Here is a 118,729-nt window from a genome sequence, read left to right as displayed (position 1 = left end):
TTTCCATAATTGTCCACTAATAATAGTGAAATCACTGGTGCAAAGTCAAAAAAAAAGAGAAATATTTGGTCACCATTGATGAACTACTCCAAAAAATCCACTAATCTAAGGAGAAATTTGGTTTAAAACCCGGGTTTTCTTTCCGTCGAAAGAAAATCTATTTCTAGCCTCTTAGTAAATAATGATCAAGTGAGCCAAAATATTATTTCATATAAAAATACATAAATATATAATAAAAACCCTGGTTTTTTACTTAAAATCTCAAAATATTTTTATACGTTCCGAGAAAAAATGGTTTTGCTGTTTCCAAAAAAAAATGTCCCTATTTCAAACGAAGATCAGATTTTTAGGTCACTACATATCACAAGGTATGATAACCCCTATTGAAAGATCTTTAGAATTTGTAAATAAATTTCAAAACAAAATTATTGATAAAACTCAATTATAAAGGTTCTTTGGAAGTCTCAATTATGTTTTAGATTTCTTTTCTAATATAAATAGAAAAGCTAAACCTTTGCACAATCGTCTAAAGAAAAAATCTAGTTTTTGGAAAAAAAGAACATACTGAAATAGTTCAAAGGATTAAAAAACAGGTATTAGAAATTTCATGTTTGCCCGTATTTAGAAAAAAAATGATAGAAACAAACGCTTCTGATGTAGGATATGTAGGTATTCTTAAACAAAAGAATTTAGATGGTCGCAAAAGTATTGTGCAATTTATGTCATCACACTGGAACGATACCCAAAAGAACTATTCTACTATCAAAAAGGAAATCTTGAGTATAGTTTTATGTATTCAAAAACTTCAAAGCGATCATTTAAATAAAAAAAAATTCTTTTAAGACTTGATTGCAAAAGTGCTAAGGATGTTTTACAAAAAGATGTGAAAAACCTTGCATAAAAACAAATTTTTGCGCAATGACAAGAGATTTTGAGTATTTTAAATTTTGAAACTGAATTTATAAAAGGAGATTTAAACTTTGTCCCAGGTTTCTTCGACACGAGAATTTCTCCAAAACAGGTACAATGCCTCCGAAGAAGATGATTGATAAAGGCAAGAGAATTTCTCTGGATCCAATCTCATAAAAATCCGAACCTACAAACACTCATCCGAAAACAGAACCCTGGATCTCAATAACAAAAAAAAGAGTGCTAAAAAGGAAAAAATACCAAACATCCTGATCTCACTCAAATTACCCTAATGAGTGAATTACTCTCTCAAATAAAAGGTTCAGTTGTAGTACTTAGGGATCGAAATCTCAGGGAGCTAGGAAACCTAATAAATCTAATTAAGTTGATTAATCTAGGTTGGATTATGATTAAATGTAAAAGACAGGTTTGTGAGCAAGGTGGTTGCTCGATTGATTTGTTGGGGTTTTGGTACTTAGATGAAAGTAGCTAGACTTAGGGTTTTTATTCAGGAAATCAGGATTATAATCCTACAGATGCCTAAAAAGTTGTATGCATGATATTATAGAGCTCAATACTTAATAACAAACTATTAGGCTCTCGCTTTCTAAGTTTGTCTATTGACTAGTGTCGATCGATGATTCTATAGGAATATCGATACACTTGTTGAAACATCGACTGATTATTTGATTGGAATATCGATCGACGCTTTTGTTCAAGTGTTAATGTGCATGTTGAATGTGCTCACTAAGCTTCCTAGATCAGCTCTTGCCTTACTCTAGCAATCTTAGCTCAGTTAGGATGGATTCAGGGTGAGATGCAAGCTATCGCTTATGTCTACAACTCATAGGGCAAATTCTAGGTAGATATTCTAGAAACATGCATTAATGACAATCCTCAAGATGAATATGACAACTTAGCAATCTATATTTGGGGCTAATCTACTTAAACCTTAAATCTAAGAAAGAGAACTACTCAGACATGGCTAAACAATTCATAACATCAATAAGGTATAAAAACTGCATAGATAAATAGATAGATATCAATGGAGTTCCAATCACAAATCTCTTCTCTCCAATCTAATAAAAATCCTAGAAAACCTTTTCTGTGAAAATAGTAAAACAGGAAAGCACTCTTTGCCTCTAACATGTTGGCAAAGCTTATATAATTAAGTTAAAACTAGTCAGGGGTAATCTTGTAAATTGGTGAAGACTTGGACTCTAAGTCGTCTAAGACCAAACAGACTTTCGGCGCACTTCGTTGTCGATCGATGTCATGATGTGAACATCGATTGGTTATTCCTCTTTGATGTCAACCGATGGTCGTGCTCGATGGTCATCTCGGATGCTTACTCCAAATATCTCCAAAATGTTCTAAAATTATTACTCATTCGCTCATTTTTCTACTCTTTCATTCATATATGTTCTAACATACTCTCTCGTCCTTGTAATCGAGAACATTGTCTTACCAGCCTTATTGCAAACTGCGATTTTGTCTTTCCTATTTCTAGACATTGTTTTGATCAAGCGTTTTGTGGCTGAGAGTTACATTGATCTGTACCCCCCCCCCCCTCCTTCTAGCGCCAAACTGTGAGAACCGAAATTCGCACTGTCGATTTCCGTTTAAACAAGGAAACTAGAAAAACCTAATTTCCCAGAGGTCCCGGAGATCTGTTAATACCACACGCTAAGCAATCATAACACGATATATCAACGACAAAGTATAAAAATCGTAAGAAGAGAGCAAAGTAGATCTTATTCCGAATCTGTGTTTGAGCGTTACAACAAGGTATAAGCCTGGGCTTGAGAACTGTCGGCGAGATTCCTAGTTCTAGCAACCCTAAGACGACTAAACCTAATTGAATCGCAGCTCGAAATAACAAAAACGGAAATATGCCTAAATTGCTCTAAATGCTAAGTATGCTCTGAAAAAGTTCTCCCTCCATGTCTCTCGCCTAAGACTCCTTATATACTCGCTCCAATGTCGGTTTACGCTTTTACTCTTCTGCCCTTAAGCCATCATAGCATAAAATTGAGATATTCCATTTTTTCCGATCTTCGTAATTATATTCAAAATTTCGTGTTTATCCGCAGAAACTTGACATTTATCTTTCCTTGCGCGCCAAGCGTAAACCGTCTTATGTTTTACGGGCTTTTGGTTAAGAAATCGTAAGATGGGCCTCGAGTCGTGTCTTAGGTCCCTTTGGGCCGTCTTCCGACTCGAAACGTTTATTACGACTTCTTTCGATAAAGAACGAACTTTCCGCGGTTTTTACCGCAAAGTTTGATCGATGACTTAGAATGGCGGAAAACATGAACTGAGTTCACTACGGTCTTCGGGCGATAGCATCGAAGGATAGACGAGAATGCATGGACTGGTGTCGTATCGACATTTCGGAAAAGCTCGGTCGCTAAGCCAAGCTCGGTCACTACGTAGCAACGGAGCTCTTCCAAAATGTAGTGACCGAGCGGGACGGACGCTCGGTCGCTACAAAGCGACCAAACTTGGCCGAGCTCGGTCGCTACGTAGCGACCGAGCGGTGTGCATGCTTGGTCGCTGCGTAGCGATCGTGCTTGGCGTGTCTGTGGTCCGATTGCCTACTCGAGCTCGTCCGTGGCTGGTTTTAGATACGTGTCTGTTGCCTTGGGTCAGCCGGTATTTGATTCAATCGAGATTTGAACACGATTTTACCGCGAGATTCTTCGTAAACATTTCTTTACGAAGATTACTTTTCGTAAAAACGTTCATACCGATTTTTACGGACTTTTAGACATTGATTCCGTCGTGGCCGATTTTGACCCCAACAGTTAGCCCTCCAGCTCGTTAGAACCATGAGCTTCTAGCGTGAGGTTCTAGCGAGTGGCTTGGCAAGTTAGGCAAGTTAGGTGAGTTAGGCGAAATTAATGTTTGAAAAGGTCCGTGGTAAATGATCTTCTTGCTCTTCTAAAAGTAGAATGTGATAAGATTGGGGTTGCGCCTTATGACGGCTGCGCTTTATGACGGCTGCCTACGTACCCTTGTTGAAAGGATCAAGCCTTTCGTAGTTCGTCTTGGAGTTAAGGTTCTTATGACTAGTTTTCCAGTGAGACCTTTATGATCTAGTTTTTATGTAGCGGTTATAAGGTGTGTTGCTGCCGATGGCATTTTGTATGGGAGTAGAAGGAAAACTACGAGTTGTCATCTCGTAATCTAACTCTGTGTGAACTGCTATATCTGTAATCTGTTTCAAGAGTTTTCCGTAGTGTGTAAACTTGCGGGATTTCTGAAGATTCTCGAATATTGGCAAAGAGACAAATTTTGGGATCTCGTATCAGGGTGTTTGATACTATGCCTAGAGATGTTAAAGACCAGTGCGCTGGGTTTTGGACAATACCTAGGTTTACTCCTGGGTTTAGAGGGTGCGATGACTAATTCGACTTACGTATCCCGTTTCAGTTTCATCCTGACTCAATACCGATTTAAAGTCCGCGATAGGTTCTCGGCTTATACGACTTGTATGGTTGGAACCGAGCATTTATCCAAGGACAATTTTTAAGCCTCTCGGAAGTACTGACCAAAAAATTTGGGTTTCTTTTATAGCGCTATTATCCTTGTGTCAGATGTACGAGAGTCATCTCTACGAGTTGGCTAAGTCTGTTTAGGACGTTAAGAGTTTGTTGTGAACAGCAACAAACTTAACAGTAAAAATTACCATTTTGAGTCTTCGCGAAGAATATTTTTTGGAGAAGATGTTAGTGCGTATGACTGTCTGGTCTTCCATGAAGGTGTTTTTATCGAAGAAGGAAATTTCGTCCAAGAACTAATCTTCAGGCGTCTGCGACGTCCCGCCATGCTGAAGATTTGTTAGTCTTTCGTATGCCACGTTTCGTGCTTGAAATGTTCGCGGGTTTGAAGATACTTTGCGATGTTGCAAGGGTTTAGTCTTAGCCCTGCGTTTGAGACACATTCTGGTTTGACTACGAATGTTCGCAGCCAAAATTGTTGTTCATGTTTGGATGCTAATAGTTTTATTTGCGATCGAGGAATTATGACTGAGGTGTCGTGTAAATTTGTCCATGGGAACAAGCGTTTTCCTTCATAGTGCTTTGTGAAGTGTTGGCCTTCCGAGATCTATTTCGTGCATTTTTAGGATGTTTCGTATAGCGCTAGGAGCTTTGTTACGAATTTTTCCTTACATGCCGCGTATTATGGTTAAAACGTTGCAGGCTTAAAGTGAATTGGGGAGCGTATTGAACTTGGTCAATTTTCAAAAAGTTTAGATTTTCCGTTAACCATTTGGTTGTTAGGACTTAGTTTGGTTACGAAGAATTTATCTTATGATGTCCGACTGTGGGTTATACGATAATTTATCAGATCATATAACCGGTTTTACGAAGGTTGTAAATCCGTGATATGTATAAATATGTAAAAGTAGCGTTGTTTCTGCGGGTTTTACGAGGAACGTTTCTGCTGTGATTTTGATCTTAGGTGAAAGTTTCTTGGTGTTACTCATGGAGTGTTACCGAAGTTTATTTCAATACGATCTAGTCGCATAATGTTTTTCATAGGTTTTTTGAGAGGATTCTCATGACATATTCGTTTCTTGAACGAATTGGTTAACCAGAGGTGGCTCTAGCTAACCATCGGGAGGAAAGTGGTCCTTTTAATGTGTACGATGCTACATCTATTCTCGAGTTTTCTTCGTCGTAAATGTTTTTTATGCTTTTCCGTGACTTACTTGGTTCAACGAAAACGGAAAGAATTGCTTTCGTGATTTTCTCGTTTTCTCGTAGAAATTTTTTAAACAAAACTGGCTTTCTAAAGCCGGAAAGGGCTTCAATACTTTGGCTAATCGTCGAGTTTCAGTTTGATATTGGTACAGGTTTTCTGTACGCATGATTGCGACAAGAAATGATGTATAGTCTTTGAGATTTATGTTCATGATCGTCTGGATACGTTGCTAGCGTTTAGACGAATATTAGATTGTCGTTTGCCTATTCTTGACGATTTGCAGAAGTTTTTCAAGTTTGGGAGTATACGAGTATAATATACGTACCTACTCCCTCCCTTTTTTTTTGTACAAAAGAAAACGGTTGAACCGATACTTTGAAGGGTTGTGTACGTTCCTTCTTTTGAAGTTTGGAATGATCGATAATTCGGGACGATTTATAGACGACGCTTGGACTGTGATTTGGTTGTTTCAACGTTGACGACTTGGAATATGTCGGTTCCGAGAAAATTGCCATAAACGAATCGGTTTTAAGACGACGTTCATGTCTCTAGTTTTTTTTCTCTTTAGGAAGCGAGCTTGATATGCGTGGCGATCGTTTCTCGATTTTCGGAGAGTTTAGATCGGTTTACAAGATCTAGATGAACAATTATGGAACAATATATCGAGACAAGAAAAATCGCTTAAGACTTAGGTCGCTAGATTTTCCGCCTAGGTTTTACGTTCCCTAAGGTTCTATGGCAACCTCAAAGTAATTTCCTACGAAAATTCCAAGTCTGATTTCAAAAATTTCAAGTCGAAAATACCTTAGTTCTCTCGAAGATGCAGTTTTGTCTCTTCTTAGTTTTGCTTGCTCATTTCCCTTTTCTCTTCTGGTGTATGTTCGCCATTTCCGATATTGGTGTTTATCCTTTGAAACTTGACATTTATCTTCCGAACTTGACTGTTATCTTCTCCTTAGATACAACGTCAATTTTTGTAAAAAGGTTCAACGTAATCGTATAGTTGAGGCGGCTAAGGTGTTAAGTTAATCGTTGCTGTTTTATACGATTAATCTGAATCCATGCGAGAAAACAAGTCTTTGCGGGTTTTTTTTTTTGTCGTAAAGTTTCAATGGTAAATCCGACCGAAACAAGAGATGTTTCGATCAAGATTTGAAAGAGAACACAAAGTTGGAGGTAAGGGCGAGTAGGAGAAAGCGAAGGAGTTTAGACGAGTCTTACTTGTTTTTGTCGTAAAATCTCGACGGAAACTCCGATTGAGACGAAACGAAAAGCGTTTCGATCGGGATTCAAAAGAGAACACAAAGGAGGAGATTTTTGAGGACTGACAGGTTGCAATGTACCGATCTGGCGGTCTGCCAGGTCGCTACGTAGCGAGTGGAAGCAAGCCAAGAAGAGTACTACTTGTTTTTGTCGTAAAATCTCAACGGAAATTACGATTGAGACGAAACGAAAAGCGTTTCGATGATGATTCAAAAGAAAACCCAAAGGAGGACATTTCTGAGGCCTTACAGGTCACTACGTAGTGAGTGAAGGTTTGACATGTCGCTACGTAGCGAGTGGAAGCAAGCCAAGAAGAGTCCTACTTGTTTTCGTCGTCGTACAATATAAATTATCCTTCTATAGTTTTTATTAAAAATGAATATAGTAAAAAATAATCCTTTTAACAATTCTTCCTCAAATATGTCGAGAAGTTCTCGTAATCATTGTAAAATTAAGATTCCAAAATTTTGTATTTTTCCCTCAGTTCTAGTTTTATCATTGCTGTAAATTATACAATTCAGTTAGTTATATGTGCAATTTTTCTTTGACCCATGTGAATGAGATCTTACTGAAGATAGTAGAAAAATTTAATATTACTGAAGATACCAATCAAAGGTAATAATACAAAATACATTAACAGAAAAGTATATATTAAGGGGGAAAGAGAAACAGTTTTTTTTTGTGTTGCAAAAAAGATAAAAATTTGTATTTATGTTGTTTAATGCGTAAGCCGGTAACATTCTGTAGCGAGAGTACAACCTCGCCGGTATGGATTATCCGGTCGGTCTTGTTGACCATGTTGTTTAGCTGGTACGTTGTGCTTCAATGCATCGTAGTTTATATATCGTGTCGCTTGCAAGACCCTACGGCTCACATCCAGACCAGAACTCATCTTCATGGTCTCTTCTTCTCCACCTTTGATGCAATTCCCACCCAACCAGTCACATTTTGTCTTTCGAGATTGGACAAATGTTGGACATAAAGCCACCGAGATGGTCACAACGATGGCGATGATCAAGAACTTCACAATATTCATCACTGATGTCAAGAGTGTTTAAAAAGGAGAGTGATTGATTTTGTTACTGATTAGAGTCCAGGGGTTTGTACTTAAATACTTGTTTTCGTCAACATTTATATAAATGTTGTTTTTTTGTAGGTTCATCTTTTATGGCAACATATTCATTTGTATCAACATGGTTCCTGGAATATTTGACTTAGTAATTTTGATTTTTTTTCATTTTGAGTAAAAAATCTGGTCTTCATACCCAAATTATAGCAATCTAATCTTTGATTCATTGTACTTGTTTTCATCCAAAGAAGACTTATTGAAATTAAGCGAGTCAATTCGCATATGTAAACCGGTCAAAATTTAATATTGATTGCCATATTCGTATTAACATTTAATGCTCAACAAAAGCTAAGGGGAATGTATTGAAAATAACTGATGAGATGCATTAGATTTTATTTCGAACATGATTTCATAGCGAAAATAACTGATATTTCAATAAATAAAAAACATCATTTCATAGTTGAACACTGCTAATGTAGTTCCATACATATTTCTTTTCCTATACTTATTATAATTAGGTTAAGACCCGCGCCTTGCGCAAAATAAATATTAAATATAAATTATTTTTAAATATTATATATTTTTTACATATTATGAAATAATAAATATATATTGATTAATTAAAAATTTAGTAACTATTACCTATATAATTAAATTGGTACAAATACTTAAATAAATTTTATTAATCGAGACAAACACTTTTTTTATTTTATATATGTTATAAAATTAAGTTTACATGATATTAACATAGATATATAGTACATTTTTAATATTAACATCGGTTAAAAAATATTTTATACTCATATTATTTTTGATCGTTTGTATTTCTTTATAACAAAATTTTTTTAATCAATGATAACAATAAAAAAATTATGGGATGTTTAATAGTTTTAGTAATTTATAATTTTAAAAACATTCAATGAAAAGTTTAAAATCTAAATATTAAGTTGTCAGTAATTGCTTAAAATGTTTATCAAAAACATTTAAAGCAAATTCGAAATTAAAATACTTATGTATTTTATATGGTATATAATTTATTTTAAAATATATTAATATATATATAATATTTATTAAATGAGACTTCCTACTTATGTAATTTCATAATCATTTGTATCTTGTTATAACATAAATTTTAAATTATGGATCATAAAAATTTCAATGTGAGATTTTTAACAACTTTAGTCATTTAGATTCGTTTTTAAAAATCCAAAATATAGCATATACGAAAAAATTTAAATTTTTATTATATTGTTAATGTGGTTGTTTAATTTATTTTAATAAGTTAAATTTTTTTTAAAAATGATAGAGAATAGAGTAATTTTTATCAAATCTTTATTATTCAAAATCATTAATTGTCATATATACTTTAGGCACATTAGGTAATTTTGTGATTTTTATTTAAGGAAACAATGTAGAAAATTTATGATTAATTTATGGTTAGTTTAATAAAAAGCTTATTATATATTTATATGGACCAACATATTTTTCTAAGGATTCTAAGAATAATTATGGTAATGACATGTGGCTACAAAAATATGTTGTAATGCTTCTCTTTTAATATATAGGAGATTTAATTAACCGTATAATTAAATAATATCAATTAACATTTAGTATTTTCTTTTTATCAAATAAAGTCACAACATTTCTTGTTATATCATAGAATCTTATATGAAAAACTATTTATGAAAATTTTAAAAGACATTAGTTCAATTATATATTTTATAAGATTAAAATATAAGGTCTCTATATTGCAATGACTGCGAGAAGACGTTACATGTATTAGAGACATGTATATGCAGGCTGTGTATATGAGATAGTCTCCAACACATTCACAATTTATATGTTTTACCATAGAAAAGATCTCATTCGAGTATGATATATATTGGAGATAGTTTCTGATTGCACAGCAAAATCACTATATAAGTTTTGATAAGAGGACAGTTAAATAAGTGCAAGACGATCCCATAGTAGCGTATATATTCTCACAATTTCACTGTAGTAAAACAGTAGTTAGTTCATATTAATATTTTGTTCAAAAAAAAAAGTTCATATTAATATAAGAGAGATTGACCTAGAAATACGTTTAACAGAATATATTTTAAATATTTTATTAAAAATATATTTTTAAACTATAATTAATTATCTTTGATTTAATTTACTTTCTAATATTTTTATAAATGAAAGAATATTGTGAAATATAGGAATTGTTTTTTATTTGTGTGAATATGTACTTTAATATAATTTTATAATTTACTAATTGAAAAATAGATTAAATTATTTAAACATATTTGTTATTTAATTTAAATATAATAATGATATAAATTTATATTGTGTATATAAGTTAAATTAGATTATTAATGTATATAATTATTTTCTAATACTTAAAAATGTTTAATTATTTAAAATTCATAAAGTTTAAATATTTTATAAATATGTATATTTATATTATTTTTTTAATGTATGATAAAATTTATAAGATTGAAATCTTTACAAAATCTGTATGAATATCTTTATTTATTTATTTTAATTTAAATATATATATATATATATATATACTTAGCTGAATTATTTAGTTATTGCATTAATTTGTTAGGCGACATGTTGGGGTGTATATAGTTTGTATAAACGTCAAAATTTGGTAACATCATACGGTAGAATAAGATTGAGTCCAACTTAATTTCTAAAAGTTATGACTTCAGCATTCTTATGGTGCGACACACATTTTACTTATGCCTTATTTTGTTTCAGTAGTGACACTTAATTTTTTGAAAATATTTTTTTTTTACACCAAGAAAATGGTAACTATGTCTCATTAAACTAATCTTATATACTTTATGTTTCATTAGACTAATATTTTCAAAATAACCATAATTTTCTTAATTTCAATTATAAATTTGAAATTACAATTAACAAAACAATCGTTAAATATTAAAATATAATAAATAATTAAAGTGATTAAAATAAAAGAAAACATGGGAGCATTGTTTGCATATTGTATGGCGTTATAGATGAACCTCCAGCAGAGCTTTCGGTAAATATGGGAACATTGTTTGCTCAGATGTTGTATTCGTCCTCTTAACAGGAAGCATTTGAAGAAGTCTATTGGCAGTCTACTTAATCGGATCTTCAAACACCATGATATAGATCCTTCGGAGACTCCGTGTGTGGATACGATTAATGACAGATTTGATGTCCAGTTCCTCCAGAACACCAGGACTCTCTATCCTAGTAAAATTTATCGTTTTACCATTTCTAACAGGACCATCCTTCATTGCCAACTTCCACAGTCCACCATTACGTCTCTGACCTTTGTGGAGAATATGCAGTTCATGCCTCCTGCTAAGGTTCTTTACACGCCCTCCTACACCAGCTCCAAAATGTCGTTGTGGTTCTTCTTCTTCGGGTCCTGCTCAGAGGCAACGTGAGGAGGACACCATTTATGGTATCTCAGTGGATCATACTCCAGACTCTTCTATGGAGTATTTGTTACCAGCATATACTGGTCAGTATGATTCTCGAGCACCACTGTTAGATGGTACACAGTAGCATCAGTTCACCTGGACTGCGGATACACTGGTCAAGCTTACGACGATAATGCAGATTGTGTGGAGTGCACTTGCAAAGACTAGATGTCCACCTCCTCCTTACTGCTGCCGTGCTCCATAGACTTCATAGCCTGCTGATATGACTGGAGACATTCCTGATGTTGCTGGACGCATGGACACTGATACTACACTGCTGGCCGGGCGAATTGAAGTTCTCTTCCAGTCAACTGATGACACAGTAGATGAACCATCAGATGAAGACCACCACTGATCAGTTTGAATTATATCTTTTCATTACATTCTACGTTTTTTTTATTTTCTGCGTATGTCTTATTCTCATTCCGAGTTATTTCCATGTTCTTATTGACTCAGTTTGTATTCTAACTTTTAATGATTATGTAACCAAGTTTTCCTTAATACTTGATTTTTTTTCCTGTATATGTCGTATTCTTACTTTCAATGATCATGTAACCAAGTATTCTTTACTACTTGAATAAGATTATGAAGGAAATCGTTTTTCTGGTTCAAGGATGATGTATAGACAATTGTAGGGGATGTACTATGTCACTATCATCCTGAAACTTAAGCAAAGTTGCGTAAAACATGAAACAAAGTAACTAGAAATCATTCTTGTAATCTGAAAAACTCAAACAAAGAAAATGAAACAAAGTTGCGCCAAAATGAAACAAAATTACTAGAAATCAGGCAACTGTAGACTTAAAAACTGAAATAAAGTTGTGAAAACCATAGCAAACAAATCGACTATATTGGCATCTTGCAAGTTGCTCTGTTGTGACCACCAACACCACATCTACTGCAATCGCGACGCTGACCCCCTTGTGATTCTTATGATGATCAAGTTTTGTCTTCAACAGTTTCATATCTGCATTTTATTTTATTTTTCCAAAAGATCTTCTTGTCTCACGCGGTAGCACTTAAGAATTTCCACAATTTGTAGGACGGATCAACCATCTTCAGGAACAGCAATGGGATTTATGCTTTCTTGATAAGCTTCTCTCCAAGCTCCCATGGTATACAGAAAATCAGTCAATCTATGTGGTTCTCTGCCAACAAAGAAACCAACTTTTACTGCGTGTCAACAAGGGATCTTCAAGAGGTCATACTTCCCACAAGAACAAGTCCATTTATCCAAACCAACAAAGCATTCAATTGTATCGTCTTTAACAAGCAGCTGGCAATTGTTTACAGGATAAACTACAAAAGTTTTCCCCTTTTCGATTCTCCTATCTATCTTTTCCTCCACATCTACGGTCAAAGGATGGGTATACTTCAAAATCAACTTCTTACGCTTAAAAAACAAGCTTGTCTGCATTTCTATAATACTGTCCAACAAAGAAATTACGGAAAACTCTCTCAGCGAACACAACGCATAATTTATCGACTCAGCAGGATTTTTTGTCCTAATGTCATACTTGTATCCAAGAAATTGATCTAGCCCACTTTTTGACATCCGCGTCAATAAGATAATTTCCAATTTCTGGACTGATATTGCAAACATGAGCAACCGTCTTCTTGAAATCAGCCACTCTATAAGCCTTCAAAGCCTTAGAAATCAACCCAGATAATCACTTCCCCTTGAATTGTGATACCACAGTATTCAGCAAATGATGAATACAAATACCATATCCTGCTAGTGGATACACGTTCTCCAGTGCCTTCGCTATAGACCCTTGTCTATCCGAAATAAAAGCCAAGCCATTATCATCAACAACAACTTTTAGTTTTCTCATAAACCATTCTCAAGACTTATCATTCTCAGAGTCTACTATCACGAATGAAATAGGATATAAATTTGAATTTCCATATAAAGCAGTTGCAACCAGTAGCACCCCTTTGAATTTAGTCTTCAAGAATGTTTCATCGACAACAATGACAAACCTCATGAGTTTGCTAAAGCTTCTAATCGATTGACCAAATGCTATAAAAATATACCGAAATCTACCACTGACTTCAGTCTAATAAGAGGAATGTGTATCCGGATTGGCCTCGTGCAGCATGTGCAAGTATTTTGGTATTATCCCATAACTTTCCTCTGGAATACCTCTAACAGCATTGATTGCATACTCACGGGAATCCCTTGCTAAAGAATCAGAGATCTCACATCCATAATCATTACGCATAATCTATACAATATATTTTGCCTTAGGCCCTTCTTTGATACCTTCATATTTATGCATGATCAGACCGCATATCATTTTTGCTGAAGCTGTCTTACCGGCACTGGTTTTGCTTGAAGGTGCGCATGAATGTTCACCGACATACTTCTTAGTAATAATATATGTGGAGCCATTCAAACACTCTGCTCGAGCACCCCCAAAAGAACACCTTATCAGCGCATCTAATACACCAAACTGATTTATTGGATTCGGTAACTGTGTAGTGAAAGTTATGCTTCATTGCACATAACTCAAACCTTGCTTTCAAAACTGTTTTGTTGACGAAAAGATCTCATATCTTAACCAATTCGACCAACGGACTCTTTGCCAATTTTTCTTTGTTTTCTTTTTCAGAGTTGATGTTATTAGTATCATAATCATCTCCATCAACCTCGTCTTGCTTCATCTTTCCTTTCTTCTTCTCGTTATGCTTGGCAGCATTATAATCATCTCCATCAACCTCGCCTTGCTTCATCTTCCATTTGCTTCTTCTCATTATGCTTACCTTAAAATTACTTGAAGTGCCCCCAATGTCACAAGGATTTCGCTCGTCCTCTTCACCAGTACTGCATCAGTTGGCATCTTAAGATCAATGTCGACCTTATTTGGATTCCCTTGCTTTGCTTTAGAGCTAACACACACAATCGAGTTGACTGATGCTTCTCACAAAACCCTAGAAAATTTTGAACTTGCTGTGAGTTTCCAATGATCACCGGTGGACATTCTGATGAACTGATCAACCCAATAGGGAGATAACTCAACTTCAAATCAGCATTCGTTTCTTCAAAACCAAAATTCTCTATAACGATTTTATGTAACCTTCCCCCTTTCTTTTCATCAACATTAAAACTCCAGTCTGAAGCTACAACCAATTCCCAAAACAATGTGAATTTTTTTGTGAAAATTTTGTGAACAATCAATAGAATATAAGAGATGGCGTGAAAAGAAGGCTTGCCAAGATTTATTTTTTTTCTTCTGGAAAATTGATTTTTTTTCATATATGTAAACTGAATATTTCCAAATATTTTTTTCTCATATTTTTCGGAACTCATTATTCTTATCCGCAGAATACAGTAAATCTGTAGAATTCAGTTTCTACAAGTTTTTATATTTATAGTAATGTGTAGATTTTTATTTTTACAGGTTTTAGATTCATAGTATAGATGTACAACTCGGTTTCTACAGGTTTTTAGATTTATAGTAATGTGTAGATTTTGATTTCTGCAAGTTTTAGATTTATAGTGATATGTAGATTTCAATTTCTACAGATTTTAAAGCGATAGGTTAAATGCAGAATGTGTATTCTAAATATTTTTAGAATACTATTATTCACGTAGGTCACGTATTCTAAATTCAATGAAAAAGTTGATTTCATTTTCTACTTCGTAGAATGTCACTTCTACTTTATGTAAAACAGAATTTAAAATTATGATCTAAACATTTTTAGAACTGGAAATAAATAACACTAAATTCATATAGGTATTTCATCAGTAGTTACTATTTTCTAATTTTTTTGTTGTAAAATTATTTATTTAATTTATTTTCAAAGATACTAAACGGTATTAAAGGCAAAAATGTTACAAAATAGAAATTAGCCTAATGAGACATAGTTACCATTTTCTGGTCTAAAAAACAATTTTTCCAATAAATTATTTATATCCGATCAAAATTGAATAGAAAAAGAAAAACATTAGAGATTTCATCTATTAACCAATAAGATTTGCTTGCGGGAAATCATGTTTATATTTCAAAACATTGTTTATATATCAATTTTATATGTGTGGAATGATTTGTTTCCATTTGATCTCTATTTGGTTGTAAACTTTTTTATAAATATATTTTGATTTGCCAGAAAAAAAAAAAAATCTCTGAATATGCGATTGATGTCTATCGAATTTGGACCAACGACCCAGGATTAGACCCAATAGTGTTAACTTCAGTTACCATAAAGCTGGTCCGTTACATAGTAGCCAGCAGCCTTCATGCGAAATGGCTATTTCCAACGTGGCGTTTCTGGATTTGTTGGTCGCCTTTGATAATATAACAGACAGTAACCATTAATATCTTTTGCTTACAAACACGCACACACAAAAAATAGCGGGGATTTTTCTTAAAAACTCTGAGACACACACACAGCAAAGAAAAACAAAGAGAAGAAGATAAAGCAAAAAAAAAAAACAATGGCAACCATTAATTCAACTGTCATGATTCTCTCTCCCAAATCGATCCCAAAGATCATCAATTCGAAACTCAGAGTTGGTGTTTCTGATCAGACCACCGGTTTCTCTCCCAACGTCGTGAAATGTGTCAGTTCCCCCTCTTGCCGGAGATTAAAGTTAGCCAAGCTGGTCTCCGCTGCTGGGTTGTCGCAGATCGAACCAGATATCAACGAAGATCCCATTGGTCAGTTCGAGCTTAACAGTATTGAAATGGTAAAGATTTGAATCAAGAGTTCGTGGGCGATTGGTGAAAGTGTTTGTGTTCTAAAGGGTGGTTTCTGTTTTGGTTGCAGGAGGATTTCAAGTATGGGTATTACGATGGAGCTCATACTTTCTACGAAGGAGAAGTTGAGAAGGGTTGCTTTTTTAGTTCGACCCTTCAATTATTCCTTCTTCTTGTTTCGGTTTCTTGAATGTTTTTGTTCTTCTTTAGGAACGTTTTGGGGAGCAATTGCTGATGATATTGCTGCTGTGGATCCTCCATCTGGGTTTCAAGGTTTAATCTCTTGGTTGTTTCTTCCTGCCATTGCTGCTGGGATGTATTTTGATGCTCCGGTAACTTCAACACCTTTTGCTTTCTTCCAAAAAATTTTCATTACTTAGCATCATGTCTTAGCTGCTTCGACAAAACCCATATAAGCTAAGACACAGTGGGTCAACTTGTACTGGCCTCGGGTCTCTGAAACTAGACTATAGATTTTAAAAGTTCGTTAAAGATAAAGACGTCTCAAACAGACTGTTGAAAATGTGGGTTTTCTAGATTTTGGTCGAGCGCTTGGTTTGTTAGTTAAGATCTGAGAGCTTCTCATTATCAAGTATCTATTACAGTTTCTGTTTGAGAAGAAGAGGAATCACAAGTGTTTGTGTGTTGCAGGGTGAGTACTTGTTCATAGGTGCGGGTTTGTTTACCATAGTGTTCTGTATAATAGAGATGGATAAACCAGACATGCCCCACAACTTCGAACCTCAGATTTACAAAATGGAGAGAGGAGCTCGTGACAAGCTCATTAATGACTACAACACTATGAGCATTTGGGACTTTAATGACAAGTATGGTGATATCTGGGATTTCACCGTCGAGAAGGATGATATCGCCACAAGATAAGATGTTGATTCTCACAAAAATGATGATGACATTTGATGAAAACTGTTTATAAATGATGAATGAAACGTGTTACCATGTGTATAATGTATTCTTTATGTGCTTCATTAGTCTCTACAAACCTTCCTAGAATGTTATCTCTTGTAGTGTTAGGTTTATGTTTCTTTGTTTAAAAAGTTCACTACAGTCTACAAGATTCGCTTAAGTTGTCGAGGGGCTTGCAATCAATGTCGCTTATAAATGGCGATGATAAGTTTAACAATATGCAAAACACAACCAAAAAGTTGTTAAACAAACACAATCTATGGTTAACTTGTTTTCGGATCTTATCTATTTGATTTGTTAAACAAAGTACTTCTAAGTTTTACGAAGTTTAATAGTAAAACTTTGTAAAAATCGTACCCTGTTGTAAAACACAACCAAAAAGTCGCATACATGGAGAGTATACTGAAAAGTCGCATACATTGGACTTTGATTGCATTATCACCGAAGATTCACATACATTGGGACTTTGATTCCACTATTATAAATACCCTAACCTTCATTTGAGAAAAAAATATCCGAAAAAGAAGAAGAGGAAACCCCCTCCTCTCCTCACTCATTTCTTGATCAATACCCGAATTCAAGGAAGAAACATCATCTACTTCTCATCATCTTATAGGCCAAAGTATGTTTTGATTTTATTTACACTGACAGGTTAAAATGTCGGGATCTATTGACTTCAAGACGAAGCATCCTATAGAGGATGACTACGGGCGAACGCCTGAAGAAGGTTACAAGAAAGCGAAGGCAGAAACAAAGGAAAACTACAAAGCGATCCTCCACATGGTGAATGATCATATGCAGGAGAAGGAGAAAAGGCATTCAGCACAAACTGAAGTATACTATATTTCTGATCAACTAAAGTTACTTGAGGAGATGGAGAAGGAGGCAGAGAAGGAGAGACTTCAAGCCAAGCTCCTCCTTGGAAATGAGAATTTAGCAACTGTCAAAGTCCCATATATTGACTGGGATAAGATTGGAAAGTCATTTATGTGTAAGCTTTGAGTGTCCCTTCACATGCCTTCTAAATCAAAACTTTTAAATTTTTATCTTTTATTTTTAGTTTTCTTAATCCTAAAACATTGGATGAAGTTTCCGGTTACCAAATTTTATTAAGTTTGCTTACGGACATTATCTGAGTCCATATTATATATGCTTTTATTCTTGATTTCTAAGTTTTGCTAAGTTTGACAAATGCAAAGGTAAAACTTTGTCAAACTTCGGCAAAGTACTCCACATCTTTTTCACATTGACAACTCATAGGATGACGCTGGATAAGAAGTAGAGAGAAACCATCTCTAGACGATCCCAAGAACCAGTCTCTCCTCATTTCACGATTACTACGGATTCAATCCACTAGAGTTGATTTGATGGTGATGAAGATGAGTTCATTTGCTTCTATTTTCTTTTATATTTGTCACTCTTCGGCAAAGTTTAAATCCACAGCTTTTGTCACATTTCTAGTCATTAACAACTCGTATGATGACAATGGAGAAGAAGTAGAAAGAAGCCATCTTCAAACTATCCCTAGAGCTAGTTTCTCTTTTTTTTTTTGGATCACTTCGGATCAACTCCATCAAAAGGGACCGGCGGATTCTTTGTACGATTTCTACTCAGTTGATGAATGATTACGGATTCATTCGATCGACTAGAGCTAGTTTCGTTTGATGGTGATGAAGATGAGTTCTTTTATGGACTTCTATTTTCCTCTTGTATTCACAGTGGTTAAGGGTTGATTTGTACCTTTTAGTACTTCCTTTTATTCATACACAACATCTTTGTTGAAGTTGTACTAAGTTTTATTGAGTTATACCATTCTAGGTTCGTTATTTCGATTTTTCGGTGTGTAATTCGTGGTTCCTAATTTTGTAGTTTTTTCTAAAGAAAGATTCGAACACAATTTCTGTTGGAAAATTATACTTTCTCTGTTGTTAAAGTATGAAAAAAAAATCGATAGGATTAAAAAGATGGATTTGTTTAGTGAAGAAAAAGAAATGAGAAGTAAGTAAAACCTAAATTACTAAGTCAATTTTGGAGATTTTGGAGTGTGACTAAATGGGTTGACCCGATGAATATCCAGTTGGATTGGATAATCCATATGGGTGAATTGTAATTATTTTAGTTTTACTTTGGTTTTATGGTCATTTACTCTATTTTGTGTTTAAATAAATATTAATTAAAAATAAAAAAAATTGAAAAGATTAAATGAGATGTTGTTTTGGTAATAAGAGCATACTAGGATAAGACATGCGCCTTGCGCATGCTGATTTTGTTTAAAAAAACTCTTTTGTTAATTACATAATTTGTTTACTGATGAGCTGATCTAATTTTTAAAAATATTTTAGGTCAAAAAATAACTTATCGCATAAGAACCTAACGTTTAGGCCAAAGAATCTCATGCCTACTATTTGGTTACAATAAAACTATGACAGCTCGGTTTTATATCATGATTTAGGAATTAAAAGTTTAATTATGTTTATGAGAAGTTTACGTTCATGTGTCAATCCTATCTATCTTCAATATTTTTCTCATTTTCGTGTCATTTTTATTCATTTTTTTTTCATTTTGGTTATTGCTCGATATAAATATTAATTTTTTAGCTTATTCTCATTTCATTATTCTGTTTTGGCCAGAGATTTCTAGAAAATGTTTAAGATTTAAAATTATTAAAGAGATACATATTTAGGTTAAGATCCGCGTCTCGAGCAGAATAAATATTTTATATTTATTACTTACTTTATATTTTTTGCATATTATGAAATAATAAAATAATAATTATATATTAAATAGCTAAGAAATATGTTACTATTATGTAATAAATTGGTGTGCGCATATAAATCAAACGACTGCTCTTGTTTACTCGCAATCATTTTAGGATAAATAAATCAAAACAATTAATATATATAGTATAAATTTAATATGGATATTTATTAAATGAGATTTCTACTCATATGATTTTATGATTATTTGCATATTTTTGTAACAAAATTTTACACCAAAGATTTTGTTTTAATGTGGAATTTTTATTGGATTCAATAATTTATAATCATTTAAAAACAATGAAAATTTTAAAATTAAAATATTAACTTTTCAATATACTTTCAACGCATATATCAAAATATAAGTATGTATTTTCATATGATGTATAGTTTAATTATATATATATATATATAAACATAAACACCTACTAAAATAAAATTATTTATTCATATGATTTTATAATCATTGTATCTTTTTATAGAAAAAAATTTAAACCTTAATCATAAAAGTGTATGTGAGACTTTTAACAGTTTTATTAATTTATACTCGTTTTGAAAAATTCAAAATACAACATGTACAAAAAAATCTAAATTTTTCGTAGACACTATAATAGACACGTGACAGCCTCACAATAATTTGATAATAAGTATGCTAACGCGTTAAAACTATATTCATAAATGTGTTTACATTATGTACTTTGCGTTTTTTTGAATATAAAACTCACATACATGGTTCCAATCAAACTCTGGATTTTTCGGTTCGAATAAAAATAGATAACGAATTAAAAGCCAAACTCTATATATATATATTATTTTTATAGTTTACAGATAAAGTTTAGCAAAATATTCATAAATTTTGATTTGATTCGTTATCCGTTTTGATTTGAACAAAAAAAACTGGATATCCGTAACTCTAAGAAACAAATCAAATACTAAAATACAATATCAAAAAAAGAAACAAATCACAAATACCAATATTTTTAGGAACAAATATCTAATTCGATCTGTTATATGCATATATATGTATATATATATGTAAATAATTATATATATACGTTATATATATTATACTTTATATCAGTTTTACAATATTTTTAGGAATTAAATTTATTATATTAGGTATAAAAAATTTAAAAATTTAAATAATGTTTTATTTTTGTAATAAAATGTTTTATTAAAATTTTCAATTATTTTTAAAATTTTATTTTATTTACGGATCAAATCGGATATTCTTTTAAATTCTAAAACATTTCAGATATCCGAGTCACCGAATATCTAGGGGGCTAAAGATCGAATGCTTCCAAATACTTCCAAATACTCAGATATCCGATCTGTGCCCACCTCTATTTACGGATACAATTTTATTTTCTTTATATGAAAAAATGACTAATGTCAAAGCCTTTTTTATTTTAAATTAATTTTAATTTTATCTTTCATGTATTATTTTGAACAAAAATGTCATTTAATATTAATTACCAATATCTTTATATATTTTTCAACTATTTTTATATACTTTTTACATACACATACATGTACACCTTGATGTGAGCACCTTGTAACTAAGTATTAACCACAATTGAAGCATCTAATTTATTTGAAAATTGAAATATTTTTTCTTAATGCTTCTTTAACTGTCGACCAAATTGTAGTGAAATAATTTGTCTTAATAATTTTATTTTATTTTTCTTAAACTATTATTTTTTTAAAAACTATAATATGAAACTATTTGTTCGACATGACGACTATATAAAACTCATAATATGAAAATAAAAAAATAATATTAATTTTTGATTTTTACCAAAAAAAACAAAAAAATCAAACATTTTAACAGAATAAGCTAAATGAATATTCATTTAAAATAATAGTTATATTTTAGACGATTAAAAACCAAAAAAAAAAACTTAAAACAAAACCAATATCTAGATTAAACAGATTTAATATCTTTTTATTAAAAATATTGAAATTAATAATCACATCTTGCGCGGGTTATTACCTAGTACATATTGTTAGCAAATCTTTATTATTGAAAATTATTAGTTGCCATATATATCTTAATCACATAAGGTAATTCCGTAAGTTTTATTTAAAGAAAAAATGTATAATAATTTCAATTTGATAAATGAATAGTCCATAATAGACATACTATATAATATAACATTTCCTATCAATTTAATTTTGAACTAACAAAATTTTCAATTGATTCTCAAGCCGCCACATAAGCAAAATTAACATTCTAATTACGTTACAACTCAGTAAGACACTTTTTTAATTAATACAAACTACATGTTATAACTTTTTAAATGTTTCTCTATTAATATATAGGGCATCAGACTTTGGTCCCAATTTTTTGGTTTTGTTCCATCCCAGCTTCGTCCATTTTCCGTAAATATGATAAATCGTTAAAATCATTACACTCAGAGTAGTGGAACCTTTTAGCAAAAGAAAAGTTATTTCTTATTTTCTGTTTAGAGGCATAGGAGATAATTTTGTCAAGACTTTTCGTACAAGGTTTTGCGGGCATTTGAAATCTTTCCCGTAATCTTGCTAAATGTTTTTCTTTGGCTAAAAATCTTGCTCAATGTTCTGGATCCAGACGGGTGATGTACTAAAAACTATTTTTGTCTTTCATCGTAGAATGATGATATGTTGGGAGCCAATAACGTTCGAGATTCATATTGCGGATGGGATAGAAACAAAAAAGAAATAAGTTTTTTGTTAGTACATGGTCGTTATAAGCATACCGGTACATTACGCGTATTTAAAGACGAGAAAAGTGAATGGAAGTAAAATACAAAAAAGTAAGTACGATAGTGATGAAACGAAATTGTAAGCGTGGTAGAATTGGCAATGATAACTTAACAAATGAGGTTTCCATTGAGATTCACATTCGGTGCAAGTGCAACATTGTGCGCCTTCTCCACTAATTCCTCTACGATACCATCTAGATACCTAATTTAAACAAGACCAACTCTATATGTTATGTTTTATTGGTTGTTCTATTCCGGTTTGGTTACCCAGGCCACCTCAAGTTTGAGTAATAGAACAGCTTTTCGACGTCAAAAAAAAAAAAAAAAACAAGACCAACTCTATATTTTACATCCCCTATATATTAATTCTGAAGCATTAAAACATGTTTTCGTAGCCATATGTCATTACGAAAATAATTCTTAGAATTGTTAGAAAAATAAGTTAGTTCATATAAACATATACTATGTTTTTATTAAATTAACCATCAAATTAATTAATAGTGTACAAAAGAATATTTTTTCTTTCCTTAAATAAAAGCTATGGAATTACCTAATATGGTTAATATATATATGACAATTAATGATTATGAATAATACATATTTGATAAAAAAAATTATAACCTCTCTCTTTTTGTTTAATTTTATACCATTAAAATAAATTAAACAATCACATTAAGCATATAATAAAACAATTATATTTTTTCTTATATGTTATATTTTAAAATTTTAAAAATAACTATAAATTAATAGAAATGGTAAAAGTCCCACATTAAAAAATTTGGGATCAATGGTTTAATTTTTTTTAGTTCAACTAAGATACATATGATCATATATCATAAGGGTGGGCGTTCGGATACACGTTTGGGTTTGTATCAGATATTTCAGTATAAAGGTATAAAACCCGTTCGGGTATTTCTACACTTCGAGTCGGGTTCAGGTATTTTATGTTCGGGTTCGGATATTTTGGATCGGGTTTGCATATTTAAATTTTAAAGGAAAAATAAATAAATTATTCAGTGTTTAAGTTTTTTGTATTTAAAATATATTTTAACTTAATTGTTTTTTTTAAATTTTAAAAGATTAAACTATTAATAGGTTTGGAGATAAAATTTTAAAAATAGAAAGACACTAATTTAGTTGTTGTTTTTGAAATTTTAGATGCAACTTTTGTTAATGCAAAAAACAAGAACTTGATATATATTTTAAATGAGTAGTACATGATTTTGTCCATAATTATATGTATATTATCTAATTTTGAGCAATAAGAATCATTGATATAAATATTTTGAATAAAATGAGTTAGATAAACTAGAAATATAGAGTTAAGTATACTTATGTTTGGTTATCTTCAGATATCCATTCGGGGTCGAATATTACCCGTTCGGATTCAGATATTACTTGAACTGGTGAAATAAGTAATTTGTTTTGTTGTTCTAATTAGTTGATTTTTAGACCGAGCTGGTGAATATAACAGCTTGATATATTAGATTTGAACACTAACATGTTAATATAGTTTGCTGGTGATTTAAAAAAAAAAAATATTTTTAGATATGTATATAGAGTGAAACTAATTTTTACAAATGTTTATTTTTTTAATTGACACTTATGTAATTCACTGAATTCATAAAAGATAAAAGAAATTACTGATCGAATGCTCTTATCTGGAAAAATGTGACAGGCGGGAGAAAGATGATAAAGCCTTTGGCTAACATAGAAACTTTATACACGACTGCTAATAATTTCGTTCCTTACATAAACGTTCAAGATTTGTATATTTATGAGTTATAAGTAAGATACTGATTTACCACAGTACATGTTCAAGGGAAACATATAATACGAGTGTTTGTCCTAGTGTTTGTGTCAATATTAAAGACGCTCCAAGTTAATCTTAATTGAGAAGAAAAAAATCTTTATTCTTTAAAATGGTGACAAAAATATAACAATTAAAAAAACATGATATAAGTAGTTGACTAGGGGAAACGAATAGTTAGAAAGTGCTACTGCTTTTTTTTTTGTCCACTATGATTTTGAGGAAGAAGCATTTATGCGTATTCTTTCATTTGAACTGATGACAAAACCAAGTACTGAAGTATAGTTAGTTCATAACTGAAATACTCTAGATTAACTCTTTCTTTTAATATGAAATATCTGGATGTTTTTTAAAAGAGTTATTTACACTGCAGGGCAGTTTCTGAGTTTTTTTTACAAAATGGGACAGTTACAGCTACTAGGGCAGTTTTTGAGTGAAAAGACTCAACTTGACCTTTATAAAGCGTAACTAGTGATTTGAGATTTAGTTAGATGAGCTTTAATTGTCTTCCCTTTTGAAATTTGAAAATTAGTGGTGGGCCCGAGGTGAGAGTTAATCAGTTTTCATTTATTTTTTCTTTGACTAAAGGCGGATGCGGTTTCTTTTTCTTTTTCGTAACTGTTACCGAGAAAAAAATAAAGAAACTAAGAAAGTGAGGGAGAAAAAGTCAGAAGATGGGAAATTCAGGCGAACGAGAATATCAATAAATTCTATAGAGAAAGATGTTGAGGAGATGTAGCCGGCATAGGAAAGAGAAGGACGGTGGTGAGTGTCACTTTTTTTTGTAGATCTTAAGGGATTATGTATCTGATTTTTAGGTTTTTTTTGTAGGAACAGAAACGACAGAGGTTGAGGATCTGAAAGAAGGGCTATCGGAGAGGCTCTTTGCGACCGACCGGTTTCCAAGCGAGAGAGTGAACATGTACTCCACCGTAGATCTTCTTTTGGCGGTGAGAGACGCACTTAACGGCACGTTGGAGATGGGTGAACACGAGTCAGGGGTATGTATCTCTGTTTGTATTTAGCTCAAGCGTATATGTTGTACATGTGTACGAAAGATAGAAATAGTCCGTTTTTTGGTATGTACATGTGCAAAAGATCATTTTTGTACGAGTTTGTTTATTTGCAATGATGTACACATGTATACAATTGGGCTAATTGGGTGTACATGTTGCAGCTAGTTGTATCTATGTTTGTATTTAGCTTGAGTTCATTATTATGTGTTCATGTGTACGAAAAATAGAAAATAGACCATTCGAGATGTGTACATGTGTACAAGTTTGTTTATGTACGAGTTTGTTTAGTTATAATGATGTACACACTTATACAAATGCATGCTAATTGGGTGTACATGTTGCAGGTTGTTGTACAACCATTTCTAGAGATTAGTGGGACACATAAGGAGAGGTGGAGTATATAGTGGATGAAGAAAAATATGATTAAAAAGTGGAGTACATAGTGAAGCTGGTTAAGGAATGACATGTATTCAGCAATTCTCACTAGGGTGGAGGTGATGCTGAGTATCCACTATATGTGCATTCTGAGATTGACGCGGCGAAGAAGCGGAGGGCAAGGGCATGGGTGTGTGTGTGGTAGCAGAGAAAGGTCAGTTCTGAAACAGAGACGGTAAGCAGTTATTTTAAGAGGGGTAGTTTTGTGGATGCGAAGAAATACGCTGTGATGGGGGCACATGTAGAAGAGCTGGGAACATAAGTAACTAGGTTAACTGATGATTTGGTGGACATATTGAGGAAGCACTATGCGATTGATATCTACAAGAGTTTGGTTGTCCCTCTGTATTTATGTTGACGGTGGGTGTGGAGTAAATTTTAGTAGGTTTTGATAAGGCGTGTGGATCTATTTTGGTATGGTATTATGTATTTGTATGTACGTTGGTAGTTTATTATGTATTGAGGCATGTGGACCTATTTTGCAATATGTGTACACTGCAAAATGTTTTTTGTAAGGCATGTGGACCTTATATTTTACAAGATTATTTTCTTATAATGTACGATTCTCTCAGACTTGGGATGTACACTGAATATGTGTACATTGTAGATGAGTTCGATAACGAAGGAGCAAAGTTAATGGTAATTTAGATAAGGAAGCGAACATGTACACGAGAAGTGTTGTGTACCTATTAGCGCAGTACATCTTGGTATTGATGATGTTCATACGATATATGTACATGTTAATTTTGTGTACATGTGTACATGGTTGTGTACATAGGCATGTACATTTATTGTGATGATGTTCATACGATATGTGTACATGTTGAGTTTGTGTACATGTGTACATGGTTGTACGTAGGCGTGTACATTTATAATGATGATGTTCATACGATATGTGTACATGTGTACATGGTTGACATGTCATAGAAGAATGTAGGGGGATGCTCTCATTAGGAGGGTAGAGGCAGAGCCGGTCCTTGAATTAATGAGGCTACAAACAAAAAAATTTATGTGGCTGGGTTACTTAGAACCCTGCACCTCTTCTAATAGTCAGAGACACCAGACCGCTTGACTAAAACAACCTTTGATGATTTTTGTGGCCGATGATATACTTATAAAATTAAAGGCTGGGAAGCCCATGCTTCATTGGCTTCGGGCCAGGGCCGGCTCTGGGTAGAGGGGCATGTCTTGTAGTAGTTCAATTTCATCGAAATGGGAGAAACTCGGGATTTTGGAGGAAGAGGTTGAAGGGGGCAAAAGGAGTTGAAGTTAGGCTTTATAGGTTGGTTACGTGTTGAGAAAGGTTGTGGTTTCTCACCAACTTGGCTCGGTGTTGTTTGTCATCCTTTATAGAATAAGCAAGATTGATAGGATGGGGTTAGAAAACAAACATCCTTTTTAGCAGTTTAATTCCGACATAAGCAGAACCGTGAAAAAAAAAACAGAAGAACTGTGAAAAAAAAAAGAAGAAGATGAAGACATGACTTTATCCAAACCAGTTAATCAGGGTCGTCCATGTAAAATGTACAAAAGAAGATCTGATGGTTGAGATATAAGACAGATATAAGTCTTGTCATATATCTTAAAATTAATCTGGACCATTGAGATGGTGAATAGATGAGTGGTGGAGATTAATTCCCGCTAAAACAATGGTTTAGTTAGTCAGCATGTTAGTTGCAAGAAGACTAGTTTGTTACACAAAAAAGAAGCTGTTAGGATAATATAAAAAACTCAAAACTGTCTTTCAATGTAATAATCTCTTTTTAAAAATACATTATTTGTTGGAATTGGAGTTCTAGTGCTTAATGCCTCTGTCACCAAAATATATACATTTGGGTATTCATACTGTAACTAGTACATGATTTCACATGGTGTTTTTTTTTTGCATTGTTAATTTTAAACAAAGAAAACATGTAATAAATAATACTGGTTTATATTAATATCATCGTCCCATAAATCATAATATAGTGGTGACGTAGCTAGATCGGGAGTATAAGCAGTGCCACTCTTCCATGGTTCAATCATGTGTCCTTTTGTGTTTTAATAATTGGAGACTTTATATATATATATATATATATATATATATAAACTTTTAAAAAATTGATTAAAGAAGATCTAAAAACATTATATGTTTATTTTGTTCTATTACATATAACAAAATAAGTAAATTGACTTTCAAGATTACTTAAATAAATAAAAAATTAAATAAGTATATATATATATATATTCTAACGGTTAAAAAAAAATTTAACTTGAAAGTTGATAAAAATATTGAGGCAGTGGTAAGTCTATAACGGGACTTCATAACTAATTAAGACCATGATTAACGCGGTTGCTTAGGTGGGGTTTTTAAAATTATTGAGATTTAAAAAAGAAGAAGAAAATTAGCTGTTAAGAGAAGGAACATTTCTTAATTAAGGGCTACAAGACACGGCTTTTATGAGACATGTGTCCCTCTTTTGTGTTCATCTCTTCTATCTCGACGGAATCACTCCGTGTCTCTCTCCCTCTCCTCGACGATCCCGCGTCTCTCTATTTTTCCTCGACGACTCCGCCTCTCTTTCTTGATCTCTCCTCGACGATGAATCACTCGAAGTCTCTCTCGGTGGACTCCTCGTCTCTCCCACTCTCTTCGACGACTCTGCGTCTATCTAGCTTTCCTCGATGACTCCGCCTCTCTTTTTCGATCTCTCCTCGATGATGAATCACTCGGGTTTCTCTCGATGCCTCTCCTCGACGGTGAAGAACCTCTATCTCTCACTCGACAGCTCACCTCGACGAAGAATCACTCCACCTCTCTCTCGGCCGCTCTCTGCGACGAAGAAAAGCATTGACCTCTCTCTCGGTGGCTCTCTTCGACGAAATCAAAATGACGACTGTGATGCTCGGTCGAATCAAAAGGTAAAGCTACGCATTTTTTTTTTATGTTTGAATCCTTCAATTCATGCATGTCTTAGATTATTTAAAATATTATCTTTGACTAAGCTTAAGTTAATAAATAAATTTTCTCTTGAATAAATAATGTTTTATAATTTTTTTTTAAGAATTCTTAATTTAGTTCACCATCGGAGCACTCCTACTAATTGTCTACAAAAAAATTTAATTTAAGTTTATTACTTAAATATTCATTAAGAGCTCTATTAGGGTCTCCATGGTTAATCATGCTCTAATAGGTTAAATGAAGAGAAGGTTCCATGGAAAACATACACACATTGATAAACAGCAATCGTGTTGTTGTGTTGATTCATGGCGAAGGAGAAGACGAACATCAATCGAACTAGACTGAGGTGAATCACAGATAAAGACCAGGAAGCACGACGAATAGGAATTGTAAAAGAAGAAAATATGAGATTGTGTTTTTGTTTTATGAACTGAAAAAAAAATACAAGATCTGAGAAAAAAGAGAAGAGAAAAAAAAGAAGATAATAAAATAGTGAGTTCTATAGTTATACTTTAGTTAGTAACGAATGAAATAAGTTAAAGAAAAGTAAAAAAAAAAAGCGTCTATTTTGTGATATAAAAAGGGGAAATTAGGCTGTATGACAAGGAAAAAAAGCCTAATTCACCAAATAACCAATTTTCCTAACTTTTCTATACACACTGTCATATATATATATATAATAATACAGTATTGTTCCTTCTTGCAACCGGCGTAACCTGCAAAAAAAAAAATTATTATGTGTAAAGGACTAAAAGTAAATCGTGGCTTAATTGTCTTCACATCGTCATCGACATCGAGTTGCTCCACAATTCCACATCGTCACCTCCGTCGGATTCACCAATTTTTTCTTTATTCCTCACTGGTTGCAAGCCCGCACTCAACTACTCTTCTGAAATTGTCGGACACACGACGTTGTTATAGTTGCAGCGGCGAATAGTGCGAACCCATACCCATTTCCAATTCTAATCATCGATTCTTCTCAGATCTCTTCAGTTCCGTTACGTTCTCAGGTTTTAACCTTCGATTCTCTTCATCTCCTGTAATTTTATTTCATATTTGAGCTATACTGAGAACTAGGATACTCTTTTAGTAAATCTACAGTCTCGTTGCCGTTGCATGTCGTGTCTGCTTTTCTGGAACGAAGTTCTCCAATTGATTTAGGGGTTGGGTGATTTGGGGTTGGGGTTTCCCCAGCTGTTCTTAGTCTTTGTTAAATTTGAATTTTGTTTTCCTAGCGAATAGCATCTGCGATATATAGGTTTGTCTCTGTTGACATAGTATGATATCTTTCGTTCCTATTCTATTTGATATGATATATGTTAGCATGTGTGTGAACATAGTACAAAATCATTCATTACTATTCTAGTCGACATGGTCTAGTATAACTGTATGTAAACATATTTTATTTGAGATGGAATTGAGTGGTTGCTACTGCAGTATTTTGTATTCCATTCAATTTATTTGCTTTGAGTACTCTGCCCTAACTGTGTTTACCTCCTACCTTCATCCTTCAGATCTGACATGGACGATTTAAACCTTGCGAGTAGATTGTTTGAGACAGGCTTTGAACCCACTGGAAACAAAATTTTTAACAACTATTTCAACCTCTGTCATTGCCATGCCCATCCGCACACGTGCGCTTCTACATAACACATTTATTCTGTTAGAGCACCTACTATATGTTTCTATTATATTTTGATCATGTAAAATGAAAAATCATCTTATTTGCATTCATGCTATAAATTGAAACGTTTAATATCACTTTATTTTGCTTCTGAATTTATACAAATTTAATACTTGCGTATTTTGATATATGGGTTGGGGTTTATATTTTCGTGTAGGGTTTCGTGATGATTGGATATGGTTTAGTTTTTGGAATATTGGATTCACCATTGAGAAAGCATTACTTGTTTCTATTATGTTTGGATATGGAATAGAACACTTCTGAACTTTTATATCATGTGTTTTAATTTTGGTGATATAGAATTGGCATATTAGATAATATAATTTAATAGAACATAATTTATTTAATATTACATACCATTATGTATTTTTTAGATTTTGATATATGAGTTTAAGATTTATATTTGGGTTAGGGTCTAGTGATTAGATTTTAGGGTTTAGTTTTTATCTGATATGGAATAAAACTTAAATGATATGGAATATAACTCTCGATGCTTATGTATGTGATCAATAAAGTTATACGTGGATGGCTTTTTCTTCTTTCAAAAAACCACAAATACATACCTCTAGTATTAGAAGAGGGGGGTTCAATTTCCCAAAGGTTTGGTTTGCCTATGTTTTGGGGTTTATATTTACCTAACTTGGGTTTAGTGTTTAATGTCAAGTGTTCTATTACCATCCCTATTAGCTTTGTATTTCATGTTGTTCATGAGGACTGTAAATACATGTCTCCAGTATTATGGAAGGTGGATTGGGATTTATATTTCTCTAATTTGGGTTTAGTGTTTACTGTTAAGTATTCTATTATCATCCTATTAGCTTTGTATTTCATGTTGGTCAAACATGGATCGACTGTGTACATAGTACAATTTTAAATAGTACGGATTAGATAGAATAGAAGTATTCTCGTAATAGATTGTGCGACTGTGTACGTAACTCTATAAGATTTATAATTATTAACTTACTCATTTATACTTTAGCATATGGAATAGTTCACCGCTAAATAAAATAGTATACTTTAATTTTTTTTATTAGTATTTGTTAAATGGAAATTAACTTTCTTTGTAGTCCTTAAAAATATAAGACGGTATACTATCACTTTCTTTAGCTTAAACATTGATTGTGTCAATGGCTTCTATTTCTAGGTTGGATTTAGTGATTTAGTTCATTAGTTTATCTCTAAATTGTCAATGTTGCTACTCTTTCAATTGGAATTGGTTTTACAGTGATACTATTCTACCCAAATTAGTATGGAACGCTTGTAATCGGTATAGAATATACGTTTCATTATCTTCTATTTCGCCATTTTATTTCACGCGCTTCTAAAATTCGCTCATTATTACTATGGATCACAAAATCATCACGTCGTTTTCTTTATGTAAAGGAACCGGATACCTGTTATTAACAAGGATATAACTGGCTGGAATGATAGCAAAAAGACAGTCACTACATTCTATCAAAATCATGTCTACTGATTTTCTTTTGAAATATGGCTATTAAACCCTATAAAAAAAACTTAAAACTGACAACTCTAATAAAAAATGGACAAATAAATACAATATTTTTTTTCTTTTTTAAAACAGGTTTTTGTTGTCACATGTATATACACATAAAAGGCCGAGAAACAAGGAGATCGAAAGAGAAGAAGAAGAAGAAGAAGAGAAGAAGAAGAAGAATGGTGGCTGTTCAGTTGTTAAGCTGGAAGCCATTGATTCTACCTTCTCAAGCTTCTAGACGGAATCGATTCTCTTCTCTTAAAAGGTCTCTCTCTTTCGAATTTCTGAAAGCAGTTGCTTCCATGGTGGTGACTTATTCATAAGATGATTGATTATATCCAGTCTGTAATTGTCGAGTGTTTTCATTTGGATTATTGAGATTTTCTTCTTCCGGTTAAGATGCTACGTTTACTGTAGATGCAGCGAGTTCACTGTCACTGTTCTTAATTTGTAGTTTAATCAAAGCTCAATCTGAAAAAAATGTTTTTTTTCTTTTAATCATTTTGCAGGAGATTGAGTTTACACTCTCTACCTTCAAGTGGGATTGAGTCTTTCAGATTCCGAGGTGAGCTTCTTGAAACAGTATCAGAGAGATCTTTCATTTTCAATAGTTGACTTTATTGTCTCTGTATCCTATAGGGACCTTCAAAGTCAACTCTCAAAGAACAGGACACAGACAGCCTTCTAATGTCAGCCTGAATGATTTCTGTTCCAAGTTACATAAGGTGTGAGTGAAACTAAACCATATCAAAAAAAATGTCAATGTCTTAATCTTTTTTGTTATTGGTCCGTTCACCTGTTCTTGGTTTGAAGGATGCATTTATATCTTGCAGAGCCTTCTTCCGTATAAAGCTGTGAAAGGATGCGTCCCACTGTATGCGTTGTTCAGAATAATGCAAAAGATGCTTCCTGGTCTCATTCAGAACTCGGTGGGGGCTAGCTTGCCTTTTGCCTGTGCATCCAACTCTCTAAACAAGCCTACACCTCTCAACTTGGACTTGTCAATTCCTTCTTTACGTGATATTAAATGGAGTACTTCAAGGTTTATTTACCTCTTCAATATTCAGCTTGAGAAGAACATTGGAACGTATGTCCTAAACCCTCCCTATATTCTCTACCAACATGCTACTCGCTTTTCTTCTGTTTTCTATTATTCTTTGTAACTATGACATCCTTTCTAATCACTTTTCGTGGCTATTCTAGATTCCTTGTGGCACTCCTGTTAGCATGCATATCGTTTGTTATAATCGGGGGATTCCTATTTTCCCAGTTCAGGTAACATGGCTCTGTTTAACTTACATAATGCATCACTCACCACGTCTTAGTGTGATTATATGATCTTTTTCTGAACCTATAAATGGAAGATAAAACTCAATGCCTTCTTGTTGTGAAGGAAAGACAATCAACCCTTAGAAGAATGTTTTTGGGAGGCCTGGGCATGCCTCATTTCCTCTTCTACTCATCTCAAGGTCATGATTTGCTTCTTTACCGATTCAAAAATATGGTTCTACATCAATCAAAACTTACAAGGCTATTGATAATTCTATGGAGATCTTGCAACTAAATCTTTTTTCTTTTGTGGTTGCTGAAAACTGCAGCAAAAGACACGCATTGAAAGAGTCATTGGATTTGTCCTAGCCATTTGGGGAATATTGTTTTACTCTCGGCTTTTAAGCACAATGACAGAACAATTTCGTGTAAGTTCTTGATATAAACACTACTGTTGAGGAAAGAATTTAAATGGTTAAAGTTCCTGATCGCTTTGTCTTGGCAGAGTAATATGCAAAAACTTAGAGAAGGGGCTCAGATGCAAGTCCTGGAAGCTGATCATATCATAATTTGTGGAATAAACAGTCATCTGCCATTCATACTAAAGCAACTGAACAGTTATCATGAGCATGCTGTCCGCTTAGGAACCGCCTCAGCTAGGTAATTTGTTCTCTCTCTATGTATATCTTACAGCTTATTTCCCCGGTTATGTTGACTTGGCTGATAATTTTTCTTGTTACATGCTTTAAGGAGGCAGAGACTTCTGCTTATGTCTGATGCTCCAAGGAAGCAGATGGACAAGATAGCTGATACGTACTCTAGAGATTTTAGTCACATTGACATCCTTACAAAGAGGTAAGGTGGTTGACACGCTTCTGATTAGGCGGACAAAAAGCTGCTATAGCGCTGATTTCGTGCTTCTACCAGTGCAGTTGTAGTCTTAACATGACGAAATCATTTGAGAGGGCTGCCGCAAGTATGGCGCGTGCCATTATCATACTACCAACCAAAGGTGATCGGTAAGCACAATTTTAAGTTTCTCAAAGTATTTGTGAAGTGGAAGCTGAGAAGTTGAGAATAGGTATCTGCTGAGTAAGTAAAAGCGTGCAGTGTGGTAGCTCGTTCGTGTTAGTTAGTTATCTTGAATTAACTCATGGTTACTCCTCATTACGGTTAATATGTCCGGTTTGTACTTTGTTCTCAGTGAGAACAAAGAGGAACCCTGTTCACTTGTCAGAAAGCTGGAATGTTAAAAATATGAAATCTCAGTACTTTGTGAAAGAGGAACCAATTAAGTTAAAAATTGTTTCAGATACGAAGTTGATACAGACGCGTTTCTTTCTGTATTGGCCCTTCAACCTATACCAAAGATGGAATCCATCCCAACCATTGTAGAGGTAAATTAGGTAACTAAGACTGTGTGCAGTAATGGTTTTCCGTTTTGTACTTTACAGTGCTGAAAAATGAATGCAGGTGTCAAGCCCAAGTACATATGATCTTCTCAAATCCATTTCGGGACTGAAAGTGGAGCCGGTTGAAAATGTTACGTCTAAATTGTTTGTTCAATGCTCACGTCAGAAGAACCTTATAAAGATCTACAGGCACCTTCTAAATTACTCAAGTACGGTCTGCTTTCATGTGAAAAAATTGTTTCATGTTTTTGTATTCAAGACTAATAATACCAAGTCTACTCATTGCAGAAAATGTATTTAATCTTAACAGCTTCCCCAATCTAGCTGGAATGAGGTATAGACAGTTAAGACTGGGGTTCCAAGAGGTAGGATTGACTCTCTTGTCAGCATCTGTTTTCGCATTATTTACCGTTTAGTCTTTGTAATTGGTTTCATTCTTTTCAGGTTGTGGTATGTGGCCTGTTACGAGATGGGAAAGTAAACTTCCACCCTAGTGATGACGAAAAGCTCATGGAAACCGACAAAGTATTGTTTATAGCACCTCTCAATTGGAAAAAGAAGCAACTTACAGACATAAAAACTGAGGACATTACAGTGGATCAGCATGTTACTCGGAAGCAAGTGTTTGAGAAAAAACGATCACGTCTAGCGAAGATTATAATGCGGCCTCGTAAGTCCTTATCAAAGGGATCAGATTCAGTCAGAGGTCCCAAGGAATCTATACTCTTACTTGGTTGGCGCGGAGATGTTGTACATATGGTTGAGGAGTTTGATAATTATCTTGGTCCAGGCAGTTCACTGGTATGCCCATATAATCATTACCTCTATTCGGCTGATTCTCACTAGGATTAGTTACTGATAATTATCTTTTTTTACACACAGGAGATATTGTCGGATGTACCATTAGAGGAAAGAAGTAGGGTGGGTGATGGTATAGGTTCAAGGAAAATCAAGAACATCAAAGTTTCACATAGGGTAGATTTCAATTTTTTCCGGTGGAATGAACCAGGAAGGATAGCTTCAAAGCTATTAGATTGTTGATGTCTTTTTTAAATCTTCTACAGGTTGGGAATCCTATGAACTATGAGACACTAAAAGAAACTATAGTACATATGCAAAGTAAATACAGGAAAGGCAAAGATGTTCCTCTGACCATCCTTGTAATATCGGATCGAGACTGGCTTCTTGGAGGTAAGCATTCACCATTGGTTCTTCGTCTTTTGGAAATAATGATGAATGATTTGATGTCCTGTAGATCCATCTAGAGCAGACAAACAATCCGCATACTCTCTTCTACTCGCTGAAAGCATCTGTAACAAGCTTGGAGTTAAGGTATCGTACTGACTTTTATTCGCAGCCTACTACATTGAGTTACTGAAATTCCATCTTAATATTTGTTGGGTCTCTAGGTACAAAATCTAGCTGCTGAGATCGTTGACTCAAAACTTGGCAAGCAGGTATTGGAAGTCTTTTTTTTCTCTTGTGATCTCTCTTATCTGCAGGCTATGTTACTGAAACGTAATGCAAAACCATGTAGATAACTGGAATTAAGCCGTCCCTAACATTTATAGCAGCAGAGGAAGTGATGAGCCTTGTAACAGCACAAGGTTGCATTTCTGTCTTTTTCTTTTTCTTTTTCTTTTTCTTTTTTTTGACAACAGCAATAACTTAGTACTTGTTTCTTTACAACCAGTTGCTGAAAACAGCGAACTAAACGAGGTGTGGAAGGACATTCTAAACGCAGAGGGTGATGAGATATACGTCAAGGTCAAACACATAACACTCTCTTTCGCTCAAATCTTTTGCATTGTGGTCTGAAAATCTTGGGTTTGCTTGAGAGACGCAGGACATTGAGCTGTACATGAAAAAGGGCGAGAACCCTTCATTCACCGAGCTTACAGAGCGAGCTTGGCTAAGGAGAGAAGTAGCTATAGGCTACATAAAAGGCGGTAAAAAGGTGTGACTGTTTTATTGCTCTGGTACAGACACTATATTAACCTCTTTCTCCAAAGTTTTATTATAATTAATATACTACTTCGTTTTGTTGTTGTTGCAGGTAATCAATCCGGTTCCAAAGACAGAAGCTCTCTCCCTCGAATTGACAGACTCGTTGATTGTTATATCGGAGCTTGAAGGAGACCAACCCATCACATTATGAAACTACTATATATTCTATTTTCCATATGTTATAGTTTCTTACACAACAAGTGACATTGGACGAGGAGACTGACAAATGTAAGCATCAAATAAGCCGTTCATTTAGAGAAATTCTTAGGGAGACGAATTTAAAAGTTCACCTCTTGGCGAATTTAAAGGTTCACCCAACCAATAGAATTTAGTTATTTTAGATTCAATATCTTTTAAAAAAAAGAAACAAAATAATAAAAATTTGTGAATGATATAATGTTTTTAAAATAAATAAAAAATAATAGTAACTATCAATTATTTAATATTATTAAACTAGTTAGCAAAATACTAAATTTTAAACCCTAAATTTTAAACTTTAAATTTTAAACACTAAACCTTAAACCCTTGGATAAATCCTAAATCCTTGGGCAAATCTTAAATTCTAAACCATTAATCTTAAACCCTAACCAAATTGTAAACCCTTAATCTTAAACCCTCAACCCTTAGAGTTTAATATTTTACTAGGAAATATTTTTATGGTAATTACTATTAACTAGGTAATTTTTCCATGCTCATGCACGGACATCCATATTTATAAAATAAATATAATATAATAATTAATTAATATTTATTTTAAATTTTAAATTAATTTATAATTCGTATGTATAATTTATATTAATTATATCATATTACTTTAATTAAATATTTATCTAATTGGTTTTGTTGTTTTTACAGTCAATTTAGTTGTCATTTGGACTATTTAGATTCTGTCTATTTATTTGAATTCAACTATAATATTTATTTTTTGTAAATATATTAATTTTTGATTAATTTTTTTATTTGCATTTTAGGTTGGTTATTGTCTTAAATACATAAGTATATTTTATTAAAATTATGTATAATTTAAGATATATTGTAATTAGAATGAAATAAAAAATAAATTAAAATGTCTGATTCCAAATTACATAAATTAATATAATGATAATATTCTAAAGTCTCATGCATATATATAAATTTTACAAAAGATCTAAATTGTAACAGTGAGTTAATATTTTATTTATCATTTGTTAATATGTTTTAAGTCATCATATAATTTAAATTTATAAAATAAACAAATTAAATAAATTATTATTATATAAATAAAAGAAATAAATTATTATTATATAAATAAAATAAATAAATTATTATTATATAAACAAAATAAATAAATTATACATTCTTATTGTAGTTACATCTATGATTTTATATATAAGTTGGGTTAGTTGCTAATAAATTATACATTCTTATTGTAGTTACATCTATGATTTTAGATATAAGTTGGATTAGTTGCTAATATGTTTATATGTTAATATGTTTATTGCTAAAAATTTATTTTTAGTTTTTTGAATATCTCTTAAAATATGCAGTAAAAATGTGATTGTATTTTATAAATTATATTATATAAGTAAAATAAAATTTATTTATTTTCCTGTAATTTTAAGATATTATAGTAAACTAAATATATGAAAAAACATAAAACAAATTCAATAATAATAATTAAAAAATATTTTTTTTTCAATTAAACCTATATATGTTTATGTTACTTAATTATTTTGTGTAATCATCTAAGAAAATATATAGATATATAAAAAGATTCAGTTACTTTGAAAATATATATTTGTATTGTGTAAAATTATGTTTTAAAAGAAAAAAATATTTCTTTTTCTAATATCAAGATCATTTGTGTGAACTTTTTTTTTATGAAATCACATTATATACAAATATATTTTTTCATCTAAGAAGATGAAGATATAAAAAAGTATTTTATAACTTCAAAAGTATATATTTTTTGTTACTGAAAGATATCTTTTAAATGGAATATTTCTATTTTGTGAACTTTCCTTTTTTTATGAAATCATATTATATATACATATATTTTTCGTTTTTAAATTATTTTTAAAACTTTATAAATGTTTCCTTTTTATTTATATTGTTATTTAGAAAATTTTAAAAAGTAAAGAATAATATTTGAATGTACTTTTTTTTATTTCATTAGGGGTATCATAGTAATCAACCACTTTGAGAGTTAACGTGAATGCGACACCTATTAAAGTGACTTCTCAAATAATATTATAGAGATTTTTTTTATTTAAGAAATCATAATATAATTTCACAATTATTTTATTATTTGGTTTCCTTTTAAAAAAGATATTGAATCTAAAATAACTAGGGGGTGAACCTAAGAATTTCTCGTTGATTTATACAAAAAAAAATGCTTTTACATGTAGAGCCTCTTTGTATTCATTGGTTCTAGGTTTACCAACTAATAGGATTTCATTATTTCAAATTCAATATCTTTTAAAAAAAGAAACAAAATATTGTCAAGTTATGTTATGTTTTTTTTTATAAGAAAATAGTAGTTACAAAAAAAACATTTAAAAAAAATATTTTTAACGTCGTCAGCAAAACACTAAATCCTAAACACTAATCCCTAAAAATTTGAATAAATCTTAAACTCTAAATAAAAAACACTGAACACTAAAACCCTAAACTCTAAATCCTATACCCTTGAGTGTTTTAGTGTTTAGTGATTTTGATTGAGAGTTTAGTCTTTATCCAAGGGTTTAGAGTTTAACCAAAGATTTAGGATTTAGGATTTAGGGTTTAGAGATTAGGATTAAAAGTTTAGTGTTTTGATGATGACGTTAAAAATATTTTTTTTGTAATTACTACTATTTTTTATTTATTTATTTGTACATTTTAATTTTTAAACATAATATAATTTAACAATATTCTGTTTTTTTTAAAAGATATCGAATATAAAATAACACAATTCTATTGGTTAATAAACCTTAGCGGGTGAGTCCAAGAATAAGTCTTAATTCTTAACCCTCAATAAAACTAGCATTTGTAGTGATTTACTTTATTTCCTCGTTAAAAGCCTATATATGCCTCCAACTGAAATTGTTAAAAATATTATGTCAATAAGAAGAAACGGTAAAAGTTTTTTTTTCTTTTCAAAATGATCTTTTACGCGTGCTCGTTTCTGTTATGTTGTACATTTTCTTGTACAGTGAAAACTTCTTATGAATTTATCTTTGTTATTCAATCAAATCTTATATCTGATCTTAAAAATACTAATTAATATTCAGTCAACTTATATTACACGGAAATATGCTACTACTTACCAAGAACCATTCGGGCGTATTAAATCCATAGATTGTTAGAAAAATCAAATCGTAAGAAATTTTAAACGGAGTTATGGCAGTTAATTTTTTTGGGTATTTGTGAAAACTTTCTAACAATTTTCTGACGAAATTAGAAAACCCGTTACCACCAAGTATTTCCATTCATATGAAATGGTTATATATAAAACATACCAAATGGTTATTTTCTGTTAGGCTTTAGTTTGTTTTTTCTATTTTTGGTTCCAGAAATATAAGATCCTATCGGATATTTAAGAAATTTGGTTCATATGAAATGGTTATATATAAAACATACCAAATGGTTATTTTTGGTTAGGCTTTAGTTTGTTTTTTTTTATTTTTGTCTCCAGGAATATAAGATCCGATCGGATATTTAAGAAATTTGGTCCGGTTTTAGTTTCGTTCTCCGATTAGGTACAGTTCAGTTTTTTGGTTCCGGTTAATTGTGTTCATTCTCTTAAAAAATTATCGTTAATGAACGGAACGAGTAATATCTACATTTTTATTTCTTAAATGCATTTCTCTCTTACAGTTACTTTTTGCGTTCTTCATTTCAAAATGGATTCCTTATAATTGGTACTAGATTTTTCACCCGCACATCTGTGCGGGTAGATTTTTATTTTATAAATATATAACGGATACAATCGCAAAATTTTAAAAGATATGATTTACTTTTTAGTGTTATGTATTGTGTAAATCTATAATGTTATTGGTTATGTTTCTTGTTCGATATTATTAATGTATAATGATTTATTTTATACATTTTACTTTCTTATCAATTGTTATTATATATAAATATATTTTCGAGTTTGGTAAAATAAATTCATAGTATGAAATAAAAAAATTGAGAAACTCCTTTATTTTTTCTAATTTTTACAGACTGAATATAACACATTTTAAAATTTTATTTAGTTATACTATATAACTGATATTTTCTTAACATAATTTATATTTCTATGTTATTTATTTTAGTATATTGTGAGATTTTATAGTAAATACATTATAATAATACTATATTATTAATTATGAAATCAATCGCTGTATTAATTTAAAAATATTTTAAAATTTTATTAAAATTTTGTTAGGTTTTTCAATATATTTTGTTATAAGTAAAAATAAAATTTAAATTTATAGTTAAAATTTATTTGTTAATATCTATATAATTTATAAGAATTTTTAGAAATGTTATATATTAAATAGATTAACTTAAATAGTCAAATAGATGTAATTGATGAAATAGACCTAGTATGAATTTTTATGGTATTTGTTTTTAATAAAGATGATATAGTATATAATTATAAAATTTGAAAAATAACATACACTTTTATTTTATTTTGTTTTATAATAAAATCTTATTTAAATTAATGTATAATAGTATATATTATTAATCACGAAATTAATCAATGGTATTAGTTTAAATAAAATATTTTAAATTTTTAGAAATATTTTGTTAGATTTTTTCTCAACATTTTGTTATAACTTAAGATAAAATTTAAATTTACAGTTAAAATTGATTTATTATTAATATCTTTATATATTTAATAGATTAATGTAAATAATTAAATAAATGTAATTAATGAAATGAATCTAATAAGGCTAGTATGACTTTTTTATGGTAGATAAAAATGATACTTTTTTTTTTTAATAGAGAAGATATTAACTAATTTCCATAGATATCAAGATTCACAAATATACTGCAAATATACATATTCCCAAACTTCACTTGTATAACTTTACCATTATAGAATCGTTTAAACCAAACAGAGTTGAACATCCATGGCATCACCATCACATAGATATTTTGCCATCTTAGCTCTTTTCGCAGTCTCCCTCAAGTTTTCTTATAGCCAAAATGTCACAATAGAGGACAATGGCTGGGGTTACGCCGGTGTTACTTGGTACGGTGAAGCTGGCGGCGCCGGTAGCACCGGTACGTATTACTATATATTCTTTCTATACTTTAACAGTATATATATATATGTATGTTATTTTTCTTTTTTGAATAATTTGATTATGTTACTTTACTTTCGGATAGGAGGAGCTTGTGGATATGGTTTTGCAGTTGCCAATCCACCGTTTTACGGGATGGTTTCAGCTGGAGGTCCTTCCCTGTTCAACAATGGAAAAGGATGTGGAACATGTTACCAGGTAGATTGGTATTGATCTTAATTTTAACGTAAAGATCTATGTATTAAAATATTTAAAGGAATCACTTAGCATACATGCAAGTCTTAATGTCATACCAGGTTTGTGTGTTCTTATTAGGTTGTGTGCTTGGAGAATCCAGCGTGTTCGATGAGACCAATAAGGGTGACGATAACAGACGAGTGTCCAGGTGGTCCTTGCGCCTCTGAACCAGCCCACTTTGACCTTAGTGGAAAAGCCATTGGTGCCTTAGCCAGACATGGCCAAGCCGATCAACTTCGAGCTGCTGGTGTTCTACGTGTTGTTTACAGACGGTACGTACAAACGTAATGATGTTGTTGTTTGTTTCACCAGTGTTTGACTAAGGCAAATTACAAAAACAAAAAGAAGCTTATATCAGTTTTATAAGGATAAAAACATACAACTTATATTTGATTATTATTATTTTTTGCTAAAATTTGTATTTTTGATTTTTTATTTATTGTGTTTCAGTGTTCCGTGTTCATATAGAGAGAGTTCATATAGTTGGTCTACGATAGCTCTCCATATTGACGCCGGGGCAAATCCATACTACATTGCATTTGTTGTGGAGTACGAAAATGGCGACGGAGATTTGGCCTCCGTTGAGATTCAACCGGCCGGTGGAAGTTTTATCCCTATGCAAGAAATGAGGTCCGCCGTGTGGAAGTTAAACTCCGGCAGCGCTCTGATAGGCCCGTTCAACATTAGACTTACTTCTGGCGAGACTGGTAACGTAATTGTCGCTCAGACTGTTATTCCAGTGAATTGGAGAGCTGATGAGACTTATCGGTCGATCGTCAACTTTTAAAGTTTTTTACTTTTTAGAGTTATTTTTTCCTTTTGTTCTCATTCATTGTTTTCGCTAGTATCCATATCAGCGCCCATCTTATTTATTTGATTATTATGTTCTTTATCAAATAATGGTCTTGCAATAAGATTTTTTTTTTTTTGGCAGTTAGTTCATCAAGAGAATTGGTTCTAAAATTTTTTTATCTATCAATATGATCATCAATAAAGAAAGCCATGAAAACAAATCAAGAAGAATATTGCTACTAATAAAAATGTCCATTTTTGCGCATACCTCAGATTTTTGCAATAACTAGTAATTAGGGGGGGATAAGGTTATTGGGAGATAAATTTGTGTAGATTTTATAGTTTTTAATAGATTTTCAAATTTATGTGGATTAGGAAAATATATACACATTGACTTACGAAATATGATCATAATTTTTCTAGATTTCTACTTCATGATTTTTTTTTTATAGTTCATTTTGTAAATTAAATATATGGTTGAGATATTTAAAATATATTGTTTAGGATTTTAAAAATAATTGGGGGGGGGGGAATTACTGGGAGATAAATTTTTGTAGAGTTTATAAATTTATATGGATTAGAAAAATATATACACACATTGACTTACGAAATTTGATTATAACTTTTCTAGATTTCTACTTCATGAATTTATATTATTTATTTTTTCAAATTCATTTTGTAAATTAAATATATGGTTGAGAAATTTAAAATATATTTTTTAGGATTTTAAAAATAATTAGGGTGGAGGGAGAGGTTATTGGGAGATAAATTTGTGTATAGTTTATAAATTTAAGGGCTAATTGGCTCAGTAGCCACATTTTGGTGATAAGTCAAGAAAATGGATAAGATTTTGACGTAATGCAATTGTTCGCTTTTTACCTTCTTTTCTGTCGGTTATGTCCTTATACATAACAAGTTACTGGTTCAAACTCATAGAAAAAACGACGTGGTGATTTTGTGTCCCGTAATATCAATGAGACACTTTAGGAAGCGCGTGGGTAAATCATATTCAAAATCAAAGGAAGAAAAAGATGGAGAGAGACGAATTGATGAAAAGCTTAAGTGTGAAAGAAACAACGTTGTTTAACGGAGAATGCAAGAATGTAGTTCCATACTATATATTGTAGATAGAATAATATAAGTACAAATATATGGGAGACGTTTCCATTCCACATGACTAACGTAGAATATAACTGTGTTTGTAATTTATGAGTGATTGATTTCCACCAATGTGAAAGAAACAACATTGTTTAACGGAGAATGCAAGAATGTAGTTCCATACTATATATTGTAGATAGAATAATATAAGTACAAATATATGGGAGACGTTTCCATTCCACATGACTAACGTAGAATAAAACCCTGTTTGTAATTTAGTAATATAATCACGAACAAAGACGGTGGAGTGGGCGGTTGGAGGAAGCCACGTAAACAGGTAGAGTTAATAAAGATATTTTTACTGTATAGAATTAAACAAGTGGTGTAAATTAGTAGTTGTATCAATAAATGTTGTATTCCATCTACTTATCAGTGTAAGTCCATCTGAAGAACCTCATAAAATTTAAAATTAAGGGAGATGGCAAGAGAACACATGAAAGTCAACAGTAAACCCAACTTAGAGAAATATAAACCCCAATCACAGTACTAGATATGTGTTGTAGTGTTACGTACACATTTGCACCGTCCATTATGAGGACAGTTAATTTCCTATAGACACATTCCTTTTTAAAATGCTATGCTAGTTATATTACATCCACAACTAGGAAACATGCAATACAAAGCTAAGAGGAACGAGTATACATCATTTGGAAGTAAACACTAAATCCAAGTTAGAGAAATATAAACCCCAATCCATTGGCAAATCAACCCCAAATCCGTTGGCAATAGGAAACGTAGGGAGAAGCTCATGTACAATTTTCTATTCCATATAATATAAACTATGTTATTTTCTATTTTTCATATTCTATATAGGAGTATTTTACATACAATATAAATCTAATGGGGATGGTAAGAGAACATTTGAAATTAAACATTGAACCCCGCAAGAAAACATAAAACACAATCCATTAGTAGATATGTGGTATATTGTTACGTACATATTTGCCTTATTCATAATTTCAAGGCTACTTTTGCCATAGTTCAGCAAGGATGGAGCAATATGAAATACAAATGTAATGGGAATGGTAAGATAACATGTGAAAGAAAAAACTAAACCTAAAGTAGAGAAATATAAACCCTAATCCGTTGGCAATCCAACTATTGGGACACTTAAACCCACCTACCATTGGGTTCACAGCCTTTTCTTGCCAGTGGGTTCGCAACCTGTCTCAAACAATCTACTTGGAAACTCTAACTCGTCCATACCAAACCTGAAGAACAAAAAGTAAGAGTCTCAAAGAGTGAAGATGGTTCACAATGTAATATGCAATATAGAAATCAATAATGAGGTAAAGTGAGTAAGAACCGGCAACCGAGTGGAACAGTATATCATGTGAATGTACCATTCCATGTGGAATGGAATATGATGAACCGAATACTATTGCACTTAATATGAGACGCATCAGGCAAAGTATATAGATACGGTAATAGACTTAACATATATGTGTTGCAGATTGCATTCCACAAAATAGTCGATATTTCTACACCATGAACTATGGATAACAGAGACAGAAACCCCAAATGAAGCATAAAGTAGATTAACAACATCAGACTGAAGCACCCCCGAACACAAAGTGAAACAAATCAAACATTATCACAAGCGATACTATCCTACATGGAATGGTTGAATTGGATACGAATACTATAACATTCAAAATAGAAACAGATCTAAAATTTCATACTACGTGTACTGACTTACCAAATCTCAGCAATCATATTCTACACATCTTCGTATAGATTACTACACCAGATAGATTGCATCATCGACATGAAACAATTCAAATTTAAGAAACCCTCACACAACCCGAGAAAACTCGAACCCTATATCGATTTGATAAAGTCCGATATGCTGCGCCGGAATTCCGTAACCGGAACAATTGTTGGTTTACAACAGAAACGATGATACAAACTTTACAATTAAAAACCCTAATTTTGCCAAGATCTAAAATAAAATATGAGAAACAAAGACGAAGCAGAAAGAGAAAGAACTTACGGCGTTGTCAAAGATCTGAGAAACCCGATACTCTGTCAAGTTGGAGATGCCAGCGGTGTTACTCCCCTCCGCCGAGACCATCGCGCAAAACCAAACCACCGGCGCCCGTAGAGCCCAAGCCGATTAGAAGAGAAAACGACGGAGATGAAAACTTGAGTGCAGTGAGAGACGAGCCGTAGGAGGAGATAAGCAGCAAGGTGTTTTAGAATTCCAGAAACACCCGATGAAGAAAGTGAGAATGAGAGGTTGTGTGGAAAGGGAGAAGACACGAGTAACTTTGAGCAGTAAAGTTTTTTTTTATTTATTTATGAGGTAGCAGGTTAGCCGGTTAATTAGGAAGGGTAGCATAGTATTATTATGTATATATGACGCCGTCTATATATATGTTAGGTAAAAGCACCAGTGTGTGAATTACCTTTTTTTTTCAGGTCTATAGCCCCCAATTTCCCTAAATTTAATATGTGTAAAATAAACTAATTACTTTAACCAAACTCCCAAAAGGCGACGGCGACAAAAATGCGAAATTAGGGTTTGGATGATTGATCGCGATTGGGATCCGGGAGCTCAGCGGTTGTTAAAGATTCAAGGGAGATTATATGGAATCGGGAAATCTCAGGGGATCTGCGGAACAGAAGTTTGGTAATGGTTTGCAAAGAGACTCTATGGAAACTGGTTTGGGACGGAGATATGATTGGGATCTATCGGAAATTAGGAGCAGAGAAGAGCCACGCAAAGAAGGTGAGTTTATACTTGGTGGGAGTGATAGGGGGAGGTTACAACAGGAGGTGGAGAAGAGTCTGAAACCAATTACCCCGACGGGACCTGCGCAGGCAACATCCCAACTTCCCGGTGATCATGATCAGGTAACGCCAAATCTTGAAGTGATTGAAAATGGATTGTATCTAGTTAGTCAGTATCTGGAAGATGGAACTAATACTATAGACAAGGATAAGATCAATGAGGATTTAGAATGGTCTAAGGAGAAAGGAATCGAATCACACTGGGATGGAGACAGATGCAGTGTTGGAGCTTGCTGAGGAATTCCAAAACCTCACAGACGGAGAAGGAAAGGACATGGGGCAGGTTGAGGCAACAGAAGCTGCTGCGGCGGAGAAGAAGACTGGACTGCGTAAACCATTGTTCTCAGTTGCAGGTGGAAGTAACTCGATGTTTGTTCAAGTTCTCATGTCACCCCGCAACGGAGGAGGCGCTAGGCCAGTGGAAGAAAAGGGTCCCTCATACCCCAGTTACCTAAACATTAAGATTTTATGCTATGGGGATGGGAGGGTTTTTTTAGTTCTTTTCTTTTTGTTGTTTCAATAAGCTCTATGAGCATCTTAAGTTTTATATTATGGTCTTGTTGGTTTTTGGCTGGTCAGAGCCTAGAAGATAAAGTTTCTAGAAGAAAAGGGCAGTTTCGATAAAAGAAGGCCTTCTGGAATCAATTACAATGGGCTGGTCAGAGCCTAGGGAAGGCAATGAGGTTGGGATTGTGGAAAAGATTAGCAATTGTAGAAGCAAAATTGCTAAATGGCGGATAAATAACCCACCATATGGAACGGAAAAAATAAATGATTTACAGAAAGCTCTAGAGGAGGTACAAACAAATAACTATAGATCTCAAGAGGATATTTTAGAGATTTCCAGGAAGTTACAAGAGACATATAAGGACGAAGAGGAGTATTGGCACCAGAAAAGTAGGAATACATGGTATTCTTCCGGGGATCTTAATACAAAATTTTATCATGTTTTAACTAAGCAACAACGGGTCCGTAATAGGATTGTAGGCTTACATGATGCTGCGGGTAACTGGATTACAGAAGATACTGGGGTGGAAAAGATGACAGTAGACTATTTTGAAGAGTTTTTTACTGCTACTTCACCAACGGAGTTTGATGATTTCCTCACAGAGGTAACACCAGGTATCACTCCTCAAATGAATCAACGTTTGCTGGGAATAGCAATGGAGAATGAGGTCAGAGAAGCCTTGTTTATGATGCATCCAGAGAATGCACCAGGACCGGACAGCATGACAACTCTTTTTTTTTCCAACACTCCTGGCATATTATCAAGAAGGATTTGGTGGACATGGTGAATAATTTTTTGGTCTCTGGAATACTAGATCCAAGGTTAAATATTACTAACATCTGTATGATCCCAAAGACGTAGATGCCTACAAGGATGACGAAGTTGAAGCCAATTAGCCTATGTAATAGTAGGTGTATAATTATCTCGAAGGTTCTGTGTCAGCGATTGAAAATTTGTCTACCCTCACTCTTTTCCGAAACCCAATCGGCTTTTGTTCCCGGAAGGTTGATCTATGATAATATTCCTATAGCTCAGGAAATGTTTCATAGATTACGGACTAATAAGGCATGTCAAGGAAAATTTATGGCGATTAAAATGGATATGAGTAAAGCGTATGATAGAGTGAAGTGGGATTTTATCAAGGCTTTACTACAGAAGATGGGCTTTGATTTTCATTGGATTACATTAATGACGGAATGTATATCATCGGTTCAATATCGGGTTATGCTAAATGGTCAACCACGGGGTCTTATTGTTCCACAGAGGGGATTAAGACAAGAAAATCCTTTATCACCTTATTTATTTATCCTGTGTATTGAGGCTTTAATTGCAAATATTAAGAAAGTGGAACGAGGGTGATATTTAACGGGCATGAAGGTAGCTAGAGCATGTCCATCGATATCTCATTTGTTTTTCGCAGATGATAGCCTTTTCTTTTGCAAAGCTCAAAAAGAAGAGTGTCTTAGCATTCTCAGGATTTAAAGGAGTATGAAGTAGTATCCGACCAACTTATAAATTTTGATAAGTCTTCGATTCAATTTGGACACAAAATTGAGGAATCGGCTAGACAGGAGTTGCGAGATATATTGGGCATCTATAATCTTGGAGGTATGGGTCTTATCTAGGCTTTCCAGAAAATCAGGGGGTTCCAAGATACAAGTTTATAGCTTTGCGCAGGACCGGTTAAATAATATGGTTAATGGATGGACTTTTTATAAATTTTTTACAAGACGAGGAAAGGAAGTGATTATTAAATCGGTGGTTACGGTATTGCCAAATCATTTGATGTCTTGGTATCGATTACCTAAGGCAACAGCCAAAAAATTGACGTACGCGGCCGCACAATTCTGGTGGAGCCCAGGGGGAAGCACGAGAGGTATGCACTGGAAATCATAGGATAAAGTATGTGTTAACAAGGAGGATGGAGGTTTAGGATTAAAGGACATCACTGACTTCAATACAGCGATGCTTGGTAAAAAATTATGGCGTCTAATTGAGAAGCCAAATACTTTATTTTCTCGAGTTTTCAAAGGTCGGTATTACAGGAATGCCTCACCCCTGGAACTCATTCGTTCATATTCTCCATCATATGGTTGGCGGAGTATAGTTTCTGCTAGATCTCTGGTAAGCAAAGGACTAATTAAAATGGTGGGATCAGGATCATCTATCTCTGTATGGAACGATCCATGGCTTCCAACCACTCGCCCGAGACCAGCATATAAAAATCAACACAATTTCAACCCATACCTAACAGTGGATTCTCTTATTGATTCAACTTCGCGAACTTGGAAATCGAAGGTACTCCAGACTTTGATGGATCCCAAGGATGTGAAAACTATAGAAAGTATACCATTGAGTAGAACTCAGATGATGGATAGGGATGGATGGAATTTTACAAATAATGGGAAGTATACGGTTAAATCAGGATATCAGATAGAACGGGTTTACCCAGACAGGGAAAAACCACCTTTAATGTTTGGACCTACAGTTGATGCATTGAAGGCGTTCTGTTGGAAAATGCGGTGTCCTCCTAAAATAAAACATTTTATATGGCTATTGGTGACAGGATGTATAGCAGTCAAGAAGAATCTGAAAGCGCGAGGAATATAAGGGGATATATGTTGTGCACGATGTGGAGCGGAGGAGGAATCGATTAACCATGTGTTTTTTGAATGTCCTCCAGCAATTCAGGTTTGTGCCCTATCCAAGATACCATCAAACCCATCTATTTTCCCAACATGTTCCCTCTTTACAAATATGGATCATCTTTTCTGGAGAGTTTCACCACAGATGGATGAGCATCAGTTTGCGTGGATTCTATGGTATATTTGGAAAGGAAGGATTAATAAAGTTTTCAGTAATTTGGACATGGATCCTAGGGATACACTCAAATTGGCAGAAACAGAGTCAACACTTTGGGCTGAGGCGCAAGTATTGAATGAAAACATGATAGTATCATCGGTTGAGGTTACGACTATCCCATCTATCACATGAAGATGGTGTTTCGCAGATGGTTCCTAGAAGGAGAATGATGTTTTTTCCGGACAAGGCTGGCTCTGAACTTTAGAAGGTTTTGCTGGTTTGTTGGGGGCGAGGAATGTCCGGGCTTGTTTAACTCCTCTGCATGCGGAGATGGAAGCATTACTCTGGGCAATGGAATGTATGAAGAACTTACGTCTATTTCAGGTTACGTTTGCAACAGATTGTTCTCAATTGGTGAAGATGGTTTCAGAACCAGAAGAATGACTAGCATTTGCAAGTTATTTGGAAGATATTAGAATCCTGAAAAGAAGCTTCATACGATCAGAGATTATCTAGGTACCAAGGACGCAAAATTCAATGGCAGATAGCCTAGCACGTAGTGCCAGGAAGCAACCGTCGTTCGTCGTTCACATGGATCAAGATCTCTCGGTGTAGGCCACATAGTCAATATGAATCTGTATAAGTCGATGACAAAAAAAAAGTTTATAAATTTTAATAAATTTTAATAGATTTTCAAATTTATGTGGATTAGAAAAATATATACACATTGACTTACAAAATTTGATCATAACTTTTCTAGATTTCTACTTCATGAATTTATATTATTTAGTTTTATAATTCATTTTGTAAATTAAATATATGGTTTGTAAATTTAAAATATATTGTTTAGGATTTTTAAAATAACCAAATAATACGTAAAATTTAAACTAAATCTTTTTAAAATAGTTTCAAAAAGAATTCGAATTTCAAAATAAATTTTCTTGGAAAAATGGCAAAAATATTTCTAAAAATTTGAAAACAAAATTTGAAAAAACTATATAAAGTTTGAATACAAATACGTATGATTCAAAAACTATATAAAGTTTGAATTCAAATACGTATGATTCAAAAACTATATAAATATTTATTATTTATTTAGTGATAAACAATAAAATATAATTATACGTTCAAAAAGGTAACTATATAAAATGTAATGATTATAATTTTGGACATACAATTTGGGTTGAAAGGGCACAAGATATTTGGCAAAAAATGATTATTTTGTTTTCAAAACTTTTCTATCACATAAATTTTATAAATCTCATGGATACACATGTTATTTTGAAAGTTAAGTCTTATGAGTAAAAAATAGAGAGGATTCATCTCCTAGTAACACTAGATTTAGTTATAATTAGAGAATCAATAATAACTAAAAAAATTGAATAACAAGAGATTTTAATATATTTTAAAAATTCTCAAACTAATAATAAAGAATTTTACTAAGATTGTTAAAATCAATGAACCAATAACAATTTATTGTGTAATTACTAACGTTGTATATTGTTAAATTGAATAACAAGAGATTTTAATATATTGTTAAAATTTCCAACGTTGATGAGAATTCATTTGTAAATAAGCTCCCTAAATTAATATACTATATAGGTGCTCATATAATATCGAGAAAAGTATATGTATAATTACTATTTATGTTTATAATTACATGTGGAGTCATTTTCCACCTAAGGCACATTTTTATTATGTTCTTTGTCATTTATGTCCCCTAACTTAACTCTCTAAAGCTAATCTCTCTCTCTTCTCAACTCTCGCCATTGCCTTTTTCTCCTTCTTTACAGTCTTTTTTTTGGTTTTCTCTTCTATTTTCCCTCATTCGTCCGATCAATATCACCACCGCAAGCGCCACCGTTCGTCCAAAAAAACCTCACCTCCGTTCGCCCGATCAAATCTCACCACCAACCCAACCCCAATGTCCAAAATCTCATGGCGAACCACAATCAGATCACCACAGAATGAACCACTGTTCATCCTCGTCATCTTACAAAGCCAATTAATCATCTAAGTAATACAAGCACCACTACAAGCCTATTACTGACATTGTCGTCGTCTGCTCGTGCTCCCCCATCATGTCTTCTTGTGCTCCCCGATTGTTTTCAACTCAGGCCGTCATCCTCTATTCACTGCTGTGAAGCAGCTCAAATAAAAGCTCCAACCCACCATCAAGAACCGTTTGATTAATATATTTTTAGTTTTTTGGGGTTCGAGCCCCACGGTGGGCGATTAATATATTTTGATTATTTTCTCTGATTCTGCTTACCTCAGCAAAGCGGTCTCAATTTTCATAATTTGTTTTTAACTTTTTAACCAAGCGCCTGTAGCTCAGTGGATAGAGCGTCTGTTTCCTAAGCAGAAGGCCGTAGGTTCGACCCCTACCTGGCGCGTTAAAATTTATAACATCCATTTACAAATCTGTTGTAGTCTAGCTGGTCAGGATACTCGGCTCTCACCCCGAGAGACCCGGGTTCGAGTTCCGGCAACGGAGATATTGTTTTGGATTAGGGAGATTTGGGGAAAAACGACAGCATTTTGAGAGGAGGCGATTCTGAAGCGACTCTGAGTGCGATTGTGACCTAGGTTCTCGAGATGGATTTGGAGAATCCGCCGGGGGTTCTAAACCCTCCGGAGGAGAGATCGGCGAGTCTGGGAGATGCGGTGGGTGTTACGGTGGAGGAGAAACCTAAGAGCTGGGTGTTGGCGGCGAAGGATAAGAAAAGTTTGATGAAATACGAGGTCGAGGTATCAATGAAGGATGGGAAGCATACGGTTGCGATTCCGAACGAGGTTCTCGTGGATTCAATGCCGCTATGGGAGTATTTTGTTGTTGGAAAATTTCTGGATTTAGCTCCTCATTTGGCGAAGGTTCACATGGTGGTTAATAAGATCTGGAGCTACGGGGAGTTAGCTTCGAAGGTGGAGGTTTATGCAGTTAACGAAACGACGATTCGATTTAGGATCTCGAATCCTAAGGCTCGTGAGAAGGTCCTAAAGCGAGGAATGTGGAATATTGCCGGAGTTCCCATGGTGGTGACTAAATGGACTCTACAGACAGAGGAAGAGAAACAGGAGGAGAACGCGATTCCAATGTGGGTTCATCTATGGAAGGTCCCTTTGCATATGTATTCTTGGGAGGGACTTAGTTTCATGACTAGCACTGTGGGATTTCCTGATCGACTGCATCCGGAGACGTTGGCGTGTTCAAATATAGAGGTTGCAAGAGTCTTTGTGAATGTTGATGTTTCAAAGACGCTGCCAAAAGAGATTGAGTTTTCAAAGGAGGGAAAGGAGTTCACAGTTGAGTTTCATTATCCATGGCTGCCAGCCAGATGCAGTCTTTGTGAAAAGTGGGGTCATACGGAGAGAGTTTGTGTGAAGAACGGTAAAGATAAGAAGAGGAGTGAAGATTTAGCGGGGAGTGGTGTGAAAGAACGTCAACAGAAAGTTCCGAATGGTGAAGGTGAGAAGGAGATCTTCAAGGAAGATGAAAGTAAGGAAAAGGAAGAAGAGGTAAAGAATAATCAGGAAGATAATCAGGGTTCTAACTGGAAAATGGTTTCGCCAGCAAAAATAGGGAGATCACTACCAGAGCATATTCCTGAAGTTCAGATATCAGCCTCAAAGTACTATGTGCTGATTGTGGATGATATAGAAGAAGTAGAGGAAGGTGAGATAGGGGGCGATGATCAAGAGAATAATGAAGATGGTGATGGAGGAGAGTGAACAAACAAGGATGATCGAGAGTAGTGATCTACTAGAGGATGATATATTGGAGCAGCAGAGCAGAGGCAAAGATAAAGCAGTAATGAGGAAAGGGTTAAAAGGAGGGCCGAAGGCTAAAGTTCAGGATGTAAATCCGGCTAAGAGCACAAGGCTTTCTCGAAAAAAAAACTGATATGTCGAGTTTCTTTTGGAATGTGAGAGGATTCAATAAGTCTTTAAAGCATTCTGTAGTCAAGGAGTGGATTGGTAATAGAGAAGTGAAGTTCGGTTGTATTTTGGAAACAAGGGTAAAGGAAACTAAGGCTGGGAAGATAACAAAAGAGGGGTTCAGGGAGTGGTCTGCGATGACAAATTACGAGTGCAGTCCTGGAGGTAGAATATGGGTGCTCTGGAGGGAGTCGGTCCGTATGACTCTGGTCTATAAATCTGATCAACTTATTACATGTTCAGTGGGTTTAGAAGGCGGAGATGAATTTTTGTGTACATTTGTATATGCAAAAAATCATAGTGAAGAAAGAAAAGAGCTGTGGGAAGATCTCTGCTATCATCATGATTCTGCAATGTTCAAGAATAAAGAATGGATGATTATGGAGGATTTTAACGAGATTTTGGATGGTGAGGAAAATTCGAGAAGTTTGGGTAGAGTTTCAGGAGGCATGAGAGATTTTCAGAGGGTGATATTACATTGTCACTTGTCTGACTTGGGATATCAGGGTCCATTGTTTACTTGGAGTAATAAGCAGGATGAAGGGATTATTTGTAAGAAGTTGGATAGGGTATTGATGAATGATGCGGCTCTTCAACGGTTCTCTAATGCATATTCCATATTTGAGCCAGGAGGATGCTCGGATCACATGCGTTGTAGAATTCAGTTGAAGCCAGTTCAAGAAAAGATTCGAAGGCCTTTCAAGTTTGTGAATGCTATTGGCGCTTTACCAATATTTCTTCCTATGATTCAGAAGTTTTGGAATACAACTGAGGTTTTGTTTCACTCTACTTCTGCACTATACAGATTTTCGAAGAAGCTCAAGAATCTTAAGCCGTTGATACGAGAATTGGGAAGAGAGGGAGTGGGAAATCTCACAAAAAGAAGTAAAGAGGCTCATGAGTTGTTATGTGGGAAGCAGAAGCAAACTCTTCTAAATCCAAGTGAGGGTGCAGCAATGGAGGAAGCAGCAGCCTATGAGAAGTGGTTGCATGTTGCTTCACTGGAAGAAGATTTTCTCAAGCAACGCTCGAAACTGCACTGGCTGGATGTAGGGGATCAGAACAATAAAACTTACTACAATACTATAAAAACTCGGCAAGCTCAGAACATGATTCGAGAGGTAAGATGTATGGATGGTAATAATGTTACTGATCAGCATGGGATCAAATCAGAGGTGGAAAAGTTCTTTACTGAACTTCTGAATCTCTGCCCTGAAGATTATAAAGGTATCACAGTGGAGGAGTTGGGAGAACTAATGAACTTCAGATGTAATTTGGAAGATTGTACTATGCTGGAGGCAGATGTAACTGCGGAGGAAATTCAAAGAGTTCTATTTGCCATGCCAACAAATAAGTCTCCAGGTCCGGACGGCTTTCCCTGTGAGTTCTTTAAGCTAACTTGGTCAATTGTAGGAAGCGATTTTGTTGTGGCTATTCAATCTGTCTTCAAATTCAGTTTTCTGCCGAAAGGAGTGAATTCAACGATTTTGGCATTGGTTCCTAAGAAGACTGACTCACTGGAGATGAATGATTTCAGACCAATTGCGTGTTGCAATGTCTTGTATAAGGTTGTATCCAAGATTATTGCTAACAGACTGAAGAAGTTGTTGCCTAGTATCATCAGTGAAAATCAGTCAGCTTTTATTCAAGGAAGATTGCTTATGGAAAATGTTATGTTAGCTTCAGAGATGGTGAAGCACTATCACAAGGAGTCAATCTCACCGAGGTGCGTCATGAAAATTGATATCTCAAAGGCGTTTGATTCTGTTCAGTGGGAGTTTGTTCTGAAGGGGTTGGAAGCGTTGGGATTTCCCAGCAAATTTATTCACTGGATCAGACTTTGCATCACAAGCCCGTCTTTCTCTGTTCAGGTAAATGGAGAATTGGCAAGTTATTTCCAAAGTTCACGAGGTCTACGTCAGGGTTGCTCTCTTTCCCCGTATCTCTTTGTTCTCTGTATGGACATTTTGTCGAGGAAGATTGATAAGGCAGCTTCAGAGAAACAGTTCAAATTCCATCCTAGATGTAGTCCTCTCTCTCTCACCCATTTGTGCTTTGCAGATGATCTCATGGTGTTCGTAGAGGGTTCTAAAGCGTCCATCGAAGGGGCCCTGGCAGTGTTTGGAGAGTTTGCAGTTTGGTCTGGGTTGAAGATAAGCATTGAAATATTGACTATCTATATGGCTGGAGTAGCTGAAGAAGAGAAGAGGAGGATTCTGTTGAACTTTCCGTTAGCAGAGGGCACTCTACCTGTGAGATATTTGGGTTTACCTCTCATGACTCAGGTTATGAGGAAGCAGGACTATCAGCCACTGGTGGAGAAAATTCGAGGCAGAATCAATACTTGGACTAGTAGATATTTGTCTTACGCTGGGAGATTGCAATTGGTAAAGGTGGTTATAGTATTGTTAATTTCTGGTCAGCAGCTTTTCGACTACCTAGCCAATGTATCAAAGAAGTTGAGCAACTTTGCTCAGCTTTTCTTTGGTCTGGTCCAAATCTTAAGACTACGGGGGCAAAAGTCTCGTGGAGAGATGTCTGTAAAGAGAAAGATGAAGGTGGTTTGGGTATAAGAGTATTGAAAGAAGTAAACACAATATGTGGGCTGAAGTTAATCTGGAGGCTGTTGGTTGGGAAGTCATTATGAAGTAAATGGGTAAAGACTAGTTTGCTGAAGAAGAAAAGTTTTTGCGAAGTGAATATGAAAACTCAAGATGGGTCTTGGATGTGGAGGAAGTTGCTGAAGCTCAGAGAGTTAGCAAAGAGTTTCTATCGAAAGGAGGTGGGTAATGGGCATCATATTTCCTTCTGGTTTGATAAGTGGAGTGATCGGGGTGTTATCTATGATCAATTGGGTGAGAGAGGGTTTATAGATATGGGAATTCGTAGAGAAGCCACTGTTGAAGAAGCTGTTTTTAATCCTCGAGGTAGAAGAAGACATCGGGTGGGGTTGCTAAATGAGATTGAGGAGGAGTTAAGAAGCATGAGAGACATTCTTAGTGAAGAGTTGGATGATGTGAGTCAGCGGAGAAGAGAATCAGGATATAATAGATCTTTCTCAACATCTGAAACATGGAGATTAGTTCGTGAGGGGAAGGCGAAATGTGAATGGACTCGAGGAGTTTGGTTCTCTCGGGCAACACCTAAGTATGCATTCATGGCTTGGCTGGCAAACTTAAACAGACTATCTACGATGGATAGAATTGCTCAGTGGAACCCAGGGGTGGATGAGACATGTGTATTATGTAAGAGTGCTTGCGAAAGCAGAGACCATTTGTTCTTTGAGTGTTCTTATTCAGGGCAGATCTGGGAGAGTCTTGCTAATGGGATTATGGGTAACTTGTTCTCAAATTCTTGGTCTGTGATCATGAATAGAATCGCTACTGGAGGGAATCTTGGGAAGATGAAGCTATTCTGTCTTCGGTATGCTTTTCAAACTGCATTATCCACAATATGGAGAGAGAGGAACAAAGTGAAACATGATGAGAAGCTGATCCCAGTGAATGTTTTGAAGAAGCTGGTTGATAAGAATGTGAGAAACAAGCTCAGTCTGTTAAGATCTAAGTGTGTGAAGGGAATGGAGGGCTCTTTACAAGTTTGGTTTGGTACTCGTATGTAAATATCTCTAGAAATAGTAGTATTTTCATGAAGGTATAGAGATAAGATTTAGATAAGGGGATGCACTCATTGTGTAAAAAGGTTTTTTTGAGGAATAAAATTTAACATTCTTTCAAAAAAAAAAAGAACCGTCCAAGTCGGCCTCACCTGTGTATGCTTCTTCACACTGGATTTAGCCTCGCAACCGTCAGTTCATTCAACCGTCGGATCGTTGTGGATGCCTCTTCGTCGTCAATTCAGTTGCATAGGGAAAGCCCGAGCAACAATGTTCAAGTTCCTTATTTTTACACATCTGGTCCTTTAAGCTTCAGATATCTGCAATTTGACCCCAAAATTCTTTAATTTGCTTATAGATCCTGTTGATTTCGCCCCAAACTTTCAATTATGCACTCTAGCCCTAGCAACAATCATCCTATCAACAAAACGAATATCCACACTTTCAATGTCCATAAAAATAACTAATAAATTAACATTTAAAATTTTATAAAATATCAAAGAATACATATATGAATATCAAAATAAAAAACAAAAAATAAACTTTTTCATATATTATATATGTTTTTACATATTAGAAGAACAATGGTAAGATGATTGGGAATATGATAAGCTTGTCCTACGAAAAACCCATCCACAAATATTGACATATGAAACATCATCCACAAACTTTGTAAGATTTGAAACTTTGTTCACGAAACCCATGTCTCTCTTTAATGATGACTTATATGAGATTATGTGAGCTTGTTCATGGTGTATTGTTAGGATTGATGTAGATTGCAATTCCTAATGTTTTAATATCCAAAAGAACATGTCCACGCGAACATATACGCATGAACCTATCCACCCAATCCACTTTTTCCTTAATCTTACATTTGAGACATGGGTACTTTGATCATACTTTTTGGTATAGGGTTGTGTTGTCGGGTTGACTTAAGGATTTGATTGCTTCTTTATATGCAACTTGTTGTAAATGATTAGTGTACCTTCGATGATTTTCATCTATAAAAGAACATATGAAAAAAGATAATGAAGCTTGTGTTACAATAACGTTAAAATTTCTACCAGTACTACAAGGACAATATGCTTAATGCTGAAGCTATCCACATCAGCAAAAATAATCAACCAATCACATGTCTCTATTTTGACACTTTACATCTTGTTTGTTTATGGCCCATTTGAGATCCATGTTAGGTTTTGTGTCCCAACGAAACCCACGTTTTTTTCTTCGTCAATCGTCTCTTGCGATTCATGTCCATAGCCATCTCAAAATCCACTAACAAACAAAAACTTTAATTGATCATAAAAGGTAATGATTCTTTACGCAATAAGTTACTTTTTCATGTTTATTTACACAATCAGTCACAGTGTGTTGGAGGAGCACTATTCCTGAAAACGAGGTCCATTGTGGACAAAAAATGCCATATGTGTTTGCCAATGGATACTTTTGTTTGGTTAAGAAAGTGTGTAGTTATTAGATAGTTTGGTTTGTGGCTAGGTACTTTAGTTTAGTTATGGGAGTAATTATGGTAGGTGTATAGGAAGATGGATTTTTTTAGTGGCTATTGGATTTATAAAGGGAAATAAGCTTTCCTGAGGAGAAATGTTTTAGGAGAGAAAATGAGATACGAACATGAAAACAATAGTCAATAGTCACTAAAAAAATCAATTTTCTCTTTGGATTTATAAAGGGAAAGAAGTTTTTTAGTTATTTTATATTTTATGTTATTATTGTTTCTATTGTTCTACCTTATGTATTTATTTATTTATTTTTATCTAAAATTTTAAGATATATAAAACAAATATAATTTTTACGATAAATTATATATATATATATATATATATAATTATCTACCTTTTAACATCATTTTCATATATATATATATATATATTATATATTAAAATTTATAAAAAAAGTGTGGACATGGACCTCAAGATAGTTTTAACTCTACCTCAAGATGGTTTTAACTCAACACTCTTTTCCGACTTTTATTATTTCTTGCAGCTTCGTAAGAAGAAAATTTACAATTATAGAAACGAAAAGATTGTATCCATGGATCATTTGGTTCCTATGGAAAAACATGAATGTGATTTGTTTCAATGTGATTATGCAGAAAGCAACAGAGGAAACTGAACTTTGGTTCATGGCTCAGTTGACAAAGGGAAAGAAAATGAGGAGACAACTCAAGAAATTTATTATGAAATTAAGAAATGGAATCCGCCACCCGCAAATGGGTTCAAACGCAATATTGAAGCGGATTGGGATAAGTCTTTGCAATCAAGTGGGATTGCATGGGTTCTAAGAGATTATGACAAAACATTCTTAATGCATAGGTAGACGAGCTTTCTACTACAGTTCTTTGTTGCAGGAATTAAAAATTCTTCCGTTTTCATCTATTAAATAAGAGTGAATTATTTGAAAAATATATTTGAAGTTATCAAATTGAAAATATTTAATTACATAGATCTGATTATAAGTTAGTAAAAGAAAAAATGAATAAAAATTCGAAATTTGAATAGCTGTTCCTAAGGGGCCCGACGAATTTTGAATTGTAATTAGAGGTTTTTTTTAAATTGATTGGTTTATAACATTGTGATATTTTACATGATTAAATGGACCGATTCTAAAACAATTAGAGGATGATAAAATTAACAAAGATTGGGATTCCTTATTTCAATTTAAGAACATACTAATAGTTCCGTGATTTTTTTCTAAGCGATTGTTGAAGAATGACAGCCTTGGGAGAAAGCGAATAAAAAAGATTCACGGAATCTGCAGAGATCAATCCCGAATCCGGCGGATTATTCATTTTCTTATATTCGAAATATGGGATTTCACTAAGCCAATTCTTATGAAATCTCGAATCAAACTCTTTGTACTTACTTCAACAACGAAAGCGCGGACCTCCTCAAGGAAATAATTTTTTTTGTCTTGGTCCCAATTCAAGACTAAACAAATGTGAACCAATTGAATACTTGTGTTAGAAATTCCTCGAGTTGGTTTACCATTTCCATAAAGCATATAGTTGAAAACTCGAAGTTGAATACTATCCTTTTCCAGAAAGAAATCTTGTGGGAAGAGTGTTGCTAAATTCATACTGTTTGTTATCTCATAGGTGGCTACGGGCCACACCAAAACAAAAAACTTTTTCTTGGTTGGTGTTATCCGTTGGACATAAATCCAATTTTTCATTTTTTTGGATTCTTTAGAGTTTGTTTTTCCCCTTCCTGGTGGTATCAAGATGCCACTATGTCCGGATATATTATCTGTCTTGTCCGGAAAATGGATATCCCCCGAAAATATTTTGGGTTCAATCCTTTTTTTTCTCTCCACTCGGATCAACCCGCCGACTTAGCTTCTTATATTTAAAGTTATTATGGTATCGAATCCAATGATACTATAGTTCTATACCATTATGGCGGAGGATTCGGGTAAAATATGCACTTCCTCAGGAATGAAAAAAAAGCGATCTACTTTCATTTCGTATTTTGTCTTAAATTTTTGGACTCCTCGATACTCAATCATATCCTCTTTTTGGACAATTGAGTCCGCCTTTAGAGTTCCATATTTAAGAATTTCAGAACTCTTTCTTCTGTATCTAGGATCATCAAAAAAGGGTAAAAATATTATTTCTACAGAAAATACCATTTATGGGTATTTCAATCGAGATACATGAATGTGGTATGAACGCTTTCGCTTGCTATTGAATCAATTGGAATGTAATGAGAAATCTTTTTCTTTGCCTTTTTGCTAATAAATCCGAATTCTCATGAAAAATAGCAGAATATATGAAATTATAATGACTAGTACCTACGATTCCATTCAATTCTGAATAATTGGGAATCTCAGATTTTGTTTTATCAGAAAAATCTGAACTGAAATTGTTTTGGCTCACTTGATCATTATTCACTGAGAGGCTAGAAATAGATTTTCTTTCGACAGAAAGAAAGGGTATGTTCATTTGATCTTGATCTTTGTGGATCGAAAAAATAATTAGACTAGATCCACAAGAACCTCCTGATAATATCCATAAATGACTTGCTTTTGGTAAAAGATTACTATATGTAAATTCGGGTGCATGGGATACATCAGTACTCCAATGCATTTCGTCCTCGGAGTCAGAATAAATATATTTTCTAACCCTCTCTTTAAAATGAAAAGTGGATGTTCCCTCACAAATCTCGGCAATCACTTGTTCTGATTCCACATATTGATCATTTTGAACTAAAAGAAAACTTTTTTTTGGAATAGTCACGCTATGATAATATCATCGCTCTCAATAATTACAGACAAGTCTAAATAATATAGAAAGGAAGGATGCCCGTGTAGGATGAACCAAATCCTCATTAGTCATAATGTAAATAGGGTGATTTTTGCTGTTAATGATTAATGTCATGTTGGTCTTTTTAACTCGTCCCATGAGATATCCTTTGTTTAGCCAATAGAGAGTCTGATCTCGTTGCACAGAGCGTAACCAAGGATAGATGAATTCAATCTTTGATTGGTTTTCATGTATACATATAAGAGGTCTTTGATAATGAGTTGGTCTACCCCCCCCCCCCCCCCCCCCCCGATGGTTGAAATATATGTGTGGTTACTTTTTGGGTGATGTCAGGTTTGGTGTACGGGTGATGTCAGGTTTGGTGTTATTTGGCATTAATTCAATTGCAAATTAACCTTTATAGAAATTTTGTATATGTATATTTAGAACATATAAAATATCTATAGTAGATACCAATACATTCGTATGATTTAAACTTAAGTTTATATTTATTATTATACACAACAACATATGCTTTTAGACCTACAGTGACCCTGGGAATAACCCCAAATTTGACAGATCTCCATGCAGCCTTCTTCTCCTTTATGATTACACGGTTCTGGGTATCGACAAAAGTCTGTATCCTGCTTCATTTTATAACCTATTTTATAAAAAAAATTTACCAGTACATATATTAGTTGTCATTTCTATAATTAACTAGGGGTATAAAAATATACTATTACCTGAAGTACTAGGAATTTTAGTAATACAGTTAGCACAAGATATGATGAAGAATATAGTAAAGACGAACGCGATTATAGTCTTCATGGTGATAGTCATATTTTCTTAGTGTTTCAGATTTATTTTCAAAGTAGTTTTCATTATTTTCATATTATATATAATAACACAGTCATGCATAACATAGAAATAAAATATTTTTTCTTGGTCAAAGATGTAAAGAATATAATATTTCACTATTTATATAGACCAATTTGTAGTCAAAAGAACTTACATAGAATTACTTAATATGTAGGTTTGAATAGAATTACTTAATAGGTAGGTTTGAATTACAACATAAAGTAAATAAAATATGACAAAATCTAAATAATAATGTTATAACAATGTTAAATTGATTTAAAAATGATTTAAAAAATGATTTTAGCACAATGGTAACAATGTCAAAGTTTATACCAATAATTTGTCAATGAACATTTAGTAGGTATTAAGCAAATTTTATATACAAAATAGAACTAACATCTATAGAAAGAAATACAATGCTAGTATGTCATAATGTTATAGATGTAAACATTTTGTTAAATCGGTAGCAATAAATATGACATTAAATTGGACAAGATATAGTGTTATGACTCGTGTATTAATGTTATGACTCATCCACTATATATTAATTTTGGAGCATTACAAAATGTTATTGTAGCCACATCTCATCACTAGGATAAATCTTAGAATCTTAAAAAAAAAAAAATTGGTTCATATAAATATATATTATATTTTTTATTAAACTAACTATTAAATTGATTAGTAGTGTTCAAAAGAATACTCTCAATTTTTTCCTTAAATACAAGCTATGGATTCACTTAATATGATTAACACATATATGATAATTAATAATTGTGAATAATACATATTGGATAACAATTTTTGTATCCTCACTCTTTTTTTGTTCAATTTTATATTATTAAAAGAAATTAAACAATCACATTAATTATATTATTAAAACAATTACATTTTTTCTTATATGTTATATTTTAATTTTTTTAAACGATTATAAATTATTAAAATGGTAAAAGTCCCACGGTGAAAGTTTTGTGATCAATGAATTAACTAATTTTTTTTCAAGCAAGATACAAATAATCATAAATCGTATGAATATGAAGTCTCATAATAAATATTCATATTATATATATATATACATATATATATATAAATATTATTTAAATTAAATTATATACTATATAAAAATATGAAATATGTTAATTTCAAAATTTGCATTGAAAAATTATTGAGATCTAAATATTTTAATTTTGAAATTTGTATTGAAAAACTCATATTAAAAGTTTTGTGATTAACGGTTTAAATTTTTGTTACAACAAATATACAAATGTTAATAAATCATATGAGTAGGAAGTGTCAATAATAAATATTTATATTAAAATATACTATATATATTTATATCATATAACTAAAGTTTAATTATATACCACATAAAGTAAATAAAATAATTGTTTTGATTTATTTACCAAAAACATGATTGTAAATAAAGAAAATGTATTGGTTTTGATTTATGTGTTTACTCTAATGTATATATTTTTATGTACACAATTTTTTTTTAAATAGGTAGTTTCTAATATGTTATTTGATCCTGACAATCCCAGAAATACACTTCTTCAAATTGGTGTGATTTTTAACATTGGAAGCACTATATATATATATATATATTATTTCATTGTGATTAAATAATTTAGTCTTGATTTTTATTTCTAAAAAGCTTTTAATGAAATATCATGACAAGATTCCAGTCACCTCCTTTTGAATTTGTTCGAAGAATGAGAGATTTGATCATTTATCAAATGTTTGTTTCTACCTAATATCCTATCTAGCTATTATAATTGTAAGAATGAAAGATTTGAACTATTTTTATAAGTTTTATGGTTTATCATTTAATAAATCAAATAGTTCTTAGTTTATACACAGTTACATATACTAGATCAAGTCTAGTGCACTTCTCAGTATGAGGATGCAGCTTAACAAACTTCCCTGTTGCACGGCTTAAACACTTCAGAGCTTTGTGGGAAAACAAAAGGCTCGGAACACCCTTAAGATCAATCCAAATGGGCATGGCAGATAGGTCTGGTGGGCCTAGAGCAGTTTCAGGAGACCATTCGTTAACCACCAGAGGAATGTCAGCAATATGCCAGTGGCGCCTCTGCAAAACTCTAGCTCTCATCTGCGGATTCTCAATCTAAATATATATATACCTTATGTAATGAATAATCTGAGTTTAGGACTGTCTAATCTTCACATGCTTATGTTCTCTTATCCATTTTGAAACACTAGTTTCTTAGCCTATATATATTGTAAAGATTAGAGAAGAGATTAAGATAGAATACGAGATTTAAGAGACTAAGGGAGAATCATGATGAAGAGATTGTGTAACTGTTATGATCCACACCATCAAAATCATATGCATAGCTTCTTAAAAATAATCAAATGACAAACTCAAAATCCTTTGACTGGGTAACACATCTCAGCAGTCAATCTTCCCCATAGCTATCTCCTAATTAAGCTATAACTCATCATGCAATGAATAATCTGAGTTTAGGAAAGATTAGAGAAGAGATTAAGATAGAATCAGAGATTTAAGAGACTAAGGGAGAATCATGATGAAATAAGTAAAAATAATTTATATATAATGTTCATTTCGCGTAAAGCGCGGATATCAACCCAGTATCCCTTGTTTCATGAGTGCATTACACTATTAGACATTTTCTTGTGTTTCCTTACACTAAAAGACACAAAGTTGATAGAAGAGCACTTTTCCACAAACCGAGGTGCATTTTGGACAAAAATGCCCTTCTTCTTTGATGATGGGTACTTTGTGTTCTGGTTGAAATAATGTTTAGCTAGTAGACAATTTAGTTTATACGAGTTATTATAGAAAAGTGATTTTTTTATATTCTTCTTTATTTCATATATCTAATATATAAATACATATATATATATATATATATGTTTGTTTCTTTTTATTTTGAAATTCATATTAATATATTTTGATAATTTACATTTTTTTAGTTTATGACCACATCAAGATGAATGACATAATATATGAACTGTGGATATGTATTTTATTAGCACTTGTGGATAAGCTTTAACAAACAAACTGTGGACAGAGTAATGTTGATGGCTAAACATATTAGACTATATGCAATCAAACTTGTGTATACAATCTTTTTTACAATCATGTATTTCTCTGCTTGTTTTTATTTAAACCAAAAAGAAGTATAAACAATGGCTTTAATCTTAAAAGTGGTTTTATGGATGAAGATTCGACATACTATGGATAATGCCTTGTGGACGAGGTCTTTTGTGGACACAACAAAAGGATATCAATTAGAATCATGTCCACGAAGACAATAGACATGTAAAATTGAAAAGCCGATGAAGTTAGTGTGTCCACCAAAACTTAGTAACACAAAAAGATTAAAACTTACTTCCCGATGAAATCGCATGCTTCGCGATTTCATGAAAGATCAAAAACTCGTCGCTTAATCTGCCGTCGTCAAAAAAGCTCTTGTCGGTGGATATTTAAGAGAGTGGAGTTGACACAGAAAATCGATTGAGAGAGGAGACATAAGATATTTTAGCGTAGGATTAAGGTTATTGATAAGAGTTCTTGTTCTTCATCGGATAGAATAGAAACGAGAGATAATGGAATTGGGTAAGTGATTTGGGAACACAATTGAGAAACTGGGCTTTCTCAATTTAATTTTTAAAATTTAAAACATTAATTAAAAAGCATGATTAGTTAGAATAAGAAGTAATGAGAGATTTTGACAAAAAAAAGTAACAAGAGAGAAGAGAGGAGAGAGGAGAGAAGAGAGAGTATAGCAATACATAAAACAAGAGAGGAGAGAGTAGTGTTTCAAGGGTATATTGGACAGTGAGTCACTCAAAAGTGTGTGGTCAGTGAAATGGGTATTTGAATGATATTAGAAAGTCAAAATGTGTGTATAAATGTAATTTTTTCTTGTTTCATACAGCAAAGTTAGATGTTTTTAAAATGAAATTTAAATTAGTGACGCACATGTACAATCCATCCATCCAGTCACCCGTTAAACTTTTCGGGTCAAGCTTTTCGCCTAAAACGCAGTGTTTAAGGCGTATAGAAGGCCGAACAAAACACACAAACCCTTAGTAATCTGTGTCTGTCTGTAGTTGTTCGACTCTTTCTCTCTCCTTGGACCATGGCGCACGGCGGCTATGCCAAGAGAAGGGTTTCGGAACCGAATAAGACGGCGGGAAGCGGCAGCCGGAGGTCGAAAGGATTACGCGTCGAGAAGAAACCTAAGATTGTCTCTCTCAAGAACCAGATGCGTTCTGTTGAACGCTTTCTTCGCAAAGTCACTCTCTCTCTCTCTCTCTCTCTCTCTCTCTCTCTCTCTCTCTCTCTATTAAATTTCCAGCCGTAATTTGGCTATTCAATTGTGTTTGTAGGATTTGCCTCGTGAAGTCAAAGAGACTCTAAAACACAAGTTGGAGTATCTGAAGAAGCAGCAAGATGACCACACTCGTCTTGCTGTTGAACGTAAAGTATTCCTCAGGAACCGAAAGATTCGCTTCTTTGGTAAGTCCCCGTTTTTACTTTTTTTTTATTTTGCTGTCTGTCTCCCAAATTTACAACTTTGTTTCTTGAATTAGAGCGGAGAAAGATCGAAAGGAGCATCAGACGTCTTGAGAAGCTACAACGTACTTCATCTGCTCCTGTGGACGTATCTGAGCAGCTCTGTAAACTCAAAGAAGATCTTGAATATGTTAGGGTAAATTAGCTCTGATAAGTTTGTCTTTGTTATGAATTAGAATGAGCTTAGTTGCATTAATGTATTTTTTATTTTGTAGTTCTTCCCCAAGAATGAGAAGTATGTATCTCTGTTTACTGGAGCTGAGGATTCAGAAGTGATTGAGCGGAGAAGTAAAATGCGGAAGCAGATCAAAGCCAATATTATTGTTGCTGCTGCTTGTGGGAAAGAGTTAGAAGGTAAACATGATTTGCTTATTTATTTGTAACTATATTAAATAATAATGATGATTTATCTTAACTTTGTGATGTGGACAAACAGAGACGGGGAGTGAAGATGATGGTCTTCTGGAACTTAGTGATGATGATTTCTTTGACAAAGGGAGCTCAAGCGATGAAGCTGACGCAGATGATGAATTGACTGATAAAAGCACAAAGTAGGTCTTAGTAAATGTGGGATACCTTACTCTTTAGTTTCTGTCGATAAATCTACAATTTCTCAGGGAGGCTGCTTCTAGTAGAGCAACATCTGGCATGTCTAGTGATGAAAGGAATCAGGTATGATGAGCTTTCTTGATATTAAAGGAAAAAAAAACTGAAACCTCATGGATGTTTGCTGTGTAGTAGAAAAATGATTGAGACTCATTATTGGTGATGCCACTTTTTACTAAAAACATTGTTTCTGTGACCAACTCTGATTAGAAGCAAAACTCGGCCAGGGCTCTAATGCCACCACCACAATCAAGATTTGGACCAAATGCTAGGAAGAGCTCGTCTATGCAGAGGAATGAGATGCCATCATCCTCGAGAAACACTTCAAACAGAAGAAGTGAGTCTTTATATAATGCCAGGGGTTCTGACGCAACTTCATATAGCAGTCAGAGTAGCAACCTGAGCTCCAATTCTGATGCTCATAAACCCAAAAGGAAGAGACGGCCAAAGAAGAAGAAGCAACAGGTCAGTTTACGAGTTTAAAAGGTTCTCTGAATAATAAAACCGTCTCTTCAAATTTCTATTCTTCTTTTACTTGCAATTGTAAACATAAAGGTTGAGCCCTCTGCTTGCTGTTTTTGCAGGCGTGATCGGTTTCTCAGCTACACTCGCCTGATTCTTTCTTGCTGCAGCGGTCTCATTGATTGGATCTAATGCATACATATATATAGATTTTGGTGTGGTCATGAAATGCTGAGAGACAGATGTTTGGTTGCTTTTGAAATGGAAAGTTTGTAAACCCTATAAACTTTTGGGTCTAAAGTCCCTTTTGAACCTCTTGTGAAAAAAATCAAATCAATGTCTTCACTTAAGATACTTGAAAGTTTGACACAGTGGACCAAGACAAGGATCAAGCTAGGGGACTTCTTGTCATTGAGACAGGGACATAAATCAGTGTTTCGGGACGCTGTTTTGGCCATTCTGTTTCCATTTCTTGAATTGAACACCATCTCGTAATCTTCTAAGTGAAAAATGCATCTTTTTAAATGTTATTGTACAGCGATCAAACCACCTCACCTGTCACTTTCTTTGCCTCTACCAAAACCTCAGGGGTCGGATTCTTAAATAACTCTTTGGTAACGGCAGTTGTATTTTAAGAATAAGCCCGAGCTCCCTTCCTTTACTTGGGGACATCTCTAGCTCCCATCCACGATAAACTACCATTCTGGTCTCTCAGTTAACCACCTTCTATGCACTTGAGCTTGTTAGGTGGAAGTTGGATCCATTTGTTAGACAAAGTGAGGTTGGTGTGACTCCTTGAAATTTAACATTACGCTTTCAAATCCACTCATGTGTATCATCTTATTTTGCCTAATTCGCTGTATCATGTGCATCATGCTCGGTAACTTTAAGCAACCCATATTAAGCATTTAGTAAAATTAGCATGTGCTGATGCCGATGCAACTCATTAAATGAATCTTATATATTAAAACAGGAGTCACAATTTTGATTCATGTGTGATCTTTTTTAAATATGAATCTAATGGACTTATTCCTAGAAAGTCATGTTAGATTTAATTTCTAATTTTATCATTTAAATTTTGGGTCTATCAGAAATTTTTATTGGGCTATCAATAATTAAATTTAAACAATAGATGATCCATTAAATTTATGGATAGTATAAATTAAATAGATATAATTTAATGTTGTAATACTGTACCTCCATATATTAATTATTTAAATATTTGTCGATGTTAACTTTTAAAATTATAAAGATTGTTTTTTAAATAACAAAAATCATATTATCTAAAAATGATTAATATTTACTACATTAAACCAATGAAAACAAAAATTTAAAACTCTATACTTTAATTTAAAAATTAAACAAAAACTAAATGTTTAATTATTTATTCGATAATATAAATATATGAAGCGAAAAATTTAATTTTTTAAAAACTTTATAAATTTGTGAAATGTTACAATATTTTTGAATATGACAATAAAATAATATTTTACTAATATTTATATATATAGTTGCAATTTTAATAATGAAATAGTAATCCAAAAATATATATATATAGAAAAATATACAAATACATCTGAAAGTTTGAAAAATTATATTTAATAAAAAATATACCTTAAACGTATTATGTTTTAAAAACTGATATATACATATAAATTATAATATATACCAATTTAGAATTGGAAAAAAAATTATATAAAAATAATTGAAAACAAAAATCCGTGCGGTTGCGCGGACGAGATCTAGTTTATGTTATATCACACTGATCATAATCTAATTAATCAATTCGTTTTTCTTTCACTAAATAATTAATGGTTAAAAAGAAAATGAAAGAAAAAGGAAAAAGAAAAAGCAAAAGATTGAATCTGGATTGAATTGAAGGGAGAGAGGGCACCGCATGACCGCAGTTGAATCCTCTCGGACAATAGATCAAGGGCTGTCTCAGATTCATTCCACACACACAGAATCTGATTTTTATTATATATATATATATATTTACTATTGTGAAAAAGAAAGAAAGAAATGATTTTGATGGAATCAAACAAGTTGAGGTGGGGGCTTTGTTATGCCATCTTCATCTCTCTGACGCTTTCGAGTTTGGTTCGTGATCTTGGAGTTTCCGCCGAAGGTGTTAACCCTCGTGAAGCTAAACAGCTTAGAGACGAGGTAACCCTTTCCCTCAACAGACAAGATCTTGATTTTCAGTTAGCTTTCTGGGACTTGACCTGTTAGTTACTCAACTGGTGTTGATTGTCTCTGAAAATAACTTCTTTGAGCCTCTTGAGATCACCTAAGTTTGATGATGCCTTGTGCTTGTTAAAAGATATGGGGTTTGATCACGTTGAGTGTAGGTACGGGAGATGTTTTATCATGCTTTCGATGGATATATGAACAATGCGTTTCCACTCGATGAGTTGAGACCCTTGTCCTGCCAAGGAGAAGATACTCTTGGAGGCTATGCGTTGACTCTGGTATACACTCTCATCTTTAATCTTCTTCTAGGCTTTCTGATATCTAAAACCCATATTGATGATTGTAGATAGACTCGTTGGATACATTAGCTTTACTTGGTGACCGAGAGCGCTTCACTTCTTCTGTTCAATGGATTGGTAAAAACCTTCAGTTTAATATAGTGAGTCATGTTACGTTTTCTGTTTTCTCCTACCAACATCCAAGTTTCCAATTCTTCTTTTCTCAAAGGCTTTTCTTTTTTTTTGTTAACTGCAGAATAAAACTGTCTCTGTGTTCGAGACAACTATCCGAGTCCTTGGAGGTTTACTATCTGCTCATCTGATTGCAAGTGATTATGCAACGGTATTTTAGCTATTCCTTTAGTCGTGATGATTTCATCTTATGACAATGAATCCTATCTGATGACAGGGCATGAGAATTCCATCTTATGACAATGAACTACTAGTCTTGGCTGAGGATTTGGCACGGAGAATGCTTCCTGCATTTGATACACCGACTGGTATTGCTTTTTATTAGTTAAAAGAATTTGCGAAAGGTGGGAATTGCTTTGTCATCTCATCTCATTCTTCTCTTTCTTCTGCAGGAATCCCATATGGATCTGTTAATTTGATGTATGGTGTTGACGAACATGAAAGCAAGGCAAAACATCTTCTTACTCTTTCATGCTTGTTTGATTAATTGGTCTGTGTTTCTGGTGATGCGACTGGGACAAACGAAACTTAGTTTCCTGGCTCTCAACTATTTAAAGAGTGTTGAGACTGTACTGCTCATTTACAGCTCATTGCTCATCTCATCTTTTGACTCATGTAGCAGAACTCATGTTTATAATAAGTTGCATTTTTCTTTTTTCTTTTTCTTTTCCAGATAACATCAACAGCAGGTGGTGGTACTCTGACTTTGGAGTTTGGCGTGCTCAGTCGTTTAACAAATGATCCTGGTCAGTGAACCTCTTGAGCTTTGGTGTTTCATGTCTTTACACAAATCATTACAACTTTATTTTACTGCAATTGGCGCATTGGTCTAGCCACTGAGAAATACTTCTCTTTACTCCCTTATCGAGGTGTAAAGATGTTTTCATTTATAGTTTGTTCTTTCTGTGTTTTCTTGCGCTTACTTGGTGATCCAACTTTATTATACTGAAGTGTTCGAACAAGTTGCAAAGAATGCGGTGAGGGGACTATGGGCACGTCGCTCAACTCTCGACTTGGTTGGTGCTCACATCAATGTCTTTACTGGTGAATGGACACAAAAGGTAACACCTATTTTCGTTCATAAACTGAGTAAAAAGGGTCCATTATATTGAGGATCTTCTTCATTCCATTGAGGAATTTTGCTTCCACAAAATAACTTGGTCTTTTCTTTCATCACCCAAGTTCTGAATGGTGGTGTCTACTTGGCAGGATGCTGGTATAGGAACAAGCATTGATTCCTTCTACGAGTATCTCCTCAAGGCCTATATACTATTTGGGGATGAGGAATATCTTTACATTTTTCAAGAAGCTTACGGGTCTGCAATGCACCACCTTCACAAGGATCCTTGGTAAAGCTTTCTTAAATCTTTTTTTTGTATATTGTAAAACACGAAAAAACCAATTCCTATGTTTGGACTCTATTGCTTTTTTTTCTAGTTTTGTCCTAGGTATGTAGAGGTCAATATGGATTCCGGAGCTATTGTTTGGCCAGTTTTCAACAGCCTTCAAGCTTTCTGGCCTGGACTTCAGGTATTAAGTGATTTTATGCTTCCAAAAAAATACTGTTACAGAAAAATTAAAAATATACTGTCTCTCTCAAAAAGGTATTAGCTGGAGATGTTGATCCGGCAATTAGAACTCACACTGCCTTCTTTAGCGTCTGGAAACGATATGGTTTCACTCCCGAGGGTTTCAATCTTGCTACACTTAGCGTCCAGGTCCTCCATCTTGATTTTTAGTGTCTCCATGATTGCTTTTTGTGATGTTACAACTTGATTTTGCCATGACAGTATGGTCAAAAGAGTTATCCACTGAGGCCGGAGTTAATTGAGAGCACATATTGGCTATACAAAGCTACCAGAGATCCCAGGTTACCAAAATTAGTCAGCTTTTTCAGTTCTTATCCTTTATCATATGATTGGTTGTTGTTTAGAAAAATGTATCCCAAGGAGCTCAAAGACATCTTCTTCTTTTTACAACCAGGTATCTTGATGCTGGACGTGACTTTGTGGCTAGTTTACAATACGGTGCAAAATGTCCTTGCGGTTACTGTCACATCACAGATGTAGAACTTCATAAACAAGAAGATCACATGGAGAGCTTCTTCCTCGCAGAAACTGTAAAAAAAAAAAAACTCTGTTGCTCAATATGGATTTGCTTAGACGTTACCTTAAAGGCTTGACCTGTTTTTTGCATTTCACAAATATTTCAGGTAAAGTACTTATGGCTTCTGTTTGACTTAGCTGTTGACTCGGACAACCTCGTCGACAATGGCCCTTACAAGTAACCAAACCCACACAATAGCCTTTTAAATGTTCACAATTACTGTAGCATTTTACTACTAATCTTGTTTTACTTAAAAATCTTCAGGTACATCTTTAGCACTGAAGGTCATCTATTACCGTTAACACCACAAATATCTCTTGCTCGGGAACATTGCTCATACTTTGGCGGATATTGTCCACGCAATGCCACAAAGTTCGAACAAAGTAACGATGATCATCAAGTCCCTGAAATCGAGCTTGGTCATCACAGTAACATTTATCCTTACCACGAGTCTTTTCCTGTTACCGGTTTAATAAAGGTCTGAAAAATATATCTCGATCCTTTCTCTCTGTTTGTATTATTTCTTACAACAAAACTCAGTTTCCTCTGTTTTTGGTTTTGTAGGGTTTATGTCCAAGACTATCCCATGCTCAGAAGTACGGTTTGTCTTATGTTTTGCCTGAGAAGACAGAACGTGAAGATGTTAAACGACCTAAACCGGTGATTACGAGCCGCTCCATTGTATTGGTCTCGGATCAAACAGTGGAAAAGAGACCACAAGAAGAAGGATTTACTTCTGAGTCTGAACCAATTATGAGTATCTCTGGTGGTGGTAGTAGCAGCGACCAAACCGGTCAAGAGTTAACCTTGTTAGAGTCAGAAACTGATGATAAAAGAGTGTACTCTTCTTAGTGTCCCTCTAATATATTCAGTTGTTCCAAAAGGAAAGATTTTTCTTATCTGTTCTGTCTTTTAATAGTTTGGTGCATTTAGCTTTCTGATCATTCTTCGAGTTAATTTATAATGAACAAAAAAACGTTGTGATAAAAGGGTTCTAGATCATAATCAAAATTGCTTCAAAAACGACAAGGTTTGAATGTAAAAGTAATTAGGGCAGTTTCCTCAAGAAACCCAAGTTCAAAGAGCTTTAATACCATCTCTTGAAAAAGTGACTCAGTTTCCAAGTTTCTTAGATATTATGTATTTTCTTATTTCATTAGTTTTGAGATGATTTTAAAGTGAGTGGAGATAAGTTAGCGCAGTTTGGTAGATTTACTTATTTAAGGTGTGGGGTAGGATTGAGCAAAAAATCCGGATCCAAAAAACCGAACCGAACCCGATCTAAAAAAGTAGTATCGAATCCGAACCGAATTTGATTAAATATCCGAATGGGTTCAAAATTTTGATATTTAGAGAACTGAAACTGAATCCGATCCGAACCGAAATATTTCGGGTACCCGATTATATCTGAAATTGATTTATATACCTATATATATTAATTACTTTTAGATTTAATATATATATTAAGAACATCAAAATATATAAGATACTTTTAAATTCTCCAAAATACTTATAAATATATACAAATAGTCAAAAGTACATGTCTAAAATAGCTAAAATATACTCAAAACACCAATAATACTTAAAATATCTATTGATTCTCAATCCAAATATTCAAACCAAACTAATTTATATGTTATTTTTAGGTATTTTGACATATGCTATTCAAATTTATATGTAATATATTGTTTTGTTTATAAATTTTGAGAAATTTAAAATGAATAATGAATTTTGAAAATTTTAAAATAATTTAAATAGGTTATCCAAACCCGAACTGAACCCGCAAAGATCCAAACCGAACCCGAACCAAAATTTAGAAATATCCGAATGGGGCTGAAATTTTTGAATTCGAAAACCCAGAACCCGAATAGACCCGAACCGAACCCGAATAGATACCCGAACGCCCACGTAGAAATCTAGGCTAGCATGTTCAATTATTTACAATGTTATATTTTATAAATAACATAAGCAAGAGTTATTTTCTTACAATGATCATGTTTTAATAAGAGATTACTTATAAACGATGTAAGTTTCTAAGAATAGTGAGGAACTCATTGTTTCACAGTTTCACTCAATCATTTTGTATCCATTTAAAGTCATAGAATATTCAAAAGTCCCACAAGTTAAAAGACTAAACGATAGTTTTCGATGACATATATAGCCAGAAATCCAAATAATTTACAGATCGATGTATTTTCGATGAGAAACATTTCATCACAAAATTCTTGGTAAACTAAACGATAGTTTTCGATGACATATATAGCCAGAAATCCAAATAATTTACAGATGTATTTTCGATGAGAAACATTTCATCACAAAATTCTTGGTAAACTACATTGAGTCAAAAAGACTTATCTGAATATGCTAGAAATACCAAGCGTTGGCGGTCTAGTGGTAGTGCAAAAAGATTGGTTATCTTGTGATTTGGATTCGAACCTTTTTTGGTATGAAGTATTATTCTGTAAATCAGATTTTTAAAGGCTTACTTTGGGTCTATGGTATATTATGGAGTTAAGTCCCATAAGTTCCATGATAACAAAAAAATAATTTTCGGATATTAATTGTAGACTAGGAGTGGACGGATCCAAATATCTAGCAAATTTAGGTTATCCGGATCCGTCAGATCCGTCGATTTAGTATCTGAATCTGGATCCGTAGTTTTCGGATATCAGGATACGTAGCTTTCGAATATCTGGATTTTGGATATTTGTGTAAATATTATACTATCCCTGGGTATCTAGATCCGGATCCGTAAAATAATTATAAAAAAAAGTAAAACATATTTTTAAGAATACTAAAATAATACATAAATTAAACATTTATACAAGATTTATAAATAAATAAATATATATATATATATATAATATTATAAGACTAATTTTATGTATAAATATTAATTTATCAGATATAATTATTAATAAAATTAAAAATTTAGTATGTTTTAAAAATACGGATCCGGATATTTGGACTTAAAAATCAAAATCCGGACACCCAGGATATCCTATTTTTTGAGTTTCTCTTTATAGAATTTGAAATACACAAATCAATAACAGCTCATAAGTATATACAAAATAAATAAATATAGTGCCAAAATGAAACAAATCTACTAGACACCAAACAAATCTGTCAAATATAAATTATGGTTAAAAGAAAAAAAATCAATGGAAAATTCAGCAAGGTTGACAAAATAAGTAAATATGTGGTTAAAATGAAGCAATTGTATTATACATCAAATAAATCTGTAAAAAATAAACAAAACATGTGGTTAAAAGAACAAATCTTTTGAAAAATAGACAAGGTTGGTGAAATTTGAAAATAAAATTTGAAATATGATTTGAAAATAAAACAGATATATTTAAAACTATATAAATCTGTAAAAATAAGAAAATAATGGTCAAAATTAACCAATATATGAGACACTATATAAATCTTTTAAAAATATGGAGATAGAAAAATAAATATGTGAAAAATGTTGCTTCATGTGGTAAGACATCCATTAATTAATTAATTAAGTATGATTTTATGAAAAATCCTAATTCTTTATTTTATTGAGCTAGAAATTATTGTGATAATTTTTATGTAAATAAAGTTTTAACATAACAGGATTTAAGAGTATGATAGACACGAAAATAAGTTAATAATTAAAAAAAAAGAACAAATGTATTAATAAAAATTGGATTGGAACAAAATAAATAAATAAATATTCCAATTAATTAATAAATGTATTAATAAAAATTGGATTGGAACAAAATAAATAAATAAATATTCCAATTAATTAATTTTCAATTCTAGGAATTGTTAATTTCCTTTTAGCAACGATGAGATACATCATACATATTTATAAAGAGTTCACCAGAGCAAGCTTATAAATACCAAAGGTATAACCTAACTTTCAGAACGTATAATATCTCCATCTTTCTCTGCCTCTAAGAGGAGTCCGGTTGATTGACTTAACGCAGAGGGAAGCCATGAATAGAGACTTGGTAAGAGAGATGATGACGACTGATATTGATGTCGATGAATTATCGACTATGCCGATGGACGTCGATGACATCGACTCCTCCTTGGAGATGTTTGGTGATGTTTTCACCAACCAGAACCAGCTTCAAGACGCCAATTTCTTCAACGGCTTTGAGGATGATTTCGATGATTCAGATATCAACTGATAATCCCTAGTTAGGGTTTTTCGATTTTTTTTCTTAAGATTTTAAATCACCTTCTCATCTTATAATTTTAATATTTTATATTAATGAAAATTGCTTTTGGTATATGCTCTACGTTAGATTTAAGCTTGCACTGCTTTCTCTATCTTTTAATCTCTGAGTTTTGGGCATTGCTTTGTTGCGTTATTAATTGGTTTGATTGCTTGGGATTCAAGTGAATAAGACGTTTGTATGAGGTCTCAAGTGCTTGGACAACATTGGCGTTTTTGTTGTTCAGATGTAATCTCTTTAGCTGCTTGTTTAGATCTGAGATACATCATACTGAGTGACAACCATATCATCCACATAACAATACAAAACCGCTCTACATAAATTCGTCTTAGTAAAAAGATTTGTTGAAAAACAGCTTCTTAATAATCTATTATTGTGTCTTGGAGTTGTTATAATCGTCATATTAATGATTGTGTGACAGCTTTTTATATGATAAGTAGCAGACTAGCAGTGTAGCACCTTGGCTCCTATGGCTTTGATATCTCAAGTCTCGCCCACTTGACTGGACTTCTTCGTCAGTCAAACCTCCAGTAATCATCCGATGCTTCCGTTCCTCCACTATATCATGCACACAATCATTCCAAAACAAAAATCTTATTTCTTAAGAGATCGATATACGTAGGAGGTAAGAAACTCAAAAGTGAAGTTTATTGTAAGTGTTACCTTGACAATTAATCTTCTGTACCTGCCCTATGCGATGAATTCTCATGATCGCTTGCTCTTCCACTGCTGGATTCCACCGTGGAACTTTTTTTTTCAAGAATCAGAGCAAAAGATCATAAGAGAAAATTAGGCTTGAAAAAGTGGGGTACCATGAAGACGTTTGAAGCGGTTAAACTCAGACTAAACTCCTCTAGCTTTAGGAGACATAAAGTTCTCCTGATACACAACAAAAGCATAATGATCTTTAAGCTCTATGCTCGATTCAAACAGAGTTGGAGAGTTTGTTTACTTACTGTTTTGTATTTGGTTTCATTGACCTCTTTCAACGCCTGCCAGCTTTTCATCAAATCTAAAAACTCAACTCCTCTTCTTGTCAGTGGAATCTCCAAAAGATTCACTAACAATACTACTGGCTAAAGAAAATGATCTTCTCGCCCTGTTTAAAAAAAAAATCATGAAGATACCAAGACATCATCAATCCTTCAAATAGGTTATGATTAAGATTGTGACAGATTTTTTTTGTGCTTGAAACATGGAACTGTAACACTTACTTTGGATCTCTTGGAAACGGCGGTGTAGAAGTCGTGTTCTGCTTCAGATTTTTCACACTAAATTACTTGAACATAGGTTGGATGACTACAAAATGATGTACGAGATGGATTTCATCCTTCCACGAGGCCCATCAAATAGGATATTTGAACCGTCAAGCTGGCCCAAGAAGCCGGATCAAGTCGGCGGGCTCCCGACTAAAGCTCAGCTTTCCGTTTGGCGTCCTGAAGAAGCGCGTTAGGCCCGACCCTGGGCCCATTAGATCAGACCGACCTAAAGCTGAGAATGAAAGAACAGTTATACAAAGGAGAGGAAATAAGAACGAGGGGATACAAAGACACACATACACACTCGGCGGCTAGAATTAGAATTTTATTCTTTTGTATTCTCGCCAACTTGTACTTTCCCGGCCAACGCTCCCTGAGCACCGACTTACTTTTCGATCAAACTTTCATGATTTGTAATCAAACTGTTTACCGATTAATAAAACGTCTTTGAACTAACCCACTGACGAGTTCCGTCTTTCTTTACTGTTTCGACTGAGCTCGATTCATATAATATAAATATATAATTATATATGAATAAAAATCCAATTGGACCAATTAAACTGGTAGTTATACCGAGTCGGTATCCAATCAGGTTTCAAAACATTGGAGTCTACCAGTAACTAGACCAAGTCGGTATCTAATCCGGTTTCAAAACATTGGTCTAACTTTCTCACAAATATTACCTATAGCTTTCTTGCGGTTATTTGTTTAATTGTTCTAGTGTTATTCGATGCGATTTCCAATTAAAAATAGATTAATAATTTATAAAATGAGAAATTGGAGGGTCGGCCGAGCGAGCCAACCCTATAGGGTTTCCAGAAATAATGTCGGCCATATGTCTTGATTGTGCCATACAGCACTCACCCTTTTAATCTTAGGCTGAGCGTGGCATAAATAGCCATCCGACCCTTTTTAATTTTTAAAGCGGAGGCCCAGCTCCCTTATATAGAAGCCCTGCTCGACCTCTTGTTTCTTCTCTTCCCGATGTGGGACAAAAACAAACACAGTCAACCGTAACCAACTTCTTTTAACAAAAACAAATAAATAAATAAACCTCCGCCACAAACTAACAAAATAACTTTGCTTTTACTCCCTCTCTCGTGTATTTAGAAAAGTGTCGTAACAACAACGTAACACTAGGAGTTGATGAAACAAAATGCTTGTGCTTGAATGTAATAAGAGTCTCTGTACTTCTTAGCACTCCCTACTCGTATCCCATTCTCCATCCATTCGTTCCTGTGTATCCATGCCTCCCTTCCAAAATCCAATATTCCCAGAATCTGTTCTTGTCACCGTTTCAATATAGTTATATATACGTCTCACCATGCTCATAAACAGATGCAAAAAGGTAGAACATACCGCTCCTCCTTTCCAAGATACGAATGTTGGATCCATTCTTGACGGCAGAACCTCCACCGTGTCTATGGCTTCTGTTGGAGGTATCGCATGAAGAACTCTAGGAGAGAGAGAAGGGAGGAAACAAACAATTACTTCAATAAAGCAATCTCTTTGAAGACAAATATGTTCAAAAAGATATGAACAAACCTTTCTTCCACGGCTGAGACCAGACCTTTAGTCAAACCAACACCACCAACCTGAGAAGAAGCAAAAACCAAGAGTTTCAGGGGATTATATGGAGGAACCGAGTCTTTTAAAGAAACAGACAGGTTTTCAAGAATCTACCAACTGTATGCTGGAGAATAGTTTTCGCTGAAGGTCTATGCGTCCTGCAAGCCAAAAATGGTGTTTTGTTAGGAGTCATCACCTTCCGATATCAAACAGGATAGACAGTGAATCATTTACCGGCAGAGAGAATGCTGCTGGTAATGGCTTCAGCAAGACCAATCTTCTCTTCTTTCTTCGGGTTCAGAGGGGAAACTGCAAAACTATCCCACACTGGTAATCCCATATTACCACCACCACCACCAAAGTCCATGTTCCATGTTTCCTCCAACATATTCTCATGGTCTTGGAACCTAAAAACAATATACAAAATGAGCATCTCTCAACAGAAGAAAGGGTTATAAGAAAGGATTGACTCTGACCATGTACGTGGTGGCTGGGGAAACAATTCAGGAACAAGAAGGTTAGGATAAAACAAACCCATCGGTGGAACCTGAGGTAACCAAAGAAAATCTATTTTCAGGACTTAAAACATAAGAAGAGAGCATTTAACAGAATCATGACTTGAGCTTGTTTTTTATGTTTACGTTAAGTGAGGTGAGGTTTGTCTTGTGAGCCACAGCTGGCATGCCGTCCTCGTAAGAATAAACTGTTGCAGCTGTTTCCACTTCTCCTTCCTGTTTATGTACAAAAATCATATTAGTTTCAATATTTTTTTTTTATCAAGCGAAAAATAACAACAGAGATAGATAATCCAACTTACTCTAATCTCACAATATGACTCCTTAAGTCGATTAAGCATCAACATATCGATTGGCTTTGCCAAAACGTCTGTTCGGAGCTGTGGCCAGTTTTGGTAATGCCTCTGAATCCATAGAAGGCATCTACAGATATCCTGAAAATCATTTGTAGATGAAGAAAGTTTAGCATGCAGTGTAGCTCATCTAGAAACAGAAAAGAGAAACAATAAATAAATAAATAAATAATATATATCCTTACATCTCCTCCAAAAGGTAGAATCTTTTCAGTATTTGGCAATGAGACTCCATCCTACAAAAACATATCAAAAGTTATAATGGAAGAAGTCAGCTAGACTATTCGCCTATTCTGCTAATACCTCGATACAAACAACTGTACTCGTCTGGGCTCCCATATTCACAATACAAGCTGTAGACAAACCATTCCCAAAAATGGTGGATAAACCTTCTTGGTGGACCACTGCTGAGCTAAAGCATAGGTCTCGCAACACGATAGTTAGCAGCTCCTTTATTTCTGATAAAATATCATGAATCCAAATCAGAATACTAACTGGATGGAAGTGAACATTAAGGCTTTACCGCGGCTGTCAAATGTTCCCGGGACAACAAGAACAGCAGAATACTTGTTTCTCTCACTGTGGGCTATCTCAAGTTTATCTAGCAAAACCCAGTCCCAGATAGCGACTAAGTCCTCACAAACCTGGAGAGGCAGGTAGGAGTATCAAATAAGTAGTCATCGACAATAGAGAAGAGAAAGAAACATGAATGAACCTGTTGCGCTGAATATTGTGGGGAAACATTGAAGTGACCTCTCCGGATAGGACGGTGAATGGTATATGGCTCTTTTGGAGATATTCTCATAGCTTCTTCACCAAAAATCATATTCCTATACTTGCGCTTACTCTCGCCAGAGTCTGTAACATCAGGAGCAGCTCTAGCTTCGTTCTCGTCCTCAAACACATTAGTCCAAGGAAAGGCCGTATCTTTCTTGGTATTAGTACTTGGTTGGTGGTATCCATCGATCCTAGCCACCGTCTTGCGTGAGCCAAAAGAAGAGCTTTCATCCAGGTATGGTATCTTCAACAGCGATGCCGTCTTTTGAGTTTTTTTTTAAAGAAAAAACGAAAGAGTGAGCAGCACCAACAAGTGAAAGTTCTAGTGACTGACAGAGGAAACAAGATTTCTTACAGTGTTGAAAGCTCTCTCACGGTCAACTTGTTGTTGACTGGTTGTGGTGACCTGAGTGCTAATCATCTGATTTGATTTGCCGGTTTTGGTGGTGTGTCTAGCAATGCAGTGAGGGACATTGAAAGGTGTGTCTTGCTTAGCAAGTCCTATTCTTACATTCGCAGACCCTAAAACCCGAGAAAGAGATTACTTTTGCAAAATTGAATTTGACCTAAAAAGATAAATAAAAGAGGGGACACCTGGGTTGATGATAACGAGATTTGATCCTCGTTCGGATACAAGCTGAGACGGGACTACTGATTTCAAGTAATCCTGCCATTAATAAAAAAAAGATCTCTGCGTCAGAGAATTGGATTTGTTGACTTTGCGGTAAGACTAGAAGATTATACCATTTTCACGGCGAATAAAGAAGAAGAGCCTGTCGAATTAGGGTTTCCACGAATTTTGAAAAACTTAACCAGATCGCAGTATTTGACAGAGAGCGCTAGGCAAGTGTTTAACTAAAGAGACAATGGCCCCCAGCCCACAGAGAAAATATCTATTATAACTATTTGTATAACTTAATAATGTTACAAAAGTTGTAAATAGATATATTATCAATTCAAAAAATGATCACTTCACAAAATAGTATAATATTTTTGAATTCTTTGCTAACTTTTTTTAAAAAATTATCACAATGAGTAATTTTGATTATCTTAAAAAATTTATCTTAAAAGATAAATGATTAATTATATCTTATATATGTAGTCTCTATGCAATTTTTAAATTAAAGTTAAATAATAATATAAATATAATATGTAAGTGATATTTATCGTATTCTATCTTATATTATATAATATGTGAAGTGATCATTTTGCTCTCAAGTTAAAATTTAAAGCGTTTAAAATCTTTATTACTCTTAATAAATAATTAAATTAGATTTGTTAATATATAATTATCCATAAATTAAATACAAATTTTATTAATTTGATAATCATCATTATCTAAAATTATTTTATATTATATTTTTCAAAAATATTCCACATCATAATAGTTTTAAATAAATATAAATCTATGTATATAATTTTATGTATATACAAAACTTTTCAAGTTTATTTTACGTAATAAAAGATTTTTATTAAAATAAAAACACTTTATACCGTATATAAGAAATTAATATTTAATTAATTATATCTTATATATGTAATATCTATACAATTTTTAAATTAAAGTTAAATAATAATATAAATATAATATGTAAGTGATATTTATCGTATTCTATCTTATATTATATAATGAATGCTAATACGTAAAATATATAGTTAACTAATATTAAATATACATGATATTTATTGTAATATATTTGATCTATATACACTATTATTTGTGTAGTCAATAATTACAATAAAAATAGAAACGTAAACAAAAAAGAAACATGTTATACGAAAAATATAATCAGTGTATATCTCAATGCTCCCATTGATTGAGAAATTTCATGTTTACCACTTTTATGATAGCATTATTCATATTTACCACTACGAAATAGACATTTTCAAAAACATCTTCTTCATTAAGTGGCAAAAGAATATATATAATTGAACATTTTTTTAAAAAAAATATTGATTTGATAACTTTGTGTTAGACAATGTTTATGGTTTAGCAACAAAAGGTTCTAAGATATTATGTCATTAAGGGTTAGATTGTTAGGGTTAAATTTTAGATTGAGATTTTATTTGGTTTATTGAATTAAATTTTAATATTAATGTTAAGTAACTTATATATTAAATATTTTGATTATAAAGCTAAATTTAGGGTATGAGATTTGTGGTTTAGGGTATAGTAATTCTACAATAAAGTCTACTGAATTGTAGACATCTTTTTTAGTCTACTTAAATTAGTGTTTACAAACAAATATTATTTTTGTAATAAATTTAGCTCTTTACGAATACAAATCTGAAATCATATATTATAACTACTAAAAAAACAAAAAAAAACAATTTAATAAAATCATACTCTACAAGTATTATAACAATTAAGAAAAAAAAAGAATCGTTGTAGACTTACAAATCTGAAATCATATATTATAACTACTAAAAAAAAAAAAAACAATTTAATAAATCATACTCTACAAGTCTATTCACCGGTAGCAATTTAACATAAACAGATTTAACCAAGTTAATTCTAAGCTAACCAAATTTAAACCAAAACTTTTTTAACCAAATGTGAAATCATATATTAAAATTATTAGCAGATTAAAGAATCAAAAATTAAATTTATGTACTAATTTTTCTAAAACAATAAATAAAAAAAATTACAAAAATGAAAATAATTTTGATTAATTTTAGTAAAATAATTATGAATAAATAATCTTCAAACTAATACTCAAAAATTGTAAGATCATATATTAAAATTATTAAAATAATAAAGAATAAACAACAATAATAAAATTATCATAGTAAACTTACAAAAAAACCTACCAAGTAGACTTACAATAAAGTCTTTCCAAAATTTTAATATCTACAGTATCGTAATTTTTGATCTAGTTACAACTTTTGTTTCTCTATATAAATGAAATTTACACAATTTCTCTCTAAAATGACTGCACAAGTTTCTAAAACTCTCTCATTTCTCTCTAAAACTCCCTTCTTTCTCTCCCTTCTCTCTAAAACTCTTTAATTTATTTCTCACAATATTATCTTGTTATTTTAGGTAATATGATTCATGGTTTTCATCTTTTCCTTTAAAAATGTAAGTTTTAGATCTATAGATTTTAAATGTGTATTATGATGCCATGTTTTTCTCACAATATTATCTTTTTTTTTGTAGGTATTATCATTTATGGTTTTCATCTTCTCCTCTAAAAATATAAGTTATAGATCTATAGATTTTAAATGTGTATTATGATGCCATGTTTTTCTCACAATATTATCTTGTTGTTGTAGGTATTATCATTTATGGTTTTCATCTTCTCCTCTAAAAATATAAGTTATAGATCTCTAGATTTTAAATTTGTATTTTTATGCTATGTCTTTCTCACAATGTTATCTTATTTTTGTAGGTATTATTATTCATGGTTTTCATCTTCTTCTTTAAAATATGTAAGTTTTAGATTTATAGATTTTAAATGTGTATTTATATGTTCATATTCAAATAAAATTATAGATTTAAAATCTGTGCATTTACTTTGCTACTATTTTATCTTATAAATTATATTTTTGAAGTATTTTCAGATTTAAAACTATTTTTCACATTTCAAAATATACAGATTTTTTCAGTTCTGAAAATTATGAGATAATGTAGATTTCTAATGAAGTCTGCGTATAAGCTAAATCTAGTAGACTTCAAAAATGTCTACTAAACCACTAATTTTAAGGAGACTTCATTGCAAATCTACAAAAATATGACTTAAATTTTTTTTCTGTGTTTTATTAATAATTTATCTTATTTTACAGGTATTTTCTTTCATGGTTGTTATCTCTCCACCCAAAAATATAAGATTTACATCTATAGATTTTAAATATGTGTTTTTTTTTATTTATATTCAAAATAAGGTTACATATTCAAACCTTGTGTCTTTAATTTACTACTATATTGTCTTATAAATTCTGTTTTCTAATTTTTTTTTAGATTTATACTCATTTTCATATTTTTTAATGTATATATTTTTTTAGATCAAAAATTTTCTGATAGAGTAGACTTCACTAGAAATTTACGCAAATATGATTTTAATTTTAATTTTATATATTTTCATAATTTGATCTTATTTTCATGTATTCTCTTCCAAAGTTTTCAAATCATCTTCCCAAAACTGTAAGATTTACATTTATTCACTATAGAGATATGTTTATGTTTATATTGAACTAAATTTATAGATTGAACACACTCAAGAATTGTCTATGTTTTTATGTTTCTATGTTTTTGCCTTGCTACAAGGTTGACAAAAAAAAACTATTTTGAAATATTTTTCAGAACAAAGTATTTTCAAAATTTCTAAATGTACATTTTTAGATTGAAAATGTTCCTTTAGTGTGGATTTCAACTAAAGTCTACTAAACCATAAACTGTACGTAGACTTAATAAAAATTCTACTAAAATATATTTTAATATTTTTATCTTATGTTTTTTCTCATAATTTTATCTTACTTTGCAGGTATACTTTTCCAAGACTTCATTTGAAGCTTCAAGATTATGGAAAATCAAACACACTCAAAAATATTTTTTAATAAATTGCTTTTAAATAACTTTTCATAATAAGATATTCATTTGTAAATAACTTGTCATAATAAGATATTCATTCATTTTGCTTTAATGCAAAATCTATAAACATTGTATTATTTTTTAGTTGTGTTTCACTTGTATGATACTCTAATCAACCAAACAATTAAAACCACCATAAGATAAAATAATAACTAACACACATGTGGAAAAAAAAAATCTATACAAAATTTCCAAGAAGTTTGAAGAGTAAAACTAATCACAAAGTTTTGCAATAAGTTTCAAGTATATAATTCAAACAACAAAATGGAGAACTAGACTTTTAAGTAAATCTACACTTATTAGTTAACAACCTAATCAAACCATTTTTTTAGTTCCATAATTATAACACATTAAATTTTAAAATTCATCCAAGACCATTAAGAATTACTAACACACACTGTAATATAATTAAATTCTGAAAAATATGATGAATAATACACAGATGTACTTTAAACAGAATTTACAATGTAGACTTCAACTGCAGTCTAAATTTGTAGACTTTAAAGATGTCCACACTTATTATCTAACATATAGTCAAACAACAAATTTGTAGTATACATGGTACTGGCTTAATACAAAAAGGCGTACAATATGCGTCTTAGATAACTCGATCAAGTTTCACACTTGTCGATCATTCGTAAAATGCATATGAGGAGTATCTGGAACCATTTGCTGTAAAATGACGTCTGATAAGGAATACGTTAGCTCCACCATCTCAATTTTCTTATCCATATCATAATATTTTTGTGTCATATCAATAGGTTCGCCATGTGTACAACCATCATGCACAATGAACATTCTCCATTTTCCAATTATCGACCACAAACTCCCACAAAGAGCCTTTCACCACTCATTTTCTGTATACAACAGGTAAATGAATCATTCCCTGCAAAAAGAATACAGTTTACTAAATTAGCGAACACATATTTCATGTTTTAATATTACAAAGTAGACTTAAAAAGACGTTTACACTTATTAGCTAACTAGAAAGTGAAACCAAAATGTTGATAATTTCATAACTATAAAAGAATATCTTTTAAAAATTGTTCAAAACCATAAAGATTAACTAACACACACTGTCGAACTAAAAAATCTTGAAAGTACATTACGAATAATACACAAATCCACTTTTTATAGATTTTTCTATGTAGACTTTATATTCAGTCTACCTAATAATATACTTTATTTTCAGTTTACGTGTGTAGACTGTCATGTAGGTCTACAATTTGGGTTAGTTTTTTCAATTGCAAAATCCACGGGTTATTATCAGTATTTAAAAAAAGTTGTGATTTTATACGTGTAGACTTTCTTTTCAGTCTACATTTTGAAAATGTTAGGTTTTGCAATTGACCATAATTCAACCATGATTTGACTTTCAAAAGTAGATTTCTTTTGCAGTCTACATTTTTTTTAACTTTTTAGAGCATGTTAGTTTTTGTAATTGACCAAGTTTGACTTTCTACAAATAGATAGAGATGAATGTCTACACATGTGTAGACTTCACCTGAAATCTACTCCCAAATTCGACATGTTAGTTTTTCGTTTGACCAAAATAAAATAGTAGACTTCATATGTGGTCTACGTTTTTTTCTGATATTAGTAGACTAAATATGAAGTCTACATTTTTTTGTTATGGTCAATTTTATAACGTTTAGTCAAATACAAAACTAACATATTCAACGCAGTCAAAGTTTTGGTCAAATGCAAAACTCACCTTTCGTAGACTTCCCTAGCAGTCTACATAATGTAGACTTCCTGTGAAGTCTACTATGAAAAGTCAAAAGTTGCCCAAAGTTCGATCAAATGCGAAAACTAACCTCTTTTACATAGAATTCTTAGTAAGTCGACCTACTTTTTTTGTTTTTGTTTTCAAAGGTTAAGACACAGACTTCTAGGGAAGTCTTCTATACAAAAAAAAATATTTTGGTCAATTGCAAAAGTAACATGTTCATTGAAAAGTAGACCGTATCGTAAGTCTACACATATGCGTGGACATACATAACAGCCTACAATCACGACACAGATCTGAAAAATGACAAAAACCATGTAAATAGATATCTTTTTCCGGTGTAAAGCTCGTTTCCACCCTTTACCACCATCCAATCTCTATATGAGCAAAAAAAATCACCTTTGTCGACTCACAACTGAATAAACTCAAAAATATGAAAGTTTAGATTATAAAAATTGGAAGTTATGGGAGTTTTAAGATGAAAATGAGAGGAAATGAGAGAAAGCGAAGATTTGTTGGTTTAGAAAGAGAAAAAAAGTGGTTACAAATTAAATTTTTAAACTTTTAAGAGTTCAAAAATGGTGGTTCATGGTGGTTGGAAAATTGATGATAATGACATTGTAGTAAATAAGAAGAAATGTTTAGGGTGTAATAGGTTTTTTTCCATTTTTCAAATAATTAAATAATTAATTAATAATGGAAATTTTTTAAATAATTCAAAAACATAAAGATGGTTTGGAACTTGCAAAGGTGAATAGTAATGACAAAAAAGGTTGGTTTTGGAGTTGACTTGAAATTGTAGGTTGGTTTTGAAAAAGCCAATAAATAGTAGATATTAAATGTTTTATTGGAAAATAAAGGTAAATAAACAAACTTAAACTTCATGCAAGTAATAGAATTCAAAATAAAGATTGAATCAATTATCCAAAAAAAAAAAATCAAAATACAAATCCTATTAAACATGGTAATGTTTACCATCTTTGTGAAAATTCCTTTGGATTTCTTATCAGTCGGACCTGGTTTCCTGAATATTATTTTTGCATTGAACTTCTCATGTGGAAGAGGACACGACTTATTTATGATGAGGTTCTTGTTTATATCTTCAAACTTTATCTAGTGAGTATATCATCTAGAGACGTAAACCTACCTTTAAATTTCCTCAATATGTCTTGAAATTCACCTTTAAGTCATCATTAAAAGACAACAACAAATCTCAACTGAAACAATCCTCATTAAGATAAGTGATAAAAACTTGCATACTAGGTTAAAGCTCCCGTTTCAGATGCTGAAGGCTCGTTGAGACCCTTCCAATATCTATAATTTGATGCCTAAACGTGGTGGTTTTGTTATATACAAATATTTTTGATATACCTTCATCAGTTTCAATTTCAAATTATTATCCTACTTCATGAACCAGTTTTTTTTGTCATCACCCTTGTCCTAACCAAATCAAGAATAAATATATCTATCTATAATAAAATTTGATACCAATCGAAAGTGCAGATGATGCACAAATTTAACAAAGAAAATTAATGACAATTGTTTCCTGATCACTGAGACATCTTCGAGATTTCAAATTCATTAACTAAGAAAATAAATTCAACCAATTCGCAAACGCGTAAAACTAAATCTCCTTACATAATTTTGTTGAATTAAACTATTATATAGCATGAATTTTTAAACATACGTGAATCTTAAACTAAACTCTCCTTACATACTGCTCAACCTCCAAAGTATTTGGAAGTATGTAACACAGTACGTCAATCTTAATACAAACTAATGACATCAGCACTTGATGATGTAGTAACAAGGACGGACCAAAAACTTTATTTAGTATGAGGCACATAGTGTAACTTATATATATGTTAGGGGTATATAAAGAAATTTAGGTTAATTAATAAGGAAAAAATGAAAATGAGTATGGGGCATGTGCCATACCCCCCTTTTCACCTGGGTCCGCCCTGGTAGTAACCGATATTTGTAGCTTCATCTTTTTAGTCTAAGAATGTCCGAGAGATCTCAACACATTTAGCCAAAAACAAAGGTTAAAAGCAAAGCTTTTGTTTCATAAATCAATAATAAATGTGTCACTTACAAAAGCTAAGAGATCACTGTATATAACTACTAAGAAAGTATTAAATTCTTAGTGATTAGGAGCTAACCTTTTATCCAAAAGTCTTAATCTTATTCACATTAAAAGTTACTAATGTAATCGAAAAAAGGAAATAAAACCAAAGCGAATAGGGAATATGGTATACGCTGCATCACTTGATCTTGCAAGCACAAAATGATCATGCAAGCACAAAACAAAACTTTCTTGGTTATCTTTAGTAAAAATGATTGCTGACTACATGAAGTATTGGTCATCACATGGCTAACTATGCAAACTAAACAAATGTATACTTAGCTACATGAAGTATATATTATGCATGGCAACATTCCTCAATTTTACGATGTTGTGTAGTTAACATCACGAGTTTAATTTCATACATCCAAAAACTGATGTGCAGGTTACAGACCGTTTAAATCTCTCGTTTCATCAATTAAAATATGACATACCTGGTGGTAATTTACCTAAATTAAATTTTGACCCCTGTTTTAAATGCGTAAAAATATTTTTAAGAAAATCTAATTTATAAAATCAGCATGTTTTTATAAATTTTGATAAGTAGTGTTTTAACATATTTATTTTAGTGTATTTGAAAATAATATAATTTTTTATATTAAATATAAAAGTTATATAAGATATTTTTTAATTTAAGTTTTTAATTCTTTTATTCTGGTTTCGTATGAATTTTAGTAAAATTTCTGTAATTCATTTGATTAATTGTGTGGTATATACTTATTTGATAGAAAACTATTATAAAACTTTTTTGATGTCAATATATTGACTTTAACATTTTATTTGTTTAACATGAAATTATTAAGTTAATGAATTATTTTAAATATTTTTTCATAAACAAAAATTCTATCCATTTAAACTTAATAAACCTTTCATACTAAATTCTTATTCTTTGATTATTTTTATTCTTAAAAGTTTATAGTTTATAATTATATACACAATATTATGTTTGGTTTAAGTTGACATCAAATAAGTTTTAAACAAATAAAAAGTTAGAGTTAGTAAATTGACAGCAAATAAGTTTTATAATTAAAAAATACCAAATAAGTATATATCTCACAATTAATCTAAAAAAGTTACAAACTTTTTAGTCAAAGTTCATAACAAAACAGATTAAAAAAAAACAAAAAAAAACAGATTAATAAAAATAAAAATAATAGAATTATATAGTTTTCAAAGACACTAAAATCAAAATGTTAAAACACTAAAATAAAAATGTTAAAACATTACTTATTATAAGTTCATAACAAAACAGATTAATATAAATAAAAACAATATAATTATATAGTTTTAAAGTACACTAAAATAAAAATGTTAAAGCACTACTTATCAAAAATGTTAAAACATATTGATTTTGTAAATTAGATTTTGTTAAAATATATGTTAAGTTATGAAACTTTTTAAAATACTAGATACTTGGTTACTGGATGATAAAGAATACATTATTCAAACCAACTATATAATCGAAATATCTTTTAGCAAAAAGAAAAAGAAGAAGAAGAAAATCTATATAATCGAAATAGGCAACGATGTCAAATTTCTAAATTTTGCAATAATTTATTTAAGTTCCATTGACACCCACAGGCCGCAGCCATAATTGCGTCAACCATATGATTATTGTGTACAAACTCGATCATTTCGGTTAACGTTTGCTGTTTTAAAATCTTTTTTTCTAGAATTAAATACTTTAAGAAAATGAATTGTGCAAGTAAGGTGATCAACTTGACTCGTGTTATTTTTACCCAAAAAAAAAGAAAAAACTTGACTTGTGTTATTTTATCTTAATTTAATTATATCTGCCGAAACCTAAAGCACGATGAGTCACAAAAAAAACTGCCAAACAGTGGTGGACCCAGGTGAAGTTTCAACTGGGTTCAAAATTTTATTGAAATGATCATGAGTTTTGTTACATAGTTCGTTAGATTCAATCAACATAACCCAAAGTTTGTTACATAGTTCAATACATATAGACCCCTCTATTCACATAACCGGTATCAATTAAATATAAACCGGAATTAACATATGATCAAGCTAAAAGAAACTTAACCATATGAACAATATACTCTAATATACTCCCCTCAAGTCTTTATCTTCGTATCATCAGAAGGAAAAAACAGACTTGAAAGCGATAAAAGATGACGAGCGAATATAATGGACCAGGATGCAGAGCTTTCGTCAAGACATCAGCTAGCTGATTAGAATAAGAGACATGCATCGTGCGGAGTCTACCAGCTTTTAGTTGATCACGAACAGTATGACATTCAATGTTGATGTGTTTCGTTCATTCATAAAAAACCAGATTTATAGCAATATGAAGAGCTGATTTGTTGTCACAAAACAACTTAGCAGTCGAAGAAGGCATGACATGAAGATCCTTTAGTAATTGCTGCAACCATATCAACTCACATGTTGCCAAAGCAAGACTCCTATATTCAGCTTCTATACTGGTTCTACTCACCACAGTCTACTTCTTAGACTTCCATGATATCAATAAAGTACCCAAGAAGACGCATAAGCCACTCACATAACGTCTAGTATCTCGACATGTAGCCCAATCGGCATCAGCAAATGCATTGAGACACAATTCTGTTGAAGCAGAGAACATCAACCCCTGACCCGGATTAGACTTGACATAGCGCAACACCTTATGAGCTGCCTGAAGATGAATATCAGTAGGAGCAGACAAGAATTGGCTTAACTGATGAACATCAAAAGTAATATCCGGTCGTGTAATCGTCAAGTAAAGAAGACGACCAATGAGTTCACGGTACTCAGTAGGTTGAAGCAGAGGAGTTCCTGAAATCTTTGTAAGATGGAGGTTTAGATCCATAGGAATAGAGCTAGGCTTGCACCCCAAAAGACCAGAATCTTCAAGAAGATTCAAAGCATACTTCCTTTGACAAACTGCAATGCCTTCAGAAGATCATGATATCTCCAAGCCAAGGAAAAAGCGAACTGAACCAAGATCTTTAATCTTAAATTCAGAATGGAGTAGGTCTTTCAACTGAGCCAGAGCTGCATCATCATTTATTGTGATCAAGAGATCATCCACATAGACCAACACAGCAATGAAAGAGGTTGATGTAGCACGAACAAAAAGCGTATTGTCTGCAGGCACCAGAACAAAGTTAGCACCTAACAGAACTGATGAAAAACGCTTGTACCACTGGCGAGAAGCCTGCTTCAATCCATACAGTGACTTGCGCAATCTACACACTGGATTTGGTGGCAAGACAACACCTGGTGGCGGTGTATAACCCTGAGGTAAGCTCATGTATATCTCCTCATCAAGATCACCATGGAGGAAAGCATTAGACACATCCATTTGTATTAAACGCCATCCTTTAGCCACAACAAGACTTAACAGCAACTTAACACTCGTTAGCTTCGCAACAGGGGAGAAAGTATCCATAAAATCCAGACCTTCTTGTTGAGTAAAACCCTTAGCAACCAACCTCGATTTGTAACGCTCCACAGTACCATCCGGAATATAATTGATGGTAAACACCCATCTACAACCAACAACATTCTTACCAGAAGGTAAAGATTCAATATCCCAAGTCCTATTTTGTTCAAGAGCATCAAACTCCATATTCACCGAGACTTTCCATTTATCAGATTTCATGCTTCTTTATAGTTTTTGGGTTCAGTCTCAAGGGTTTAGGAGAAGATAAAATGTTGAACAAGAGGTTTAAATTTGTCATACGAAACAACAGAAGAAAGAGGATATGGAGTTTTGGTTGGTAAGGGTAAAAGAGAGGAAGGAATAGGCGGTAAAACAAAGCAAATAGGAGGTGAAGGAAGAGGTAAAACATGTGAAGATGTAGAAGGTAACAAAGAACAGTGATACTCAGACAAATAGCTATGGACTCTAGACACCCGTTTAGGTCTATCAATAGGAACATAGCCACCACCAGTTTCAGTTACTAAAGAATCAAAAGCAGGAACTGTAATAGTATCACTAGTAGGAGATGGAATAACTGGAACATTAACAGAATCACTAGCAGAAGATGGATGTATACAAGAATTATGAGCAGGAGCTAAAATAGGCATTGTTTCCACAAAATGCAATGGAACAGGAAGCGGTAAAAACGTGTTAGGAAACATATCAACAGCCTGAGAAACTAGCTCACTTGTTTGAAAGGAAAATCATTTTCATGAAATTGAACATTCCGTGAGATAGAGACAGAATGAGATTCTAAATCTTTTTTTTTTTTTTTTTTTTTTTTTTTTTTTTATGAGATTCTAAATCTAACACTTTGTAACAAAATACTTTGACCAATATTCTTCGAAACAGAATTCATAAGCCAAGTCGCAATCATATCGTTACATCTTGACCACACACCATAGTCACGAGAATTCAAAGAAGGTTTAGCAATCATACCATCAATGAATCCCAACTTGTTACGCACATTCAACGCCATTCGAATCGATCTCCTCCAAGAATGAAACTCAGATGCAGTAGTGAGAGGATCCGAAACCAAAACAAGACCAGGATGATTAGTATTATGAAGATAGTAAGGATTCTCATTCTGATCAGCCTGATAACGCGAGGGATCGGAGAAATCGACATTCGCCGACGGTTGATTCAACAGATTCACAGAGCTAGGGTTCACCATCTTCAAGAAAACACACTCAAAACGCAAGAGAGACTGGAATCAACACTTCGCCCAACTCAATCAAAGAAGATGAACCAAAAAGAAGTAGTAAAACAGAATCCGAAGAAGAAAATCGCCAAGAACAGCGATGAAATCAAAAACAAATCGGAGAAGACGATTGATCGGAATAGTCATCGGAGAATAACGAAGCGGAAGATGAATTTGTTGTGCTCTGATACCATATCAATGTTCTTGATTCTGAAGTAATCGAAGAACGAAAGAGAGAAAAGATTCAGAGTTTGAGAAGAAGATGAATGCAATAGTTTGTTAGATTCAATCAACATAACCCAAAATTTGTTACATGGTTCAATATATATAGACCCATCTATTCACATAACTGGTATCAATTAAATATACACCGGACTTAACCTATGATCAAGCTAAAGGAAACTTAACAATATGAACCAGATACTCTAATAATACGAAGAACATTTTTCTTATTGTTGTTTCATAACACGCTGTTTAGGATAAGTGTAGTTAAAAAAAAACTTTCAACTAATATATAAAGAACTACTATTTTATAACATATATGAAATATGCTTTAAAAAATATTTAATTACATTTTTCAAACTGTAACAAAAATTGCCGTTGTTAATTGAATATGTTATTTGCTTCAGTACGCAGAGGCGGATCCAGTAGGTATAGCATGTGTCCAACCCTGACTTGTTGTTTTACTGTAATTATTGAATTATCTCTTAATTAAACACTAGTTATAAGAAATAATTGCATGCTCCATACTAAAAACACTTCTGGATCCGCTCCTCCTGAAGTGCACCTACTATTCTATGTTTTATTAAAGTTTCAGTATCCTTTAGAACCGGCCATAATCACGACTACACTAGTAAACGATTGAAACGGCTGAATTCATACTAGAGTAGTTTCACTAATCACTATCATTACGTATTAATGAGGTTCTTATTATAATAGTTTATAAAGCACAAACAAATGATATATAAGCTCCTGTAGACTCTCCGATATATAGTTACGTAGTTGACTTGAGAAATAATTTGGTCTATAAGTAGCACATACACATTTTCTAACTATGCGATTATCTTATAAGACAAAAGTTTTAAGAATCCTTCTTCAGTCGATCTTAAAATCCGACAACCCAAAAGCCTCATCATAAGCATAAAGGTTAGTTAATTCAATTAATTTGACGATTAGGCGTTCGAACTGGATTATCTTCGGTTCTTATGCGACAAACGTTTAATCATTTGCTTTCTAATTAAATATATATAGCTATAATGTTTGTTATTGTCTTTGTAGATAATCTAGAACAAAATTCAATGTCTGGAAATAACCAGTTAGGAGTGCTCAAGGCACTCGATGTAGCCAAAACACAGCTTTACCATTTCACGGCAATTATTATCGCCGGTATGGGTTTCTTCACCGATGCCTACGATTTATTTAGCATTGCATTGGTCACAAAGCTTTTAGGTCGCATCTACTACCACAAGGCGGGTGCAGAGAAGCCGGGAACACTCCCACCAGAAGTGGCGGCGGCGGTCAATGGTGTTGCTCTATGTGGGACACTTATGGGTCAACTATTTTTTGGGTGGCTTGGAGACAAACTTGGCCGGAAAAAAGTATATGGAATCACTTTGATTATGATGGTTGTTTGCTCTGTCGCCTCCGGTCTCTCGTTTGGAAATAATTCAAAAGGCGTCATGACCACTCTTTGCTTTTTCCGGTACTATAAAGAAATTTAGTTATAACTACGACTAGATTTTGATTCGCGCACCCGCGTAGATGTATTTTTCAAAAATAAGTTGCTATTTGTTTTTCATGTCATTATTAGGACTGAGCAAAAAACCCGAATCTGAAAAACTTTATTATTAATAACATATATATATTATTAATATCGGTGAAAAACTTTTAAAATCTAGTGGAGTATTGAAACGAAAAAACTAATAATTATATTTGAAAGCGAATAGTTTACACTTCAATATGCTAAAATTATTTATTGATCTAAATTGTGTATTTTTGGCAACTTTGGAAAAAGGTTTTGGCTAGGAGTTGGTATTGGAGGTGACTACCCACTCTCAGCAACGATCATGTCGGAGTATGCGAACAAGAAGACTCGTGGTGGGTTCATCGCGGCCGTGTTTGCTATGCAAGGGTTTGGAATCTTGGCTGGAGGCATCGTTGCACTAGTACTATCGAGTATTTTCGATTACCAATTCCCGTCGCCCATCTATAGTGTAGACCCGTATGCCTCGACTGTACCTCAAGCTGATTACTTATGGCGTATCATCCTTATGATTGGTGCTCTCCCCGCAGCGATGACCTATTACTGGCGAATGAAAATGCCCGAGACTGCTCGTTACACCGCTTTAGTTTCCAGAAACATCAAACTAGCTGCACAAGACATGTCAAAAGTCTTGCAAGTGGATCTTAAAGCTGATGAAGAAATTGCTGAAAACAAGGTTACAGATCCTAAGCTAAACTACGGCTTGTTCTCCAAAGAATTTCTTAAGCGCCATGGACTTCCTCTCCTCGGAACTACATCCACTTGGTTCTTTCTTGACATTGCGTTTTACAGCCAAAACTTATTTGAAAAAGATATATTTTCTGCCATCGGATGGATCCCAAAAGCGGCAACGATGAATGCCATCCACGAAGTTTACAAGATTGCTAGAGCGCAAACCCTCATTTCACTATTCAGTACCATCCCAGGTTACTGGTTCACCGTCTTATTCATTGATATTATGGGAAGATTCGCGATCCAGATAATGGGATTCTTCTTCATGACCGTGTTTATGTTCGCTTTAGCTTTGCCTTATGACCATTGGATCAAACCAGACAACCGCATTGGATTCGTTATTATATTCTCCCTAACTTTCTTCTTTGCAAACTTCGGTCCGAATGTAACTACATTTGTTGTACCTGCTGAGATATTCCCAGCAAGGTTGAGATCTACATGTCATGGAATTTCAGCCGCGGCAGGAAAGGCGGGAGCTATCGTGGGTGCGTTTGGATTCTTATACGCGGCTCAGTCAAAGGATAAGAACAAGACGGACGCAGGATATCCACCGGGTATTGGTGTCAAGAACTCGTTGATCATGCTTGGTGTTATTAACTTTGTCGGTATGCTCATGACATTTTTAGTGCCAGAATCCAAAGGAAAGTCTCTTGAGGAGCTTTCGGGTGAGAATGTGAATGATGAGACGGCTTCATCCAAGGCCAGTCTCTCCAGAAGAAACTGAAGGGATACCGACTTGTGGCTTAATCAAAATTGTGTAGTTATTTTTTTTTCATTTGATTTCATGTAAAATTTGTTGTTTATATTATGTTATAATTTTTTTGGAGAAATTACTTAATACCGTAGGTTGGCTAATACTTTAAAAATACTCTAACATTAGAGTTTAAGATATTAAATTATTTTTAGAGTTTAGTATTTAAGGGGTAATGTTGGATTTATAAACCGTTATAAATGATTAAACATTTATAAATATTTAGAGGGTTAGTTTATTATTATTATTCATAAATTAGTGTATTTATAAAAGTGGTCATTCTTTAAAGGTAAATTTGAAAAGTGTATAATGTTTGTTGTATAATTAGAATTCTCCCAACATATTTTGGTGACTATTAAAAACACTAAAAAAAAGAAAAAAAAAACAATATAAATAAAACATTATGAATAAAAGGGAATAGTTATGTTCTATAGTTCTGTAAGAATAGAAGAATGAAAAAGAACCATGTATCAAATATTTCTTATAAAAAGGAAAAAACATCAATTCACTATTTATATTCATTCTTTTTTTAAGGAATATGATATATACTATAGATTTTACCCACTTTCAGCAATGATATATAAGTATTAGGAACTATCAATGTTGTTTTGGAGTATTTTTTAATACTTTTTACAGGTTCATGAATGATTAGGAGAAAAGTGATGATTTGGATGCATTTTGGAGATAAAATGAGAGGAAGCTCGAAGCTCACCATTGAACAAGTTTGAGGTCAACATTCAGAGTCTTCCATCGATCGACGCACACTCTGTGCTGGCGATCGACGGCGAAGCGCGCAAAGCCCAGCCGACTTAAAACCCAAGTCAATAAATAATTACAGAAATACCCATGGCCGACTTTTAACCTAATATTTATGTGCTCTGTCATTGTTCTAGGCACCACACACTTTCTATTCTATTATCATTCTCTAGTTTTAGACAGCAAAGGTTTTTAGTAGATTTGGAGAAAAGTTCCAAGACTCCTTCCGAGATTTGTATTGGAACTCCAGTATTTCTAACCTTAATCTATTTATCCATTCTTTTATATTATTTGTTATGAATTGTTTTTCTATGTCTGAGTAGTTCATCTTGTTAGGTTTAAGGTTCAAATAGGATTATGAAGGATTACCCCAAATATAGACTGCTGAGTTGTTTGTGATATCCATCAGTTGAATTGCTCCCATTGCATGTGTTCTAGAGTAGCTAACTAGAACCTTGATATTAGGATAATTAGGCGCAAGCGGAACATGGTCTGTTACCTGAATTAATTCACATTATGCTAGGATTGCTAGAAACAAGCGACAGCTGATTTAGTTAAACTTAGTGAGCATAAGTCAAACCCGCTCGGTGAAGCTTTCTGTAAGGATCATCGATCGACAACCCTATAGTTGTATCGATCGATATTTTGAAATGTGTATCGATCGATTATCCATTTATAATATTGATCGACACTTTCTCCAGATCAATAAACGACAGTTGAGATCTGAGATCCAGACAATAGATATTTTAAACAAACGGAAGTTGAAGAATATTACTTCTTTTTAGTTCTAGAATATCCAATAAACTACTCTTGCTTCTATACTGTTATAATCATGATTACCTGGATAGAAACCCTAAGTCTAACGCTTTCTCATAATTGTTTACAAAACATCAATCCAATCAACCGAACAACTGCCTTTTTCACCACTAAAATTTACAATTTACTTAATTGACCTAGCTTAAATCATAAACTGTTTTAAGATCTTTTATTTGCCCAGCTCCTTGTGGATTCGATCCCTAAGTACTACAACTCGACCTCTTATTTGAGAGAGTACAAATCACTTAGGGTAATTTGAGTAATATCAGAATATGAATTCATCTTCATATTAACCTTTAAGAGCAACTTTTTGAAATAAGAGATCGATTGCAGTACTTAAGAATCGTATCCACAGAGACTCGATATCTCATACAATAGACTTTAGCTTCAGACATGCTAGGTTAAATAATATAAAACGGTAAATAAAGAAAGAGTTGAACAAAGTAGTTGTTCAATTGATTGATGAGTTGTTTGTTGTAAGGATGGTTGCTAGACTTAGAGTTTCATTCAAGTTATAAGAACTCAATCTATAGATGTTAAGGGTTGATCGTAGAACTCGATATCTAATGCAAAAGACGACCAGCTCTCGCTGCGAGTCTAATCTATTGACTTAGTCTTTGTTCCAATTCTCGTATGCGCGTAGGTATCTAATCCAACATGATTTGGGTTCTGTTAAACGACTGCACTCTCGTGCCTCTCAATTGTCCTATGATTCTAGGTTAAAATAATCAGTCACTCTCTCGTGCTTTTCTAGTTATTATAGATCCTAGTGTTATAAGCCACCATGGTGTAAGATCTATAGTTAACCTAGCAATAGTATAATTCAGAAGTTCATTCAAAGCCATAGAAAATCTCTAAACCTAGCAGGTGGATCTACTCAGACATGATATTTGTCACATAAATCATAGAATGAATAGATGAAATAGAAATAATAATAATAAAACCAAAACCAATGGAGTTCCTCTCTTCTCTACAAACCTAATGGTAAGAACAATGAATAGAATAAAGAGTAGCCGTCATTAATGGCTTAAAAAAACATAAATAGGGTTCTGAGTCGTCCAAGGGTAATATGGTAACTTGAGGTAACTTCTTGGCTTAAGTCGGTCATGAAATAGGCTCGGCCTGAATTCTAGCATCACCATCGATTGACACCAAGGCTGTGTTGTCGATCGACATTCCTTCATCTCTTCGACGGCTTCCTCTCGTGAGGCAAACTGGTCACTCTTTAGTAAAACATGCACAACTTCTGCTACATGATGCTGATTGACCTCAAACCGGTGGTATTGTAAAGCTAACTTAATCACACCATGGGAATGTCTCCATTCATAGCTAAACATATGACGCGTCTGTGCAGTACTGCACCTCAAAAAGCTCCAAAATCACCAAAGTTCTCCAAAACGTACCTGAACCTGAAAACATTCTAAGACATACTTCAAACCCATATAATATTCTCTGAATAGGTCATATACCATGGTCTAAAAGTGGTAAAATCCATAGTATATCACGGGTACCAAGCGTAATTTCAATCGTGAAGGCGGAGCCTCCTTCCTCTAGCAAGAAAAATAAGCAGAAAACATCCGGATTGGCCACTATGGCTTCGCATCAGTCTCCTCATTGTTGTTGGGGTCAAAATCGGTTACGACGGAATCAATGTCAAAAACTTCACGAAAAGCTAGTTGGATCAACTAGTCTGCCTTCATCCCGTCCTCGTAGCTCCCTCCTTCGGGATTGGATCAAACCTACTCTTATTTCATCTCGATCGACAGTCCGCAAGAACTCGTTATCTCGTATGGAATTCGAATTGATCGTATAAAACGGAAACGGTTAACCAAACACCTTAAACTGCCTCCAATATACGAGAAATTTGAACTTTCTTCGGAATCGACGCCATTTCGGAAGCGCACTTTCGATAAAACGTAAAAACGCTTAAGTCAGAAAACGGCCCGAAAGGGTCCAGAACGCGGCTAAAATCTCACTCACAATTTTATACGAAATTGAGCCCAATCGTTATGACGGTTAATCTTTTATTCTGCAGGAGAAGATAAATGTCAAGTTCGGAGGATATGTGTGAAGTTTCCAAAGATAAACACGAAGATCGAAAGAAAATGGAATATTTCCGCGAAGCGATAAACTCGACCGAGGGCATGAAGGAAAAGAGCAAACCGCCTCTAGGAGGATTATATAAGGACGTCGAGGTTGAAGGGCAAAGAGACAATTCTTTTTACTTTTAGAACTCTCTGCACTTAGAAACTTTAGACATTATTCTCGACATATTATGTTTCTATGACTGGCACTCGATTACTAGACGAACTCGCAAAGGCGGTTGGATCTCCTTTTCTACTTTTTCAATCGAACTACGTTCGGCATGATCCTCGAAAAGGGTAAATACGCAGACTTTCATAAGGTTCAGTCCGAAATCAATCAAAACCTTTTTCATATCTTTTTTGTCTTCTATTATCGAGCTGCGACTCAACTAGGTTTAAGGTTTTAGGTTGCTAGAACTAAATAATTCGCTGACAGCTCTTGTGGCCGAAGCTTTTATAATGTCTTGTAATGATCGCAACGCTCTTTCGCGGATTCGAAATAAGATCTACCTTTTCTATAAATTCATTTTGTTGTCTTTTCATATTTTCCGCATTTATTTGTTCACTTGTCGTTGGCTCTCGGAGAGAATCCAGGACCTCAGGAAAAGTTAGGGTTCTTGACTTTCCTCCGATTACGGAAATCGACGGTGAGAATTCCGGTTCCCACAATTGTGCTTAATATTCTGCTAGGCAAGCAAATATGTTGGCCAATCTTAACACCTAGTTGTTACCTTGGATACATCTCCTTTTCCCGAAGGTGGTCCCTTAAATACGACCAGCAATATCCATGGTAATCTTCTCCGGCTATGTCATATCTCTGTCATTGTGTTTCTGATTTTGATTTCCTTGCATAATATGTCTCAGTTTTATCAGCTCGGGAAGAAGATGACTTTCGAGGTTTCTGCTGCCAACCCGGAGGAACTATAGGATCTAAAGCTGATAAAGGAGAAGTACAAGGAATCACTAAAGAGAAGGAGATTTGGAATATCAAGCAGAAATAAATATTGAAGCTACTAAGACTTTCGGATGAGATGACCATGGCAGTCAATGGTGCAAGCATCATGGCTCGGTTAGAGCTGATGAGGGAATGGTCCAAGCAGCAAACATGTAGTTGGAAGCCGGTAGTGGAGTATTGAATTTTATTAAACAAAAATATTGTAATGGTGGAAACTGAATGAATGTTGAATTAATATGTAGAAAGAGATAAGATGATGTGGAGATTTATTTTCTTAACATCTCATTCATTCATTAATTTAAATCAATCACTAGAGTTGATATATACACAAAACATCAATAATAAACAGACTCAAATACGAAGTCACAATTACAAAGCCAAAAATTAAAAGGAAATGATGAAGAACTGAATTTCTACGATGCTTTGAGCACCAAAGCCTTACTCGTCAAAGGACTTTAAATTTGTTTATTTTCTTCTCCAGAATCAATTACAAAACAATGAAATCGTTACTCCTGGCTATCTCCTTCTCCTGATGAAATACCATGGTCTTCTAATATTATTGATGATGTTCAATATTTTTTATGTTGATTCTTCGGTTCCCCATAAGTGTGATATACTCAGATCTTAAATTCTTTGGTTAATACACCATAGAACTCTTTGAAATTATATCCCGTTGATTGAGATTTTGAATACCGTGCACATGAAAGATTAGAAAGATATTTCATGGAGATAGCGGGTTCATTATGGTTGATGAAATCATAAAGACGACTCATCCCATTAACAAACCATGAATGAATCATCCCCCAGATCGTAGGAAAATATCGGAAACATAATTGTTTCCTTTTGACAAGCAAGAAGTCATTAAACGAGACAACATAAATATTTGCTTCGAAGGTTGTGTCCTTCTTCTGATAAAATAACATGGTCCTCTAATATTATTGATGATGTTTAATATATTCTCTTTTGTAAATTTTTGAGTCTTCCACAAGTAAGATAACCTGAATCCCAAATTCGTTGATCGATACACCATAGAACTCTTTGAAGTTTATACTCAATTGATTGATATTTTGAGTCTCGTGCATCATGAAAGATTAGAAAACAGTTTCATGGAGATAGCAGGTTCATTATGGTAGATGAAATCACAAAACCAACTCATCCCAATAACAAATCATGGATGAATAATCTCCTAAATCAGAAAAATATTAGAAACGTAACTATTCCTTTTGACAATAAATAATTCGTTAAAGGAGACTACATAAACTATTTGATTTGATGGATGTGTAATAATACCTCTTAAATTCAGATATGCAAATGATAATTTGAAATTAAGATTGTACAAACAGTACTGAGGGACATGAGTCTGCTGTAAATCTGATCGCTACAAGCATCCAAAATAGAGAAAGGATCAAACAACTGTCTGATGAAAAGAAATCACACCCATCGCAATTATTGTAGAGAATGAAACTAACAAGAGAGTAGAACGAGAGAGAGCCACCAGCAAAATGATTGCGGCCTCAATAGGGTCAGAAAAAAAACTATGTTGATCGCCTTTAGATCACAAGAAAAAAGAAGAGAAAAGTGGTTTTGTCTGTGCTATGATGTGGAGAGTCAGAATGTATAAAAAAAGATTGTTTAAAATTAACAATTGTGCATAGTTTAACGATTTGAAATAGTATATTTTGGGAAGAATCAATGTAGTATGGTGGAAGCTTTCTTTTATTGTGGTACTCGAATACAAATCACAAGCACATATTCTTATTTTTATTTTATTTTGAATTTTTTTTTAATTTTAAAAGCAATATTATTTTTGGGCTTTTAAGTTTCAAGCACATCTGCAACCATTGTACATAGTTTAAGGATTTATAAAAAAGGACATACCTCTCTACGATCCTGTGAAGATGTTGTAACCTTTTTCTCCCTTTCTCCGGTCTAGCGAGTTCGAACTGAGTGTCCGAATGGAGGAGCGGGAAAAGTGTAGTTCTCCTGCACTGCATTCACCATTCACTCTTTTCTGTTTGCAAAAGCAGTTCAAGCGGGAGATCTGCATGCATTTCAATATTTTTTGTTTTTTTGTGGAAAAAGCAGGAGATCTGCATGCAGATCTCACCCGCCAACATTTGGTGGTGTTGATCTTCTTTTTTTTTTGTTTGGTCAATAAATAACTTTGTTACAACACAACTTTAAAATATATTTATCTAGTTTTATGAATACAATATTCTTATTTTATTTTATTTACAACTTTAACAATACAAAATTATCATTCTCTACTTATTATTTTTTTCATATAATTTTTAATTTTTATAAATAAGAAAATAAAAGAAGTATAAGTATCTTATAAAACATTTACATGCATTTTGGCCAATCCTATAACATCTAAGATATTTGTTTAGATATCTAAGTGTCATTTTTATTGTTTTAATATATGATCTATAATTTTGAATTGTTTTTATCATTCATAAGTTATAATAAATTATTTAATACGATTTTCTCCTGCATGATCCGCTTGATCTGCACTTGTCCTGCTTAATCGCATGATCTGCTTGATTTGTCCTGCTTAAACTGCTTTTACCATTCGAAGCATGAGGCTAAATATTCATTCTTCCATTCTTCATATGATATGCATGCTGCTATGGATTCGTTAAAACTCAATCGAGAGATATTTTAAACGTAGATCGAAGGTCTTCAGTCGTCGGCACTGCGTGGAGCTGCGGTGAGGATGACAGAATGCTTGGCTAAGGTAGGGTCATATTTTTTGAAGATATCATTAGGTCTGTTTTTCCTATATGAGATCTACAACATTTCATTTTTCACGGAGGCTCATGGTGACGGGAGGTCCCTCATTCATCATGGTTCTATCCTCTGCCGAGGCAGTGATTGCTTTTTCTAGTGGTTCTGTCAGGAGGTTCATCATGGGGTTGGATTTGTTGTGTTAGAGCAGAAGATTTTGTTCGTGTCTAGCGCAGTTTAAATCTTTGTGCTTCTGGTGTACTTCTCTGGCGCGAGGTGGAAGGTTATGGTGGAGCTGTATTTAGTTCCAGTCTTGGGAGGTTCAAGTATGTTCGGAGAGTTAGGTTCACTGATGTGTCCAGCACCAGATGGGAGATCAATGAACTTTTGACGGAGTGTGTAACCACATGGGGCGGTGCAGGTGCTTTCACTGACGACATTATTGGTCCTTCGACACCTCTCGTTATGTTTCTTTCTTCGCCAAGTTAGATTATGTTTGTGTTTGGGTTCTTCTTGTTGAGTCTAGTTGTGGCTCTCTTTTCCGTTTCCAGTTTGACTCCGCTTCATCTTTGAGTTCTTGTTGGCCCTTTTGCAGCAGTCTCTCTTCTTGTAGTTGATTATTCTTTGGAAGTCATATCTAACCCCTTAATGCAGCAAAATGAAAAAGACGTTCAATGGGTTTACAGTTCTTGGTTTCTTCCTTCTGGTTGTAGGGATTGATCATATCGTCTTACAAATGTCTTCGGTACAAAGCGTTTATTTACTTGGCGTCCTTTCTTTTCAGATGTTGATTCTGTTCCCGCGGTGTCTTGTTTCCTTTTCATTGCTAGTCAGTTCAATCATAAATGTATTGTTACAATTACATGGTTGTTCTTTATGATGGGTGTATTAGTTCCCTTTGTTGGGTCGTGGTTTCCGGGATATATCTGTATTCCGCCAGCTTAGGTATCTGTATGGGTTATTGTAAAATTGTGTTGTTCTAATATAGTTTCATTCTGGAAAATATTGTAGTTGTCTGCAATAGTATCTTTTGGGAAGAATAAATGTGTTATGCTGGAAGCTTCCTATTACTATTTGAATTCAAATCGCAAGCACATCATCTTATTCTTTATTTTTTTCAAAAAAAAGCATAGTGTATTTTTTTTTGGATTTTAAGTTTCAATCACATCCATAAACCATATGATTATGTACAAAAGCAATGTTGGTTTGTGTTAGCTGTTACATTCTTTTCTAGAATTAAATGCGTTTAATGTCTCACTAGATGGTTGACCAGTACGATTGTACATGTATAAATGTTCTATGTTAAAAATAATATAATTGTTATAAAAACAAATATAATAATTTTTTATTGTATATGTGATTATTAGTTTGTTTATCTTATACAGACAAATATCTGATTGAATGTCCACTATTTTTAGTATTTTTAATTAAAAATATTTACATTTAAAATGTAATAAACTTTTTATATTAAATTTGGAAGAATGATAACCGAAGAAGTCAAAAGATCAAAAATTTGCGAATCAAGGTCAATGAGGTTCCATGGACAGGTATATGTACATAGTTACGAGACAGGCCTTGAAAGGCTAAATCATGATAAAAAAAAGTGTGTCGAATAATGAGTTTGGAGACGCAGATTGGCCCGGTTACCAGTTTTTGGGACACAAATGACACATTCTACCATAGACGTGTTTTCAGAATGTTGTAGTAGGAAACACCTTTGTAAAGAAATCAGAAGGATTGTCGCATGAACTTATATACTTCGTGTCCACTTCTTGACTTTTCTCGAGCTCTCATATGTATGAGAAAATCTTGGAGGAATATACGTTGTTTTGTTGTTCTTGATATGGCATTCTTTGAGTTGAGCGACACAAGTCAAATTATATTCAAATACTTTTGTTAGTTATTTTTGGTAACTATTCCGCTTAATTATTGTATGTGATGACACATTGACCTAAACCATACACATTCTCGACATACTTCGTGAAGCACAATAGTTTATGCATTATTCAAAAAAGTCACAACCAGAGTTTGTTTCTAGGAACATCATGAGATTTCGATTCCACCATAGTAAAACATATCGTGTTTGCAACCATATGGAGATTTGATAAGTATCCAACATATGCAAAACTAACCACACCAATCTCATGATTCTAGAATAAATTAAGCCTAAGTCAACTACCTTAGATATGATTTATTCCGTTCCAAGGCATGTGAGTATGAGAATAACTATCTTGCAAGTAAGTTAGTAGCAAAGGCAATATAAGGTTTACTACAACTTTCAAGATACATAAGCCCACCAATAGCCCTCATATAAAGTATTTCTGGACCTATTTTCGATATCGTCACACGGTCTAAAAGCATCTTTCTCAATATTGAAAGATCTATTAACCATTGGAGTACTCACAGGAATTTCTTTATCCATATAAAGCGTCTGAATATCTTTTTCGTATAATTTGATTGATGAACAAATATTTCTTCTTGGAAATGCTCAATTTAGAGCTCAAAATAAAACTTTCTCTTTCTGAGTTTTTTCATTTAGAGCTCTTCTTTTATAGGAGTTCATGCATCATCCTCCTCCTTTTGAGTTCCAATTAATGGAATGTGTAGTGGTGATGTGCAAAACCATTTGGAGATGAGGACAAGTATCCATATGAGATGAATAATCATCATCTTTAGCATTTGAATGTTTATATGAGACTAGAATTAATAACACCTGATTGAATAACAATTAAATTAAAAAAGTTAAGAATTGTGTTAAATACATCAAAGGTTCAAAGTCAATTCACCTATCACAACATACCTCGCAGAAGTGAAGAGTTACTCTCTTTTGACATAAAATCAAGCATAATTAGTAAAATCAAGTTTTAACATTTTCTAGATATCTAAACATGTAAAAGCACACAAAAGGAGGAAAAAATTTGATAAACAAAAAAATCAGAAAATATTCAATCTGGAATATATACTCAGTTAAACGGAAAATATAATTTAAACCAAATGAGAAGAGAACTCCGACTGAATGGAAGCAAAAAACAAAACTGAATAAAACTTTTTCTCTCAAAGATCCAAAGAGATTGAAGCGAGAGAATCTAAAATCGAGTTTTGTTTATGTCAATTAATAATTTGATATTACTTTTTAACAACTTTAATTTCTTATTCATATATTTTAATGATTGAAAATTTTACGCGATTTCAAAATTTCTTGAAAAAAATCAGTTTTTCAGTATCATTCTTACCTTTTTTCTCTTTAAAAGGCATGAAAATATAATTGAGAACAAAAAATCAAACCAAAACTGAATTGAAATACCCAAACTTGAAACCGAACTCAAAACTGAACCGATGTTCACAAATAACCAAGTGATTCATATATTTTTATAACCAGAAACCAAAACCAAAACGGAACCACAAACCATATAGGTACCCTAATATATATCTAAAATATAGTTTATATATCTACAATATTAAAGTTTTAATATTACCAAATTGTTTTAAAATACCAAATATAAACTAGCTACCAAAAAAAAATTGAATTACACAAATATTTATTTATCAAAAATATTTTAAAATTACACAAATTATCTGAAAGAATCAAATTATTTGAATAATTTTGATCGAAAATATTTACATTTATTCGATACCCGATATTTAATATGAAAAAACTGAAAAAAACTGATTTTCAATTAAAAAAATATCTGTAATTATTTAAAAAATAAACCGAACTGAAATCAAATTGAAAATCGAGATTTTATCGGATTTTTGCAGATTCCTAATATTTTACCCGAACTAAAGTAAAAATCGAAGACGATTGAAGCCGACTCAAAGTTTACAAATAATCAAAATTTTCATGTATCCCTATTCCCTAGAACGAAAAAGAAAACAGAATCCAACCGAACGTCGATGACTAGTTAAAAATAATATAAAAAGACGTCAAACATCTAAATAATCTTTAAAGCTGGCCCATAGGAGCTCAAGAGATGGGCCGGGCCATTCTTGATACTCATTTGTAAGTAACTAGGGTTTCTGCTTTGTAGGAAGTACGTTTAAATTCTTCGCCGCTGTTTTGTAGTGAGAGAGAGAGAGAGAGAGAGAGAGAGAGAAGAGAAGTGCGGAAACGATGAAGACGATTCTTTCTTCTGAGACGATGGACATTCCCGAAGGCGTTAGCATCAAGGTCAACGCCAAGGTGATCGAGGTGGAAGGCCCTCGCGGGAAGCTCATTCGCGATTTCAAGCATCTCAACCTTGATTTCCAGCTCATCAAGGAGGCCGAGACTGGGAGAAAGAAGCTCAAGATCGACTCGTGGTTTGGATCTCGCAAATCGAGCGCGTCCATCCGAACCGCTCTTAGCCACGTCGATAACCTCATCACCGGTGTGACCAGAGGTTTCAGATACAAGATGAGGTTCGTGTATGCTCATTTTCCCATCAACGCTTCCATTGGTGGGGATAGCAAGTCTATCGAGATCCGTAACTTCCTTGGCGAGAAGAAGGTTTGTTTTCTTGATCATCATTTATCACCGTGGAATCGACACTGAACTTTTCAACAACAGGTGAGAAAGGTGGAGATGTTGGACGGTGTAACCATTGTTCGGTCTGAGAAAGTTAAAGACGAGATTGTTCTTGATGGTAATGACATCGAACTTGTGTCGAGGTCATGCGCCCTTATCAACCAGGTATACTCTTTTATTTAATTTCATACCATCTTTCAGTTTTTGTTTTGATAGATGAAATTTGTTATTATATTTTTAAGTGGTCTTGATTCACTCTTGCGACATTGCATGTTGGTTAGTGTAACCGTATCACTTACTGATCTTAAACTTTAGTGAAGATGGGCTTTTTCTGGATTTTCGTATTACATTTGCATCGTGAAACCACATCACTGAGCGTTTTTGTAATCGCTTTGGGTTTTTATTTAAATGTGCAGAAATGTCACGTAAAGAAGAAGGATATCAGGAAGTTCCTTGATGGTATCTATGTTAGCGAGAAGAGCAAGATTGTTGAAGAGGAATAGACAAATTTTTCTCGTCATCATTATCTTTTTAATGTTTAGTTTTGTTTTACAGACCAAAGCACACCGGTGTCAAAACTCAGCTTGTCCTTTGTTTCTTTTTTGTTCGAGATTTTTATTTACTCAACTAGTTTTGGAGATCCACTTTGTCTTTTTTTTTTTTTTGACAAAACTTTATCTTTGTCTTTACCCCGATCATTCTGTTTTTAGATTGCCTATATATATATATATCAAAATTGGCATAACTTAGTAGCTAACCTAGGTAGCCAAATGAACGCTCCTGAGTGCACTATATCGATCGATATCTTTGTAATTGTGGTCAAAACCTCTTTGTAAGGTTGATCGTGCAATCTCGGTTTTTTGTATATTGAAATTGAGCCATATTTTTATATATATATGAACTGTATCATTATCGCAAACTTGCATGAGAGTGAATCACTTCATAATCACTTACCGGTTTCACTTAGTGCGCACTTCAATTCTTTTTTTATCTTTGTGGTATCCACTCTATGTTTTCTTTCTTCTTGTGCTTCCTTGTTTAGCTCACCGAAATTCACTTCAGCTATCTTGTTTTACTTGTTAATCATTTTGAAACTTAGGGTTCCGTTTCCTTTGATCGTGGAAAACTGATTTCTACCAAACTCTGGTCCTAACGGTTTCCCCGCTACCCACTGCATTTCGAAACATTCATGTAAACTGCTTTGTACCGTTTCGAACCACTTTGTACCGCTCAAAATCAAAAGCTCATTCCCACAAGCGTTTGTGGTTGATTGCGGACGGTTGCGGTTAGATAAAAATATTAAATTTTAAATTAAATTTGGATTTCTTATATCCTAACTAATCACATCCTAACTATAACGTACAAACTAATCTATTTTATTTTTAGTCAGTGTTATATATGTATACTAGGATAACAACTGCGTCTTGCGCAGTGTGAATTTATATGAAAATTATTTAAGAAATATCGTACGAAAAATAAAATTTATATTTTTGATCGAATTTATATTTTTGGCCCTTAAACAATTTTTTTTGTTAATTACATAATTTTTTACTGATGAGCTCATCCCATTTTTAAATAAATTTTAGGTCAAAAAATTACTTATCGTATAAGAACCTAATGGTTAGGCCGAAAAATTTAAGTCATACTATTTATATCATGATTTAGCAATTTAAAAGTTAATTATGTTTATGAGAAGTTTACGTTCACGTGCCAATTCTATCTATCTTCAATATTTTTCCCATTTTTGTGTCGTTTTTTTTATTTTGGTTATTACTCGATATAAACATTGATTTTTAAGTTTATTTTCATTTCGTTATTTTGTTTTGGCCTGAGATTTAGAAAATGTTTAAGATTTAAAATTATTAAACAGATACATACTTAGGTTCAGATCCACGTCTTGTGCAGAATAAATATTTTATATTTACTACGTATTTTATGTTTTCTACATATTATAAAATAATAAAATAATAATTATATATTAAATAACTTAGAAATCAGTTACTATTATGTAATAAATTGGCGTACACATATAAATGAAACTACCGCTTTTGTTTATTCGCAATCATTTTAGGGTAAATAAATCAAAACAATCAATATTATCTATCGTCTATGATATATAATTAAATTTAAATAATAATAACATAGATATAAGATATATAGTATACTTTAAATATGAATATTTATTAAATGAGCTTTCTACTCATATGATTTTATGATTATTTGCATATTTGTGTAACAAAATTTTACACCAACGATTTTTTTAATGTGAAATGTTTAGTGGTTTCAATAATTTATAATCTTTGAAAAAAATGAAGATTTAAAAATTAAAATATGAACGTTTCAATATATGTTCAACGCAAATATCAATATATATATATATATATATATATATATATATATTAGCATAAACACCTATTAAAATAAAATTATTTATTCATATGATTTTATAATCATTGTATCTTATTGTAAAAAGAATTAAACCTTGATCACAAAAGTTTATGAGAGAATTTTAACAGTTTTAGTAATTTATACTCCTTTTGAAAAATTCAAAATATAACATATACAAAAAAATCTAATTTTTTATTATATGATTAATGTAATTGTGTAATTTATTTTAATAATAAGTAATTAAACAAAAATGATAGGAAGTATACAGATTGTTAGCAAATTTTTATTACTTAAAATCATTAATTGTCATATATATCTTAATCACATTAGGTAATTCCGTAGGTTTTATTTAAAGAAAGAATATATAATAATTTTAATTTGATAAATGAATGATACATAATGGACATACTATATAATATAACATTCTCGAGCAAGTTAATTTAGAATTAGCAAAATTCTCAATTGATTCTCAAGCTGCCACGTAAGCAAAATTAGCATTCTAATTACATGATAATTCCTCAAGACATTTTTTTAATTAGTACAAACTACAGGTTATAACTTTTTTTAATGTTTCTCTATTAATATAGGGGATTTGAACGGCCTTTAACGCATCACTCTCGTTAGAACTCTTCACACGAGCATAAGTAGTGAAAGAAAATCGAAGACCATTTTCAGATATTGGAAAAGATGAACACCAAGGCTGATATGCACAAGTGTCAATCCCGAAAATAAATGTATCACAATCAATACTTGTATCTGTAAGTAAGGAGACACAAATGTAGTGGGCCTTGGCCCAGACGACAATACAAGTCCAAGCCCACAATAGCATCACGACAAGACAAGGTACACAAGGAACTTTGCAGCGAAACAGAGTAAGGCGAGTACGAAAAAGGAGATGCTCCCGCTGCATAACAAATTTGGTCCTCTTGGTGACTCACCAGAGACAGCTGTAGCTAGAGGATAAGATTTAGATCCTACTGTAAAGTATCTATAAGAAACGTTGTATAGCGATTGTAAGGTTCATCCGAAATAATAGTGAAAGTTCAAAGTCTCTCCGTTTTGCTTTCATTATCATGGTATCATAGCCTCAATAACCTTAACATGTGTTTTTGATGGCTACTATACCCATTTCCGGAAATGTTCATGTTTCCAGTTTCGTCACCCTCAAGCTAAATGGTTCCAACTACCTCCTATGAAAAACTCAGTTTGAGTCATTACTTCCCAGTCATAAGCTAATCGGTTTCGTCAAAGGTGTTGTCATGGCACCACCACGTACTCGTCTCCTCGCTACAGAAGCAGGCAACAATGAAGTCGCAAACCCCGAGTTTAAATCATGGTTCTGCACCGACCAACTTGTCAGGTCGTGGCTGTTTGGTACTCTCTCCGAGGAAGTGTTAGGTCATGTTCACAGTCTTGAAACCAGATCTGGATCTCTTTGGCTGAAAAATTCAACAAGAGCAATGTTCCCAGACAGTTCTCCCTCCGTAGTAGCTTCCAGGTCATCAACATAAAGGACAAGCCTTTCTCCACCTACTGTCGTGAGTTCAAGGCAATATGCGACTCTCTAAGCTCCATTGGCAAGCCAGTAGATGAGTCTATGAAAATCTTTGGCTTTCTTAATGGGTTAGGGAGGGAATATGATCCCATCACCACCGTCATCCAAAGTTCTCTAAGAAAGATTCCAGCTTTGATGTTCAACGATGTTATCTCTGATGTCCAAGACTTTGACAGGAAGCTTCAGACCTACGGAAACACTGTCGCCGCTTCAACTTGCTTTCAACACAGAGAGATCTGACTCCACTCAACCTCAGTACGTGCCAAACAATAGAGGAAGGGGCATATCCAACAGCTATCGAGGACGAGGAGGCTACACGAGTAGAGGTCGAGGTTTTCCTCAACGTCAGACGGCGACTCGTACACCAGGAGAGAGGCCAGTATGTCAGATATGTAGAAGAGTTGGTCATACAACTGTGAAGTGCTACAATAGGTTCAACAACAACTACTACTCAGAGGCCTTTGCTGCTTTACGTATCTCAGACGAAACATGCAAAGAGTGGTACCCATATGCTGGTGCCAAAAACCATGTCATTCCATCAGCGTCTGGCCTGCAAAAAGTCTCATCGTACGAAGGAACATACAGAATAATGGTGGGTGATAGATGGAACTTACTTGCCAATCGCTCATGTTAGATCCACCATTATCTCTACTTCTAAATGGACAGTTCCTCTTCAAGAGATCTTGGTTTGTCCAACTATTAAAAAGTCCTTTTTGTCTGTGTCCAAACTATGCGATGATGTGGAGTTTACTGTGATGCTAATAAGGTGTGCGTTATTGACTTGAGAACTCAGAAAGTGGTGTCCAAGGGTCCTTGAGAACAAAGACTGTGTGGCCTTCAACACGCAGAGACAAGTTGTGGCCAGTGAAGCAACTTGGCATTATCGTCTTGCTCACACAGATCTCAAGGTTCTTCAAAAACTTCATTTCAGTAAGGTCATCAACATCAATAAGAGCAGAACCACCCCCCTTTGTGAACCTTGCCAGATGGGGAAGCGCACTAGATTACAGTTTTTTTCATCTTCTTCACATGTTTCTAACCCTCTTGAAATGATCCACTGTGATCTTTGGGGTCCTTCATCAGTTGTATCTATTCAAGGATTCAAATATAATTTTGTTTTTATTGATGAGTTCTCAAGATACACTTGGTTATATCCACTTCACACAAATCTGATTTCGTCTCTGTGTTCAAGATGTTTCAAACAATGGTTGAGAATCAACTTAACACCACAATTAAAGAATTTCAGAGTGATGGAGGAGGTGAATTTACCAGTCACATGTTGAAGAAACACTTCCCAGACAGAGGAATAGTGCACTAGTTGTCTTGTCCCTACACACCAGAGAAGAATGGAAAGACAGAGCAAAAGCACATACACATAGTTGAAGTCGGACTATCCATGATGTTTCACAGTAACACTCCTTTACAATTTTGGGTAGAAGCCTTCTTCACATCAAATTATGTTGTCAATCACCTGCCCTCCCAAACAGATAAAAGTTCCCATGAGAAGCTGTTTAAGAAAAAACCAGACTACTCAATGCTCAGAGTGTTTGGCTATGCATGCTACCCGTTCTTAAAATAAATTTAAATTAATTAATTACAATTCCAAAGCTTATCTAACCAAATCAATATTCATATATTGACCTTTATTAATATTGTACGAATATTACCTAAATCGCATGTATTAAAGGGAGATAATCTTTTCCTATATTACATCAAAATGAATCAAGTTATAAATTTTTTAATATAATATTATGTACAAATAAAGAAAATTATTATCAAACATCTATATTATAAATTAATATATTTTACTCTATATGTAAATTACAAAACATAAAAATATATGGATTTTTTATAAAACCAGTAGTTTATGAGTTTACGTTGAAAACAAATTAAATTAAACATCCGCGTGCGGGTGCGGATCAAGTTCTAGTTATTTACTATACATATATAGAACCAAAATATAAGAGTATTTTTGAAAATGTTTCTTTAGTGATGATAAACAAGAATAATGGTATCAACAAAGTGGTAAACATGATTACTTAACTGTATTTCTTATTTGGTGTAATAAACATTATATATATATATATATATATATATATAATTTTTATAGCATTCCCATTTTTACTATCTATTCTATTAAAATAGAAGTTGTGACTTCTATTTACTTCTATTTATGTATGATTTTTTTAAAAGTGGGTCTTCCTTTTCATGTATTTCTAATTAATATTTTGGTATCATTAAGATATCACATCTTATATAATCAACACATATAACAACTTCAGAAATTGCCAAAAATACTATACTCATAGTACCACGTTTCATATTTACATTAACCACTTGTATCATCATTTTAAAGAGGGGAAAAGACATTTATAACGCTAGTGTTAACTAATCTAAACTTAGGGTTTAGAGTTGAGAGTGAGAGTAGAATTTTTGGAATGTGGAGTTTAAGGTTTTAAAAAATTTATAAATTATAATAGTTTCAAAAAAAAGATATTTGAATTTCAAAAAGGAAATTTGAAAAAACAGTTTTGAAAACACAAAAAAAAAATTATAACAAATTTCTAATTTGAAAAAGTATAATTCAAAAACATAAAAAATTTATTATTTTTATTTATTTAAATAATTTTTATTATAGAGAAATTGCCAAAAATACCACATTCATAATACCACTTTTCATGTTTACCTTAACTACTTTTACCCTCACTTTTAAAGAGAATATATATATATATATATATATATATATATATATATATATATATATATATATATATATTTATTTTATTTTTTTGACAGCAAGAAATTTACAAACTCATGTTGACTTTGTAAACCATATTGGTAACTTCGCATCCATGTGAACGACAAAGGACAGTTGCTTTCTTGCACTACATGCTAAGCTATCCGCCCGATGATTCGCCGTCCGAGGTACATGGACGATGTCTGAGTTGAGGAAGCTTCCTTTGAGGAGCTTGATATCTTCCAAATAGCTTTCAAATGCTGGTCATTTTTCAGGTTCCGAAACCATCTTCACCAATTGAGAACAATCCGTTGCAAACGTAACCTGGAACTGTCTTAAATTCTTCATTCATTCCATTGCTCAAATCAAAGCCTCTACCTCCGAATGAAGGGGAAAGAGAAAAAATATATTTATAACCCTAGGAGTAGGGTTGACCAATTTTGACTTAGAATTTAGAGTTGAGGGTGGGTAGGATTTTTAGAATATGAAGTTTAAGTGACTAATAAATATATAAATAAATACTTAAAAAAAGACAATTTTAAGAAAATAGTTTCAAAAATAATTTTCGAATTTCAAAAAGAAAATTTGAAAAAATAGAAAAAATTAAAGAAAAAGAAATTTATAAAATAGTTTAAATTTGAATATAATTCTAAAACATAAAGAAAAATTATTTTGGTTTTATTTATTTAAATTATTATTTATTATATAAATATAGAGTAAGGGTATAAGAGTTTTTGCCTTTAAATGAAGAATGTATTTTTGAAAATGTCTATTTAGTGAGTAAACATGAATAATGGTATAAACAAAATGGTAAACATGAAAATTCCGTGTTATTTATATATATATATATTTATAGAGTAAGAATATAAGAGTCTTTTACCTCTAAATGAAGAAAATATTTTTAAAAATGTCTATTTAGTGATGGTAAACATAAATAAGAGTAACAATAAAGTGGTGTAAACATGAAAATTACCCTAACAACTTCACTATAAGAATGTTTAAATATTATTTTTAATTATAAAAAATATGTTGACAAAAAAATCTAAAAACGTTTTACTAAAATTAAATATTTTTACATAATAATGCATTAATTAATTTCGTAATTATAAGTATAATATTTATAAAATCAATGTTAATTAATATTTTATTATAAAAAAATTAGATGTTATTTTCATAAACTTTCTAATTATAGCCTATATTATATTAACAAGAAGTATTATATGAATTAAATATAAAAATTTAATTAAATTAATAAATTAACATATTTTCTTTTATTTAAAAAAAAATCAGTTAAAATATCATTCACCATAAAATAGGTTAAAATTTGTAAAACATATATAAAATTTACTTACAAAATTCTGCTATATACTAAAACTGTGGATTCTAAATTATATTTGTTGAAAAACAAAAATAAAATTAAAATGGTCCTAAACAAATATGTGTTCTATAGTGTAGCTAAATAAATTTTAAAATATTTTGTCTGAAATCTGTGAAAATAAAAAAAAAATATTTTGAATGAGCTTATCTATTTGATTATTTCAAGTTATGAATTTATTTTACTGAATTAGATGTTATGTTCTATGCAATAACAATTAATAACAAAATAAAATGAATATAACAAATCTTTATATATTAATAATGACAAATAAACATATAAACAATAGAAATATAGAATTACATTATATATAAAATAAATTATAAATTATAGATTTATAATATTTATAATTATATTAAAATTATACATTGATTATACATTTATAAAATAAAAATAATACCCGCCACCAAAAAAAAATCGAGGGAAATTGAAGCAATTAGGGTTTTGAACAGTGTTTTGAAACCCAATCCGGATCCGCGGTTGAATCGGTAAATACGATGACCCAGAAAAAATCCGGTTTGGGTTTTGTGAAAAATTCAATATTTAGAAACCCGCAAAAATCCACTAAAACCCAGAACCCGACACCG

At 33.0% G+C, this 118,729-nt stretch overlaps 10 protein-coding genes, 1 long non-coding RNA gene and 3 other non-coding genes across 15 annotated transcripts; 10 read left to right on the top strand and 4 right to left on the bottom strand.

Annotated features, from left to right (window-relative positions):
* Window positions 1-6,577: 6,577 nt before the first annotated feature.
* Window positions 6,578-8,585, bottom strand: LOC106410183 (protein RALF-like 18). The gene has a single exon (XM_048759503.1). It carries the CDS (start codon window positions 7,916-7,918, stop codon window positions 7,601-7,603), a length of 318 nt encoding a protein of 105 aa, XP_048615460.1. The 5' UTR covers window positions 7,919-8,585; the 3' UTR covers window positions 6,578-7,600.
* A 7,155-nt stretch (window positions 8,586-15,740) lies between these two features.
* On the top strand, window positions 15,741-17,199 carry LOC106411063 (photosynthetic NDH subunit of subcomplex B 5, chloroplastic). Its single transcript, XM_013851742.3, has 4 exons — window positions 15,741-16,105; window positions 16,186-16,249; window positions 16,326-16,447; window positions 16,767-17,199. The coding sequence occupies exons 1-4, from the start codon at window positions 15,854-15,856 to the stop codon at window positions 16,995-16,997; spliced, it is 669 nt and encodes a 222-aa protein (XP_013707196.1). The 5' UTR covers window positions 15,741-15,853; the 3' UTR covers window positions 16,998-17,199.
* Window positions 17,200-31,957: 14,758 nt separating this feature from the next.
* LOC106411047 (putative ion channel POLLUX-like 2) lies at window positions 31,958-36,912 on the top strand. The gene is made up of 22 exons (XM_013851723.2): window positions 31,958-32,188; window positions 32,433-32,488; window positions 32,563-32,648; window positions 32,757-33,010; window positions 33,127-33,198; window positions 33,317-33,392; window positions 33,522-33,620; window positions 33,698-33,852; window positions 33,943-34,047; window positions 34,125-34,211; window positions 34,505-34,589; window positions 34,666-34,813; window positions 34,893-34,969; window positions 35,049-35,405; window positions 35,487-35,579; window positions 35,669-35,795; window positions 35,860-35,936; window positions 36,014-36,061; window positions 36,142-36,211; window positions 36,298-36,371; window positions 36,451-36,561; window positions 36,661-36,912. Exons 1-22 carry the CDS (start codon window positions 32,025-32,027, stop codon window positions 36,760-36,762), a joined length of 2,523 nt encoding a protein of 840 aa, XP_013707177.2. The 5' UTR covers window positions 31,958-32,024; the 3' UTR covers window positions 36,763-36,912.
* Window positions 36,913-41,511: 4,599 nt separating this feature from the next.
* On the top strand, window positions 41,512-45,224 carry LOC106409875 (expansin-B6). Its single transcript, XM_048759502.1, is given in 4 exon segments — window positions 41,512-41,880; window positions 41,883-42,064; window positions 42,182-42,375; window positions 42,554-45,224. Coding segments are annotated over 4 exon segments (807 nt in total). The 5' UTR covers window positions 41,512-41,786; the 3' UTR covers window positions 42,891-45,224.
* A 7,255-nt stretch (window positions 45,225-52,479) lies between these two features.
* On the top strand, window positions 52,480-52,552 carry TRNAR-CCU. Its single transcript has one exon. It is a non-coding gene; the product is annotated as a tRNA-Arg (tRNA).
* Window positions 52,553-52,579: 27 nt separating this feature from the next.
* On the top strand, window positions 52,580-52,653 carry TRNAE-CUC. The gene has a single exon. It is a non-coding gene; the product is annotated as a tRNA-Glu (tRNA).
* Window positions 52,654-56,796: 4,143 nt separating this feature from the next.
* LOC106408424 lies at window positions 56,797-57,714 on the top strand. The gene has a single exon (XM_013849207.1). The coding sequence runs from the start codon at window positions 56,797-56,799 to the stop codon at window positions 57,712-57,714; it is 918 nt and encodes a 305-aa protein (XP_013704661.1).
* A 4,672-nt stretch (window positions 57,715-62,386) lies between these two features.
* On the bottom strand, window positions 62,387-63,900 carry LOC125588069. Its single transcript, XR_007324470.1, has 2 exons — window positions 62,713-63,900; window positions 62,387-62,630 (listed from the first exon to the last, which is right to left on the bottom strand). It is a non-coding gene; the product is annotated as an uncharacterized LOC125588069 (long non-coding RNA).
* A 2,935-nt stretch (window positions 63,901-66,835) lies between these two features.
* LOC106408423 (rRNA-processing protein EFG1-like) lies at window positions 66,836-68,810 on the top strand. 2 transcript variants are annotated; one of them, XM_048759501.1, is made up of 8 exons: window positions 66,836-67,107; window positions 67,202-67,331; window positions 67,406-67,524; window positions 67,604-67,742; window positions 67,825-67,939; window positions 68,006-68,060; window positions 68,205-68,459; window positions 68,579-68,810. In XM_048759501.1, the coding sequence occupies exons 1-8, from the start codon at window positions 66,952-66,954 to the stop codon at window positions 68,582-68,584; spliced, it is 975 nt and encodes a 324-aa protein (XP_048615458.1). In that variant the 5' UTR covers window positions 66,836-66,951; the 3' UTR covers window positions 68,585-68,810. The 2 variants fall into 2 exon arrangements, with proteins under 2 accessions (XP_048615458.1, XP_048615457.1); XM_048759500.1 differs by having other exon boundaries at window positions 68,205-68,480.
* Window positions 68,811-70,303: 1,493 nt separating this feature from the next.
* On the top strand, window positions 70,304-74,124 carry LOC106411464 (alpha-mannosidase I MNS4). Its single transcript, XM_013852233.3, has 16 exons — window positions 70,304-70,622; window positions 70,808-70,927; window positions 70,996-71,088; window positions 71,184-71,270; window positions 71,337-71,427; window positions 71,512-71,567; window positions 71,793-71,865; window positions 72,071-72,180; window positions 72,329-72,468; window positions 72,568-72,649; window positions 72,724-72,837; window positions 72,910-72,989; window positions 73,103-73,238; window positions 73,332-73,402; window positions 73,490-73,703; window positions 73,790-74,124. The coding sequence occupies exons 1-16, from the start codon at window positions 70,479-70,481 to the stop codon at window positions 74,075-74,077; spliced, it is 1,899 nt and encodes a 632-aa protein (XP_013707687.1). The 5' UTR covers window positions 70,304-70,478; the 3' UTR covers window positions 74,078-74,124.
* A 5,352-nt stretch (window positions 74,125-79,476) lies between these two features.
* Window positions 79,477-79,612, bottom strand: LOC125589629. The gene has a single exon (XR_007325805.1). It is a non-coding gene; the product is annotated as a U11 spliceosomal RNA (small nuclear RNA).
* Window positions 79,613-79,705: 93 nt separating this feature from the next.
* On the bottom strand, window positions 79,706-82,806 carry LOC106411394 (actin-related protein 9-like). The gene is made up of 15 exons (XM_013852148.3): window positions 82,657-82,806; window positions 82,507-82,579; window positions 82,268-82,434; window positions 81,851-82,174; window positions 81,659-81,779; window positions 81,439-81,593; window positions 81,321-81,371; window positions 81,085-81,216; window positions 80,909-80,998; window positions 80,744-80,814; window positions 80,502-80,674; window positions 80,382-80,425; window positions 80,244-80,293; window positions 80,058-80,154; window positions 79,706-79,978 (listed from the first exon to the last, which is right to left on the bottom strand). The coding sequence occupies exons 1-15, from the start codon at window positions 82,657-82,659 to the stop codon at window positions 79,835-79,837; spliced, it is 1,695 nt and encodes a 564-aa protein (XP_013707602.1). The 5' UTR covers window positions 82,660-82,806; the 3' UTR covers window positions 79,706-79,834.
* A 13,162-nt stretch (window positions 82,807-95,968) lies between these two features.
* LOC106409829 (probable inorganic phosphate transporter 1-3) lies at window positions 95,969-98,841 on the top strand. The gene is made up of 2 exons (XM_013850383.2): window positions 95,969-96,702; window positions 97,015-98,841. The coding sequence occupies exons 1-2, from the start codon at window positions 96,257-96,259 to the stop codon at window positions 98,216-98,218; spliced, it is 1,650 nt and encodes a 549-aa protein (XP_013705837.2). The 5' UTR covers window positions 95,969-96,256; the 3' UTR covers window positions 98,219-98,841.
* A 10,771-nt stretch (window positions 98,842-109,612) lies between these two features.
* LOC106406948 (60S ribosomal protein L9-1-like) lies at window positions 109,613-110,731 on the top strand. The gene is made up of 3 exons (XM_013847705.3): window positions 109,613-110,069; window positions 110,130-110,252; window positions 110,504-110,731. Exons 1-3 carry the CDS (start codon window positions 109,695-109,697, stop codon window positions 110,588-110,590), a joined length of 585 nt encoding a protein of 194 aa, XP_013703159.2. The 5' UTR covers window positions 109,613-109,694; the 3' UTR covers window positions 110,591-110,731.
* Window positions 110,732-118,729: the final 7,998 nt, after the last annotated feature.

This window comes from Brassica napus, chromosome A2 (assembly GCF_020379485.1).
Source record: "Brassica napus cultivar Da-Ae chromosome A2, Da-Ae, whole genome shotgun sequence".
NCBI classification, from domain to species: Eukaryota; Viridiplantae; Streptophyta; class Magnoliopsida; order Brassicales; family Brassicaceae; genus Brassica; species Brassica napus.
Note: the sequence above shows the minus strand (reverse complement) of the source record. Positions and strands in the feature narration are given on the sequence as shown.

Excerpts from the sequence above, each read along its gene's own strand:
- LOC106409829 (XM_013850383.2), top strand. The coding sequence starts at position 96,257 with ATGTTTGTTATTGTCTTTGTAGATAATCTAGAACAAAATTCAATGTCT. Across the intron at positions 96,703-97,014 it reads ACCACTCTTTGCTTTTTCCG|GTTTTGGCTAGGAGTTGGTA; the intron begins GTACTATAAAGA and ends CTTTGGAAAAAG.
- LOC106406948 (XM_013847705.3), top strand. The coding sequence starts at position 109,695 with ATGAAGACGATTCTTTCTTCTGAGACGATGGACATTCCCGAAGGCGTT. Across the intron at positions 110,070-110,129 it reads ACTTCCTTGGCGAGAAGAAG|GTGAGAAAGGTGGAGATGTT; the intron begins GTTTGTTTTCTT and ends TTTCAACAACAG. Across the intron at positions 110,253-110,503 it reads CATGCGCCCTTATCAACCAG|AAATGTCACGTAAAGAAGAA; the intron begins GTATACTCTTTT and ends TTAAATGTGCAG.
- LOC106411394 (XM_013852148.3), bottom strand. Across the intron at positions 81,594-81,658 it reads GGGAACATTTGACAGCCGCG|AAATAAAGGAGCTGCTAACT; the intron begins GTAAAGCCTTAA and ends ATATTTTATCAG. Across the intron at positions 81,217-81,320 it reads TTCTACCTTTTGGAGGAGAT|GATATCTGTAGATGCCTTCT; the intron begins GTAAGGATATAT and ends AATGATTTTCAG.
- LOC106411063 (XM_013851742.3), top strand. The coding sequence starts at position 15,854 with ATGGCAACCATTAATTCAACTGTCATGATTCTCTCTCCCAAATCGATC. Across the intron at positions 16,106-16,185 it reads AGCTTAACAGTATTGAAATG|GAGGATTTCAAGTATGGGTA; the intron begins GTAAAGATTTGA and ends TTTTGGTTGCAG. Across the intron at positions 16,250-16,325 it reads CGAAGGAGAAGTTGAGAAGG|GAACGTTTTGGGGAGCAATT; the intron begins GTTGCTTTTTTA and ends GTTCTTCTTTAG.
- LOC106411047 (XM_013851723.2), top strand. The coding sequence starts at position 32,025 with ATGTATATACACATAAAAGGCCGAGAAACAAGGAGATCGAAAGAGAAG. Across the intron at positions 32,189-32,432 it reads CGATTCTCTTCTCTTAAAAG|GAGATTGAGTTTACACTCTC; the intron begins GTCTCTCTCTTT and ends ATCATTTTGCAG. Across the intron at positions 35,406-35,486 it reads TTGGTCCAGGCAGTTCACTG|GAGATATTGTCGGATGTACC; the intron begins GTATGCCCATAT and ends TTTTACACACAG.
- LOC106408423 (XM_048759500.1), top strand. The coding sequence starts at position 66,952 with ATGGCGCACGGCGGCTATGCCAAGAGAAGGGTTTCGGAACCGAATAAG. Across the intron at positions 67,332-67,405 it reads CCGAAAGATTCGCTTCTTTG|AGCGGAGAAAGATCGAAAGG; the intron begins GTAAGTCCCCGT and ends TTCTTGAATTAG. Across the intron at positions 67,940-68,005 it reads TTGACTGATAAAAGCACAAA|GGAGGCTGCTTCTAGTAGAG; the intron begins GTAGGTCTTAGT and ends ACAATTTCTCAG.
- LOC106411464 (XM_013852233.3), top strand. The coding sequence starts at position 70,479 with ATGATTTTGATGGAATCAAACAAGTTGAGGTGGGGGCTTTGTTATGCC. Across the intron at positions 70,928-70,995 it reads GAGGCTATGCGTTGACTCTG|ATAGACTCGTTGGATACATT; the intron begins GTATACACTCTC and ends TGATGATTGTAG. Across the intron at positions 73,239-73,331 it reads GCTTCTTCCTCGCAGAAACT|GTAAAGTACTTATGGCTTCT; the intron begins GTAAAAAAAAAA and ends CAAATATTTCAG.
- LOC106410183 (XM_048759503.1), bottom strand. The coding sequence starts at position 7,918 with ATGAATATTGTGAAGTTCTTGATCATCGCCATCGTTGTGACCATCTCG.
- LOC106408424 (XM_013849207.1), top strand. The coding sequence starts at position 56,797 with ATGAAAACTCAAGATGGGTCTTGGATGTGGAGGAAGTTGCTGAAGCTC.